This window comes from Lissotriton helveticus, chromosome 11 (assembly GCF_964261635.1).
Source record: "Lissotriton helveticus chromosome 11, aLisHel1.1, whole genome shotgun sequence".
Classification (NCBI taxonomy): domain Eukaryota; kingdom Metazoa; phylum Chordata; class Amphibia; order Caudata; family Salamandridae; genus Lissotriton; species Lissotriton helveticus.
In genome coordinates, this window is record NC_136072.1 from 61,907,967 (window position 1) to 62,052,145 (window position 144,179).

The 144,179-nt window shown below is 44.8% G+C and overlaps 1 protein-coding gene across 1 annotated transcript; it reads left to right on the plus strand.

Annotated features, from left to right (window-relative positions):
* The first annotated feature begins 4,819 nt into the window (after window positions 1-4,819).
* Window positions 4,820-119,191, plus strand: LOC144792882 (cytochrome P450 2J2-like). Its single transcript, XM_078668088.1, has 9 exons — window positions 4,820-5,441; window positions 18,259-18,421; window positions 19,659-19,808; window positions 26,096-26,256; window positions 69,704-69,877; window positions 73,338-73,479; window positions 80,444-80,631; window positions 85,933-86,074; window positions 117,861-119,191. The coding sequence occupies exons 1-9, from the start codon at window positions 5,271-5,273 to the stop codon at window positions 118,037-118,039; spliced, it is 1,470 nt and encodes a 489-aa protein (XP_078524214.1). The 5' UTR covers window positions 4,820-5,270; the 3' UTR covers window positions 118,040-119,191.
* Window positions 119,192-144,179: the final 24,988 nt, after the last annotated feature.

A 144,179-nucleotide genomic window follows, 5' to 3' on the forward strand; every position in this document is an offset into this window, starting at 1 on the left:
CTACAGAACTTAAGCGCAAAAACTAATTAAAATTAATTTATAATTCCTAAAAATTAATAATTAATTTAGTATAATTAAATTACTTCCCACCCTTTTCCTCTATAAACCCACAATCCGCTCCCGTACTAAAACACAAAATTGGCCTAAAAATAACATTATTAACATATAAAAATAGTATACATATAATTTAAAACCAGTAGAATACTTAACAAAAAACATATAACACATACATATTAAATACATAATAAAATACATAACAATAATACAAATATCGATATTAGTAACATCAAGATTAGTAACATCAATATATTTGATATCACTATTACTAATTTCGATATTACTTACATCGACATACATTTTTTTTATATTACTTACCTTAGGGTCGATATTCTGTCCAACGATATTCTTGACCTCGATATTCTTTACCTTTGATATTTCCAATTCGATAGTTCTGTGGGTTGATATTTCGGAATCGATATTTAGACTGTGCACCTCAGGGTACAGCAGCAGTGTTGCAAGTTAGCAGCCTGAGAGCACCGCTTGATGAGAATGCAGTATAAACTGTTTTGCCTCTAGAGACCCACCCTCCCAGGATCAACCCGCAGAAGCATCAGTGGAGCTATTAACTGATGAACGCAAGCTCACTCAGTGCAGGTATCCTCCCAGGAAGGTACCTTGCAAGCAGTGGAGCTCCAGACCTCAGCCCTTGAGGTTCAAATGTGGTGAAATGCTTGGCCTTTCCAGCAGCACCTGTGGGTAGACCCACGGGTCTCCACCCCAAAGCCCTGACCTGGGCAGGGAAGTGTGGACATCACTTATGTAAAGCAGAGGTACCACTCCTTCAGGAGGGCCATGGGGATTGGGGAACAGGAATGGCCATCTTATGCAGTGCTATTACATTGTTGCCCAGATGCTGACAAACTTTAGCAGGATCTAAAAGGTTTTTTTAAATCACCCACCTACAATGTAATAGCTCTCTATCTTTCGGTAGCTTCCCATGATCAGTGGACCATGGGAGACAAACGCAGTTTTCTCCATCAGTGGTTTTTGCCATTTTAAGCAAGAGACTAATTCTGTTGGGTCTCAATATAATAATTTTATTCGGTAAGGTATTTGTCATTTCAGTTATTCTATTTGTAGGTTTTCAATGGGTAAACAAGTGGATTGATAACTAAAAGGATCATGCGATATATGCACCAAAAAAAAAATTCTAATGAACTTTGCCTAAATATTCTTTGTAAAAATTAACTTTTATGAACATGGGTTAGGAGGGATTCTGTAGATCTGCAATTGTAGGTGGATTGTTTGAATAGCCAAAATAAATGTAAAGTTAAAATACAGTTAGGGGTTGATTCCAATTCCGGAAAAACCTCTCCGAATAGCCGTTCGGAGCGTTTTTCCCATACGAATCGTACCCTGCAACGTCCCCCGTACGTACGATGAAGTACGATTCGTACCAGGAGCTGGACTCCAAACTAATCATACAGAGACCGTACAAATCAAATCCCCGTACGAATCTCCCTCGGAACCAGCTGTACGTGACATCTGTATGGTCCGCAGCTGGTTTTTCCGACCCAGCAAGTACGATTTGTGTCAGGTGCGCACGTACGACCCTTTTTCTACGGGAGCTGAAAACAGCCGTAAAAGCAGAGTTCGTCCCGAAACAAGTACGGAACGGTGCGCACACCCCGTGATCGCAGGGGTACGCACCGTACCCCTGCGATCATGCGGTGTATGCACCGTACCCCTGCGATCATGGGGTGTACGCACCGTACCCCTGTTCGCTGGGTGTACGATGCATACACCCTGCGATCGCAGGGGTACGGTGCGTACACCCCATGATCGCTGGGGTACGCACCGTACCCCGCGATCATGGGGTGTACGCATTGTACCCCTGTTCGCTGGGTGTACGGTGCCTACACCCTGCAATCGCAGGGGTACGGTGCGTACATCCCATGATCGCAGGGGTATGCACCGTACCCCGCGATCATGGGGTGTACGGACCGTACAGTGTGTATGTGATAGTGTGCTTTTCTGTACGAATCGCCCTTACCTGACGTGGACCGTACGAATCTCGTCCTCATACCCCGGTCCGGATCGTACTCATCGGGTCGTACGGCATGTTTACGATTCGTACGGAGAGGGCTCCGGATACAAATCGTATGGACTTTTTTTTCCAGGTTCGGAATCAACCCCTCAATGTTGCTGTTTCAAGGATTGTGCTGCAAATACAAAATGTCTGTATGTACTCATGGTTTTGCAATTAAATGTTTCTTATTGTCATTTAGATAAAATGAAATAATTTCTGTCCTGAAGAAGGCGAAGAAACTTTTTGCCAAAACGCCTCGTCGACAATTTCAGTTTTTTAATTTGACATTTTTTAAATATGTATTTTTTATTGTTTGAAATAATGAAGTGAATATAAAAAATGATACCAATTTGTTAAGAAAGTCACTGTTTTTAAATATATTGGTGAGTGTACGACTTTGCACTTTATAAAACTGCACTTGTAGGATTTCCAGATAATCTGTTTTTTGTTTGTGTTTTTATAAGGGTTTTAAATAAATAATTGAATCTTGAGTACATTATTGATCATTGAATAATTATTGTTACTCATTGCAGCAACTTGTAATTTCATCTAAAAGGTTTTGTCATTTCTCTCTTTAGTTACAATATTACTAGTTTTTGGCCTGTGATACCACAAGTACTTATACCACATGATCCAAACCTTGGGTGGGTTTTAACATCTACTTGCATATCCCTTTTGTTTATATTTGATCTCTTTGAAAAGGGAATTCTTTTTCTTTGTGTTTCACGGACCTGTCCCTTTTTTACTATCCTCAGGGTACCTCACTTATATTGTTATGCAGAACAATCCATAAGCGGCCATCCTTACACAAGACAAGCCACAAGGGCATATCCAAAACCAACCCATTCAGTGCTTTCCTTGTTTCAGTGAGTTTGAGTTAAAGCCACTGCTCTCCAGTTTATTCTCATATCCTAAAGGGCGGGAACAAAAAGGCAGATTACAGACGCTAATCAACAATACTCTGATTTACTTTCCTCTTACCTGTATTTTTGGCCAATTCTCCTTCTGTAAATGGTCCTTCTTGGGTCCGTGGTGTCTTACAGTAGGTTTACAGAAGATATTAGGATTGGAGGGACTTTTCCTAAAGCCTCATCTTGAGAGAGGAGGTGGTCTAAACAGGAAGGAGGTTAGCTTAGTTAGAAAGTTTTGTTGATTTAGCAAGGGGTGGATAGTCCTAAAATGAGAACTACAGTGGCAGATGGGAGAACCAGGATAAGACAAATCACTGGTAAGCAGTCTGAGGATTGATAGCTCAACCCAGCTACTTGCAGAGAAAGGTCATCAGAGGTCAGGGCACAGAGGGGTCATCACGTTTAATGCAGGGCAGATTAGCTGAGAATAGGGCAAAGGCAGGGCACGAGTCGGGGGTACACGCGGGTGGCCGGCGTCCACCCACTATTTTCACAGGGTGGACGCCATCCACCCTTACAAGAAGTTGGGCCCCACTGGAAAATATGCCGAATTTGTCCCAGGTAATTTGCAAACACCGGGACACATTCTGCAGCGCCTACACATTGTTGTCTGCTTTAGATCCGCAACAACGTGCAGGTGGGGAGGGGGCATTCTTAGTTCAGACTCCTGCTGGGCCCATAACAAAGGCCGAATCTCTGGGGTCATCAGGCCACCTTTTGTTGGAGTCTCCTGGCAGGCAGTAGTCAGGAGCCTCACACCTAGAAGAGAATGCAGCAGAGGTGAAACAAAGACTTACACCTTGTTAGCACTTCACACATACTTGAGAGGCAGCTTTTCACTTTGTTCAGTCCCTGCTTACAAGATACGCATTCACTGTAAGAATGTCAGATATGTTGGTCATTCCTTGTATTCACACAAAATAAATGTAATTTATATAGCGCTTACTACCCCTGAGGAGGCGTTGATATAATTTAAGTACCACTATTTTTTCTTTTAAAGTACTATGGGTAGAGGAAGTTTACACTGACTAAAGGCAACACTGTTTTATGTGAGGCTTACAAAAGTGTGAATCTTCTGCCTAAATCAGGAGGCTTTCCCTATATACTCAAAATATGCTCCAATATACTCATGATAGATATGTTAAACATATATGTGAGGGCTTAAGATCTGATGTCACTTCTTATGATGCCACTTCCTGTGATGTCATGCGCTGTGGTGTCACGCGCCGTAATGCGACGAGCATTCTGATTAGCTAGGTTAGTCCCCCCACTTACGTTTTCTAGGACTTGTGCCCTGGACAAAGGCAAGACATAAGGGTTGAGGAACTCTGTCGAGAGTAGGTTACAGACGCAGGGCTGCAGATGGCTCTCAGAGGGCACAGGCAGATAACTGGAGTAGGGCAGAGGCCTGGCATAAAAGTCCAGGACAGGTTGTCTGAGTTTAGGACGGAGACAGGTCGTCGCAGTTCATGCAACAGCCATAGACAGAGTCCAGCCAGAGACAGCTGCCAAGGTCAACAGACAGGGCAATGGAGTTCAGGTAGAAGCAGCTCCTCGACCTCCAAGCCAGAGGCAGTGAACTAGATAGAGATCAGGTGTGCCGCGTGCGCATCCCAGTTGGCAAACACCACAAAGCGGTGAAAGTTCCCCAGAGACCTGCTACATTTCGTAACCACGAGGAGACTTCGCCCTGGCTCCCTTTCACCCTCTTCAGAGTTACAATCGAATATTCTGGCCAAACCTCGCCAGGGGTCAGTGCACTGCAGCATAACGCAACCCACATGTAAAGGTAGGAGGGGGAACAGTAAATCTAGATGCATCATGTCTTAGTTGAGCGGCATGGCTGCCTGTGACGGCAATGCCCCTCCCAGCATGCAACTGGTCTGCCTGAGCCTGGTCACTTATAAGGAACGAGGCAGCGTGCCACACCCGTCTCTAGCGTTAGGAAGGGGGAAAGCACCACTGTGAGGCAGGGGTCGGCACCTTCACACACACAGCGACGACAGGAAGTGGGGGCCGGGGTGTGACGGCAAAAGCAGGACACCTGAGGGCAGGGTACTAAAGAAGACAAGCGACGACAGAGAGACAGATAGTGGTAGCGGAGTAAAGGGCGCACAGAGGAGAGAGAGCCTGAGAAGGAACGATAAGAGACAAAAGAAGAGAAGAGAGAGAGAAGCCCAGAGAGACTGAGCAAACAGAGAAGAGGAGGATAGATATCATCACGTGTAAACTAAAGGACAGACAGACGGTGCCATTTACGGGGACACACAATGTTGGTGGTCAGCGAGCTCCTTCTTGCCCTGGTGCTCTGCGTCATCGCTGCAGAATTTGTCCGGCAGCGATGGAAGATCCGGCGACTTCCCCCGGGCCCGACGCCCCTCCCCTTCATCGGAAACCTGCTGGCGATGAAATTTAAACTAAACCACGAGAGCCTCATTCAGGTATTTATTTATGTATTCACTGTTTCCCTGTCTACTTCTCACTGTACGCCATTGGCTTCAGAGCGCCAAGAAGCAGAAGGGGTAGAAAATGCGAAACATACCTCACATGGCAAAGAATGAGTGAGAGCAGTAGAAAGTATGGGTGCATTACTGTGCTCTTACACTGCTTGCTTTTTCGGGCGCTACTTTCTTTGTTTTTACTATGCACTCTACGAAAGTGCATGTATTTTCCAGTTTTCTCCCGACTTTGGTTCTCTACATCCAGTGCTTAATTTGTAATAAAATAAAAAAAAAACATAAGTGGCAGTGCTGTCGTCAGGAGACCTTTGCAGTTTACACCACCCATTGCGCTGGCCAGCACTGCCGATGACAGTACAAACACACATGGGAACATCACCCTACTACAAGTGTGGCACTCCTGACTATTCCAGGCCCCCAAAGCTATAAGAATGGCTTGGGTGGCAGGTATCAGTCATTTGTTATGTATATTGAAGTAATAAACAACTGTTATTGTGCTCATTGTAAGAAGTTGGCCTGGGATATGCTGTCCACTATTCTAGTGGGCACCTTGCACCAGTCCAAATGACCCTTACTGATGATAGGTTAAAGACAACCTTTATTGAAAGCTATTCTAGTGGTAGCTATTATAGTGGGGATATCCCCGCCATTCCTCTTTACCAGGCTCACCCCTCTCCCAGTAAGACACTTACAAATGATTGATGTCCTCTGCGTAGCTTTATTATAATACCACATTCCATTTCCGTTGTGGATGAAACTTCCCACATTTACCATTTATTAAATCCACACATAAATGCTGCGCCCATACATATGCGCCACAGTTTACCATATATATACAAATTGGCATCTCTAGAGGAGTGTTGTACCAGCAGGACACAACACTACCCCTTTCCAAGCCACCAGCTACTAGGGTAGAGCCAGAGAGTCCAGGACCACCAGCAGGACGGCCCCCTCTCCCGCCAGCCTAGAGCCGCCAGAACTGCCTCCCCTGCTCCAGGGTTAACCGTTTTCCGTCCAAAAGGAGTCCCTCAACCTTTTCTCTTATCAGGGACCCCGCCCCGCCCCACACAATTGAATTTAGGGATGGGTGGGTGGGCAACTCCTTCTTGGCTGGCCTTCCTGTTCCCAGGCGAAAGACAAAGAGGGCTACTCCCGGGGTGCTGCTCTCCTTTATCCCTTAGGGAGGAGGGTCCTCAGACGCCCACCAAGCATCTCATATTCCCTAGGCACCCTCCCCATGACGTCCCAACCCAGAAACGAAACCTCTCCACCGAGGCAGGCACGGAATACCCACTAAAGGCCCCCCTCCTCTAGTCGCGGGGGTGGCCTCTCATAGTGGGGATATCCCCGCCATTCCTCTTTACCAGGCTCACCCCTCTCCCAGTAAGACACTTACAAATGATTGATGTCCTCTGCGTAGCTTTATTATAATACCACATTCCATTTCCGTTGTGGATGAAACTTCCCACATTTACCATTTATTAAATCCACACATAAATGCTGCGCCCATACATATGCGCCACAGTTTACCATATATATACAAATTGGCATCTCTAGAGGAGTGTTGTACCAGCAGGACACAACACTACCCCTTTCCAAGCCACCAGCTACTAGGGTAGAGCCAGAGAGTCCAGGACCACCAGCAGGACGGCCCCCTCTCCCGCCAGCCTAGAGCCGCCAGAACTGCCTCCCCTGCTCCAGGGTTAACCGTTTTCCGTCCAAAAGGAGTCCCTCAACCTTTTCTCTTATCAGGGACCCCGCCACAGGGCAAGGAGCCCCACTGGCGCTCTTGCCCTCCCCCCATACTAACTCCCAGCCACTCTACCAGGGTGTAACTCAATGGCCCCCAGGATAGTTTGCACAAACACCTCCAAACCCACCCTGGTCAGGTGCACTCCCCCTGACCGATACTCATCAGGAGTCAATGTCTGCAGCAGGGTATGTCTAATAACCAGTATCTGTGAACCCTTCAACAACTTTTCCACCTCTCTGTTCATTTTTCTCACTGACGTATTCATTGCTGCTGACGGCACATCACCCCCCCACTCCCTCCGAGTGAGAACCTCTGACCACATAATTGCTGTGTCCGGCAATGCCCTTCTGCTCCAAGTAAGAAGAGAGAATAATGCCTCCTTGGCTCCTCGTCTGCCCCCCGGGACCATATTCTCAGCCCCGACATGAATAACCAGCATGTCTGGCATAGGCAAACCTGAATTTAGCGCACTCCTCAAAAGAATTGAAACGCCTTCAGCCCGCAGACCCTCCAACCCTAACCAGTTGTGGACCCTTCCCAAGGCCCTCTGCGTCCTGTCCACCCCCGATTCTCCAAACCACTTCCCCGCTCTGCATATGACCGAATCTCCACACCAGCATACTTGCATCCTCTGGCTTACCACCCCTGCAAGCGAGACCAAAGAAAAAATAGAAAGAGAGAAGTGGGTAAATACCAATCTGTTGAGAATACCCCCTACCTATACCAGCTGTGGTCGCACATAGCGCTCGAAACTCGCTGACTTCCACCTGCCCACTCTCTTGATTGCACCCTGTGATAATCCCAATTCCGCAGCTGTAGTAGCTGCCCCAATACGGAACGAATGTGACGTAAAATGAACTACGTCTTCTCCTAACAATTCCAGAGCCCGCTTGCATATACGCGTAAACTGGAATTTTGTCAGCGGTGTACCATCCTCATGCACCAACAGCCTATTGTCCTCACATCCAGGCCTCATCTGCATGAACCTCTCCATCAACATCACCGGGCAATAGCCTGCCCCCTGACTTGCCCTCAGTTGCACCCATACTCCTTTACCCAGTGGGTCAGTCTTCGACCGCCGTACCCTGACCTGCAGCAAACCTGCTGCAATCACCACATCCTCAACAGCAATTCCCCCCTGTCTGTCCCTCTTGGAGTTTGACACCAGCTCTGATACCCGGAATGCCCCAAAGAATGCTAAAGAATATGCTAGTTGCAGCAATTGTACCTCATAATGCGACCAACATACCTGTGGCAACACCCCCAAGATATTCACCAACCTTTTGGAATCGATCGGCCTCCTGGTATCCTTTTCCCCTGGAACCAAACGTTCCCATCCCCTCATAGCCCTTCTAACTCTAAGGTCTTTAGTGGGATCCCTCACCCCTTTTATCCCTGCAAAGAAGGCTATCGCTGATAATTGTCTGCGCACCAGAGCCAGAGACCTTCCCTCATCCTTCTGACTAACTATGAAACTGAGCACGCCTTGTGGTGTAAATTCCCCCACACCCCTTTCGCTCTGCAAGACTGCCATGTAAACCTGCCAGTCCCTCTCATACCTACTCTTAGTCTTGGGAGCAACCGACGCTGCTATGAGATCGGGAGCAATGGGGCACCAAGCTTCCACAGGCTTTCCGGGAAGGCTGTCATCTGAGCGTCTGCTTGTGGCCATCGCGCTCTGAATTCTGTCAACTTAAAACGAGACAGAGAATCAGCTACTGTGTTAACCACACCTGGCACATGCTTTGCAATAAAATGCACATTACGCCGCAGACACTCCCGCACCAGCACTTTCAGCAAACGGAGCACCCAAGGACATTTGGCCCTTTGATTGTTCACCGCCAAAACCACTGACATACTGTCAGACCAAAACACGATTTTCTTGTTCTCCAGCAAATCGCCCCATATCTGAAGAGCCACAATAATGGGGAATAACTCCAGAAATGTGATGTTGCGAACCAACCCCCTCTCAAACCATTCTGCTGGCCAATGCTGCATACACCACCTTGCTCCTAACACAGCACCAAACCCAACACTACCTGCTGCATCCGTGTAAAGTTCCAAATCCCTGTTGTCCTGCGCTGGTTGTTGCCATATCACTGACCCATTGAAATCCTCCAAAAAATCCTTCCATGTGACCAAGTCCTCCTTCATCTCGGTTGACAACCTAGTGTGGTGGTGCTTTTCCTTCAAACCTGACATCGCCCTGGCAATATTCCTGGAAAAGACCCTGCCCATAGGTATCACACGCAGTGCAAAGTTCAATTGACCCACCAACACCTGTAGCTGATGCAAAGTAACCTTGCGTGCCCTCAAGCATTGATCCAAGGACCCCTGAAACGCTTTAACTTTTTCTTGAGGTAGCCTGCACACTCCTGCAACCGTGTCTATCTCAATACCCAAGAACGTCAACTGGGTTGTTGGTCCCTCTGTTTTCTCCACCGCCAGAGGCACCCCCAAGGCCCCCGCCAGTCGCTGAAAACCCACCAGAGCCTCCTGACACTCTGACCCGCCTGCCGTTCCCATAAACAGGAAATCATCCAAGTAATGCACAACCTCTCGCGCGCCCATCACCTCCCGCACTGCCCATTCCAAGAAGCAACTGAATGTCTCGAATACCGCACATGCAATGGAACAACCCATCGGCATACATTGATCCACAAAGAATTTGCCCTCAAAAGTGAAGCCTAGCAACCTAGTGTCCTCCGGGTGGACCGGCAATAGGCGAAAGGCCGACTCAATGTCAGCCTTTGCCATCAGTGCCCCTCCCCCCAGCAGCTGCAATTTCTGAATGGCAGAGTCAAAGGTGGTGTAACGAACTGCACACAATTCTGGATCCAAACCCTCATTGACTGACCCACCTGCCGGACTTGACAAGTTGTGAATGAGACGGTATTTTCCAACCTCTTTTTTGGGAACTAGCCCTAGGGGGGAGCATACCAGGTCCGGCCTAGGCATTGCCTCAAAAGGACCTGCCACCCTCCCCAGAACCAACTCCTTCCTAATCTTCTCCCACGTTACTTCTGGATTCCATAGCACTGACCGTTGGTTGCGGGGAGGAACTGCAGATGGCACTGCAGTCGAGGGAATGTGAAAACCGTACTTAAAACCTTCATACAAAAATTGTGCTTCCGACCCCCTCTCATACCTTGCGAGCAGATGAGTTAATACTGGGATGCTTATGGGCGTGGGCAGTTTCGGAGCTTCACTGAGAGGGGCGAGGTTTTGGTTGAGCGGGAGCTGCAGGGGGAGGACGGGGCCCCTTAGGCTTTCCGCCCTTCTTGAAACACTTGATCTCTGGGTGGCCAAACATCCCACAGAAGGAACACATGTGCCTGAACTTACAAGCCGTCCCTCTATTACATTCATTCTTGTTGTATTGCCAGCATGCCAGTTTCTTTTCCCCGGCACCCCGGTCTCCTCGAAACGAATGTGTAGGTTTGCTAGTTGGCACCGCTGAATAAAACTCCCCATGCCAAATATTAATCTCGCGCTGATCCCATGCTATCTCGGGTTTCACCGCCTTCATCTGCCTGAATTTTGTGTCATATTGCAACCATGCCGTTCCCTGAAATTCTGAAGCCGCCCCATGAATCAATGCCATGTAACTTATCAACTGTGCCGCCAATGCAGGGAAACGTTCCACCATAATTGCTGCATATATAGCAAACCCAGTCACCCAGTTCTTCAATGACCATTCCACCCAAACCTTCTTCTGTTTCATTTCCCCGTCTTTACCTGATCTGGTTTTCCCCGGAACCACCCCTGCGTTAATCAGATCAAACACATCCACATACTCCCCCTTAAAAATCTTTTCCCTTGTATCTGCCGGAACGTGCCAAGTTATACTCGCCGACGGTGTCATTGCCAATGATGCTGATCCGTATAAAACTGGGCTATGCGTAAGGGGAGCATGCGATGATGGCACTGTAGCATTAGATGGAGTCGGGGACATCGTAACTGGCCCCGCCCCCAAAGCCATTGCGTTGTTCACTGGGCCTTGAGCTGTGGTAGCCATCACCATAGGTGCTTGTACTACTCCCCCTGGCTGAACCCATACCTGAGCCACCCCACCATTTTGCGTTGCCACCACCGGGGCCTGAACTGTTTCCACCAGGGTGCGTGCTGCCGCAACCGACACGCCCGACACGCCCCCCTCTGTCGCTGTCCCCCTGGCCACCACTGCATTCTGTGCTGACCCCTCCCTAGGGGACAACCCCCTTTCAGTTGCTTCAGTCGTCGCGCCTACGCTCGCCACCCGCCTTGTGTCCTCGACCACCAGGGGCAGGCCCTCTGCCATCGCCTCACCTGGATCGGTCGTTCGCTGTCCTGAGACCCGCTTGGTCTTCTGCTGCTGCCCATCCATAAAGCGAATGGGCGTCCGCCGAACCCGTTTTGCCAAAGTGGACTCCTGCTGCCCACTCGCACCCCCATCTTGCGACAGGGTCCTCAGAGCCCAATCGATACCTCCTTTCTTTGCGACCTCCCACAATGCCGCCAACGAACGAAATTCCTCTGTTGATGCAGGGGCCTCCTTGCCCCCCCGTGCCCTCTTGGGCGGCATTGTACCTACTAAGACAGAAAATATAATCATTAATGAGTCACACCTGCCTGCCCCTTCCAGCCGGTATTGCACTGGCGCGCCACCTAGCCTGCGCCACCCCTGCCCTTCTGGGCCCAAGCACCATACTCGCCCCCAATTGCCTGCGCGCCACCAATCCTCTAAAGGTCCTTTACATAATTTTTGCTGCTGCAATTCTCTGCATTTAACCCAAGGCAATGTATTCAAAAGCTGGAAAAATGCCACCCCGCAATCCCTTTACACAACCCTGCTTGTACATAGCATTCTGGCGCACTGACTGAATATGTTGCTGAATAGGCGCAGGGATCCCCGTGAAATATCCAAACCACCTGTGCGTGCCTGACTGAAATGCACTGCATCAACCTGAATACCATTTATAAACACATCCCCATGTCGAATTATCTGTTGTGCAAACCATAGAGAGCTAGCTAGCGCCCTGTCTATGCAGCGCCATGAAGCTGCGCCCCCCCGTTTCTTCAGGACGTATCCCCTAACCCTGAATACTAACCCGGAGCCTTGGCCCATCAATCATCCTGACACCGCGCTCTGGCTCCCCTTCCCATTTCCTCCACATCCCTGCCGCAATACCCTGCAGCCCCAAATCTGCGCTCTGCTCCATTACAACCCTCGGTCCTCTCTCCTTACCTTAAACCCTTATTCTTTTATTTTTATTTTATTTTTTTTTTTTTCGTTTTGCCACTAAGACCATATCGCCGCGTCTCTATAGAGACTTGAACCGTGCTGTCATAGGGAGTCCCAGGCCAACGCGCACCGCTGCACGCCACGCGGGTGAAAGGGATCCCCCTCCCTCCGCCTAACTGATATCCCGCCTGCGATATCGCCGCCCAGTACCCCCATGCGCTTACATCATTAACGGACTTATAAAACCAAGCAGGCTTCCTCGTCCGGCCCGCATGCGTTTCTTTCTCCCTTTATTTATTTATTCATTTGTATTTATTATAGTATTCGTTTTTTTTTTTTTTTTTAATGGAAACAAAATTAAACCAAAACCATCCGCATCACCGGGGCCCGAACCCGCGGCTCCCGGCCCCATCCATCACTGCCCCAACTCGCTACGCTATGGCCTCTCACCTGTGCTTTCTCGAACAACAAGGCCACCAGGCCCGACACGCCACTCCGCAACTCCTTCTTGGCTGGCCTTCCTGTTCCCAGGCGAAAGACAAAGAGGGCTACTCCCGGGGTGCTGCTCTCCTTTATCCCTTAGGGAGGAGGGTCCTCAGACGCCCACCAAGCATCTCATATTCCCTAGGCACCCTCCCCATGACGTCCCAACCCAGAAACGAAACCTCTCCACCGAGGCAGGCACGGAATACCCACTAAAGGCCCCCCTCCTCTAGTCGCGGGGGTGGCCTCTCAAGAACGGCCTTCAGTCTAACTCTTGAAGGAATGTAAAGCAGCTTGTTTTACCAGTCTATCATCTCGTGAATGACCAAATGAAAGGAGAACCACACCAAGTATATATATAAAACATATGTATTTATTCTAAACCCATCCCACTAGTCTCTTTATGAGGCTAGAGGCAAAAGTATATACAGTAAACTTAATAGCACACAGTAAATTAGCACAATATACGTTGAGCCCTAGGGGCGTACCAAACCATATATCAATAAAGTGGTATGAGAACCACGACTTGACTAGGCACAAGACCTAGAGCCTGTAGACGTGCCGGGGCCACAAGGAACCACGCAAGGCAGTGACACAGGGGACCCACAGGGGACGCGTGCAGTGTCTAAACACAGCCGCGGATCACTGTTAACTTCAATGGGGAAAATCGTGGCTGGAAATTTAAAGAAAAGGGACACTTAGAGGCGGACTTTGAGAAAACCCCTTTTGACTTAAGGGGTTCTAGAGCCAACACCCGTGGGAGCACTGGAGTACCTGAGTTACCTCACCCAGGGTAGCCCGGTGCATAGGTGTCTTTTGGTGTCGTAAATGAGTCGTCGTTTCCAATGGCGATCTGCTTCAAAGTGCTGCTACCCTCGAAGAGGAATGTGTCAGGGGTGATCCAAGCCTGGATCGAAGATGAGAAGAACCTGAAAACAGAGGGGACAGAGTCTGGGTCACTAGTCAGTGACCAGGGGCACGGTAGACAAATGCCCACCGATGTCGGTGATTTCAGGTGAAGCTTGACTCTTCAGCCACGAGAACCAGTAGGCATCGACGACAACCAGAATCTGTTGGTGCCGGGATTGGACCCAACAAGCCTTGGTAACAGCAACCCAAGCAGAAAGTAAAGAAATGCTTCAGTGTGGACCAGCAAGGTCTGAGGGACTCACCACTTGTTAGGGAGTCAGGGCACATCTGGAGCAACCAGGGAAGCACAAGGAAAATCAGTGTTACCTTCACAGGGATCCACCAGTCCACCGAAAAGGGATCACGAAGGAGCCTAAAGCTGAAATGCAAGAAGCGGGCTCACGGAACACTCGTGGTATGTAGGCCCACAATCTTCAGTGCAGATGGCGCTCGGGGCTTGGGCTACAAATAGCCCAAAGCACAACTTCAAGAAACGTAGAGAAGTCAATGTACTAGCAAATGTGCACGGTGTCCAGGAGTTCTGTTTCCACGTCACTCATGAGGGCTGCAGGTCTCAGCTTTGCTGGGGACTCGGGTCGGCCTCTGAGAAGTCTGGAAATCCTCTTCCTGAGCTGCAGGTACTTCAGAGTCCGTCGGGAGCTTCGCAGATGCAGACCGACAAATGCTTCATTGGTGCCTGCCAAGCAGGGGAGTCACTCCTTGTCCCCAAGGGAGATTTCTTCCATCCTCTAGTCTTTAGTAGAGTATCGAAGTTTCAGGATTCAGTTGCGGAGTTTCGTCCAGGGATATCTAAAATCCGGTTGCCAGGGGTTCCTTACTTATACCTAAGAAAGGGGTTGGACTAACTCTGGGGACCCACCTATATGAGGGTTTGGAAAGAGGGGTGGCTACACCCATTTCCTTTGCCCAGTTTCATGCCAGAGCAAGACCTGCAACCGGTTTGAACTGGACTATGCACAGGAACACCAAATGTGCCCCCAGTGCAGACTTCAAAGCACTCTCAGAGTGCACCCACCCAGCCCCAATACACTAGAGCCTGTCTGGGAGGTGGGTACACCTCCCTGTGACAGGAAACTTATTGTCCAGGCCTCCCCTGCCGGAGTTTTGGTCAGCAGCAGGAGGCCAGACTCATGTCTGTGGCTGCAGCGTCCATTTTGTGATGCCAGGGCTCTTTTAAACTGTTACCGGGTAGACCGGTGTGTACATGTCTCTCCCTCTAGAAGGGTGGAATTCTATCCCCGCCGCCAGGACTGGCGGGGGGAGGGGGTTGGATTCCAAAGTGTTTGACACCAAACACAACATGTTTCCATGCAGCCATTCCAAAGTTAGGGGTCCATTATGATGATGGGCGGATTGCCTCCGCCAGGGTGGCGGTGGCCACCGCCACCCTGGCGGAGGCAATCCGCCCGACAAGCACTCTCGTTTTCCCCTCCACCAGATTAGGATGGCGGAGGGGACAGCGGCGGACGGAAAGACCGTCCGCCGCTTTAGACCGCGGCGGTAATGGATTAATATGGTGGCGGTGTCCAATGGACACCGCCAGCCATATTACAATGGCACCAAGTAGAGGCCTTTCCGCGGCGGCAATGCCGCCACGGAAAGGCAGGCGGGAATTGCTGCGGGGGCCCCCTGCAGGGCCCCCAGGTTGCCAACACTGTCGGGGGGCACATGGGGGGTACCTATGGTACCCCCCACATTTGCATATGCAAAGCGGCAGGCACCGCGCGGTGCCTGCCGCTTTGCATATGCAAATGCAACAAAGCATTTTTAGCATTGTGGCGGGCGGTGCAGAGTGTACAGGCTGCCACAATGCTAAAACTACAGGATGTGCCAGCCACTGTGGCGGGCACATCCTAATTCCCCCCACGGGACCCCCACCCTTATGGCGGGCGGTCCCGTTCCCCACTATGGTGACGGGCGGACAAAGTCCGCCCGTCATCATAATGAACCCCTTAGCATTTACCAAGAGGTTATAATGCACTTAAGAGTATATGGTCTGGCTGCATCACAGAACAGCCCCAGAGAATAGATTCTGAAGGCTGCAGAGGGGTCCTGCTCATGCATGGGCACCCTCTCACACGAAATCAAGCACCCTGCCTTCAGGATTGATAAGGACTGCCATAGGGGTGACTGATAGGTTTCTATGTGCAGTGATTTAAGGTAGATATAGGTAATCTATATCTCAGTAAGGGGTGCATGCACCACCTTACCCAGGCTGCAGTAGCAGACCTGTGGTTTCATTTTGGAAGGCTTCCCTGGGAGGCATAATACATGCTGCAGCCCCTGGTAGGCCTCTGGGGTACCTATGCCCTTAGTAACTAGTGTACCATATACTAGGGACTCACAAGGGTACCTCAGTAACCAAACTGGAGTGTACCTATAGTACATGGAATCATTTTAAAAGAGAAAGCAGATAGGCGGGGGACCTGAATATTATTACCACTTCCTAAAATAACTTTATCATAGAAAATACCGAACCAGACACTGAACCCCAAATAATACGGAATGTTATGAAAACCATTAAAGACAGTTGGCAGATAAATGTTGTGTTTAGGTTTTTAACAAGCCATTGTGAGTGGATTTATGATTATTATGTTCTTTATAAACAAAAAGAACAATCATAGACTAAACACGCTTAAAACATAACCACGTTAGATCTCATGCTGTCCTACACAAAAGTCTTGGTGGCTCTACAGAAACTGAGGCTCCTGAAATATGAATATGATAAAATTCTGACACCCAGGTCATCGACAATAAATAAAAGAGAGACTGAATTCAATAAGACTGGAAAGGTGCTAGGTAATCACCAGAAATTCAATAGAGAGAAACCAAGAAAACAGCTATTAAAGACCCAGATGGGATAATACAAACAAGTACAAAGAAAATCCTATATAGCTTTTATTAAATTCTACTCATCTCTTTATACATTAAATTAATAATGTGGGGCCTATTCACAAAGGTGAAATTGCATGTGAGTAAATCTACACTTGTAAGCTTACTCTTATATTTTTTAGTAACTTTTCTACTTTTGGCTGTTCACCATTTACAAGTGTAAAGTGAATCAAAAGTGTAGATTTTCATGTATCTGCCGCCTGAAACCAGATGGAGCCAAATGTATGTATGCAAAGTTACTACGGTCAAAAGGGAGCACTAACAAGTCCTGTACCACACAGGGCCAACCACCCTCACATGGAATGGTGGCAAAACCCTAAAATAAAACCCTATAAGAAATAACTTTAAATTAAAATAATTTATTTTGACTTAAAAATGTTTATACATCAAATGGTGATATTGTTATTTAAAAATACAGTTATTATTGAATAAAAAAAATAATGAAAACAATGTACTTAAAAAAGAATATAATATTATTCTTTATTAAAATATAATTAAATTACCTTTAATTAATTCTACACATCAATTTAAATAATTAATAGTATCAAATGAGTAAATAAAATTTGCTTTCCGTTAAATGGGATTGTGATTGAAAATAAACGTAGGAAAAATTATTTTTATTTAATTAATTGAATTTTATTTAATTGAAAATTAATTTCTATACAAAATAACAGCAATTCTACATTCAATGGAGTCAACACTTAAGAAAGCAGAAAATGTTAGCAATACATTTCCATCATTTACGTTGGTTTGAGTTTAAACCCCTCATATTACTAGTGAAACACAATGTTTACCTACAACCTGAGTTTGGTGAGCTGTGAATCATCCATTTCTGCACGTCCCTCCCCTCAAGACTGTTTTTATGGCCTTTACGTAATCATAACTACAAATTTCTCACCATGGACTTCAAATCTTTTATATTTCTCCAGGCATCCTATTGCCCCATGCACCACTTTTTTAACCTGCATACATCAATCCATATTCTGGACCCATTGTAATACCTTTGTTATTATTATCTGTCAGCACAATTGCAGTGGCCTACCTGCTGGTTGGTGGGTAGGTGTGTTGAAGATCTGAGGTTGGCCTCCAGTTCCCATGGACAGCGTCTGGTAAGGGAAGCTTTCCTCCCACAGGGAGTGATCCACGGCAGGCTGGTACCCTTTGGGGTTAGCCTATAGTAGTTTTCGGCAAAGTCTGCGTCTCATGCCGAGGTTGCCTCAATATGCACCTGGGATCCGCTTAGGTTGCATTTGACCATTTAGAGAGCTGCTTGTGGGGGAGAGAGTGGCAACATGGGACGAGGCTGAGGTAGGAACCCTTGGAGACCAGTTGCAGGATGGCGCATTGATCCCTTTTGAGCAGCTGCGAGATGACAGGGACCTCCCAGATAGCATTTCCTAGCTTTAAGCTTTTTGATTCCCTTTACTGTAGGGAATGTATGCATGTGTGAACATAATTAATAAGTAAGCAAAATCACTTTATTTTTACTGAAAGTGTTTTAACTCTCATCTCCACAGATGGCAAAGACATATGGCAATGTCTTCACTATATGGCTGGGGGGAAAACCTTTGATTGTACTCAATGGGTACCAGACAGTAAGAAATGCCCTCATCTCCCAGTCTGAGGAATTTTCTGGAAGACCTGCAAATCCACTCACATTGGCATTTATTGGAACTAATGGTAAGATACTGATCTCTACTTCTTCATAAATGAGGAAAGAAAAATGTAACCATCTTCAACTTTAATATCTTCATGATCCTTTAAAAGGACCTTCATTGTAAAGAGTTGTAAAAAGAGGCTCTGAGGGGAGCACACAGGATGGCTGCAAATTGTTTCATGTAGTTTAAATGAAAACGCAAGGTAATGCATGTGGTGAGTGTACTGAGAGGGAGGGATGGAAAAGTGCAGCCCGGCACATCAGACAACGTCAGATGAACAGATGGGCAATCCAGGTCCCACAAGCAAACAAGGGTGCTTGGCGATGTAGGACGAAGCCTCAAAAGCTTGGTGGTATCCTATCATGGGACTGAATCAATCCCTCTATCTTCCCCTAATGGCAAGCTGTGAGCTGATGGCAGTGGATGTTTATTGGATGAAAGTGTTGGAAGCCGAAGTGCACTGGAACCCAGTACTGGAGAACTAATTAAGTCTGACGTCTTCTCATATATCCATATCCCAAGAGACTCTCTGCCGCGTTATCAGGCGTGGGGGTCTTTGCGATTTCAAGATCACGACGGACGAGACTCCTTAATAATCCTTCATATACTCCCGTACATTGGGGACGCTCTCTCTTCACCTTACCTGTGATTTTGACCGCAACAGTACAGATTTCCTTTATGTTGTTGAGATTTACTCCTTTCTTGGGATATGCATATATGAGAAGACGTCAGACTTAATTCGTTCTACATTTAGTATTGGACTTATATATCCTCGCTGCACCTGACACTTTGGATTATATTATTTTAGACCCATTCATGTGATACAATTTCTGGGGCTGTCTATTGCACATCGAGATAGTCAGCTGAAATATTTAAGTCAACTCGACCGCTTGCCTTAGCCTTGAGAAAGTCTGAAATACCAACTTTGTACAGACGAAACACATGTTGGCTGCTTCACACGCTTGAATTTGAATACGAAAATATAGAAAACTACACGTACCAATACTTCAACCGGGTCATCTTGTCTTGCTATAATTGGATATTTGCTAACTTATCATATTGATATTACAGCTCTATTTTGTATACAGTCTTGAAATGCACAAGATATTGTAATAGTTCGAATTTGGTTGTGCTGTACTGACTATTCAACAACTAATTTGCACATGTGGCAGGAAAACTTTATGGTGACATTAAACCTGGATAATAAAATTATTCTGTAACCAAAAATGCCTCAGCTCTATTTGTTGTCTTTGATGCAGGGATTTTGTTTTCGAATGGCCACACCTGGAAGCAGCAGAGACGCTTTGGGATGACAACCATGAGAAATTTGGGACTAGGCAAAAAGAGCCTTGAAGTCCAGATCAGGGAGGTGTCCCAGCAACTTTTGGAATATTTCAGTTCAGAGAAAGGTAAGTAAAGACTGTTTTGCATATTCATAAAGGAATTAATTCAAAGATATACTTATTTTTACCATCATTGGCAAATTGATTAATTAATGAAAATCATACATATTGATGCAAATAAGTTGAGATATTGCTAATGATTTTTACCCTGTGGACTAGACTAAACATTAATGTTACTTTACTATGAATGAAATTGTGTGCACTTATTACCCTGTTTTTGGAAAAAAAAAAAATCAATAGTAAAACAATTTTGCAAAGGAAATTAATAACTTTAGTTAGTGGTTCTAACCTCATGATTCTTTGAATGCACAGTCTGTAAATTTCAATGTAATATCCCTGGTTTGCTGGATTGTCTGCGTAGCTTAGAATTTAATGCAGGAGAAAGATATGCTAAACATGTGCATTGAAAGAAGCTCAGATGCTCAATTGGACGGTGAGCTTAAAACAAAAATGTAAAAATGTTTTGGGGAAGATTCACTGTGATTTGTCTGAAGATTGTCAGAGCCAACATTTTCTTTGAGGATGAGTCAGCTGTTGTATAGCTCGTATATAGAGTTCTGCAGAGGAGGTAGCCTCCAAGAAGACTGGTGCTTGGAACTTCTAGGAGTTTGCATGAGATGCCATGCTTGAAAAATATTCACAAAGAGCTAGAACAGGAACCAGTGGGCAATCCTAAGTGTTCAACAGGTGGGTACTAGTTATACAAATCAGCAGGCAGAACAACTTGCACCTCCCTCCTATCCCTGAAGTTATGTGTGGTGCACAGCCTATCTGTATCTGCCTCTTCCTGATACCTCTGCTTTACAGCGAACACGAATTCATAACTATAACGGTGCACCGAAAAAAGTAAGAAAGTCCAATCAATTTGTCCTAGTTTTTTGTTTCTTCAAACTACAAATTTTGATAAACAATCTATGTCATTGACATACAATCTGAGTGAAAGGAACTACCTTCAACATATCATCAACATGGCTCAGAAAAGACCTAGTAATAACCATTGTGAAGCCCTTCTTGAGACAAAAACAAAAGAACCTGATGGCAGACCTACCCCAGAAAGGCAAGGAGATTCCAGGTTGAAGAATCCTTCTAAGTTCATTCCTAATGCAAGCTGAGTTCCCAATGAGATCCTCACCTTTGAACAAGCTGTCAGTAAAGCTATTAAGGACCCTAGGGGTAAAAAGCCATTTTTCAACATGTCCACAGATGAGCTCTCAGCTGTCAAGTCTCTCTCAGATGACCCATCCATCACTAGTAAACCTACTGACAAAGGGGGAGCCATTGTCATCCTCCCCACACTGGATTACAGAAATTAGTGTCTTCGACAACTCGCTGATCCGTAGGTACTATGAACATATCAATATAAATGTAACCACCCCAACCACCACATAGGAAAAAAAACAACAATGACTAACAATAAGCTGAACAAAACAGAATATGACAAAATACAGTGCATAACAAAAGCAGACAAAGAAAAAAAGCGTTTTTTTTCTTTGTCTGCTTTTGTGGCTGGGGTGGTAACATGTATATTTACTTATAGGTACCCTACAATATCTCTGTGCTGGTCTTATGTCTTGTTGTATTGAATGTTTGCGATGTCTTATACATTATATATGAAAATGAAGAAAAATGCACAGACAAATATGAATATTTATGTACTTTGATAAATAAATGAACTAAAAGGTTTTTTACAAAAACATTTTTGGTCTGTGGGAGTCTTTAATTAATAGACTTATTGCCAATTTTAGACTCATATATGTGATGGGAGTTTTTGTTTGTTTTGGTCTTGTTATTTCTCTGATGACTTCCCCACTCGTTTAATTTTTTCAGGGTCCCTCTTAGGTTTATTATTGACTTCTCCTACACCGGTGCACATTATTATTGAATGTGCCACCATTGCCCTCAAAGGGCCCGATTCACAGAATGAACTTAAGACTCAATCCTAAACTTACTACTATTTTGGTATTCACAGAATGCGCCATTACTACTTTTGGCATTCACAGAATGCACTTACTACTTTTGGTATTCACAGAATGAACTTACTACTTTTGGTATTCACAGAAGTTAGGATTTTGTCTTAAGTTTGTCTTAAGACAAACTTAAGACAGACTTAAGACAAACTTAAGACAGACTTAAGACAGACTTTAGTTAAGATTTTGTCTTAAGTCTGTCCTAAGTCTGTCTTAAGTCTGTCTTAAGTCTGTCTTAAGTCAGTCTTAAGTCAGTCTTACGTCTGTCTTAAGTCTGTCTTAAGTTTGTCTTAAGACAAACTTAAGACAAAATCCTAACTTCTGTGAATAGCAAAAGTAGTAAGTTCATTCTGTGAATGCCAAAAGTAGTAAGTGCATTCTGTGAATACCAAAATAGTAATAAGTTAAGGATTGAGTCTGAAGTTCATCCTGTGAATCCGGCCCAAAGAGAACTTCTTCCAGCTTGAGGGCACTTTGCACCTCCAAACTCAAGATACTTCCATGGGAAGAACCTCTGCGCCCAGTCAGCCCTTCCTCTGCATGTCCCATTTTGAGATTAAATGTATTCTCTGTAGTGATAACCCATATGAAAACAATACCCTGCTGTGGCATTGCTGTATAGATGACATCCTTATACTAAGGTAGAGCGAATCGACCGCTTACGAGAGCTTCACTGAATGGATTCATTCTCTTAATCCTTAGCTTTACTTTACTGAAACTATCTCAAACAAGGCACTTCCTTTTTTTCTGATTGATTGATTTAAGCTTTATTCGACAGAAATGTCATAAAAGCTATAAATAAAATACATTGTTTCCCTTTAAAAGAGAATACAAATATGCAGCATTTTAGATTTACATAAGCAATGCTACAGCGAAGTGATCAGTTGAGCCCTTAGTGCAATAATGTACATATCATATACAAGTTATTAAAAAACGGAATAACAACGACAAGCACGCACTTTAGTTTGTCAGATACATAGTTACAATAAAAACAGAGTAAAAACAATCAATACTTCGTCGTGACGGCGAAGAATTTATATACTAAAACAATTGCTACATTTTCCCTGACATAGCAGCAGAAGTTTGACAAGTAAAGTGCTTATGCATAAAAATTCCAACAAGTTTAATATTGTGGTCTGAGATTCCCACTATCCTAATATCCTAACTTCCTTTTTTTTATTTGATTATCACCATCGACGAGGGGAGCATCATTACCAAAACATACAAAAAAGCCACTGATTGCATTAACCCCTACTGTATAATATCTGCCACCCGAGGGCCCTCAGGGATAACCTCCAGTTTGGCCAATTCTTGAGGATCCGCCATAATTGTAGCACCATTACAGACTTTGACAAACAAGCTTTGTGTTTGACAGACAATCTGAGAGAAAGGAACTACCCTCACATATCATCAACATGGCCCCGGAAAAGGCGAGAAAAAAAACATTGAGAAGCTTTTTGTGACCTTAAAACAAAAGAACCTGATGACACACAGTCACATGAGTGACCACCTACACCCCCAATTCTAATAGAATCAAAAAGTTCATTCAAAATCGCTGGGATATTTTGCAAACAGGCTCCCTTGATATTCCTATCCCTCGGTTCACTTTCAAGTGCACCACCAATCTAGAAGATATGTTGGTACATGCCAGACCAAGAAGTACACCAAGGAAAGAACAGTGCAACCTATGGGACTTGCCATTGGTTATCGCCCATTACCCAGGTGGCCCCTGTTGGGTCTGATATTTGCCAATACCCACTAAAGAGATTATGTTATACCACACACACACCTGGACGATGAGGATTCATATGAACTGCAACACTAAGAACTACATCTACATGGTCATGTGTCAGTGTGGACTTAGATGTATGGGCATGACCACTAGATCTGTAAAAATAAGAATTAATGAACACCAAAGTGGCATATGGTGCAGAAGGAAAACCACTCAAATGAGTGCACATTTTCAAGACATGAACCACAGTCCAGATAACATTAACTGGGTAGTTCTGGAAACACAGCTTTGTGCAAATAAAAATACTTTGCTCTACAGGGAACAACACTGAGGGTTCCATCTGCAGACCCACAAGACTGGTCTTAATATTGACAGCCCCTGGAGTAAACTGGATTAACGCTCATCACTCTAGTATGTGTTGATCAACATCCATCACCCCTGGATGTTCTGCTTCTAACGTACTGTTTAACATCTTTTGACTGTAGTATATCCTACCAGTTTGGCCCTATGCCTTCACATTCTTTTTTTTTCTTTTCTTTTTTTTTTACTTTTTATTCATTTTCAAGTGTTATGACAAAATAAGGCAATCTTGTACACACAGAATCATCATAGCACCACATTTCATTGTTACATAAGTCACTCATTACTACAAATGTACAGGCCCGTCATCTGCGAATGCCTTCACATTCTTACTATTGAGTGTCACACATGACTTCACATTAAACCCTTCCCCTCTTTTTGACACTGAGCCACCCCAGCAAGCATTATTGTCATTTTCTTGCTTTTCTTTACTCTACTCCATTAGGAATGATAGAGTGTTTTTGTAGCTCATCCCCTTTTTTTCTGTTTTTCGACACAAGTATTGATTTATATATGATGTTTGTAGTGCAAATGTTTTTTTTGTGATAACAGGTTTTTATGCTCAATTTTCGACTGTTTTATACACAGTATCACTTTTTTTCGAACTTGCTGCTATTGTAAAAAGGCCCTTTCGACATGGCGGCTTCGCTGTGCCTCACTCCGCAATCTGTACAGCACGTCAATATGACAAATGAAGGTTCTTTTGTGCCCAGCCCACAAGTGCGGATGCACAGCAGGTACAGACAGCGACATCTTAAGCTGTGACCACCCTTTTCTGGGCACTGCCATGATTGCAGAGAGGGCTAGGTCACCCTCAATTACCATGCTCAATGCCGCGAGTATTCTCTTCGGCCCCTCGGTCCTCGGCTCCTAGTGAATGAGGCATTGAGGATAACCATTTTTAATTCATGGATTTACAGAGACCACACAATGTGTGGTATCCCTGCAATACTTAAGAGGCATGTGTACTGTCCAACTGGGTAAAATATGATGTATGACTTATTTACAGCCCTTCACTATGTTTGGGGTGACCTATTTTATGTGTTAAGTGTATGTTTCGTCCACTTTGTCATTTCTGGTGGCCCATATACAGGGAATGTTTGCCACTATCACAATGTTTTGCATCCAAACTGAATGTTTGCACTCTTTATGAAGATAATACCCAATAAGAAATACTTACAAAGACATGCCTCTCTTTCTATTATTCTGTCTTTCAGATCAGACGCTTCCTCATCTATTCACTATTTACATTAGGTATTGGTTTAGCCACACTTTATGTGGTCGTTTGGATCGGGCACTTCACCTATTTGAACACCTGTCCCAATTCCCCATAGATTAGGATATTTGACGGTCCTGATGAATTCCCACAGAACATTCGTGACTCCTTTTTTGGCAAGAAACATGTTGACTTTTACTTAATTTGATCCCTTTAGATAAATAAGAAGGAACATTAGTTCCTTCCTAGTTACACTTTGTTTTTAGATATGACAAGAACCACCATCATAATAAAGTAGTCATTAGGTGTCCCTTAGTCATTTTTAACATTTCACCCTTCTTTCTCCAATTTACATATTCAGCACCCTCATCTCAGGCTTGCTACTGAGAATCGTTTTAAAGAACCCCCTCAAGGGGCCCGTTGGGCATCACGGCGCCAGCCCAATGAGGAGCTGCCCGATGATGAAGCATGTCACCCATCTGGATGGGTGAGGGCTCTTGCGCCTGAATATTCACATTCCACCCACCTTCTCTGGCATGGGTTAGACACTAATGGTGTTCCCCCGTGATATAAACAGAGGAACTACATACTATCTGTACATTGATTCATTTATACAGGGGATAGTACATGCTGAAGTTTTAAATTTGAGCACAGGTTTTGGGAACTGACAATTTTACAAATTAAGCAGGTCACCAGTTTGATGGAAAAAAAACAGAGAGTACAACTATTGGAGCCTCTGTTGGTCTTAATGTGTTTCTTCTATTTATTTTTCTGTTGTATGCATTCTTTTGTATACATTGTAACAAACTTATTTAGTCTGCAAAAAATTGCATTGACTCGCAGAAGAATTAGATTTCTAGAAAATGAAAGGGACATTTTTAAAACTGAAAAAAGACAGGCCTGCAGCAGCAATTTCTCTAAAGGGCAAATATACAAACACACCCAATGTACCATGCAATAGGTTTGCTCTCTCATATAACCAAAATAACTAATATATTATATTTTTCTCTATCCCCAGGAAAAGCCATGGACCCTACACAACCAATTGTCAATTGTGTTGCCAATGTGATAAGTTCTGTGGTGTTTGGTCATACCTTCAATATAGATGACAGCGCTTTTCAACAACTGGTGAAAGCCACTAGCAGTATGGTGAACATCCGCACACAATGGTGGAGTAGAGTAAGCAATCAAAATGGGGATTTCTCCCTTTTTTAATAACTGGAAAATAAATTAGGGAAACTGTTGGTAAAGAGGGTAATGTGGTTTTAAAAAACTAAAATAGATTATGATAAAGACATAAATAAGGTTAGTTTACTCAATGGCGTAATGCAGTAACATGCATTGGCAAAGATAGTCTCTTGCTTTACCTATGCTTGCTGCTACTAGCTTTGCCAATGCTTGTAAATTTGTGCTAGCATTGGTAAATTGAATAGCGGCATCTAGTAAGTTTGAAATTGTATTTATTATACTTCCAGGGCGGCCATCACATTATCTGTAGATGGGAAAACAGCCTTTACAACAAGGTTTTTACCTCGTTGTGCCTTTACCACGCATATTTTAGCACGCATATTTTTACAGGGAATGTTAATTTACAACGCATGCAAATACCACGCATTTAAGGTACGTTGGGGGGTCTTCCCCCACAAATACATTGTTTTTAAATATAAAAACAATGCATGGTATTCGCATGCGTTGTAAATGCATATTCGCGGTAAAAACATGCGCTATAAAATGCGTTGCAAAGGCATGCCAAGTAATTAACTGCATTGTTCCATCGTACAACCCTGTAGATGTAATATGGCAGCCATCTTGAAAATATTGAAAGCGTATTCGGAGCATAATATATACTTCCAAGCAAGTTGGTGCATTTTGGAAGTATAAAAATAACATAAGAAAAATTGCTATTATCTATCCTTCCAATATGGTTTCCAGTTTGCTTCTACAAGAAATGTAACACACATGTACAGAAAGAAGTATAGAAAATAGTGCTCCAGAATGGCCAGACACCACCACTAGAACACGTTCACAAGCAAAGCAAATAGCTGCAAGGGTGGTGCAGCAGGCAGCGCTAGAGTGTCTGGCTAGGGGAGAGAGAAAGACCCTCTGTGGTAGTAGTGCTGGGTTGTGGAGGGAAGAAGAGAGAGGAATATAAGACAGTGGGGGTTGGAGCGATGGTTGGAGAGGTGGGGAAGGAACAGATAATGACTGGTGACCCTGTTCCTCCCGGTCCGGTGAACCTGCATTCTTTCCCTGTTTCGTTCCTCTTTGTGTGGCAAGGTGCTCCCGCTCCCGCTCACCCCCGCCGCAGCGCTTTCACATCAATAGCGCGGCCGCTGAGTGGGGGAGAGCTACTGGGCACACTGGACTACAAGCCCCATAGATCCTGGAGGCCGGAAGCTGAGCACCGCATCAACGCGCCAGGAGGCGCACAAATAGCCGCGTTACTCCCCGCGTCGCGGGAGTGCCTGGGGCTAAGCCCGGGCAAAGGGCGGGCCCTCTGAGGCCCTCAGAGACCGTAGGAGACTGGGCTGGGCCCCCCCTTATCGACGAACATTCCATGATAAAGTCTCTTTGCGTAACATTGTAGTAAGCTGGTTCATTCAAAACATTCAACTTGGTTGTTAAAAATGTATATTTATTGACCTGCTTGAGATGACTCTGTTAGAGTGGTTTAAATAGGCCCCTACAGTGATTAGTGACCATCATGATGTCGTCTCCCCCTAAGGACAGGCCCTTATTGGCAGGAGGAGCTAATCAAGGTACACTTGACAACTATGTTATCAGGGTTGCCACAGGAACTGATAGGGAAATCGCTCTTGCAGAGCGACGGGCTAAGAGACGTCGCTCTATTGAACTTATCAAGAATAAGCGGTCATCCCTGGGCCCGCTACAGCTAGCGACTTCATCACTTCCCATTACTTATTGCGGAAGCGAGGGCAGTGAGGCATCCTTTAATGATAGTATCCCGCTACTCCTGCAAGAAAGAACCCCTCCACTAGTTGTAACCAATGACTCGCTCATAAATGACTCGGCTTCTCACTGTAACTTGACACCAGAGGTAGAAGTCCTGCCGGATACCCCACCACCACAAGTAGACCCAGTCCATAAATCAAAGGAAACTCTCAACCCCCCCCCGAGCCCAAGGCCCACCTCCGAAAAAAAGGAGAAAGAGGGGGAGTGCTTTACAGAAAAATAAAATTACTCATATTAACTCTGGGAACTCCAAAAGCTCTTCACCTAATGCACCTACAACTCCTCCAATAGTTATTCCGTCACACCTCCCAACAAAAGACTTATCCAGCACTAATCCATTGGGTAGTATAGAACAATTAATGAGATCACTCATATTGCCATTAGTAGAGAGGCTAAAAGGAATAGCCCACCAACTGGGGAATTTAGAACAGGCTATCGGGGAAATTAAAGGGGCTTTTAAGGACTTATCAAAGTCAATACCAGCGCCCCTAACCTCTGTGTTACCCCCATCTACCATCGCCCAAAAAGGAACAAAAACTACTAATTTGGCTAAACCAAAACCTCCAAAACCATTGCCCCCCAAAACAGCAGGGTTAAATACCAAAAATAAAGAAAAGGAGGCACAGGAAGGTGGAAAATCGAATTTCCCAGGAAATGCCCCTAAACCTAATGGGAACTCCAAAAGCTCTTCACCTAATGCACCTACAACTCCTCCAATAGTTATTCCGTCACACCTCCCAACAAAAGGCTTATCCAGCACTAATCCATTGGGTAGTATAGAACAATTAATGAGATCACTCATATTGCCATTAGAAGAGAGGCTAAAAGGAATAGCCCACCAACTGGGGAATTTGGAACAGGCTATCGGGGAAATTAAAGGGGCTTTTAAGGACTTATCAAAGTCAATACCAGCGCCCCTAACCCCTGTGTTACCCCCAACTACCATTGCCCAAAAAGGAACAAAAACTACTAATTTGCCTAAACCAAAACCTCCGAAACCATTGCCCCCCAAAACAGCAGGGTTAAATACCAAAAATAAAGAAAAGGAGGCACAGGAAGGTGGAAAATCGAATTTCCCAGGAAATGCCCCTAAACCTAATGGCCACGAAAACACTGCTAGGATATTTCCACCTAAGAGGCACAGAGTAGAACTGCCTCCGGAAGCAGCACCGTTTGTGGTGGTGCTTACAGGACTGCCAGTTTTAGAGGAGGGTAGTAGAGAAGATCAGCATCAGCTGAAAAATAAAGTTATATTGTGGCTGAGACAGAATTGTCCACTACCACCAAACATAAATGGTGAAATTCTTCATGTCAGGCGTCTCCCCTGGATGGGACAAAGAACCAAAGATATAATGGGTGACATCATTATAATAAACTTCAGAGATGATAGAGCAGTCAGACACATCGTAAATTGGTTCCCTCAAAATGGCAGTAATTCAATCACTGTACGCGATTTGACTTACTTTTACCCCAGAGGTATAGTGGCTCCGGTACCTAATTTTAGGCTCCCGCTTCATTATCAGAGCAATAATATTGGGCCCCTACTTCGACATCAGAATGCTGGTTTTGGGCCCCCATTTCAATTTGAGGAAGGTCGCCCCAGGCCACTCTTTCACCATCAGGTTGATCGCTCCATGCCCGTTTATAACCGCTACGCTGCTTTAGTGGGCATGGAGGGAGTTGACTGACTTCTTTTTGGGGGCACAGCAGATGCCGATGCTGTCGGTTCACAAAAGGTGTCCCCAATGATTATAGAACCAACCTATAATGGTAATGCATATGCCCCCCACCCAAAGCACACATGTTCTCAGGACACAGTGACTGACGACGTGGCTGCGGATGACGGGCAAACTGAATCCGCACAAGGCATAGGAATGGGAGGTAAAATAGGGGAGGCAGATGATGATGTAGTCAGAATAGTGTCCTGGAATATAGCCGGTTTGGCTTCTAAATTTAAAAATAAAGAATGGCGCCAATATATAAGCAGGTTCCATATAATTTGCTTTCAAGAAAAATGGGTGGTTGACAATAGCTCCCTACATATCCAAGGGTATAAATGTTTTTTTGTCCCCGCAAAGAAATCCAGATTTGGTAGGGCTATGGGAGGATTGTCTTTATATGTAGATCTGAACCTCCATGGCACATGGTCGACCTTAAACTGTAACTCACATGACATTCAAGAGGTACAGTTCAATGGTAAAGGGTTAAAACTGACCATGTTTAACGTTTATAATAATGTAGCAGGTGGAGGCTGTAATGCACTGATAAGCGAATTGGAGTGCAGATTGTGGCAGGATATTGCTGGGGAAAGGGGACCCATGCTCAAAACATTCTGGTTATGGGGGACCTTAATTGTCACCTCTGTCCGGCTCTCTTCCCAATAGACGTGGCCTGGTCGCGCTGTTCAGTGGATAAAGGGGCTTATTTTGAGCACTCAGTGGAAGGTCATGCTTTAACCAAACTCTTGTATACCCATGACCTGGTTCATACCATTGATATGGTGGATATACTGCAGGATGGTACCCTCCCACCAACTTTTAAGGGTAGAGGATGTTCCTCATATATTGATTACATTTTAGTTTCTAGGGCTTTTAAAAATAGAATCGCTGGAGTTGGGATCGATTGGAACCCGTTTAGTGATCATAATCCCCTAGTACTAGATGTATTTTATCGGGCCTGCCCCAGAGGGAGAAAGCCCAATGCGATAATTGAGAGGGTCACTGATCAGGGCAGACGCCTTAGGTGGTCCAAAATAGATGGAGAAAGGTTTTATAGATATTTGATGGAGAGTGGGAAATCAGCTATCGAGGCATGTTTAGATATGACAGTAGAAGGGCCGCAGTTACTTCTAGCATTTGAGCAGATTGCCGGTTTGGTAGATGGCCTGTTAAAAACTAGTGTCCCGAAAAAAAAAACTCACTGTCATCCACGCTGGTTTGATCGGGACTGTTCCAAGGCCCTGAGGGAGCTCAAAAATAGCATAAAAAAAGAGGCCAAGGGACGCCCTACAAGTTGCCTTATGCAGGAAAAAATACAAGAGCGAGCTGAGTAGGAGGAAATTAGCTCTACAATCAAAAGGATGGGCAGAACTAAGAGAGGCGGGGAAAAAGAGGGATATGTCAGAATTCTGGAGGATTTTTAATAGACCTACATTCCAGGATGACAAAGCCCCTGAAATAGGAACAAACATCACGCCTGACATGTGGATGACTCATTATAGGAGTCTATATAATCACGAAGTGGGAACATCTGACGAACAGGTAGGGAATGTTGACCAGGGCCAGCCCGTAGTTTTTTCAATTAAGGAAATCAAGGTCGGGATTGAGGGTCTGACTAAAAATAAAGCCCCTGGCCAAGACGGTATCCCGCCAGATCTGTTCTTAAGCTCTGTGGAATTGTGGGCCCCTATAATGACCAGGGTTATAAACACAGCAATTTGCTGTGGTGTACCGCCCTCCTGGTCAACGGCTATTATTGTCCCTATTTTCAAAAAGGGCAACAGGGACGACCCCCAGTGTTATCGACCGATCTTTCTGATCGATGTATCTGCCAAAATCTTGGGCAGGGGGATACTAAACCGGTTGACTGAGTGGACAGAGGCAAACAATATTATCTCAGATACTCAGTACGGTTTTAGGATGGGCCGGTCCATGAGCGACCAATGCTTGAACCTCTATATGCTGGCAGCCAAATACACCAAGGCTAGTAATGAATCTATTTATATTGGGTTCATGGATTTGGCAGCCGCCTTTGATCATGTAAATAGGGACAAGCTTTGGGACATGATGACCAGAATGGGGAAAGAGGTTGGCCTTATCAACATTTTAAGAGAGCTGCATAGTAGTACCTCAGCACAAGTTAAGTACAACATGGAGGGCGGACGCAAAGACTCCTTCCCTTGTAGAAGCGGGGTATGCCAAGGATGTATCTTGGCGCCTTTTTTATTCTCACTTTACATTAATAACTTGGAGCAGTACCTCCTACAGTTGGGATCTGATTGCCCACGAGTAGGGTCGCGTCATGTTCCTGTGTTACTTTACGCAGATGATGTGGTCCTCCTCGCACGTACACCAAAGAGTCTACAGATCTTAATTGATGGTTTTGTATCTTTTATGGGCTCATTAGACCTGTCTGTTAATTTGGGTAAATCCTACGTGTTGCCAGCTGGCAACAAACCCTGCACTAAATGTACCTTCATGATAGGGAGCCATAAAATAGAGAAAGTTAAATCATTCTCGTATCTAGGCTTACTATTTGATGGGTCATTAAAATTTAATTGTTTGGTGGAGGAACGTTGCCGCAAGATGAATGTTACTAACGGTTATGGGCGAAGGTTGGGGAGATGGTGCCCTGAACAGGTGTTGAACCTGTATAACTCTATGTGTTGTTCTAAAGTCATTTATGGGGCAGAGGTATGGGGCTTTGTGAATATTTGCCAACTGCAACGGGAGGAGAACAAACATTTACGATCCGTCCTGAAAGCTCCACAAAGTTTAGCTGCAGTAATTGCACACAGGGAGTTAGGGATACCCTATCTTGAAGATTTGGTGAAGGTCAGGCCAATTTTAGCTTGGCTAAAAATCTGGGTTAATCCAGAGGCGACCTTAAGCAGGGAAATCCTGAATGACTGCCTGGGCAGAGACAAATGGATGCGAATCCCGTGGCTCAGTTATGTTAAGACTGCACTAGAAACCCTGGGCTTCGGGAATCTCTTTGTTGACCCGGCAGTGATTATCCCCCAGCATAAAATGATTGTAAAAAAAGCGTTCTTGGCACACAAAGTTACACGGAGAACAGAGTTAGAAAGGGCTAAAACCACGGTGTGTGCTTATAACCTTGTTAAGATCACAGAAGGAATGGAGCCATATCTATACCAGATACACAATGCCCAGGACAGGTTTTTAATGTGCCGTTTTAGGCTCAATTTATTACTGTATTTATTGGCGTCACCACTAGGGTTTTCAACTACAATTGAGCAGAAGGGAACCTGAGGCTGCGACAATAGGTCTCCGCAGGATTCCCTTCATTTTGTATTGTTATGTTCATTTTATTCAAAGCCTAGGCGTAGATTCTTGGTTGATATTTTAAAACAAGCTAATATGAAATGTGCCCAAGAGGCCTTGGTTTATCTACAACAAGCGACTAACCCTCTCACACTGTGTTGTATTATTAATTTCATCAAAGTGGCAGTTCGATTAAGGGCAACCAGGGGGGTGGGGGGGGGAGGACTGTAAGATTTTAGCGATAGGTTTTAATGTCTACAAATGTCATTTTTATATTCAGTGACTTTGATTGTATTAATACTGGGATTCATATGCTAATTTAATTGTTTTAAAAAAATATATATATATATATTGTATATTTGTGCTTTTATGGTGATTTTTAATCATCGAATAAAGAATCCTGAATTGAATTGAATTGACTGGTTGGTGGAGAAAGAGAGACAGGAAGTGAGGGACAGAGGACAAGCTTGTGAGGAGTACTCATAAGCAAAAGAGGGGGGCAGGAGAAAGCCTGTCACTCAAATGGAATGTTAAATCACAAATGCTACGTAAAAAACAGAGCAAAAACATAATTGCCTGATGTCATCTGTGGAAGGATACATTGAGTCAATCCAAAAACCCAAAAGGTTCCAAGAGTGGGGCATACAGATAAGTAGGGAGAAAAGTGTCTAAACCAGGAGCAGTGAATTCAGATAGACAAGAAGTGCCGCTCGAAGTAGCGAGGAAGCTGTTCTGTGCTGGAGTTGTCCCTGGAGTTGTCCCTCATCTGCTAAGGAGGCTGCGGGGTCCTGAAAGGGCGTAAATCTTACCATCGGCGCAGCAGCGGGACTGCGAGTCCCAGGATTCTAAGCGGCTGCTGACACGCCGCACCTGGTGACTCTTCCCGGCTGGCCGCGCCCCCTGCCCTGGGAGGCTAAAACCGCGACTCGCGGCCCCCGCTCCCGGGAGCCGCTCGAAGTAGCGAGGAAGCTGTTCTGTGCTGGAGTTGTCCCTGGAGTTGTCCCTCATCTGCTAAGGAGGCTGCGGGGTCCTGAAAGGGCGGAAATCTTACCATCGGCGCAGCAGCGGGACTGCGAGTCCCAGGATTCTAAGCGGCTGCTGACACGCCGCACCTGGTGACTCTTCCCGGCTGGCCACGCCCTCACAGGCCATTGGCTATAGAACTACGCCCCTGGATGCGCATCGCGGGATGCGGGCGGGCTGGCGCCGGGCTAAGCCCGGGCAAAGGGCGAGCCGTTTGAGGCCGTTCGAGAACGGCAGAGACCGGGCCGGGCCACCCCCCTAACGCCCCGTCTCCCCGTCCAGGCGCACTGTTGTGCCGGTTGTACCATCGCAGGACGCTACATAATGGCCGGTAGGGAAACCAAAAGCAAGGTTGCATCCGCTGTGTCAGGTACTTTGGACAAATTTCTCCTTAAAGCAAATTCTGTAACCAACAAGGGTATGTTAGTGCTTGACGGCCTTAATGAAGAGGGCGTAGAAGATTCCTGCCTATCATCGCCAGGTCCATCAACAAACATTAGTACACCGCTCTCGCTTGATGCCACCCATTTATCCTTAATGGACAGTATAGATCAAACAATTGAGTCAGTTCTACAACAGCTACGGACACCGTCAGCACTGTCAAGGGATAGAGACACATCGCTCATTATTAGTGATATAGAGCTCTCCACCGTTGTGGAGCCTACACTGTTAGGAAAGCAGGGCGGGGCTGAAAATGTCTTGGCGCATACGGGTCGCAGAGAGGATCCCACAGTCAAAAGGAAAAGATCCAGAATGGGTAAAGGTGCCAAAAGGGCCAAAACTGATTCCGTGACACCCATTCCGGAGGAAAACTTGGGTGTACCAGAGACTCATAGTATGGAAAAGGGCAGGGCATTGTCAAGTATTCCACCCACTGCATCTGTACCTGTGCTCTCTCAGCCATTTATTTTTGGTGGGGCTATCCCCAACTCTACAGATCTTCTCACTGCCTCACTCACCGCTGCCTTCAAAATTCTTTTGGATCCTCTTTCCCTCAAGCTGGATTCAATAGAATTGAGACTGTTAGCGATTGAGAAATCAAGTGTGGGCAATGGTGGTCAGTTGGGGACAGAAGTAAGCTCAGAGGGATCATATGGGGGTGTTGCTGGACCTCCTCACCGCCCCCAGATCACTTCGGTTCTTGCTCCACTACTTCCTACAACCCTTATTGGGGATCATAGCAACATGAGTACAGTTCCTGTCCCCCAAACCGTTCCCATACCACTTCCCAGGTCAGTGCCCCCCATTCCTCCCCCCAGGAGATCGATGCAACCAGTCCCGGCCAGCTCATCTACTCAGGGTAGACCATCAAATGTGCCAGTCCTCACTTCTAATCAGCAGGATAACCCTAAATTTAGGCATAAGGCAGTTAACCTCCCCCCTGAGGCGGCAAGTTACACTGTGATATTAATGGGGGTCCCAGAGCTGGCCAGCGGCGTAATGGAGTCTTACGATTCCTTACGTAATAAGGTAATTAGCTGGCTAAACATCCAAAGGCCCCTACCATCTAACCTAAAAGGCGATGTTCTAATGGTTAGAAGGGTCTCGTGGGTGGGCTACACTGCCAAGAAAAGCGATGGGGACTGCATAATTGTTAGCTTCAAGAGCCCCCAGGTTGTCACTTATGTATGTAACTGGCTGGGTAATGCGGGTAACTCATCCATTGAGCTGGTCCCTCTCTCATATTTCTATCCTAATTTATGTAAGCCACCTATGAGGAGGGACGATGGCTGGACTCGGGTGGGTTTTGCTGTGGACGGGACCAGATATAGGCCCAGGTATAACACTCATTCTGCCACTGTAAATTATGCACATCCCAACAGATTCAATTGCCTCGATGAAGTAGATTGACTTCGAAGGGGTTCTCCCTCACAATCCTTCCGAGACATCGAATCTGTTGATCAGGGGACTGGAATCGGGGTAGCCGACACTGCTATCAGAGACTTGGGTCTACTCCAAGTTGGTATTCTGAAATCCCCTAGCCTCAGGGGCCTCGAAGGTACACCCTCTTTGAGCCAAATGGGCACCATCCTAATTCCCCAGCTCCCAGGTGTCCCAAACACAACATCTACTGCTGACTGCAGTATGGAATCACAAGAACGGTTGCCCGCATACCTTTCCATGGGCACTGCATCTGGAATAACTGAGGGGCCCCCTTCCAAACCTGTGATTGAAACCCTAAAGATCCTCTCCTGGAATGTGGCAGGCATCGCAAACAAAACACATATGGCAGAATGGGATCTTCTTGTAGGCTCCAGCAATGTCTGCCTCTTCCAGGAGACGTGGTCAAGGGACCCTGTGAGTAGAGTGGGTTTCGCAGTTTTTGAAATCAAGGCTAGTTGGAGTGGAAGGGGGAGACCTTCGGGCGGTCTGGCGATTTGGGTGGCTAGTCACGTTGGATGTGTTGTGGAAAACGTTCCTACGTTCTCGCAGGACATCCAATGTGCACTTCTTAGTTGGCCCAATGCAGTTAAATTGGCGATTATAAATGTATACTCTCGCCCAGTCAGGGCAGCGAAGGAATCGCCCACCCTGAAAGACCTTTCGTCTTTTCTGGGCTCACTGCCAAGTGAACACAAAATTGTGATGGGGGGAGATTTTAATTGTCATTTTGAGCCTCTAGCAGGCCTAAAGGAGGGTGCCCTCACCTCCGAAGATGACTTCTGGGGTGTCCCACCCTGCTCATCTCCCCATCCCAAATCCTGGTCACCCCTCGCGTTGCAAATCATGTCCCTCACACTGAATTACGCATTGAGGGCCTGTAATGGTCGTACTGCGTCAGACAGCCCCTCTCTGTGTACCTTCAATAGGAAGGATCATGAATCTAGGCTGGATTATATCTTTGTTGATATTAGCCTATGGTCCAAGGTCCAGGACTTTAGAGTTTCCCCTAGAACAGATAGCGACCACAATGCACTCTTGTTAGATATGAAACATCCTGCTCCCGCTCCTGAGTCACCATCTACCAATCCCAGTGACGACTCAGGAAACCTGGTCCTTAGTTCTAATAGGAGAAGGGTAAAATGGGCGAAAATAATTAGCTCAGAGGAAAATATAAGAAAAATCTTTGATATAGCGCTCCCAAGGTTTGTAGAAATAGACTAACTAATTAATCAACTTAGATCACCAGATTTTGGCGACAAACTGGGACATATACATGCAAACCTTGTGGGATCTCTAGCTGAGGTTTTTCATCCAGTGGCAGTACCACGGCGAAAACAGACCCGAACCTCAACATGGTACAAGTCTTCCTGTAAAAAGGTGAAGACAGAGCTAATTGCCACAATTAAAGCAGGAACAGACAAGGGCAAGGTCGCCAATCTTAGACGTGAGTACAAGGAAGCCATGGCTATGGCAAAGTCGGAGTGGGACTGGAACCATTGGCGGGATCTCTCCTCTGCATTAGAAACCAGGGACTCGAAAAAATTCTGGTCCCTGGTAAATAATGGCACGGGAGAAGCTAAACCCGCAGTGCAGCCTAATATTGCACCATCTGCCTGGGAAGCCCACTATGGCAAATTGTATCAGGATATTGATCAGCCCGCCCATGTAGTGGTCTATGATGATATATCCATCCCTGCAGCTGGTTTGGAATTCTCACTCGGAGAGGTGGTCAGTGCAGTAGAGAGACTGGCAATGGGGAAGGCCCCGGGACTGGACAGATTGCCTGGTGACCTCTTTAGATACCAACCTGAAATCTGGGGCCCGTACCTCCTCATTATTTTCAATGCCATCTTGGGAGGTATGGAGATCCCCTGTACTTGGCTGGGAGCAGAGATAGTGCCAATTTACAAAAAGGGTTCTCCTCTTCTCCCAGCCAACTACAGGCCGATCAGTCTCATAGATGTCCCCCAAAAACTCTTCTCTCGGCTCCTTCTGGACCATCTCCTCGAATGGATGGAGGCAAATGAAATCCTGAGTCCCCTCCAGGCTGGCTTCAGAAAAAACACGTCCACCATGGACCAGATCTTCCGCCTCATCCTCCTGTATTGGAAAACGGTGAGGATTGAGGGCGGGAGACTATACATGGTGTTCGTGGATCTGAGGTCAGCCTTCGACTTGGTCCCACGGACAAAACTATGGGAGGTCCTAAAGGAGTTGGGTGTTCCATCCCAGCTGCTGCACGCCATAATTAGACTCCATGATGGCAACTATGCGCAGGTGTGGGAGGGACGGTGCACTGTCTTCAAGGTTTCCTGTTCTCAGAGGGGTAAGGGAGGGCTGCGTCCTGGTGCCGACCCTGTTTTGCCTCTTTGTCAACAGCGTTATATCTCACCTTGATAATGTTGGGGACAATGACGCCCCGCTCTTGGCAGGCAGGAGGGTACAAGCTATTATGTTTGCTGACGACACGCTCCTGATTTCCAAATCCCCAATGGGGATTCAACGGATTTTAGATGGATTTGGTCTTTTCTGTAGACAACATGGTCTAGAGATCAATACAGAGAAGACCAAGTTCATGATCTTCAATCCATCCCCAAAAACCAGACCTAATCCCACTCTGGGCTCAGCCATCTTGGAAAGGGTTACAACTTTCCAATATCTGGGGGTAACACTGCATGAGAATCTATCCTGGGACCCCCAAATAGCCAGATCTAGGCTAAAGTTGTCGCAACTATCTGGTGCAATCTTGAAGGTCGTAAATACTTCCACCTTCAAACCCATAAGTCCGGCACTGGAAATGTACAAGACACAAGCAAAAGCGGCAGCATCTTATGGCAGCGAGCTGTGGGGGCATAGAGCGGGGCAAGATCTCGCATTAGTGGAAAACACCTTTCTCAGACGGTTGCTGGCTCTCCCACGTTGCACTCCTTTGCTTCCCTTAAGATTGGACGTGGGTTTACCGTCCATCGCTGCCGAGCTAGAGTCCAAGCCATTAAGATTCTGGCATAGGCTCTGGTCCACCAGTGAGCTCGCACAATATAGGAGTGATCTTGCCCATGTAATGGTCCTGAACAAGCGAGATAGAATTCCCTGGCTGGCATTTGTCAAGAAGGAATTGTATCGCCTAGATTTGCCTGAGCTTTGGGAGGCTCCAGAACAAGGATGCCAGAGGCTTTCTCGTAAACGCTTAGTCCAAATTCACAAGGAAAAAAGCCTAGAGCTTCTCCTGACCGCAACTAACAACGGCACCTTAACTGAATGTTTTTTGCAATCCAAAAACTCATATGATTTTGAAAGTTTTACGGACATAATTTTCCCCATTTTAGCTAGGAAACTGTTTTTACAGTGGAGGCATGGCACTCTGCCTATTAAAACCTTCACCTGCAAATGGCTCCAGCGGGACGATAAAACTTGCCCAGGCTGTAACTCCCATGACGAAGACGAAACCCATTTTCTCTTCTTCTGTCCTGCATATCATAGACCAAGGAAGCATTGGCTGGTCCCCCTATGTAGGAACCTGGGTTTCAGGAGCCATATGCATGCGTACAGAGTATTGAGAACTAGTACCCTGCCCCACATAGTTTTTGCAGTGGCGAAATGTATCATGGCTATGTGGTTGATTAGGAAAAAATGGTTAAAGGCGCAAATGTTGAAAATATGAATCTGTTCCCTAAAAGTATGGATTGTGCTTTTAACCATGAACTGAAATGTTTTTCCTAACTATGAACTGTTTTTTTTTTATCTTCATCATGTCCGCATCAATTTGGCAATTATTTTTAATTATTGTGTCATATAAATGTAATCGCTTTTTAACGTGGTGTTTTAATGTATTTTGCAATGTATCTTTTATGGTCTAAAAAGACCGAAATAAAGAATTTTTGGATTGGATTGGATAGACAAGAAATTCATCCAGTCACGAGCAAGGGGCAGTCCCAAAGTCCATTTTAGTATATGTTAGAGTATTGAATATAACTACCTCTGTAACAGACAGCTAATGCCACTATGTTAAAAGTATAGGAAACTGCTGGATATATACACTTTATGCCCCATGTTTAACTGTGCAGACAGAGCAAAGGACCCCAATTGCTTATCAGAACTGATTGGGGGCACATACGCCCATGCCACTCCAATAGGGATGAATTAGGAACAGTATTTCTTGTCACATGTCTGTGGAATGTATCCTAAAATGTCTCTGACATCACGCTGGGGTCTGTGCAGTAATAAGAGGTCACTGCATCCCTCTCTCTCAGCAATGGTAACAGTGGACCCCAACCCACTGGTTTACCTATGGCAGCACAAGTTTGTGTAATACTGTGTCAGCTAAGCAGATAGACTACATGTATAGTACTAACTCATTCATCAATACTAAAAGGTTGTAGAGTATCCCATTATTCATCACATTTGGTAACAGGGTATGATGGGTCCACTGAGTTACCAGCAGAGGCAGCACAGAATAGGGGATGTATGACACTACAACGCATGCTTCACCACACATGCCTTTACATCGCAGTTTTTACAACACATGCTGTTACAACGCATAGCGTTAAGGGGTGCTGGATAGTGAATAGTTTAATTTACTATTCCAACTCCAGTCCCCGTGGATAGTAGGGAAGGTGTTGGATAGTTAATTAAATCCATTCCCTATCCTAGAGCGCCCCCCAGCGCAATGCGTTTTAATGACATGCGTTGTAATAGTTGCGTCGTAAAGGCACTGCGTGGTAAAAGTTGCGTTGTAAAGGATGTTCCCCCAGAATAGGAGGTATGCCTGATTCACTACTAGTTCTGTGACTTCTTTCCTGCTTCCCTTCTATCCTCTCGTTGTACATCAAATGTTCTTTAATAACTGCATTAGTGCATTTTCTCTTTTCCTTTTCGTCTCTATCAATCTTTTTTTGCAGAGTTTTATATAGCGCGAACTTGACCCGAATCGGGTATCAGAGCACTTTACATAGCACCAGTTACGTTACTTGAGGACACACATTCATTTTTGTTAGGCACGGAGAGATTAAGTGATTTGCCAAGAATCACAGGATGTTTAGCGTCATTACTGAGACTCAAACCCAGTTCATCAGGTCTGAGATTGAGCACCCTAGCCATTAGGCCAACTCCTCTCTCTCTTTCGATCTGTCTTCCACACTCTTGCTTCAGTTATGTATGACTTTCCTTCTATTCTAAATCTGTGGTCTAGAACTTACGCTTAAGGTAGCATTGTTCAATGTCCCGTGGGACCTGGGGCTCAAATATATATATATTTTTTTTTTTCCTTCACTTGTGCTGGAACCTTAAGCCTTAATATATTTTTCATTATAATGTGTGGTATAAAAGCATTTAAATACTGAGAAGTGGGATGATATTTTCTTCTGTGTCTTTAATAAAATTATGACTTTCCATTATTAACACTTGGGAAATCCACATCAAGCATGAACAATAGGTTTGTGATAAAAACATTTGAATATAGAAGATGAAGACCAATCAGCTGCTCTCAAAATATCCTCCAATCTGGCACCTGTTGTCAGATTGATACATAGCCTATTCAACCCATCCTGCTAGGAAAACAAAGGGACCAAAGCATGAGGTTTTATGAAGGAAATTAATCACTTAGAGGAAGATGGAGGTCTCCTCTGAGAGCAACAATTCGATTTTCATATTCTTTGAGTCAATAAACAACACTGAGTTTTGGATGAAGTGAGAAGGAAGGACACTCTAATGAAGTTGTAAGAGTTTTGGATCTTCTTGACACCAAGAAAAAGGCTCCTTTAGGAATATACTGCCCAGCGAACGGGTGCAAAGGCTTGACAACTGATATTCTTTTACTTGGTATTAAACATAATAAGATGTGAGTTTGGCTGAAATATAATAGAGGGAAACATTTTTATCTGGAAATGTACTGGAAAATTTCAAAACGATTTTGACATCCCAGAGAGAAGTATATTTATGAGTAGGAGGGATAATCATGCAATTCCACAAAGTAATCTGCACATCTCCAACAGGTTTATCATTAATGTACTTGTTATTTCAAGATATTGTGGATCTGTGAGTACTGATTGCTCCATAGCCTCAACCTTAACTGTCTATGGAGCTATGAAAATTTGCTGCTACTGTGACATTGGCAGTAAATAGCACAGTATTTGATTCCAAAAACCAGCAAGACCAAGCTGCCAAGCCCACCTATAGACCTTGGATCTTTTGGGAACCTATATGAATTACTGAATCTGATAATCTCTTGTGAAAGGCCTTCTGTAAAGAAAGTATGCCTTACACCTTTCATGTCATTAAATGGAGATGACCTGCTATAACAAGATTATGAAGATGGTCTGGGTGACTCAAAAGAAGTTAGCTGCCATTTTGCAACGGAGGCGGAAAGTCTACTGCCATCTGAAGAAGGTCCAAAAAACATATCTGGGGTGGCCCGAAGGGTGTAATTATTATAAAGATAATAATTCCAACTTTGGCCAGGCACCATGATATCATTAGAAAACGAGGAAAGGTGCAGGGAACACTGATGCCAAAAATTATGGATCCATCCACTGCAAAAGATATTGGATTCGGTCTCAAACTGAAAAAATTAAGAAATTGATTGTTGAGTCTGGTGGTGAGCAGATCAGGGGAAAACATACCCCACAGGGATTGGATGAAAAGTGCTGAGATCGCTTAAATGATAAGAGTTTCAATCTGCTATCTTGTTTAAATGAACAAGAAGATATTCTGCAGTTAGCGAAGTCGGATGAGCCAGGTTGAATTCCCAAACTTGTTTGGCTAGTATGTCAAGAATTTCTGAATTTGTGCCGCTCTAGACTGATGTAAAATTGTCCAGCTAAAGAACCACAAAACAGAGAGCTTGATGCTTTGTGAAAAGTTGTATTGCTGAGGAACCTGCAAGAAGTTCTAAACAATTCATGTGTAGACAGGAGTCTCTGACAGGCTATACTCCTTCGGTTAAAAACTCACCGCAACAAGCTCCACAACTAGTTACACTGGGATATGATTTCGATAGTAGATCTGGGGTTAAGTTGAAATGTGTTGGTCTATTCCATGCATGTAGGTGTTTTACTCACCAAAAAGCTTCTTCTTTTGACTCTAGATCTCAGGGACTAAATCTAAGTAACTGAGACCCTTTCTTAGAATATGTTTTTTAATATCAGTAGTGCTCAATAATGAAAATGGCCTGAAAACGTAGCTTGGATTGAGGATACTGGAAGATCTATAATACTTGCTAAATGGTGATGGGAAATCTGAGATAGAGTAACAAAATGTAAAAATTACTTTCCTATAAGAATCACCTTTGATTCTAAAAGCTGGAAAGTGAAAAGTATGGAGTTTACCTGCCTAAGAATTCTAAAGACTCAACTGGATTTAAAATAGCTTTTTCCTTGTTTATAACAAATCTTGAAGTTTATAAAAAGGAGGTTGTGATTTGAAGATGCAGTAATGATTAAAATCTTTCTTGGGACATGATTAATATATATTCCAAAAAAATCAGAGATTTGATTCCCATGATCTGACATTGGGTATTACCGTTTTCCAAAGCTTGGTGAAATACTATTGAACTAATGCAAGACCAAAAGATAGGGCTTTGAACTCATACCTTAAGTCTTTCCACTTGAGCAGAATATACTACCTTCGGAAAGTGTGGATTGGTAAAGAAAATTAAGCATCATTATAATCTAGACAAATCAACCAATCTCCCGGCTGAAAATGCTAAATAGTTTCCATTTTGAAGTGGTGCACAGAACAAAAGCATTGGGATGTCTGACACTTATTACAAGATGGAGTTTTTTGCTTTTCTTTTTCACTAACAATATGTTGCTTAAAAAGATTTGTGGGTGCAAGGTAGATTTTTCTAGCACACCTTTAGACAGAAGATCCTTATGTTTTTGACTAATTTGATGTCTGTTTGAGATAGATGTAACAATTTAAGGAAAAAGATGTTGGGCAGGATGGTAAAATGAATTTGGTAACTGAGGCTGTATGAAGAATCCAAGGGTCTGATGAAAGCTGAGACCAATTACCTCATAAAATAGCTCTTTGTCTTCTGTGTAGAGGAGGGCTTTGAACGCTGTTGGTAACTATGACGTTATTGGTTGTCCTTCTTTGCAGTGGCTGTGATATCTTCTCCCTCGCTAGGGAATGAAGGACAATCTGTTTTGAAAGCTTACAACTTTTCTTGAAGGATAACATTGGGACCTAATGTCGTACTGGAAGTGGCTGGCTCAAAGTTCCCCTCCTAAGACAGCTCTTATAAAAACCTATGTCCAAATACATTTCAGAGAGGAAGTTGTGCCTTATCTATCGTGGTATATGCGTTGATGTATTTCAATAGTTCTTTAATGAAATGGTTACCAAACAGAATTCCTTGTACCAAAGGGCCAGAGTCGGACATTGATGATTCCATCAATTTTGATAAATAAACCCTTCGCGTCTTTTCAGGGAGATTGCTGCTTCCCAATAGGGAGATAGTTCTCTGAACCCAATTTGATAAATAACCAGGATCAATGTTGATTTTCCCTATTTGGCAAGTTTTCCATGTCCAAAATCTTTGTTAATGGGCCATTTGGATCCAGTTGCTTGTTCTGGCATGATGTTGATCAACCCCTTTTTGTAGGATATTATTTCCAAATGAGGTCGCACACTGCTCGTCCCATCAGCGTGTGACCCCGGAGCATGATGGTCGATGTAGTAGGTATCAGCGGGTGCGCTTCTACCCGAGTCTTGAGCCTTGAGGGTGTTCACTGGTGTGCTTGCCATCCCTGGACACGTGTTTCGCGGTTATTACCGCTCGTCAGCAGGGATTAGGCGTGTGCACGGGGTTGCTGCGTGGGCTGCCGAAATTATTTGTAGGTCCAGATACCTCTTATGGCGCGCAGGTGCGGAATCTCGAGGTCGTCACCTCCACCGGCTCAAGGGAGCCTGAATAAATAGTATTTCCAAATGAGGTCGCACACTGCTCGTCCCATCAGCATGTGACCCCGGAGCATGATGGTCGATGTAGTAGGTATCAGCGGGTGCGCTTCTACCCGAGTCTTGAGTCTTGAGGGTGTTCACTGGTGTGCTTGCCATCCCTGGACACGTGTTTTGCGGTTATTACCGCTCGTCAGCAGGGATTAGGCGTGTGCACGGGGTTGCTGCGTGGGCTGCCGAAAATATTTGTAGGTCCAGATACCTTTTATGGCGCGCAGGTGTGGAATCTCGAGGTCGTCACCTCCACCGGCTCAAGGGAGCCTGAATAAATAGTATTTCCAAATGAGGTCGCACACTGCTCGTCCCATCAGCGTGTGACCCCGGAGCATGATGGTCGATGTAGTAGGTATCAGCGGGTGCGCTTCTACCCGAGTCTTGAGTCTTGAGGGTGTTCACTGGTGTGCTTGCCATCCCTGGACACGTGTTTCGCGGTTATTACCGCTCGTCAGCAGGGATTAGGCGTGTGCACGGGGTTGCTGCGTGGGCTGCCGAAAATATTTGTAGGTCCAGATACCTCTTATGGTGCGCAGGTGCGGAATCTCAAGGTCGTCACCTCCACCGGCTCAAGGGAGCCTGAATAAATAGTATTTCCAAATGAGGTCCACACTGCTCGTCCCATCAGCGTGTGACCCCGGAGCATGATGGTCGATGTAGTAGGTATCAGTGGGTGCGCTTCTACCCGAGTCTTGAGTCTTAAGGGTGTTCACTGGTGTGCTTGCCATGGTGTGGTTGCTGCGTGGGCTGCCGAAAATATTTGTAGGTCCAGATACCTCTTATGGCGTGCAGGTGCGGAATCTCGAGGTCGTCACCTCCACCCGCTCAAGAGAGCCTGAATAAATAGTATTTCCAAATGAGGTCGCACACTGCTCGTCCCATCAGCGGTGGACCCCGGAGCATGATGGTCGATGTAGTAGGTATCAGCGGGTGCGCTTCTACCAGAGTCTTGAGTCTTGAGGGTGTTCACTGGTGTCCTTGCCATCCCTGGACACGTGTTTCGCGGTTATTACCGCTCGTCAGCAGGGATTAGGCGTGTGCACGGGGTTGCTGCGTGGGCTGCCGAAAATATTTGGAGGTCCAGATACCTCTTATGGCGCGCAGGTGCGGAATCTCGAGGTCGTCACCTCCACCGGCTCAAGGGAGCCTGAATAAATAGTATTTCCAAATGAGGTCGCTCACTGCTCGTCCCATCAGCGTGTGACCCCGGAGCATGATGGTCGATGTAGTAGGTATCAGCGGGTGCGCTTCTACCATAGTCTTGAGTCTTGAGTGTGTTCACTGGTGTCCTTGCCATCCCTGGACACGTGTTTCACGGTTATTACCGCTTGTCATGAGGGATTAGGCGTGTGCACGGGGTTGCTGCGTGGGCTGCCGAAAATATTTGTAGGTCCAGATACCTCTTATGGCGCGCAGGTGCGGAATCTCAAGGTCGTCACCTCCACCGGCTCAAGGGAGCCTGAATAAATATTATTTCCAAATGAGGTCGCACACTGCTCGTCCCATCAGCGTGTGACCCCGGAGCATGATGGTCGATGTAGTAGGTATCAGCGGGTGCGCTTCTACCTGAGTCTTGAGTCTTGAGGGTGTTCACTGGTGTGCTTGCCATCCCTGGACATGTGTTTCGCGGTTATTACCGCTCGTCAGCAGGGATTAGGCATGTGCACGGGGTTGCTGCGCGGGCTGCCGAAAATATTTGTAGGTCCAGATACCTCTTATGGCGCGCAGGTGCGGAATCTCGAGGTCGTCACCTCCACCGGCTCAAGAGAGCCTGAATAAATAGTATTTCCAAATGAGGTCGCACACTGCTCGTCCCATCAGCGTGTGACCCCGGAGCATGATGGTCGATGTAGTAGGTATCAGCGGGTGTGCTTCTACCCGAGTCTTGAGTCTTGAGGGTGTTCACTGGTGTGCTTGCCATCCCTGTACACGTGTTTCGCGGTTATTACCGCTCGTCAGCAGGGATTAGGCGTGTGCACGTGGTTGCTGCGTGGGCTGCCGAAAATATTTGTAGGTCCAGATACCTCTTATGGCGCGCAGGTGCGGAATCTCGTGGTCGTCACCTCCACCGGCTCAAGGGAGCCTGAATAAATAGTATTTCCAAATGAGGTCCACACTGCTCGTCCCATCAGCGTGTGACCCCGGAGCATGATGGTCGATGTAGTAGGTATCAGCGGGTGCGCTTCTACCCGAGTCTTGAGTCTTAAGGGTGTTCACTGGTGTGCTTGCCATGGTGTGGTTGCTGCGTGGGCTGCCGAAAATATTTGTAGGTCCAGATACCTCTTATGGCGTGCAGGTGCGGAATCTCGAGGTCGTCACCTCCACCCGCTCAAGAGAGCCTGAATAAATAGTATTTCCAAATGAGGTCGCACACTGCTCGTCCCATCAGCGGTGGACCCCGGAGCATGATGGTCGATGTAGTAGGTATCAGCGGGTGCGCTTCTACCAGAGTCTTGAGTCTTGAGGGTGTTCACTGGTGTGCTTGCCATCCCTGGACACGTGTTTCGCGGTTATTACCGCTCGTCAGCAGGGATTAGGCGTGTGCACGGGGTTGCTGCGTGGGCTGCCGAAAATATTTGGAGGTCCAGATACCTCTTATGGCGCGCAGGTGCGGAATCTCGAGGTCGTCACCTCCACCGGCTCAAGGGAGCCTGAATAAATAGTATTTCCAAATGAGGTCGCTCACTGCTCGTCCCATCAGCGTGTGACCCCGGAGCATGATGGTCGATGTAGTAGGTATCAGCGGGTGCGCTTCTACCATAGTCTTGAGTCTTGAGTGTGTTCACTGGTGTCCTTGCCATCCCTGGACACGTGTTTCACGGTTATTACCGCTTGTCATGAGGGATTAGGCGTGTGCACGGGGTTGCTGCGTGGGCTGCCGAAAATATTTGTAGGTCCAGATACCTCTTATGGCGCGCAGGTGCGGAATCTCAAGGTCGTCACCTCCACCGGCTCAAGGGAGCCTGAATAAATAGTATTTCCAAATGAGGTCGCACACTGCTCGTCCCATCAGCGTGTGACCCCGGAGCATGATGGTCGATGTAGTAGGTATCAGCGGGTGCGCTTCTACCTGAGTCTTGAGTCTTGAGGGTGTTCACTGGTGTGCTTGCCATCCCTGGACATGTGTTTCGCGGTTATTACCGCTCGTCAGCAGGGATTAGGCATGTGCACGGGGTTGCTGCGCGGGCTGCCGAAAATATTTGTAGGTCCAGATACCTCTTATGGCGCGCAGGTGCGGAATCTCGAGGTCGTCACCTCCAGCGGCTCAAGAGAGCCTGAATAAATAGTATTTCCAAATGAGGTCGCACACTGCTCGTCCCATCAGCGTGTGACCCCGGAGCATGATGGTCGATGTAGTAGGTATCAGCGGGTGCGCTTCTACCCGAGTCTTGAGTCTTGAGGGTGTTCACTGGTGTGCTTGCCATCCCTGTACACGTGTTTCGCGGTTATTACCGCTCGTCAGCAGGGATTAGGCGTGTGCACGTGGTTGCTGCGTGGGCTGCCGAAAATATTTGTAGGTCCAGATACCTCTTATGGCGCGCAGGTGCGGAATCTCGTGGTCGTCACCTCCACCGGCTCAAGGGAGCCTGAATAAATAGTATTTCCAAATGAGGTCGCACACTGCTCGTCCCATCAGCGTGTGACCCCGGAGCATGATGGTTGATGTAGTAGGTATCAGCGGGTGCGCTTCTACCTGAGTCTTGAGTCTTGAGGGTGTTCACTGGTGTGCTTGCCATCCCTGGACACGTGTTTCGCGGTTATTACCGCTCTTCAGCAGGGATTAGGCATGTGCACGGGGTTGCTGCGTGGGCTGCCGAAAATATTTGTAGGTCCAGATACCTCTTATGGCGCGCAGGTGCGGAATCTCGAGGTCGTCACCTCCACCGGCTCAAGGGAGCCTGAATAAATAGTAATTCCAAATGAGGTCGACCACTGCTTGTCCCATCAGCGTGTGACCCCGGAGCATGATGGTCGATGTAGTAGGTATCAGCGGGTGCGCTTCTACCCGAGTCTTGAGTCTTGAGGGTGTTCACTGGTGTGCTTGCCATCCCTGGACACGTGTTTCGCGGTTATTACCGCTCGTCAGCAGGGATTAGGCGTGTGCACGGGGTTGCTGCGTGGGCTGCCGAAAATATTTGTAGGTCCAGATACCTCTTATGGCGCGCAGGTGCGGAATCTCGAGGTCGTCACCTCCACCGGCTCAAGGGAGCCTGAATAAATAGTATTTCCAAATAAGGTCGCACACTGCTCGTCCCATCAGCGTGTGACCCCGGAGCATGATGGTCCATGTAGTAGGTATCAGCGGGTGCGCTTCTACCCGAGTCTTGAGTCTTGAGGGTGTTCACTGGTGTGCTTGCCATCCCTGGACACGTGTTTCGCGGTTATTACCGCTCGTCAGTAGGGATTAGGTGTGTGCACGGGGTTGCTGCGTGGGCTGCCGAAAATATTTGTAGGTCCAGATACCTCTTATGGCGCGCAGGTGCGGAAACCCCTACATACATGCCTATTCCCTGCTGACGAGAGGCAACAACCTCGAAACACGTGTCCAGGGATGGCCAACGCGACAGTGATTTTTTGCTCAAGACTCCGGCAGAGGCGCACCCGCTGATGCTTACTTCATGGACCACAATGCTTTGGGGTAACACGCTGGTAGGACAAGCAGTGAGCGACCAATTGGACTTTCTTTTATATTCAGGCTCCCTTGAGCTGGTGGGGCTGACGAGCCCAGGTTACGCTCCTGCGTGCCATGAGCGGTATCGGACCTGAGAATATTTTTTTGCCAGCCTACGCAGCACCCCTACATACATGCCTATTCCCTGCTGACGAGAGGCAACAACCTTGAAACACGTGTCCAGGGATGGCCAGCGCGACAGTGATTTTTTGCTCAAGACTCCGGCAGAGGCACACCCGCTGATGCTTACTTCATGGACCACAATGCTTTGGGGTAACACGCTGGTAGGACAAGCAGTGAGCGACCAATTGGACTTTCTTTTATATTCAGGCTCCCTTGAGCTGCTGGGGCTGACGAGCCCAGGTTACGCTCCTGCGTGCCATGAGCGGTATCGGACCTGAGAATATTTTTTTGCCAGCCTACGCAGCACCCCTACATACATGCCTATTCCCTGCTGACGAGAGGCAACAACCTCGAAACATGTGTCCAGGGATGGCCAACGCGACAGTGATTTTTGCTCAAGACTCCGGCAGAGGCGCACCGGCTGATGCTTACTTCATGGACCACAATGCTTTGGGGTAACACGCTGGTAGGACAAGCAGTGAGCGACCAATTGGACTTTCTTTTATATTCAGGCTCCCTTGAGCTGGTGGGGCTGACGAGCCCAGGTTACGCTCCTGTGTGCCATGAGCGGTATCGGACCTGAGAAAATTTTTTTGGCAGCCTACGCAGCACCCCTACATACATGCCTATTCCCTGCTGACGAGAGGCAACAACCTCGAAACACGTGTCCAGGGATGGCCAACGCGACAGTGATTTTTTGCTCAAGACTCCGGCAGCGGCGCACCCGCTGATGCTTACTTCATGGACCACAATGCTTTGGGGTAACACGCTGGTAGGACAAGCAGTGAGCGACCAATTGGACTTTCTTTTATATTCAGGCTCCCTTGAGCTGGTGGGGCTGACGAGCCCAGGTTACGCTCCTGCGTGCCATGAGCGGTATCGGACCTGAGAATATTTTTTGGGCAGCCTACGCATCACCCCTACATACTTGCCTATTTCCTGCTGACGAGAGGCAACAACCTCGAAACACGTGTCCAGGGATGGCCAACGCGACAGTGATTTTTTGCTCAAGACTCCGGCAGAGGCGCACCCGCTGATGCTTACTTCATGAACCACAATGTTTTGGGGTAACACGCTGGTAGGACAAGCAGTGAGCGACCAATTGGACTCCCTTTGTGTAGGATCTTTGCCATATTCAGACAAAAACACCAAATATTTTGGGTCTACTGCTAACCCCGGGTGTAGTGTGCGTAGCGGGGCTACGCGGAGGTCTTCGGAGTGGCAAACAAACTCCGTGGAGCTCCGCTAGAATACGCCACCCGCCTCCACCCCCTATTAAGAAATAAGTTAGCCTTAATTAAAAAGAAAGTAAAAACCACTTACCTGTGTACCGCGGCAAGCCCTTCTCCTCTTCCTCGCCGTACCAGTAATACTTGAGAAAACTGCGCAGTTTTCTCAAACATTACTGGTATATAAATAAGTGTGAATCATCAGAAACCTCTTGGACAACCTTGTCAAGACACTTTTTTCAAGAATGAGAATATTTTTTCATCAAGGAAGGTTGTGAATCAGGTAGTAAACAAGAGTCTAGAGTAGGTAATGTACCCTCAGGTCTTGAGCTGACAACACCAAAATACATGAGTCCAGTGGATGCAGAATCCAAAGGCGCACCGGCCTCTGCAATGCAAATTCTCATTGTGAAACACATGAAGCGTCACACAGGAAAAAATCGTGTGTTGTCAGTTGGAAGAATGAAAGTAAGCATTTCCTTCTTAAAGACACCTGAAAGGCTAAATATTTTACACAAAGTCTGTAACCAAGAGAAAAGTAAGCCCGGTAACATTGAAATCTACAATGAGGAAATCAAACAAGCAAATACATTACAACAGGTTTCAGAAAATCAGAAAGGTACTTAACTGACTGCTAGTGAGCCACAAGAAAGAGGAAGGACTAGGAAACACCTCCATTATAAAATCACAGAAAGGAACCCTTTTTGAATCAGTGTCGTACTTTATTCCTAGCGAATCATGGGATTGCAGTTCTAAATTTATTTATTAATTTTTTATTTGTTCTAAATTATATTCTTTGGTTGGCTGATGTGAGAAGTACAGTAAGAAAGTGATGCATAATATCACTCTCCAGTCTTCACATAAAATAAAAATATTCTTCTCCCCCAAATACACACCTTTATAAAACCTCTCTTTGCATAACTTGTGATTTAAACTATTCACTATTTTGGTAGACGAACTGTGAACGATCTCCAGGATGTTTGATTGTTCTGGACAAGGGGCTGTCTGAGTAAACTTCTACTTTCTGTCTCCTGCACTAGTTTGTTAAACATATCATCTTCACTGGTGAGGAGATGATCATGAAAGCCTGATAAAGGCAGTAAGGTAATTGAAGTTTACCAAGTTTATAAGTTGACTCTGACTTTATGGGTAGTGATGCAGCGCTTCTCCAAAATGTCTTCAAAACCCTTCACCTTTCCCTAAAGAACTCACTCATTTACTCGTCAGTGGGGCCCATAACACTGCAAGTAATTCGTACACACTTTCACCCTACTTCAAGGATTGGTGAGAATCAAGAGGAGAGCTACTGAATCATAGCAGAGTGTCTAAATTAAACACTAAATATTTATAATATGTACATCTGCAGTTTAAACTTTTCTTACCATGGTTTACCTACCAAACAATTATTCAGGCACACCACCATTGTTTTGTCGATGGATCTGCTAGTAAAAATTAAACTAAGGATAAACAAGACCAGCTTAATTCTCCATTTATTTAATTTTTATTAAAAGAAAATCTTCTAGCATGACCTGTATTTATTCATCTTATTTTATTCATTTTATTTAGAAATAGACTCAGGAAAGAAAGAATTTAGCTCAAACATTTATATTCATTTGAATTCAAAGCTTAGAAGTAAGCACATTATTATTGTAATTCTAGAACACAAAAGTTAGCATAGGACAGAATAGTTCCCAAAGTTCATCTCCCTATTCTCTCTAGCTGTTCACCTCATCTAAAGACTCCGTACTCAATTTTGAGAAAAGTTAAAGTTCAGAAAATGTCAAAGTTCTTACGCCTCAGGAAAATTCAGCATTCCAGCAGCATGTGAGGATACCAAGATGGAAATCGAAGAAGAGAGTTTTTTCTTAACTCCGGACACACTCTTTTACACCCTTTACCCTAATTTAATCTATCTACAAAAGTAACTATCAGTGTCTTTAACAGTTCTGATTGGACAATCCAAGGGGTGGATGAGCATAACCTCATCATCTCATTGTGCCAAATTTGCACGATCAGTGCAAAGAAAGTGGTCTTTTGTTCTTTCTTATGTCCATTTCACTCATATCCTTAATTTGTTATTTTCGCATTCATTCCCACGTTCGTAACACGGATGTCCATTTTGTTGGCAGTCCGCTGGACTTTCAGGGCACACTGTCCTTGACCCATTCTGCACAGGCACAGGCAGCTCATGCTCATCTACAGTTCACCCCGCGCATGCGTACATCGCTTCAATCTTGGAGTCACAGAAACGTCCAATTTGTTCTAGGCCTCACGGGCCAGAACGGGAACTATTATAGAAACAAACACAATCAAACGTTAATTGTTGAATTATAGCCCTTCTGTTTACCTCCCCCCATACTAAGGTATCCCTGTTAGTTATTACCTAGCAGATAAAGCAACATATATGCGTGGTTTACTCACCATTCGTCTTCTTTTTATGCCACAATAAACAGACAAAAGCATATTCATGCCGCTTTTGGTTAGATTATAGCATTTGATATTGAACGTAACAACATCACCTAATTAGTTGATTATGGTTTGCAACATATGCAAATTATTTTCCCACATGTACTTGTGTATGTGCATTCTATTTTATATTGATTAATTGTCAAAACCACACGATTAGTTCATGTTACTTGTTATGAGAAAGTAACTTCACGAGGGGTACACAAAATTTTGTTTTCCCACCTCGCTCCATCAACTCCCTCCTTTGGTGATTTATCACCAAATAACTCCCAAAATTTAGCATATTTTATCTTAACATTTTGAAAGTACTTTTGATTAGTTTGAACTATACTCTAGTGTCTTCTATCTTTCTATCTTGATAAAGTTTCTCTTTGATCTCTTACATTTCTATATCACCCTTTTCACGTTTCTCTTTCTTGTTTTTCCTCAATCATTTTCTTTATGGACCTTTTAACATTCCTCCTCTTTCTAAGTTTACAACCTAATCTTAATATCAAAATCACTACTATTATCATTGTTACTGGAATTAGTATCTTACCTATAATAGATCTACCAATTTCATAAAACCAGTTTTTAACTGCTGAAAAACTTCTTCCATGTTTCTCAAGAACACCATCAACCTCCAGTGGCTCAACTTCTTTATGCAATTCTGTGAGATTTGTAATATATCTCTCAATTTTCTGACTTTTGTCTGGAATGTATGTACAACAGTGTTGTACTTTTAAAATTCCACAAACTCCGCTATCTTTGGCCAAAATTATATCAAGAGCAAGACGATTTTGCATCACCATAGCTCTCATAGCAATAATTTCAGTGTTTACCATTAAAAACCCACCTGCTGTGTCCGTTGAAAAACGATCTACTATCGTTGACAATTTCCGAATTCTGTTTGCATTAAATGATATTCCCACTGCTGGTATCAGTGCTCCAAAAACATCACCTATTATTTCTATCACACTCTCTCATTTTCTACGACTTAAAGGTTTACCTATCTCATGTATCCCATTAGTACCTCTATCTACATGGAAAATTTTAGGAAAGACCAGGCCTACATAACAGGACCCATACCAATGATCTGGTAATCTATAATAAGCTTTGTTCCCACATAGAAAATAAATCCCAGGAAAGACTGGGTCATTACCACCTTTAAATCGCCAACCACCCTTTATGATATATGTATCTTCACATTTACTCGCTCCCACAAAATAATTATCATACACAGTGTTATCTCTTCGAATACATAGTTTCCCCAATACCGGTGTATCTATACTTATAGCTACATTCACATTATGTCCTTCAATATTTTCGTCATTGAACGTCCACATCTTAGATTTAGTATGCTTTGCTTTTTCTCTTCTTTGATAATTGCTTCTTCTCTCCTCAACCATATCTAAAAATGCTTTTTCTTCATTTCTCATTTTACAAGTCAAATTATGTTTAAATGCGTAATCATGAGACAACTCGTGAGTTTCTAAAAAATATTCTCCAAACACTTTTTCCGGCTTAATTTTGTTTAGTTCAGCTACAATCTTTATTTTTGCAAAAACATCATCAGAGTTTGAATAATAATACTCCAATTTTCCTGTTCTATAAAATAAACTTGTTAACACACTACAACTAACTCCATATGTGAGTGGAAGATGGGGATAGGTCACCCCTCCGAAACTGATGCTGGCAATTTTACACACACATAGCAGTCACTAGCATCCATGGTTTTAACATATTCAGATAATAACCTTGAAAAAGTGTTCTTTGAAAAGTCACTAATCAAATTATCTTGATGAATTTCTGGCCTATATACATGTAACTTATCAGTTTTTAAATCATTACTTCGTTCATTCTTACTCTCATTTGTTTTCATTTTTTCAAAATTTGGTCTGAAAGGAACAATAATAGCTAAAATCAACCATATTAACATTAATAATCTTAATTGTAAGCCGACAGACGCTCCATCCCTGGCGGGGGAGAAAACACCTACCCTCCTATTTGCCGATGATACTCTCTTGATCTTCAAGTCACCTGGTGGCCTTCAGAAGCTACTAAACAGATTTAGCACATTCTGTAGTGAGCAAGGGCTGATAGTGAATACCAGCAAAACCAAACTAATGATTATCAACCCTTCGAAACGCTTCAGAAATAACATCAGTCTGAACGGTGTCCCCCTGGATGTGGTCGATTCATTTGACTACCTGGGAATCAGGGTCTCGAAAACAATGAAAGGGTCTTTCCATCTGGCCAAGATGCTTTTAAACCATAAGCGGGTTTCCGGGGCGATTGTGAGAGAACATCGTCGGTCTGTTAGCAGACCAATCGCCCCGGGACTAGCTATTTATGATGGTAAAGCACTACCTTCTGCCCTATATGGGGCAGAAATCTGGGGGATGGAAAACATCAGCGATTTGGCTAAGTCTGAGAATAAATTTCTAAGAGAACTTACCTCGCTTCCCATCTCTACTCCCCTGAAGCCCTTCTTCTACGATCTGGGGAGACTTTCCATCCAAGATATTGCACGCCTACGCCCCTTGCTTTTCTGTACACACTTAAGAAGATCCACTGAGCTGTCTAATTATGCTGCTGCACTTGATGAGTTGATATCCATTGATGTAGGGAATAGAGTAAATGGATAGTGGGTATTAGACAGCTCTTGGTCGAAATTGGTCTTGGAGAGGCATGGGCACGTCAGACGCCACCCCCCAAGCAGGCACTAAAGTGTGCCTATTGGGATTGGGTACAGATGCATGATCTTTCCTTTACCTTGTTCGTCAGTGTCTTTTCCCCGTCCTTTTCCTTTCCCCCTCCTCCTCCCTTGCCCCACGGAACTTAGGAGATAGGATCTTTTAGCGCTGGGATACCCCCGGGTGACTATGCGCTCTACAAAAATAAATAATAATAATAATAATAATAATCTTTCCAACCCAAAAATTGGGATACTCACTGAAGGGTTCTTTGAACATAAAAGTAACCCTAGATTGGAACCCTACCTTGATTTCATACAGGTCCCCAGGGACAGGGCCCTATACATGAAGATGAGATTAGGGACCCTCCCACTCAATGACGTGATAGCATCATGGAAGGGGTCTAATTTAGTGCCTGTACCCTGCCCATGCTGTGCACACCATACCGTGTTAATTGCCCACTTTTTTCTGGCATGCCCGGCTTACGAGAGGGCCAGAGCCAAGTGGCTTAAACCAGTATGTAAAATGTTGGGCGCCACAGATTATCGTGTTGTATTACGCATCCTGAAAACTGACACCTCATCCTTGACGTTAATATGTGGAGTGTCAAAATTACTGGGCTGGGCCTGGCTGGTGCGAATAAATTACCAGGCAAAAATCCAGCAGGTCCCAACACTTGATGGATTAGTGGGTGAAAGACCTGTAAATTGAAAATTGAATGTCGCCCATGATTAGTGATTTATAGCTGCTATCCCATTCTGATTGCTTGTTTGCACAGTGCCTTTTTATTATTGAGTGTATATAATTTTTATTTTTAATCTGTATATACTGTAGTTTTTAATGGTTGAGAAACAATTGTACATATGCTGGTTTTAAATGACAATGTTACTATGGATATATAATGGATGCTTTTTCGTCATGCTTTTATGATTAAAAAAAAGTATCGAATAAAGCTTATCTACTACTACTACATAATTAATCCAGTACATAATAACCACATTCTACACCATTTTCTAAGAATAGCACATTTTGATTGTCACATCATTAGTAGACATTTTTTTTTACACAGCGATTTTCAAAGTTCTCTCCACTGTCTGTAATAGTCTTTTACTTTACACTTATACCCCCAGATTCATCATTGTCCCGTTTTGAGAGTCCTTAATAGCGATTATTAAGGAATCGCTATTAAGGACTCATGGGATTCATGTAGAAATCGCAATTTTATTTGCAATTTCTACAGCTTCCTTATTTGCGATTAGCAAATTGCAAATCACAAATATGTAGAAATCGCAATTTTATTTGCGATTTCTACAGCTTCCTTATTTGAGATTAGCAAATTGCAAATCACAAATAAGGAATGACTCCTCATTCATTCCTATGGGCCCAAAGGCCCATAGGAATGAATGGGGAGTCATTCCTTATTTGTGATTAGCAATTTGCTAATCGCAAATAAGGATGCGATTTCAAGGGTGCCAGGGGTGTCCAAAGGACACCCTGTAGCACCCCTGAAATGTAAATGTAGACTGATGTTGCGCACACACATGTCCAAAGGACATGTGTGTGTGTAACATCCAACTTAATAAAATGCAATAAAGTGCATTTTTCTATGTTTTCGCTATTTACCATGAAGTCAGACTTCGCGGTAAATAGCGGCCAAAATTAGTGAATTCGCAATTCAGAAATGGATCATGAATTGCATTTAAGGAATCTCAAATAGAGATTCCTTAAAATCAATTCCTCGCAATTTAGCGAGTTCGCAATTCGCGATTTTTGCATTTGGGATGATGAATCCCAAATGCAAAAATTGCGCTCGCAAAGGGCCAGATTCTGAGAATCTGGCCCTTTGCGAGCCGATTTTTCGTTGATGAATCTACCTGTTAGTGTTTTCTTATACCAATGTTTCAAATCTACCTTTGCTTTGCACTTTTCTTTTCCACTTACAGACCAAATATCTCCTTTTCTTTCTTTCAGTCACAATTTTTACTCACTTTCTTTCACTCCACCTGTGCAATTCAGATTCTCTTGGCTGCTGTTTACTTCATCAATAGGAGGCAAGATCATGTAAGTCCATTCAGGTGACTTATATTTTTGATTTGGTCTCCTCACTCTTTTTGGCCTTTGAACAACTTCTATTTTCTTTCCCAACAATTCTTTTTGAATGGTTATTTCATTAACTTGATCCTCTTGTTCTCTCACTTTGTTAACCAGTTTGAATTTCAGTCCTTCATTTCCTCTAGGCAAATTATCTCCTTTACGAGCTCTTGTTTTTTTTTTGTTCCAAGCTCTTTTCCTTGAACGCCTTTTCAATTGAGTTTCATCTTCACTGTCATCAGTTTCCGTTTCAGAATTTTCAACAGTTTAATTTATAATGAACTTTATAATGTCTTGTCCATTTTCAGAATCTGCTCATCCTTGTCCTGAGTTATTTCCTCTCTTCCAGCTTCAGGATTTTGGTTCCTGCTTCCAGAGCTTTCTGACTGTTCTTCAATAATTTCTTGTTTACCAGTTTTATCTCTGTTTTGTTCAGTGTCCTTACTGTTATCAATTTCTATCAAATCTTGACTTTCAGGTCGATCTTCAAAATTCGGTATTTCAATAGTTTAACCTTCTCCTTCAGACGCAGAGTTGGCATCTGATATTTCCAGATGTCGATGAACTGGTCGAGCTTCAGTATCTGGATCTCTTTCTGGCTCTCCTTCAGAATCAGTTGTGCTTTCACCTTCCTCTTGTGGATTCTCAGGTTCAGGCACACGGATGGTGTGACTGGCATGCACCCATCTCTTTACTCCGGCACATTTAACTGCAGTTGTGCTGACCAAAATGACCTGTCTCGGTCTTTGCCAGCGAGGCACTAAGCAATTTCTAATTCGGTGTACCTTTATCTGAACCCAATCTCCAGGTACTAAATCATGAGCTGGATGTTTTTCTTTATAGTTTGACTCAGTTCCCACCTGATGGAACACAGAAGTTACCATGTCAGACAGATTTTTGCAGTAGTCCAGTATGATGTCATCATTAATAGTTAACAGTTTATCAACTGGTACAAATGCTTGTCTCATCACTCTGCCCATCAAAATCTCATGTGGACTTAGTCCAGTCTTTTTATCAGGTATACTCCTTAAGGTGATCAAAACAAGTGGCAATGCATCCGGCCATTTTAGTCCTGTTGCCAAACACATTTTTGCAATTCTGTTTTTTATTGTTCCATTCACTTGTTCAACTACCCCAGAAGCCTCTGGTCTGTAAGCACAATGCAATTTCTGACGAATGTCCAGTGCTTCACAAATCATTTGTAATAAATAGTTCATTTGAAAGTGGCTTCCACGATCTGTTTCAATAGTTACTGGAAAACCATAGCGTGGTATAATTTCACGCCAAAGCAATTTTGCAACAGTTACTCCATCATTTCTCCGGGTGGGGAATGCTTCTACCCACCGAGAGATTTGGCAAATAATTACGAGCGCATATCTGAGTCTGTTACAAGGTGGCAATTTAATGAAGTCCAACTGCATTTGTGTGAACGGACCTCCCTCCCATCCTATGGTTCCCAAGCTCACAACTGTTTTTCTTCATGGATTAAATTGCTGACATATCAGACATCTTTGGCACAGGCTTTCAGCGATCATCCTGAACTTAGGATTATACCATGTCTGTCTGAACATTCGAATCATAGCATCCCTCCCAACACCAGGCGTTACTGGTCTGTCATCTTTGTAAACCCAGATTTCATCTTCTTCCCTTTGTCTACGTCCTGCTTTTAGCCAGATGTTTTTCTCTTCCTCACTAGCTTCTTCCTCCATCTGTCTCACTTCTTCCCAAGTCTCAACTACTGTGGTTAGCATTAAAGGACTTGAAACATGTTCTTCTTTTCTGTCCCGATTTATAGGTGCAAGATTTTTAGCACAGTATTTAGCAATGGAATCAACATACCTATTGCCTCGGGTAATGTAGTCATCTCCTTTCTTATGAGCAGCACACTTCACTACAGCAATCTTATCAGGCAACTGAATTGCATCAATTAGCATTTTTAGAAATTCAGCATTTCTAATGGGGGTCCTACAGAAGTTAAATAACCTCTTTGGGACACAATTGCCCATAATCATGGACAACCCCAAATCCATACTGACTGTCAGTCACTATGGTAACTTTTATCTCTTTTCCCAGTTAACATGCTCGAATCAAAGCAATCAACTCTGGGATCTGAGCAGAACAAATTCCTTTTAAACAAGATGCTTCCAGGACACCTGCTATTGTACATGCAGCACATGCAGCACTCAAAGCACCTTCATCTGTTCTCAGGCATTAGCCATCAACAAACATCACATAATCAGATTCAGGCAATGGTTCATCTTTGATGTCAGGCCTTGGTTTGGTACAGTACTCAAGAACATCTAAACATTTATGATCAACCTTATTTCTTACTTCAGCTTCCATAACATCAGGCAACAATGTAGAATTATTTATATTCACACATCGTGAAATTGTCACATTATCTGTCCCTAGTACTGTTTTCTCATATTTTGTCATTCTGTTATTAGTAAGGAACTGCGTTTTTGTAATAGTGAGGAGAATCTCCACAGAATGAGGTACATATACCCTCACAGGAAATCCCATCACTATTCCTTCACTCTACTCCAAACTTACACATGTAGCTGCTACTGCTTTCAAACAACCTAGTAAAGCCTTTGCAACTGGATCCTAAACAGCGGAGAAATATGCAATTGGTTTCCTCAGTTTTCCATGCCTTTGAATTAGTACTGACAATGCACATCCTTCTTGATCACTGCAATACAGCTCAAACTTTTTTTCGTCGTCAGGCATTCCTAACGCTGGAGCTTCACATAAACTAATTTGTAGCTGTTCGAATGCTTCCATTTCTTCCTTATTCAATACTATAGGGTCTTTTAATCTGTTCTTGTTAGTCTTTGCAAAGGGTTGGCTATTAGAGAAAATCCACTAATCCATTGTCTACAGTAACCCACCATCCCTAAGAACATTCTCACTTGTCTTTGTGTTTTTGGTGGCTGCATTCCTTGTATCATTTTGATTCTTTCTGTAGTGACTTGTCTGATTCCTTTAGCAATTTTATGACCTAAATACTGTACTTCTTTCTGACAAAATTGTAATTTTGATGGAGACACTTTATGTCCCTCCTCTGCCAAATGGTTCAGCAATGCAACAGTATCTGTTATACATGCACCCTTTGTCTTTGATGCCACCAATAGGTCATCAATACATTGAACCAATACAGATTCTCCAGGCATGCTCAAACTTTCGCATGACTTCTTTAACAATTGATTAAAGATAGATGGACTCTCAGTATACCCCTGAGGAATTCGGCACCATGCCAAAATGCGGTCTCCAGACCGGAATGCAAATATTGGCTGGCTTTTGGTATGTAATGGAACAGTAAAGAACGCATTACATAGATCAATGACAGTATACCATTCTGCATCATGTGGAATATGATATAGAATCACTGCTGGACAACAATCTTATTAATTTTTCTAAGGTCTTGTACTATCCTAAATGTCCCATTAGGCTTTTTCAATCCCATTATCAGTGAATTTGCCGGACTGCTTTCTATCTCTCTTAAAATATCTTGTTCAATCATCTTGTTTATTATTGGGGTTATTCCTTCAATTATTTCTGCTGTCATTTTATATTGGGGAATGTTTGGGTAACTCACTCCTTCTTTTACAGAAACTTTTACAGGATCTACATTTTTCATTAGTCCAATATCTTCTCCTGTAAAATCCCACACTTGTTCTTTCACTACCTGGTTCAATTCAACAGGTATCTTCTCTCGATCAAACACTGGAAACATTTAATTCTTTTCTGATTCCATCAGTGACATGGTCATTTTATACAAGCTATCTTCATCTGGGGTTTGGAGTTCAATGCCATCTGGTGAGCAATATATGGCACAGTTCATTTTACATAGAATGTCTCTGCCTAACAGGTTAACGGCACTGCTATCACACACCACAAATCGGTGCATGTCTTTGTAATTTCCAATTTCTATTTCAACTGGTTTTGTTAAGGAGGTTTTAACCGCATGCGCGCTAGTGGTTTTCCCGCTGCGCGCTGCGATTCGCAAAAACCCGCGTTACATGACGAGTTCAGCTCGTCATCAGCGTAGGGCAGGTTACGCTCATGACAAGCTGAGCTCGTCATGAGCGCTGAAGGGGTTAATCTGCCTATTAGCGACACCTACAACTTGGATCTGTTCTCCAGAGAGAGGAAGGTTCTGAACTTCTACTGATCTAACAGTAGAATGGGCAGCACCTGTGTCCACTAGGAAAGTCACTTTTACATCATTCACCTTTCCATTCACAAACGGACCAGATTGATCTACCTCAAGAGTAGTGCCAAGTACGCAGTCTTCTCCCTCTTTCAGGCACCGTCAGAAACTGTCATCCGATTCACTCCCATCTTTCTTTAGCCAATACTGTGAACTCACGCTCACTCTGGGTGATTTTATTACCTGCTCGCTTCCGGGGAATCCTGTCTCTGCACTGAATCTCTGTAGATTTACACTGTGTGGAAGTGGAGGTTTTGGCACCTGACATTGCTGAGTAACTACCTGTTGCTCTGGCGGTTGCTGCTGAATTACCTCACTCTGCACCTGTGAATTCAATGACGTATTATCGGGATTAACTCTTGGTGGATATTTACACTCTTTCTTCCAATGCCCTATCCTGCCGCAATTATGACAAGGATTTTTTTTCTTAAGCTCATCTATGTTCCCTATTAATTTAGGTTTATTGAAATTTCCTTTAAATTTTCCTTGATTCCCGTCTGTGATTTTATTTTTCAATTGTGCCACTTGATGTTCAGCTATCTTCACTTGTGCTCACATGGCTTTCTTTTTAAGCTTTCTTTGCTTAACCTCAATTTCATCACTACAATATTTTGAATGTCTCAGTACCTCATCTACAGAACATTATTGCCAATCCATCAAATTATATTTAATCATGTCTCCTATTTCTGGTCTTAATCCAAACACAAAGCGATACACAAAATGACTCATATCCTTTTCATTCAACTCTTCATATCTACTGTACTGTTTAAACACTAACAACAGTCTCTCATAAAGTGCATGTACAGATTCTTTTGATTCTTGTAAAGTCCTGTCAATTTTTACCCAGTCTGTTTCTTTTGGTGGAATTTTATTTTTCAAAAATACTATTACTTGTTCATACTTTCGCATTACTTCTGGTGAAGGAGCACCTGTCACTTTGTCTCGTGGATATTCAGTTTTCGGCCAATTTGCTGTTATTTTGCATTCAGACCACAAATCTGCTGGTACTACTATGTCAAACAATCCATCTAAATCTTCCCATAATACTTTTGAGACCTTTACAAATCGACCCACCTGTCAATACCACTCTACTGGTTTTTCTCTTAGTCTGGGGAAATCATTAGTAAATGATAATATGTCCTGTCTAGTCCACGGAACATGTACATATCCTCCTCCCGGTATTTCTCTCATAGGGAATTCATTTACTACCACTTCTTTTTTTCTCACTGGGAATGCTAATGTGGATTTATCACTGACTTCTTCTTTTTCTTTGCCCATTTTCTTTTCCACGTATCCACATCTCCCCAACTCCTCAGTAATACAATTAGCTCTTTCAGTTGGTTTAATCTTCCTACCGTATTCATATTCTCAATGGGCCCGATTCACAGAACTAACTTAAGACAAAATCCTAAACTTACTACTTTTGGTATTCACAGAAGTTAGGCATTTGTCTTAAGTTTGTCTTAAGACAGACTTAAGACAGTCTTAAATTAGGATTTTGTCTTAAGTTTGTCTTAAGTCTGTCTTAAGTCTGTCTAAAAACAAACTTAAGACAAAATCCTAACTTCTGTGAAAACGTAAAGTAGTAAGTTTAGGATTTTGTCGTAAGTTAGTTCTGTGAATCGGCCCCAATGTCTTTCTCTGTAAAATCTACTCTATAAGGTTTCTGTAATGTTTTATTCTTTACAAAATCTACATTTAATTCACTAGCTAATCCTTCTAAACGGACATGTATGGATTTCGCTTTCCAAGTAATGCTTTTACACATGAACATTAGCTCATCGTCCTGATAGGTTTTTAGCCTATCTGTTCCAATTGTTCAAATAATTAATTCTTCCATGTCAACTTTTAATCTAGCCACATCTAATACTTTAGGTTCATGTTCTTTTACTTGCAGGGTTTTAATCCAATCACTTAATTCTTTTTCTGTTGGTCCTACTGGGGTCTGTGTTAAATGTATTTTCTCTATGCTCTTTTCAGATGTCGCAGAATCAGATTCTGCTCCTGTTGGAAACTTATATGGTAGACTCTGATTAAAAGTCAAATCAGGCAGTGTTATATGACTTGTACGCCTAACTTCAGACAAAGCTGGATAAATCTTTTCTCTTACTTTTTGTAAACTCTGATTCAAAGGAATTGTCAAAGTCGGTTCTTTTATTTTCTGATTTTCGAACACTGGAATTACAGGACCTATTGTTACTGGGACTGTTACAGCTTCTATATTTTTAGTAAGTTCCTGTATCCTTTCAGTTAATTCATTTGTAGAACGTATATATTCAGAAGTACTTGGATGCTCTTCAATTTGTTTCTCCACTCTAGCCATACTTTTTCTGATTTCGTCATTTGGTTTAGGGGTACCGGTAAGTCTGGTTTCTATCACTGGGGTATTTGAATCATATCTCATTTCTACTCTTTCTGAAAGTTCTTTAAAATTTGAAAATCGTTTTGTAGTTTCAGCAAATCTATCCTCCATTGGTGGAGCATTTGGAGTGGTCCATATAGAACCTGGTTGATATGGTGGTGGTCTCCTATTTAATATCTCATCCAGTACCGTATCCTCTGTTTCACCATCCCCATAACTTTTCCTTCCTGTCTCTATATTATTTATTTTCTCTGTGCATTTACGCCCTTCTATTTCATCTGCCAATCTAACCGGATACATTCCATCGCACATATCAGCATTTCTCCATCTTTGCATTCTACTCTCATGCGTTTCTTTCCAAAATCCACGAAATCTGCCTCTTGGTCCTCTGTAATCTTCCAATCTTTCTCGCTCTAATTCATGCATCTCATTTTCCCACTCAACCAGTGCTTCAAATTGGGTCGGTCTAGGTCTCGGTTCCAACTTCATCAATTTCTCTCTCAAATTCCGTAGTACTGCAAGGCTAAAGGATCCTACTTCAGTAAATGCTAACGCACCATCATTCTTGGTATATCTAGCCCAGTTTTCTAACCATATGCAGTTATGATAGCCATATTTTGTCATCATATGCAAAGCAGGCGTTTTAGGCGGAGGTAGTAATTTTCCCTCTCTTTTCACTATCGCCTTGTCCTTTTTAATATATTTTTCAATTTCTTAAACCATGAAGGTTTCTCCTTCTCCTCTCTACAATAAAACTAAATTTTTCTGATGATTTCCAGACTTTCAAACAATCGCGCACCCTTCTGTAAACTGCTTCGTAACACCAACCTATCACAGCGCGGTTCACACTATCGTACCAATTAGAACAAGATGCGTTTTCTTAGTGCTTAACCAATAGTTTTGCTGTTTCGCCTGATGCACCAATCAGCTCTAACCCTGTCTTGGTCAAGTGGACCAATCCCAGCGTGATACCTTTGACGTCAACCCTACTCCGGTTTCTGCAGCTTCTGCTGACCCCTTCTTTACAAAATTTATCGGCACACTGTATTTACACTTTTATACAGCAGAATCTGTTAGTAACTACATAAAACAACTCCATTCATCTGTTTCACTAAAACCAAAGTGATAGTTTCCTCAATTACACAAGTATTCTGTATTTTCAGTAGACATCGGTTACCTCTTCTCTACCACAGAATTTTAGACTCCTCGATAAAGTAGCACATCCCTCTACCTTACCCTTCTCTCAAGCTCGGGTTAAGCTCTATTACTCTCCCAGCAGTAAGTTTTAAATCAGGATACACAATGATCCCTGTACTTTAAGGCCAAGATTTTATAGACTGCCCTCGCTATACATTTATCCTTTCACACGTAAAAATCCATAAACTTTGTGATATACGACGATACCACTACTTTAAAACAGGCTATGTGATGTGCGACTTCACTTACCACACTTCCTCTGCCTGCAGACAGAATAACTAGCTTCCCACACTTTCCAGAAGCCTTTTCCAGACTAGTGAAAGTCCATAGGTCTTACTCTACTCCACCCACCAGCGGGTGTATCCCATGAGCATCATGGTAGATGCAGTTCTTTGAAGCGTGTGTGCTTATCGTAGATTCTGGAGTCTAAAGGCAAAGTTGCAGGCCAACTCTGGACACCGGTGTTTCAGGACCACTGTCCCTCATCAGCAGAGTATTTGCAACCCCCCGGGGTTTGCTGTGCAGGCTGCCAAGTACCATCGGGTCTGGTACCTCTCACGGCGCGCAGGTGCGTAACCTGAGCTCGTCGGCTCGTGTGGCTCGAGGGAGCCATATTAAGGGAAAGTCCATAGTTCGCACTCTACTCCACCCACCAGCGGGTGTACCCCATGAGCATCATGGTAGATGCAGTTCTTTGAAGCGTGTGTGCTTATCGTAGATTCTGGAGTGTAAAGGCAAAGTTGCAGGCCAACTCTGGACACCGGTGTTTCAGGACCACTGTCCCTCATCAGCAGAGTATTTGCAACCCCCCGGGGTTTGCTGTGCAGGCTGCCAAGTACCATCGGGTCTGGTACCTCTCACGGCGCGCAGGTGCGTAACTTTAGCTCTTCAGCTCGTGTGGCTCGAGGGAGCCGTATTAAGTGAAAGTCCATAGGTCGCACTCTACTCCACCCACCAGTGGGTGTAACCCTTGAGCATCATGGTAGATGCACTTCTTTGAAGCGTGTGTGCTTATCGTAGATTCTGGAGTGTAAAGGCAAAGTTGCAGGCCAACTCTGGACACCGGTGTTTCAGGACCACTGTCCCTCATCAGCGGAGTATTTTAAACCCCCCGGGGTTTGCTGTGCAGGCTGCCAAGTACCATCGGGTCTGGTACCTCTCACGGCACGCAGGTGCGTAACCTGAGATCGTCGGCTCGAGGGAGCCATATTAAGTGAAAGTCCATAGGTCGCACTCTACTCCACCCACCAGCGGGTGTACACCCATGAGCATCATGGTAGATGCAGTTCTTTGAAGCGTGTGTGCTTACCGTAGATTCTGGAGTGTAAAGGCAAAGTTGCAGGCCAACTCTGGACACCGGTGTTTCAGGACCACTGTCCCTCATCAGCAGAGTATTTGCAACCCCCCGGGGTTTGCTGTGCAGGCTGCCAAGTACCATCGGGTCTGGTACCTCTCAAGGCGCGCAGATGCGTAACCTGAGCTCGTCAGCTCGTGTGGCTCGAGGGAGCCATATTAAGTGAAAGTCCATAGGTCGCACTCTACTCCACCCACCAGCGGGTGTACACCCATGAGCATCATGGTAGATGCAGTTATTTGAAGCGTGTGTGCTTACCGTAGATTCTGGAGTGTAAAGGCAAAGTTGCAGGCCAACTCTGGACACCGGTGTTTCAGGACCACTGTCCCTCATCAGCAGAGTATTTGCAACCCCCGGGGTTTGCTGTGCAGGCTGCCAAGTACCATCGGGTCTGGTACCTCTCAAGGCGCGCAGATGCGTAACCTGAGCTCGTCAGCTCGTGTGGCTCGAGGGAGCCATATTAAGTGAAAGTCCATAGGTTGCACTCTGCTCCACCCATCCAGACTACATATAACGAATTACAAACTCAACAGATGTTAGTCCTGCATTCTGTACGTCAAAACTCTATACACATCACTTTATACATCTTTTCCTAGTTAATCTATAGCAACCAATGCTCTGCTACCAAGTTAATTACTGATGCAGCGCTTCTCTAAAAATGTCTTCAAAACCCTTCTCCTTTCCCTAAAGAACTCACTCATGTACTCGTCAGTGGGGCCCATAACACTGCGAGTCATTTGTTCACACTTTCACCCTACTTCAAGGATTGGTGAAAATCAAGAGGAGAGCTACTGAATCATAGCGGAGTGTCTAAATTAAACACTAAATATTTATAATATGTACATCTGCAGTTTAAACTTTTCTTACCATGGTACCTACCAAACAGTTATTCAGGCACACCACCATTGTTTTGTCGATGGATCTGCTAGTAAAAATTAAACTAAGGATAAACAAGACCAGCTTCATTCTCCATTTATTTAATTTTTATTAAAAGAAAATCTTCTAGCATGACCTGTATTTATTCATCTTATTTTATTCATTTTATTTAGAAATAGACTCAGGAAAGAAAGAATTTAGCTTAAACATTTATATTCATTTTAATTGAAAGCTCAGAAGTAAGCACATTATTATTGTAATTCTAGGACACAAACGTTAGCATAGGACAGAATACTTCCCAAAGTTCATCTCCCTTTTCTCTCTAGCTGTTCACCTCATCTAAAGACTCCGCACGCAATTTTAAGAAAAGTTAAAGTTCAGAAAATTTCAAAGTTCTTACACCTCAGGAAAATTCAGCATTCCAGCAGCTTGTCAGGATACAAAGATGGAAATCGAGGAAGAGAGTTTTTTCTTAACTCCGGACACACTCTTTTATACCCTTTTTGCCTAATTTAATCTATCTCCAAAAGTAACTATCAGTGTCTTTAACAGTTCTGATTGGACAATCCAAGGGGTGGATGAGCATAATCTCATTGTGCCAAATGTGCACGATCAGTGCAAAGAAAGTGGTCTTTTGTCCTTTCTTATGCCCATTACACTTGTATCCTTAATTAGTTATTTTCGCATTCATTCCCTCGATCGTAACACGGATGTCCATTTTGTTGGTAGTCAGCTGGACTTTCAGGGCACACTGTCCTTGACCCATTCTGCACAGGCACAGGCAGCTCATGCTCGTCTACAGTTCACCCCGCGCATGCGTACAGCGCTTCAATCTTGGAGTCACAGAAGTGTCCATTTTGTTCTAGGCCTCACGGGCTAGAACAGGAACTATTATAGAAACAAACACAATCAAACATTAATTGTTGAATTATAGCTCTTCTGTTTATCTCCCCCATACTAAGGTATCCCTGTTAGTTATTACCTACAGATAAAGCAACATATATGCGTGGTTTACTCACCATTCTTCTTCTTTTCATGCCCCAATAAACAGACAAAAGCATATTCATGCCGCTTTTGGTTAGATGATAGGATTTGCATTAGTATTGAATGTAACAACATCACTTAATTAGTTGACTATGGTTTGCAACATATGCAAATTAGTTTCCCACTTGTACTTGTGTATGTGCATTCTATTTTATGTTGATTAATTTTCAAAACCACACGATTAGTTCATGTTACTTGTTATGAGAAAGTAACTTCATGAGGGGTACACAAAATGTTGTTTTCCCACCTCACTCCATCAGTAGAAGTAGGTCTAATAGCCCTAATAATATCTACAGTGGTGCACACTGAAATCTAGTGGCTTGCGTGCCTTAATGCGTTGGTTCAGTTTACACACAGTTTTGTGGGTCACTGCTTGGACTGGAGTACATGCTGTTTTAATTGGATCTTCTGACCCTGACTGAAGGTGTTAAATTCAACAACGTTTCATCTGTTTCCCCCTTAATCTCTCCCTCTTAACTCTCTCTGCAGCTCTACGATGCTTTCCCATCCCTGATGAGCAGACTACCCCTGCCTGAATATCGAGTGTTTGTAGAGTGGGAAAAGCTTCGATCATATATGAGGACGGAGATCAAGACCCACCAGGAGAACCTGTCCGAAGAACCACAAGACTTTATTGACTACTACCTGAGGCAGATAGCACAGGTAGGTGTCTTCAAACCAGGGAATCACATGCCCCACAAATTGATTGTAAAACTGTATTAGAACATGCTACTTATGTAGAACAATAGATAGTATACGTAGGCTGCATAAACTGATAGGAATGGGAATTCAAGGCACAGCCCTGAAGTGCCTGAGATCTTTCTTGTATAATCGCACCTTTCAAGTGCATTCACATCAATACAGGTCTAAACAACACTTTTTAGTCTTAGGGGTGCCGCAGGGATCTACCCTTAGCCTCTTGCCTTTCAGCCTTTTATGTAGGGCCTCTTGCTGAGATTGTGTAATCCTTTGGGTTTACACTTTTCTCTGAAGTCACGCAAATTGTGGGTTATCTACGAAGGAAAACCGCACTGCAGAGGCCCCTAACACTTGGCTTGCCCATGTTTTGGAATGGATAAACATCAACTCGCTGAAACTTAATGGGGACAAGACGGAAATTTTGCTAGTGGGCAACCACCCCTATCTCTGGGGCTCTCATCTTTGGCCATCTGATCTGGGCACGAGCCTACCCCTTCCCAGGTGGTAAAAAGCTGGATGTCTGGATAGATGAATAACTAACTATGCTCTACCAGATAAATAAAGTGGCTGCCATCTGTTTTGGTGTCCTTAAAGTGCTAAAAAAAATCTTAGCCTGACTACCTGATCCTCTCAACGAACTGTAATCCAGGCTCTGGTGATTTCCAGGCTGGACTAGGATAATGTGTTGTACCTGGGTGTTGTTAAGTGTCTGATACGTTGACTCCACACCATTCAGAATATGGCTACTCGCCTTCTCCTTTGTTCCTCTAGGCTCAGTTTGTCAGCCAGTCTGCTACACATTCTGCACTGGCTTCCGAATGAGCAGCGAGTCCGTTTAAAACTCTGTGCTATAGGCAAAAAATGTCTTACGAATACAGGGCCAATGTATTTAAGACCTTTTGCGTCTGGCTATCTTCCAAATCGTGCACGTTGATCCATTCATCAAGATCAAGCAGTGGTTCCTAGGATTAGGAAATTGTGGCAAGGTAGCTAATCATTTGCATTTTGTGGAAAGCAGTTAAAAACTTGGCTGGTTACTTCACTATAATTCATCAGTAAACAGCTGATCGTCCTAGGTTGGGTGAATAGGCTAGCGCTGTGAAAACTCACTGGTAGCCATGTGCTCTACAAAACAGCTAAATAAGTAAATGAATAAGAGATTTATTAATATTGATTGGGAAAACATTGCAGACCTAATTTAGAGAGTATTTTAGATTATAGCAAAGTGAAGAGAAAAGTGATGGAGCCATTGATTAAATCTTAATTTCCATACTCTAGACCTAGTCTAATTTCACATGTACATACACATTCTTAAGGGAGACTCACAATACTTAAAATGCATAATTAAATTACCTGTCAATCATTCTCAATACTCTGCACTGATTATCCCTGTGCCTACCGTCAACAGAGCATTGGACAACAGAATACGTGGCAACATGCTTTGATGTAAGCATCCCACATGCATGGAAGGGTCAATGGCCTGAGCACATTGCACATAGGGCATGGCTGCATTACAATACTACTGAAAAACCCTCATTTATTTAAAATGGAAGTTTTCTACTAAGTAAAACAACAGTCCTAATTTAATAACCAAACTCAAAAATGTAATTATACAAATGTAAGTAGAAGTTATGGTAGGTAACCTTAGGTTCTGAGAAGTTCAGCACATAAGGCTACCAATTCAACCTTCCTTCCCATGGCAACGTAATGATCATGACTTTACTGATGACATCACAATTAGTGTGAGCAATGGCATCACCAGTGTCAACATCAATAACCAATCAGATTTTGGTGCCAATGAAGAACTCTCCAATCAGACCCAGAGTCCCGCTCCCAAATATGGGCCTCATTACAATGTCAGTCAGATTAGCGTCCGACTGCTATCGTGTCGGGAAGTGGTCCTGCTTCCCTAATTAGGATGTGATCGCCTTCATGGTGGTCAGAAAGTGTACATTTCCTATTGCTGCTTGTGCTGCGGGCTCCAGCACAGGCTTCAATAGGAAAATTACACTTTTTAAACATCCATGCACAGTGTGGCAGGCACCATGACCTGGCACACGGAAGCCGCAGGGGGACGGGGCCATACTAGGGACCCCCAAAGTCTGCTTCCGACAGCCTTTCTATGGTGGTCGGACCGCCATAGAAAGGCTGTTGTCAACGTACATCGTAAATTCCCACGGCAGAGCCTGAGGAAGCACCGCCTCCATTTTGGGGATTATGATCCGCCCTCAGCACCAACAGGCTCCTTGAACCTGTCGGAGGCAGAGGGGATTCCTCCCCACTCACCCCCTCCCGCAGATATCCGTTAGACCGCCTGTATCCTAATTCGGCAGTCGGACAGATGCCTCATATATAGGGCGGAACGCCACTGACGAGCTGTCAAATGGCCTATCGCACGACATCGTAATGTGGCCCTATGCAACAATTCAATCACTCACTCACTACTCACTCACTTGCAGGTAAACATTCAGTCACTGGTCCATTCCCTGGCCTACCGTTTTCCTCACACAACCAATTACTCATCTACCTGCTTACTCACCCTCCACCATCAGTCTACAACCCATTGACATTTGGTTTCATGCCTATCAATTCACTTGTTTATCCACACGCTCATGTATTAACTGTCACAGTCACTTTCATCTCTTCAATGAACATTCCACTCATCTACCTAATTTTGTCACAGGCATCCATCAAGTCACTCACCTGTATATTCACTCTTTCTCACATTAATTTATCTAATCACCCATTAGCTCACCAAATCAACCAGTAGCAGCCACCTGCCAAGTTCGAGTTTCTCTCAGACACTCTGGCTTGCCCAATATGTGCACTCAACCACTTTCTAACCTCCACATCCAGTAAGGCATTAATTTACCTACTCGTTCACCCACTCACCCAGATCTTTACTAATTCCCTTTCTAACCTCAAAACTATACCAATTATATTACTCTTGACATGTGACGGTCCGCATATGCTTGGGCTGTGGGCGGGTTGAACACTGAAATCATGTGAGGGTTTATGAGCTGTCAAGTACTTAAGGTATACTATTGACCAGAAATTATATTTGCAGGCACACAAAACTGCCTGAATGAGATATGCAAAGTGCAACTTGAAGTCCCTTATGTTTGTGACTAAACTGAAAATTCCACTATGACAGTCAGGGATGCTCTGTCTCTTGGGAACAAAACCCAGATGAGGGCTTTAGTGAACTCCCATCTAGTCCCACTGCTGGCACAGCATCCACCTCAAATATCAAAATTCAGTAAATGGATGTAATTGCTTTTTTTGTTCCAGGACTTGAGGGTGCAACTGAGTCAACAATAATATATTCTTGAATAGAGATCAGTGTAGGAATATGATAAAGATAGATCAACGAAGTGTCATAATTTCAACATTCTAACTTTCTTCTCTCAAATCTCATTCTCAGACAAAAGAAGACCCCTCCTCTACTTATGGGGAAGACAGCCTGGTGCAAGTTGTGGTTGACCTCTATTTCGCAGGATCCGAGACTACCACCACTACCTTGCGCTGGGCACTGCTCCACATGGCAAACAATCTGGAAATACAAGGTACAAAGCATAATTTTGTTGCCGGTATACATACTCTGCAGATGCACATAGACACACAATCCATCTTTAGGGGTTGATACAACATATTCACATGTAGAGCACTTGAAACTCAACGTACACTACAATTTAAAAAAAATACAAAGTTAGGAGTTACATCTACATAAAAGTTCTTATGGCCCTCTAAAAACTGAATGGAGGCTCTGGCATGCCTTCCTCACTACCACTCTCCATCCATTTTACTTGTTTATTCTTCTGTTATTTTCTATGTGTTTGTTCTCTTTACTTCCACAGTTTTCCTTTATAATCTGTATATGTCCACCTCTTAATCCATCTATTTACATAAAGCACTGTACATCTCTTTATATCCTTTGCTATGGTTGTGAATCCCTCTAAATTTTTAAGTATCCTTATTCTCTAGTAATTATCCTTCTTTCTCTAACCCTATTGTATCTCCTTTCTCTTTGAACTGTCACTTATTAATGGTAGATCACTGCACATCTATGGTTAAGTGACCATGAATAACAATATTTGGAAGCGTTTGAGAGAGATTCAAATACATTTTGGGGATATATGTTTCCACCAGCTCACAGGGAGTGGTGGTATTTTTTGGAGGGAGAAAGCTAAAATAGCATCAAGTTTGCTTTTACAAATTGGGAGTCACTCACCTTTACAGGCAGCATTGCTATGTATGTGTGACCGATACATCCATGAGGGTGAATTCCACAGCTATAAATTGGAACATATGTGTAATGAGGATGTCCCATCTAAGATTTTTTTTGCAAACTGGGGTGTTCATTTGGCTCCACGATATATTTACCCAGCTGAGGTTTAATGCTTATCTGATTTGGAAACTTTTTTGTGTGATTTCAATGGTTTTGCTGGTATAGAACCCTACTACAACCTCAAAAACACATAGCTGAAAAGAAATTGTCAAAGATGGGTTGAGCCTATCAGGATGACGTTTCTAGTGCTTGCAAAGAATAAATGACCAAAGTATGTGTAATAGTGGAACGCTAGTTGGCAGAAGCAATGAGCCACACATTTTATAGATAGCCCTTAGAATTCTTCATACAGACAACCTCTGGTGTAACAAATCTTCACTTGCGTTCCTGAAAGCCCAACTTTTTTCCTCAGTGAGATTTCTGAAGCTGAAAGGGAGATCCTTCAATAAATAGAATTGCAGGTGAATTGTCAAGATTCCATTCATCCAAACAGCATCGGAGGGGATGAAACATTGTTTACTATGCGAGGATTACATCGCGAAGCCATTACTTCGCGTTTTTTACACCGCAAGTCATTACAAAGACTTGTGCTGGATGGCACTCTAGGACAAGGAATGGTATAATTTACTATCCAACATCTTCCCTACTGTACGTAGACTGGAGTTGGAATAGTAAATTATACTACTCCTAAGTCCAGCGCCCTCCAATGTAAAAACCGCAATGTAATGTACCGCAGTATAAATGTTTGCGTTGTAACGTCATACATCCGCACTGGGGTGAGGGAGTTGTTCACGTATTTGCCTGTAGAACGTCCTGAGGACTGCTCACGTGTAACTGAAATGAAAGTAATAGGTGAGTGTGCAACTAAAAAAGACAGAAAAATAAGTTGAAACCACCCGATCAGACAAATACCCGTGCACCTAATACAGTCATCGGGCAAAAAATATATTTCATGGGCAATAATCCAATTCTCAAACTCTGGTAAGTGGAATCCTAGGCATTTACTTCTACAGTGATGTGGGATGAATGCTGCCAGAACCCAGGTAGCTCCTATGGGTGAGTATGGAGTTTTGTAAATAATTAGTGACCTGGTACTGGCTGCAGCTGTTATATCCTAAGGACCTGTTAAAAGTTTAGCACACAAACAAAGGTTTTACACCAAAGAAATGGTGTGGGACATTTCTTTAGTTTAGCACATGTTATACTGCTGCAATCATTCTCTCGCCCATATTGCTTATGGGAACCATTTCACATTCAAGTGCAGGTAGAGCGGGGCACAGTGGAGGCACATAACACTTATGCATTTAGAAAGTAGCACCATTTCTGCTAAAAATGATGACCCAACAATCTTCTTGTGTTACAACAATATCAGTTGTGTACTAATTTAATAATGTCCCAAAATGACTATCATAAGGATTAGGTGAATTAAGAGAATCCCTGCCACATGCACGTCAATGACTCGCGGATCCATTTGAATGTCTGGGATTGCGTGGATGGTGACCTGCGAGGGATAGAAGATCTCCTTTTCCGCTTGCAAAATGCAGTCACTGAAGTCACAGTCCCTGGAAGGGACAAAGGGCTGCAGTTTAAAAACAAGCATTGCCAAAGAGAAATTGGTTTTGCCCATGCGAACCAGTAGCGGCCCATCCCCTGCCAAAGGGGTCGGGGGATTGGAGGAGGGAGCTGGGGAGGGAGGGGGGATCAGGGATAAAATAAGAATAAAACAAAAATACCTGATTGCCGCCACCTCCGCCGTCCACTCCATTGTGCTTTTCCTGCTTCTGAGAGAGGCTCCTAGACTGCACTGCGGCCAATCCTGATGCTGCATGAAAGCAGCATCAGGACTGGTCTGAGCTCTGGGACTTTGTGGTCCTAGGCAGACTAGGAGCCTGTACCTGCTTTCTCCAGCCCCAGCAGCACAGCTGGGGCTGGTGAAAGCTTCGCTGCACATCATTGTTTGGCTGGTCTGAAACAACTGGCCAAACCCTCATGCACAGAGAAGAGACAAGGGAGTGCACTACCACTACCCACCACAGTGTCATCCCCCAGGATCTGCCCCCAAGACTCGTCAGACTCCTGGGGGCGTGTCCAGGGGGAATAAAATAAAATGATTATCAAAGGGGTTTAAAACCTATTTTATTTTCGTTTTATTTGCGGATGGTGGCCGTGCTCCTCCGCCCTGATGAAGGGGACGCCACTGATGAGAACGTCCTTTCCCACTCGTACACCATAAATCTGGATGCTTCAGATCTGTGGCACATTGTAGGAAGATGGCTCTGTATATACTGTAGCAAAATGAGGTATAGTGTGCACAGAGTCCAGTGGAACCCCAAAGGTAGGCAGAGTTAAAAGTTGATAGCACCTTACTCTCTATTTGTGGTAGTGTTATCGAGCATTAAGGCTTTACCAGAGGGTAGTGTTAAGCATTTGTTGTACACAATCATCAAATGATATCACACACTCAAAGAGTGAACTTCACACCAACTTGTTTTGTATAAAAATATTCTTTTAGTTATTTTATTTTCTAGAACCAAACAAGCCTGGCACAAGTAAGCAATAAATACTTTACAGTAGTAATGCAGTTTGTAAACAGTTTGAATAGCAATTGTATAAGCAACTACTTTTCAGATTACTTTTGTTTCACAGTGTAGTATGCCTATGCTGCACTGGGACATTTCCTGTAAACAGGTAAGTAAAAGCGTTTTTGTTATACAGTTACAGTTTTAAAGGATTTCTTCGATTTTCCAACTCAACACTTAGAAACTATTCACAGAAAAACAGTCAATGTTATCCTATGGAGGAAAATAGGGTTATTGGTTCAAAGGTAAGTATTCGGTTGTGGGAGCTGGTATTCTGGGGTTAGACTCAGGGGTCCCGAGGGTCACGGATGCACTCTCATTACACCCTCAGTGGCTCTTGGGCAGCCAGGTGCAAGGTGCTGAGGCCCAATGTTATCCAATCGGGGGATAGGTAGCCTCCGGTTGGTGGCGAACAGGCCACAGGGTTGTGGGAGAAAAAGCTCCTGGAGTTAATCTCAGGGAAATGGGGATTCAAGCTTGCACAAAAGGTGTACTCTCAGCGGCACTGGGGCGGCTGGGTGCAGAGTGCTGTTTTGGCGTCAGGCTCCCTGTAGCTTTCAATGGGGAGACTCTGGTTTGCGAACGCCCTGCAGGCTCGGGGACAAATGTCTTCTGGGTGAGACCTCCACTTGGAGAGGTAAGTTGGGATGATGGGGGTTGGTTAGGCACAGTCGGTTGACCCAACAAAAGCCATGGGGCTTTGGGTGCAGGAGTGCCTTTTAGGGTCTGTTCTTCTTACCAGCTCCTGGTCGCGGTTGGGGGGAGCTTCCAGATTGAGGCTGCAGGTTTCGGCTGGAGGTTTGAGGCAGGTCAAGTATCATTGTATCTTGGGTCAGGATCCCTTGGGAGACCTCCTTGTGGTGCTTGACCACTTAAGCTCGGGCCGTGGACAGCGGGTGCAGAGTGGTGCAGATTTGCAGTTCCGGCCGGAGCCAAAGGTTGAAGATGAACAAATCCAGTGTTCACGGGAGACAAAGTCTTTGGGCTGGGAGGCAGGCAGGTCTTCCGGGTTTGTTGAGGTTGCTGGCTGCAGGACACACCAGGATTTTGCTGGAGCAGGTTCGAGGTGGAGACAGGCCGGTAGGGCTGGGGCCAAGTCAGTAGGCGTCTTCCCCTTGTTAGCTTTGGTACGGCTGTTCAGTCCTTCTTCTTTTCTTCTTGTGATTTCTTGTCTGAGGTAACAAGGTTCAGGGGTGCCCCTAAATACTAGATTTAGGGGTGCTACAGGTAGGTAAAAGGTTGGGAACAATAGGTCCCTTTTCAGAAACTCACTCCCAGTCACAGCCCTGAAACCAGTCCCGGGATACTTGTTTCCGGTCCAGTGAAGACATGGCTTGGCAGTTTGGGCTGGACTGTTCCCACGAGGCACAAGGTCAAGACTGGTTTGCAAATAGATGTGTCTGAACTGGGGTGGCAAAGTGAGCTAAAGAATGATGATGGATTCAACGCACATCTGTGATTAGGGTGAGTGTCTGAAATGTTTCAGCACTCTGTCCATCATCTCCTTGTGTTTGCTTTGTTTGACCTAAGTTGGCATGGAATGCCCAGACGTGGGTCCCTTGCTCACTTTTTTCACTGGATTCACGCTAGCCTGGCTGATGAAGGGTGTTACCCAGAAACCGGCCCCAGGATACTTGTTTCCGGTCCAGTGAAGACCTGGCTTGACAATTTGGGCTGGACTTTTACCGTAAGGCACAGGGTCAAGACTGATTTGCATATAACGGTGTCTGAACTGGGGTGGCAAAGTGAGCTTAAGAATGATTATGGATTCAACCCAGATCTGTGACTGAGGGTGAATGTCTGAAAAGTTTCAGCGCTCCGTCTATCATCTCCTTGTGTTTTCTTTGTTTGCCCTAAGTTGGCAGGGTATGCCCTAGATGTTGGTCCCTTGCTCACTTTGCCACTGGATTCAAGCTAGCCTGGCTGATGAAGGGTGTTATCTAGTAACCGGTCCCAGGATGCTTGTTTCCGGGCCAGTGAAGATATAGCTTGGCAGTTCGGGCTGGACTGTTCGCATGAGGAATAGGGTCAAGACTGATTTGCATATAGCTGTGTCTGAACTGGGGTGGCAAAGTGAGCGAAAGAATGATGATGGATTCAAGCCTGATCTGTGACTGGGGTTGAGTGACTGAAAAGTTTCAGAATTCCATCCATCAACTCCTTGTGCTTGCTATGATGTAAATCGATATCGGAGGGATGCACACCCCTGAACAACGGTCTGCTTCCCCTGATACCCGTAGCCTGTATTAAGAAACAGAAAGCTCTTCCTCATGTACGTGAGCATGGATATCAGTCCCTTTGGAATGACAGCATCCAATCAATGGTTTGCAAACAGCAGATATATATCATTTTGATACACAGGGAGGAAGCCACCCCTCTCATGCTCCTTCTTAAATTGTAAGGATTTGTAATGTGCACTTTTTCCATATAGATTTGCTATTAATCATGTAACTTTCGTTTTTCTGGTCACAAATCCTATAACTTTGCTCATCACACACTGTGTTCCACAAAAACCTTTTGTAAATGGGGTCCTCTTGTTTAGCTTTAGTTTTATGTTGTCATCTCTATATCTTGCCAATATGCCTTTTGGAAGTTCCAAAGAATTTAGGGGCATTATTATGGTGATTGTCACTTTTCTGGGTCGGATTGCGTGACAGGGAAAGGGCAGGAATGTGCCATATTTAAAAGAATATGGCGCAATCCTGCATTTCCCCTCTGCGGCGCCGTTTTGGCTGCCTAGCCCCAACGCAGGTATCCTTGTACCACGGTTCAAGGGTGCCTGTGTTGCATGCAGGATTGTTTTTGTGCAGGAAGGGGCACATTCCTGTACAAAAACAATCCTGAGAGGTATAATAATCCTCTAAGTATGATGCAGAATGCAGCACACATAGAAAGATGAAGTAACAAGGAGAAATGTAAATATTTCTCCTCATTAAACCTCTCCTAGGGAGGAGTATCTTTTTGGGGCATTCCCATGTTTACCAGTTCTGGTAAATCTGGGAATGCGTCAAAAACCATGAGAGATGCGTGGGAACACCCTCCGCAACACCGATAGAGCACCTTATAAGGGCAGAGTAATGCAATGTAGCGATTTAGGCTGCCTTGCCTCACTCCAGATTTATGAAGCCACCCAGGGCCACGCAAAGTGGCCTTGCATGGCCTCATAAATCTGACTTAAAGTTAGTACCACGCTGCGTAGTGCAAATATGAAGCAAACCGGGTCATAAATATGGCCTTTGGCCCTTGGTTTGATTACCATAACCATGTTGGAAACCAAGACATCTTCGACTGTTAACCTATTTCAAGGAAGCGGGCCGGTTCGCAACCCCTATGAATAAAGCATTACTATAGTGCATTGTTAGCTGCCTATTGATAGGAGGAAGGAGCAACCCACGGGCAAAAGATTCAGTCAAAATTCTTAAGTTGGGCAGAAGCACGTAGCAGTCTGGAGTGAATGATGCATCTAAGTACCTTCACACTTGTCATCTATGTCAGCAGACCTTCAATTAAAATATGTCAGCAATTACATTATAGACTAATGTGCATTGTTGCTTAGGACGATTTTTAAATTACTTTGAGCAATCCAGCTAAGTTTGTACTAAATGTTGGGTGTCACATCGCTCAGGAACTACATTTCCTTAAAGTGCAAATATCTTTCCTTAGATAAAGTCCAGAAGGAGCTGGATGCTGTATTTGGTAATTCCCAGATTATCAATTATGAAGATCGGCATAAAGTACCCTATACGAATGCTGTTATCCATGAGATCCAACGCTACTGTAACATTGTGGGAGTTGGAGTTCCAAGAAGGTGTGTCAAGGAGACAACGCTGGAAGGGTTCCAAATTGAGAAGGTATGGACATACACTTCCATGACTTTAGAAGACCTTACATGGAGAATGTGGTGTAGGCTGTCAACCTACACTGAAATTCACAGGTCTTGATCATTCGTTCTGTACCCACTGGGCTCTGATCTCACATCTACTGAAGGACATTCTGGGAATTCTACTGAGTCTATTGCTCAGAAGTACAGCTTGAATCAAGACTAGAAGAGAATGAGGGCCTACAGTACAGGGAGACAGGCTGCTTCTGAACTTACATAAGGTAGGATGCACTACAACAAATGTGAGCAACTTCTTCAATGCTCTGTTTGAATCACAGATTTCGAAGCACTTGGAGGGATACATCCACAAACTATAGCTTGAACAGATTCTAGGCAGCTTGATCCATTCACTGACTGTGCACATACAGACAGAAATTACTGGATAGATTAAAAGCCTTTTGCGCAGAATGAGTGGCATTACCAAAACATAGATTTGAGACCATCTACAGCTCTAGTGGCGTGTGGGCTGAGATCTAATGACCTGCAGCAGACTATACATGGGTGTTGCATGTATCACGCACTTGCCAATCTATTGTTTTGTTCCTAGTTAAAATAAAACCTCTGTTTTATTTGTCTTGTCCAGTCACCATTGCAGTAAGGTTTAAGCAGATGGTGGAAAAAGTGAGTAGCAGGAGCTCTAGTTCACCAACCTTAATTGGTGAACTTTGTGTTACGTCCATGTAACCATCCCATGGAGAGTGATCATGGTAAACTGTGTTTATGGCTGCATATCTGGCCTAGTAGTTGAGTAGGTCTACCAAGACAACATCCCTAGTGGTGGAAGGTATGTAACAAAGGAGTATGCAGGGTAAAAGTCACACTTTCTGACCTCAAAGGTGTAGGGTCATCTTTCAAGGTGCAGAGTTCTAGTAACTCAGGAGGTGGTATGGTATTTGGGGGATCAGATACCACATGTTTCATTGTCAATGGTCTGTTGATTGATTGCTGGGGCAATAACAGTTTCTTCAGTGCCCTCATTTGGCTTTGAAACATGATCTGATTGAAAGAATTTCCAGTGGACCTGGCACCTTATCAAGGATCATAACCAATGATTTAACACCTGAGTTCAAGTCTGGCGTATGCCTTCAGAGATGGAGTCTATAGGGGGTTCTGTGACCTCTTGAGGTGATTACAGCATTGGCACTTGGGCCCTGATTCACAAAGATAGCTTACCACTTTGACTAACTTTCACTTTTCAGTAAGTTTACTACTTTTTGGCTGTTCACAAACTCAGAGTCTAAATTTACTCATAAAGTGTAATTTACATATCCCCACCAAATGTAAGAGCCCTGGGAGCCATACACTTTTGAGTAATTTACACTTTTGAGTAAGCTTACCGCTATTTACAGAATGTGAGGCTAAAACGACTTCGAAAGTGTAGATTATGCTTAGGCAGGAAGCGATCTCCTGAACCACTGCCTGCTTCCCCGGCTGGCCATAGCCTACATCCACACAGCGGAAGCTGTTGCTTCTGAACGTGATAATGGATATCAGTCCCTTTGAAATATCAGTATCCAATTAATGTTTTGCAAACCACAAGGAGGAGGCCAACCCTTTCATTCCTCCTTTTAACCGTGAATTACAAGAAGTATCAATCTGCAGTTTGTGAGTCGCTTGTAGATGTGTAATTGATCATGTATCTTTAATATGCTGTAACTTTAGTTTTTATGGTCGCAAAGCCTATGATTTCATTCATCACACGCTTTGTTACTGCAAAATACTTTTGTATATTGGACATTATTTTTCTTATATGTTTTCATGCTGTGATCGTGACAGTTTGCCAATTAAGTCCCAAAGAATTCAGTTTGAGTTACCCCGAGCCATGTTGCAGATAGTGAGTGTTAACCTCCTTCTTGGGAACTGGGCAATTCACAACCGCTACGACTAATGCACTAAATATAGGGTAATATTACCTGTGTACATAGAGCAGGAAGTGCAGCCTGTTACAGAAGAGTTCAGTCAAAATGCCTAAGGTGAGCAGGAGCACATTGCAGTCTGGAATGCATGGTGCAGAGTGGCCTCTAAGTACCTTCACACTTGTCTTCTACGTCAGTGGCCTTTCACTGAAAATACTTTAGTGATTACAACCCACAGAGACATATGTGCCCTGTTACATGTTTGAAAATGGCCCTCTCTGCAGGGTTCCTCCCAAACGTTTTTCCTTACCCTCCAATTTTTGCTGAATTTGTGTTTGTTGGCCTTGGGACTTTGAGCACTTTACCACTGCTAACCAGTGCTAAAGCGCGTGTGCTCTCTTCTCTGAGCATAGTAAAATTGGCTCACACCCACTTAAGTAGACCTTTAATGATGTCTCCGGCTTGTCATTGCAGATAAGTCACCCCTAGGTTAGGTGCTGGTCAACCCAGAGGGCAAGGTGCAATGTACTTAAAAATTAGGACATGTACTTTCAAGTTTTACAAGTCCTGGTAGTGAAAAACTCAAACATTTGTTTTTCACTATTGCAAGGTTTATATCTCCCATAGGATAACATTGGGATTACCTTATCACATTTTATAAGTGTAATTTCCGAATTAGAGGATATGAGGGATCAAAGTTTGGTGTCTCTGGAATCACAATTTAAAATGAAAACTTATGGTGTAATCAGCTTTTTAAATTGCAATTCTGGAAATGCCACTTTTAGAAAGTTGGTATTTTCTTGCTTTGGCCATTTGGTCCTGGTAGCCTGTCTCACATGGCTGGGTGTAGTTGACAGTTGGGCTTAATGTATTCATGCTAGTCAGCTACACCCAGTGGGAGCTTAGGTGCATCTCAATGGGCCATCCCTGGTAGGATGGGAGGGTGGAGATGGCACAGCCTCACTTACACTTAAATAGGCTGTGTCCTGTCCACACACAAAGAACTGCATACCCCCTGTAGTGAGTTTGGAGCCAGGTCAGGAAGTGAGGACGTCTGTGCACTTCAAAGGCACATCTTCGAAGTCTCCCCCACTTCAAAGGCACCACTCGGTATAAGTACTGGACCACAGACACCACCACTGTTTTACACTTCTGGATCTGTGGATAACCTGCCAGGAAGAAGGGCTGCCACTCTGCTGGACTGCATTCTTCTGGACTCCTGCTTTGCTGTTCTGATCTGCTGCCTGTGTCCCTCTTGCCTGGGTGAGAAGGACTGGACCTGCATCCCTTGAACCCAGAACCCAACGTGACTCCAAGGGCAAGTTGGCTAACCTCCTGGAAAAAACCCACTTGCATCTGCACCTGGACTCTGGCATTAGTAAGTCTGCCCTGCCAAGTGGTGCCACCCTAGTTCTGGACCCACTTGGAAATGGGCATAAGGTGCTTACCAGTGGAACGGACACATCTTCTCTGCTATGCGTGAATTGGCCGAGTGACGAAAGACTTGCATTGCAGCTGCCTACTGCATCTTGGCACCAATGTTACCTTGAGGAAACATGGATTTATGAAGCTGTATGAAACCTTGAGTTGCTTCACTGCAGGACAAAGCCTTCCCTCTTTTGTCCTCAGCTTGGAAGTAGTGGGATGCATGAAGGTTGTAAGGCTCTTCACTCCTCCAGTACACTGTTTAGTGACAGGCCAGATAAACTGCTGAAAGACACCTGTGCAATAATGACACACACTCTCAGGCTTGTGATATTGTCAATAGACGGAAGATTAAGGTCAGTGAATGGGGTCAAAGCCAGGTTTGAGGTTACAAGTTAAGACTAACCAATGTTTGGTATCTTTGTTTCAAATAAGGTGAGAAATGGTTCATCAATTTGTTCTGAGATGTAGAGTTCCATCCTGACAAGGTCCTGCTGACCCTAATCACAAAGACTTGATTCAGCTCACTGTGATGCCACCTCAGGTGAATCTCACAGATCACCACATCCAGTGTCACACATTTCCAGGCGTTCTCTGGAAGCATGAATGAGTTGGGTACTGAATGCAAGGATTAAGTTCACGTTTGTTTTATCTCACTACTCTGGTGTGTATCTCTCTGAGTGCAGAGGCTTAGTCACAGGTCAACGTCCACACCAGCCAGGTAACACAGAAAGGTTGCAAAGCGTATTACAGAAGCATATGTTCCTCTTGAAAGATGTACCCTTGATGCGATCAACATAACAAGATCATGTTGTTCCTTTTAGCGCACTGTACCTCTAAAGAAATTTACTCAAAGAGGAAAAGAGATCTAAGCCTCCTTCCTGCTTCCCAGACTTTTCCAATGTTTTCTGGGTTAGGATTGTAATTATCAAATGATTTGCCAATGTCTAGCACTGGCTACAACTAGAGGCCACGTCTTAGTTGGCTTATGTTGACAAAGGTGCCCTCATTGGTTCGCAGTACCATTTTTTTCATTTTGATTGGCTGTTAAAGGCATGCGTATGTTGACCGAAACTGCTCCACATTCGAAGATGTGTCCTATCACTAGCAGGATCCTTGACTGTTTGACACTTTTTGAAATGTTGTTTGTTAATGTTAATGTTAAAAGAATTATAACGTGCAAACAAATGACCAGAGGTGTCTAGCCGCTGCTAGGTTACAGAGATGGCCAGCAAAATTAAAACATGAAAAGCCATATCTTCAATTCCTTGGGAAAGGACTGAAGGTCATGCATTGACCTGATATGCAGGGGAGGGTGCTCCACATTTTTGAGGCCCCTGTCACACAGATCCTAGCGCCCCATGAGGTGCGATTTATTTTAGGAGAACAATGTACTTGAAGGGAGGAGCTTCTCTGTATGATACCACTTGAATCTGTCTTTAAGAACATTTGGTCCAAGATTGTGCAAAGCCCTAAAGGTGATACAAAGCGTTTTGAAGCTAACTCTCTGATTGGGAGACAATGAAGCTCCTGTAAAGCAGGTTTGGCAGACTGGAGTTTAGGAATTTCCAACCAAAGCCATGCACAGCATTTTGAAGGAACTGAAGCCTGTTGATGAACTGCACTTGCATGTTAATCCAGTTTTGACAGCACCAAGGCTTGCACTACTATTTTCTGTAGAGATGGGGGATGTAAGGGAGGATCTTTTTCACTAACTTGAGTGTATAGGCATTCACTTGATCCCAAAGACAAGCTTGTTATCCACAAGAACACCCACATTCTTTACCTTCTTGGCTGGTGAAAGCAACAGACCTATTTCCAGTGGCCAGCAGGATGGCGCCTGAAATTAGGTATCCCTTCTAAAAAAAGAGGACCTCCATCTTGATGGCATTTAATCTTAGCCAAAAACAATTGTCTAATTCACTATATTGCTGTAAAGTTTAACAAACCACTAACAGATCAAAGTATTTCACAGAGTTTTTTCTTTGCAGGGTGTATCTGTTCAACCAAATATATCCTCTGTCCTGAATGATCCTGAGCAATGGGAGACACCGGCTCAATTCAACCCTCGCCACTTCCTAGACAAAGAAGGCAACTTTATAAACAGAGCGGCATTCCTACCTTTTGGTGCAGGTAATTCTTCCACAGCTCTCCAGTCTGAAGGGATGCATGGCTTCATGAATGATTGGGAGCAGGATGAATAAATCTGTTTGTTCATTACCTATTTATTTACATTTTCCTATAGCAGTGCTTTACCGCAAACACATGGGTGAGCTCAACAAATAACTTGCAAACACAGTACAGAATAACCAGCAAGAACAAATGCAGGAGAGAAGAGATTGGAGGGTGCAAAATAGGTGTTTTTTTAGAAGCTCAATGAAGGTGAGTAAGGCAGATTGTAGAAGGGTTGTTGAAGGTACTTGCAGCTCCAGAGAAAGTTGCTTTAGTGCTAGAGATGGATCAGTGACAGAATATCAGAAAAACAAATATCGTATGGACAGAATATTGTGTCAAAAATATGAAGGACAAGAATATTGAGAGGGTAAGTTCAAATAGGTAAGTATAAATGTATTTTTGTTATATCCAAATCTACATACCTTGAAGATATATATGTATATATATATATCTATACTACTATTATAAAGCGAGAACTGGGAACCTTTGAGGCGGGTAAACTCCAGAAGTACACCACCAATCACAACACCCAATACAGCGTTGGAAAGGGGAGGTCCAGGAGATGGACATAGGCTATACATTTGTACAACATATACATTACAAAGGGCAAAGAACATTCGGGCTAAAGTAGTTCCTTGTGGGTGTTGTTCTGCTGTTAGGAAGTAGCATGGGCGTGTCAAACTAATGTGGGCGGTAACATTGCCAGAGGGGCATGTCCCAAAATGCATCACACTTCAGGCGCTTACACCTTCAACCACACAGAAAACACAGCCCCTTCACAAAACACAGCGACTTCATTAAGAATCACTGGAGACATAAACACAGTTTTGTACACAGTGAATTAAAACACAAACCGGCTGACAATGATGACAAAAACAGCGTCTTGGGCATGTTACTGAGGACCGTGCCAATACATTGTGATAGGGGCATGCCTAAAAACATTACAAGTTCGCTTACAAGTTCGCTGTGTGGCATGGGCTGGGTACTCACTTCACTCACAACATCGCTCATATATGCCGCAAATTCACCAGGGTTCCGATCCGACATAAACAAAGGGGCGCGGCTTCCTAAGCAAAAGGGGCGCGGTACCACAAGTCACAGCCCACTTCACAACGCGATCAGTATCAGTCAAGTTTGCTACACTTTCACACATTGGTCCAACACGCACGTGACTACAAAAAAAAAACAAGGATTGGTTGACGCACTCGGCACATTATTGCTAAACTGCGGACAAACGCGTAAGATGAAGGAAGCACTGTATTAGCTGCACAAAAGCGGACGCACTTTAACCGCGGAGCACATTATTAACGTCGTAAGGACCGTTCACGGAGGGCTCAATTACATTCAGGCAACAACGCGGACAAAATTGCACAATTTGCATGACATTAAACGTTCACACAGGGGGCGGGCAGGAAACCAAAAAGAAGCCGAATGAAATAAGCCTCATTTACATTGCCGAAGAGGCATGACGTATGGTCATTGACGCCGCTTTCCGTTGGAGAGGCCGAAATCAATAACCCTCATTTACATTGCCCAAAGAGGCTAAAACGTTCGCGCACTCATAGGTCTCACTGCAGCATCAACAAAAAACTAACGTCTCACGCTTCAACATAATTCAAAGGTTCTCGCAGGGGCCTGGAAAAAGGCGTACTCGGAGGCTTTGCTGTAATTGCTCCGCAAAGGCAGACAGACTTGCACAATTTGCACTACATCAAAGGTTCAACAAGGGCGCTTGCAGTCAAAGCAAAACATGCCGATTTAAATAAGGGTCCTTACACTTGAAGAAACAGACGTCATGTATGATCTTTCACGGACCTTTCCCTAATACCACTGTTCTGTAAAAACAACAATAACAATTGCTTCTCAAAACAGACAACACAAAAATAAAATAACAACATTAATTACACTCACTACTTTTAAAGGCATACATAGGGGCACACAGTACAAACAATACGACCACAAATTTAACTTACCTTTCAACATCTATTCTATACTTACTATTATAAAGAGAGAACTGGGAACCTTTGAGGCGGGTAAACTCGAAAAGTAGACCACTAATCCAAACACCCAATACATCTTTGAAAACGTCAGGGCAAGCAGATGGACATAGGCTATATAAGAAAAATATATATATGTTAGAAGGGCAAAGTAATTTTTAAGGAAAAGTAGTCCCTTCGAAGTAGCGCCAGCTAACGACGTGTGTGCTGACATCACGGGTCGGCGGCCAGGAGCGCGGAAGCCGGAAGTAACACCCTGCAAGGGCCAGAGCGCGGAAGTGACACAGTGTGAGGAGCAGACAGGAGCGCCGAAGCAACACCCTGCAAGGTTCGGAGCGCGGAAGACACACCCTGCGAGGAGCGCCCAGGAGAAAGAAAGCGACACCCTGTGAGGTCCGGAGCGCGTAGGAGCGGCCAGGAGCGCAGGGAGGACCGTCGACATCGACATGCCCAGGGGAGCGCGGAGTAAGAGCGGACAGGAGCGTGGGCAGAAGTGGCCAGGAGCAAGAAAACGGGAGCAAGGAAACAACATCCTGCGCACTTGATGCTGGTGAGTACGCTGTGCTGTGAATTTGCTCTGCTGTGACTACGCTATGCTGCTCCCGCTGCTGGCCGCTCTGCTGCGCATCTCCTGCTGCGGTGCTGCCCCCAGCCCCCTTCTGCCCCGGACAACGTCGGGACGGGCTGCTAGTATATATATATATATATATATATATATATATATATATATATATATATATATATATATATATATATATATATATATATATATAACAGTTCACATCCTTTGAAAAACCGGGACCCTCGGACTGCGGTGCACACCAGGGTCAAAGGCACCCTGTATGTATTACGTTTCACCACACGCTAACAAGCGTGAAAATGCACTCGAAATCCAGTAAATGTTCACCATCCAATTATACCATCCAACAAAGTTCGTAGGTATATATTATTTTATTCCAGCATGGAACACAGTTCATGGAACTAAACCCCCAATGCGTTTCAGCGACAACTCGCCTTGGTCACGGGTGAGTAGTGTTAGCAAATTAAACATTTAAATAAAGTTTTCAAACCATCGTGTATAAACATAAACAAAGGACAATGTGCATGAAGTAAAACACAGCGGCCATCTTGGCATGGTCAAGTACTAATGATAATGTGCCAAAGTAAAAGACATATCCATTCGACTGTCTAACTCTTGCAATGATATATATTGTCACCTCTAGCAAAATATCAACAATATAGAATAGTGTGTCAAATACCCACACCATAACAGATCGGAATATTACTTGTCCCAAGTGGGGAAAGAAACCTTTCTAATTGTGCAAAAATCATGAAAAAATCCTGAAAGAGTCCATGCTGCCATGTTCACACAATCACATTCAAGGCAGCACGAAGCACATATACTAGACTAGTGCATATTGGTGACAATGAGAAATCGGGCTGTGAGGGCCCCCATACCCCAGTGGGGGAGGGTCTACCTACTAGGTCCCAAGGGAATCATGAAAACAGATTAGGTCACACAGTTTCTAAGGTCACTCATAGTCAAGAAAAAGTCAAAATTATATATAAAACCAAAATCATGATGATGTGTCCTTAAGTCCCAAGTGGGAAATTATGAACATGACCCCATGGGTTGATCACATCTTCTGCCCAGTCTATTCTCCACAGATATGTGTCACCTATAGAGAAACAAGAGCGGCACATCAGGACTGCTAATGCCATGTACAAGCGGCCTTCAAAAAAATGTGTAAATAGAAACAAATACAATATGAAGTGATTTAAAAACAGTAGAATCATTGCTAGGAGTTTGAGAAAACAACTGACGTGATATATACATATGTACATCATTATAGGCAGACCATTGTATAGTTTACTCTCCCAAATACCATTTAAGTTCTTCTTCAGAATTTAGCCCTCCTGGGATGCGTGTATCGAGGTCAAGAATATATTTACTCTCCAATTGACGCAACCTGCGTATTCTGTCGCCACCCCTCCTCATGTTTGGAATTCTATCAATCACAAAGAATTTCAATAGGTTGCGGTTGCCCTTGTGTTTTTCTTCAAAGTGACGGGCGACCGGCGAGCTTTGATCCCTATTGTCGATCGCCCTCATGTGCTCAAGAATACGCTTTTTCGCAGGGAACATAGTGCTCCCTACATACTTTTTGGCACATGGACATACCAGCACATATATCACATGATCAGAGAGGCAGTTAAGGTGTTGTGTAATCGGTTTTTCCCTGTCTTCTATGGGATAATAGACTGATTTGACGTTGCTGCTGAACTTACAAGCTTTACACTTCATACAAGTGAAAAAGCCCTTTATCTCATTAGTCTTCCTAGGTGTAATATTAACCTCATTTCTGCTCAGCTTGTCCTTGAGAGAGTCAGCCTTCCGATAAGTAATGCTTGGGTTACTCCCTAAAACCTCGGTAAGTGTCTGTTCAGTAAGTAACACATTCCAGTTTTTTTTAAAGCTTTTCTGTATCTGCCACGAACTGGCATGGTAAGTAGAGATAAATCTGATAACCTCCTGTTCTTCAGGTTTATCGGTCTTAGGTACCAGTAGCGACTCATGGCTGATGGTGCTAGCCTTCACAAAAGCCGCTTCAATCACCTGTGGATTATAACCACGTTCCCTGAAACGTTCTTTCATTATGTCTCCTTCTCTTAAGAAATCCTCATCTCTGCTGCAGTTCCTCCGAGCCCGGAGGAACTCCCCAAAGGGGATACTGCGTATGAGTGACTTCGGGTGGCTACTGTCAGCGTGAAGCAAGGTGTTACCTGCCGTGGCTTTGCGGAATAATTTGGTGACAAGTTTATTCCTCTCAACCTCAACTTTCAAATCCAGAAACTCCATCATACAGTTACTGATCTTACCATCAAAAGTGAGGTTAAGATCATTGCAATTCAGTTCACGGATGAAATTCTTCGCCAGTATTTCAGGACCATCCCAAATGATGAATAAATCATCAATGTAACGCAGCCACGTCTTAACATGGCTGCGATACAAAGTACTGGTCTCAGCCACCCGTTGCTCCCAGTTTGCCAAGAATAGATTCGCAAAACTGGGAGCAAAACAAGTTCCCATCGCCGTCCCTTGTCGCTGTCTAAAGTAAGTCTCATTAAAGATGAAGAAGTTATTTTCGAGACAGAACAACATCATTTTCAAAATCATATCCGTATGGTCTCGAAACGAGATAGAACGTTTCTTGAGAAACCTCCGACAGGCGTCGATACCATCCAAATGCCTGATGGAGGTGTACAGGCTGCCTACATCGAGAGAAATGAGGAGATAGCTATCCGCGATGGGAACTTGTTTTGCGAATAACAATAACAATAACAATAAAAAAAAAAATTAAATGACAGATTCACAGAGGTGGGATAAGCTGTTGGGAGGTCCAAAAGCACTGCATTTGCTTAGTCGAGGCAGGAGATGATTAGTTTATAGACCACAATTCTTAGTAGATTAGGGGTCAGTTGAAGATTTCATGTTTTCAGGGTGTGAAGATGTCATATAGCTACTGTATATCTTTAGAATGCGTTAAGTTAGCATGGGCTCATTACTTGTTTAAACACCATTTTTCCTTTTGCTGCTTCTGCACACGACACATAATTGTTGATTTAGCTTTCAACTTAGTAGTTCGTTGTGGTTTACATGAGAATAATATGTTATTACTCTGATATCAGCTTTGCTTAATAAACTATGTCTGCACAGAGAGTGCTGAAGCTTCAGGAACAACACGATACTGAATTGTTATGAGGTCTGATCTTCGCGCCTTCATAGACATAACATAAGTGCAGCTTCTGCCAATTTTGGGCTTTAGGCGGGTTTTATATTGCTTTGCTTGAAGCACACAAACACACTTGATGCTGTTCGCATGCAGAGAGAGCTGGTGTATGCTGATGTGATCTCTTCATTCTAGGATCCTGAGGTATGGGCCCGCCCTAATTAAAACCCAAAGAGACCTTCTTAGCTATTAATATAATATGTGTGTTAGGGAGGGTGAGAAATAAGTGTTGTTAACTCTTATTCATTACAGCATGTTAACATGCTGTCACCATTTGCTTTCTATGGACTAGTAACTATGCTGATAACTTTGCTTCTGATAATATGTTTCCTTGTATTATCTAAGATACTGCGCCTGAGAAGACGGCATTAGTAAATAAATATTTCAAATGTTCACGTGTCCTCATTTACTCCACGTTCTGGTTTGAAATGATTGTATAACGAAAGAGTGCTCATGTGTTCCACGTAACCTGAGGTATTGTTAAGCTCATGTTCTGGTTTGTCTAAACATTGGGAGTTTGTTATGACCAATGAGACACTGTAGCTAGCTCGGTAAGGGGTTTGTTGGGTACTAAGGTGAGTTTTGGGTCACCCTAATTCGCTGAGGTTCCAATCCTCTGTGCACAGTTCTGTGGGAGAACAGAAACCCTGCTACATGGCGCCCATACGTTGGTGGACTTATATCATGACACTCGAGTAGTATATCGTTCAAACCTTAACCCCTTCACTTTCGTTTCCGGAAAACGGTGGTGTCGGTGAAACCTACCTATTTTTTGAAATAGGTCTTTTCAAGCTTGATTCTATCTAAAACGGTTTCTTTTGAATTACTACCCAGTTGTGCTACAAAGTTTCCTTTGTCTTTTTCAGTTATTCCGGTGCAATCATGGCGCAGGCTGTGGCCATCCCGCAGCATAGTCGCATTGCGGTGCGCAACCATTTACAGGCTTACCAAGTCCCGTTAGATGGCTTGGCTGTGATTTTGGTGGTGTGTGCAGATCCGGCTTACCCTTTCGAACTGTTTTATTCGTGGGTAACGTTTCCGGAAGTGGATGCTAATTCTAATGTGTTCCACACCTACACACCCTCACCTGTACCGGCTGAATATACACCGTACAGGGCACTGGAAATACCTATTGATCATTGGCAGCATCGCGTTTGGTTTGATGGCGCCCTACCCCACTCTTTATCCGCTGCGAGGTTGGGTCCTTTGTCCATTCCAGGCACAAATTGGCCTGCATTGGGTAGATTCACCCCGCACCCGAATCACGGCGCTTGTCCCCTTGCGGATATTCGTAGACTACATGTTGTCTCGATTGCCGTGATTCGTGCATTAGTGCAATACATAGGTCGTCATCTTCCGGGAGGTACCCCGGGGGGTCCGGCCGTTCATACGGAACATGGTGGTTTAAGACTCAATCCGGTTATGGTCAATTCGGTTTTTGGTAAGCGACCCGATGATAAAGATGATTTCCCTTTCTGGCTTGCCGAGAAATTTGACCAACTGGAGGCTGTGTTTCTGAATTCTACTCCTGCTGATAAACATAGAATGTTGACAATTACTTTGCCTAAGGATTTAACTCCTGAACTCGTTGACTGTGAAAGTTGGGGGAAAACTTTTGCGGCCGTTTATACGAGGTGTTTCGGCACCCCATCTATGTCCGTACTGCCTACGATCGTTAAGCGTGTTCAGGATGATCACGGACCGGAAGCAGCGGTTGAGTTGGGTATGCGCCTGTGTGGTTCTTTTGAGATTGTTAGCGATCTCATCCTCTCCAATATAAAGGGAGATGCGGTGAACTTTCAGGTGTCGAATGCTTTGGCAGCTCTACCCGATGCCGATAAACCCCGACAGTTAGCGAAGATTGTTGTGGCCGCATATAAAACTATAGGTCGCACAAGTAAAGGTCTGAAATATTTTCCTATCAAGGAGAAGAAACAACCACAGGGGGGTCTGCTACAGCAGATGTCCAGCCCAAGTCCAATAAACAGAATTGGCCTAAAAAACAGAAACAGGGGAAGCAACAACAGCAGACTCAGGATTCATATCCTGCGCCACAAGTTCCTGCGCCGACAGAGAGAATATGATTTGCGCGATCGCGCGATTATTAAATCACCTGATAGATTTCAGGTTTCTGAACAACGCTCTCCTCGTTCCTTTCAGGACTCATCGGCCCCGAAGACCGGTGGAGGAGGAGGCGGTAGGGGACGTGGTGGCCAACAAGGACGTGGCCAGTCCCGCCAGACCGACGGCGCAGCGAAGCAGGAGGATTCTATGCCAAAAAGACCGCAGTTTGCGAAAAAGAAAGTCGCGGCCTTAACAGCGCATCAATATGCCACAGATAGTGAGAACGCGGCTTCGGAATCTGACGTGGGCTCTGACCTTGCTGGACAGCGCGGCAGAGATTACCATAGTGAGAGAGGCGCTGCGTCCACTACTGAGGGTGACAGCGACTGATGTCTACGTTGTAATAGAAACAGCAGATACGAGACTTGCTCCCCCTGAAAGACTTTATGAACTTGTCCTGTTAATTGAAGGTGACATACAGCGTACCGTCAAAGGGGTATTTTGGGAAAATCTGTCTTCTACGTATGATATTTTGCTTTCGGAGGCTGACTGGCCCCCACCTTTTGTGCTCGCGGCGCCGCGAGGGGAGGAGGTAATCCTCCCCAATTTCGCGAACACTGTCTCGAAAGAGCATGCGCAGCATTTTGCAGAAGAGTGGGCTCGGGCTCTCGCACCGGCTCTGTACCGTAACCAATGTGGTTGGGATAAATTATCCCCATGCCACGAAATTCTGTTGCGGTCTCAGCCGCAGCCTCAACCTCAATATCCCATTCGGCGTGAAGCCAAAGCTTCAGTCGCGGAAATCCTTGAACAATTGGAATATCAGGGAGTTATTGAAACGTGTGTGTCACCGATGAATAATCCTCTTTTTACTGTGACCAAGCCAGACGGATCGTATCGTTTGGTATTGGATTACCGGCATTTGAACTCGCATTGCCGTAACTGTGCAGTACAGAATACTCGCGGCTCTGCCCTAGTGGATGGTCTCGTGCGTAAGTGTTTTAAAACAACGCTTGACATATCCAACGGTTTCTATGCCCACAGATTGGACAGCTTTAGCTCCCAATGGACCAGTTTTACATGCGCTGGAGTCCAAAAACAATTCCGGCGTCTTCCAATGAGCTATAAGAATAGTCCTGGTATATTTACCGCACGCATAGTCTCTATTTTGGAGGCACTCGACCCGGAGGCTTGTTCGTATGTGGATGACATATATCTCACAGACGACGAAATTTGGGAGCATCTGTGTCGTGTAAATTCTATTATTTGTAACTTTGCAGACATGGGTTACAAATTTAACTTTGCAAAATCGCACATTGCTGAGCACACAGTGTTGTTTCTGGGCTATGAGCTCACCTCACTTCTTGGAGAAATGCGCACAGTTGCGCGCTCCTACTACACTGAAAAAATTACAGTCTTTACTGGGCTTTTTAAATTTTGGGAGGACATACATTCCGGAATATGCCCAGCGTATCAAGCCTTTGTATGCTTTGATACAACCAACTTTTTCTAAATCATGCTGGCTGCCTGAGCACTCAGCCATCTTGCAGTCCTTGCAGGCTGATCTGCTCGCTTCTAAGTTCTTACTGACTCGTGATAACCATACCAACCTGGTGATAAGAATAATACCGGGGACAGTGGGTTTCACGTACCTCACTTTTAATGAACGAGACATAGTACCTATTGCTTACAAGTCACACTTGTACACTTCGGCTGAGATGCGGTTTCCCACTGTGGGAAAAGGTTTTAACAGCTGTGCAGATGGCTATTCTTAAAGAACGGGCTCTGTCACAGGGGAAACGCATGTTGGTTAGTACACCCTGTCCTCATTTGGAGGCAGTCACGAAAGCCAGTGTACCAAATTCAAAAGCTTTGCACCCTCGGTGGATTCAGTGGGCTGCGTCCTTGACGTCCACGGATGTCACGTTTATTTTTGACGCCTCGTTGCGGTCGCAAGAGTACTTGCAGTATGAGTTTGTTCATCCTGCTCCTCTAGCTATGCGGCCTTTGGAGGACTTCCATTGTATCATTTACACTGATGGTTCGGCGCAGGTTGCGCATGGCTCTAAACATGCCTACGTTTCCGCTTGCGCCATTGTGGTCGGTGCTATGTTGAACGATGAGTTTGTTTCCAGGGAAGTGCACACACTGCCACTGGGCGATTGCACCGCACAATTGGCAGAGCTTCGTGCTCTCTTACTAGCGTTGGAGTACGCAGATCCTAGTGTTACTACTCTTATTGTAAGTGATTATTTCTACTATGTCCAGTCTTACAATGAAAACTTGTTCTTTTGGATTCAGAATGACTTTCGTGATTCCAAGGGTAGCACAATAAAACATAAGATGATCTGGGTTCGAGTGGCGGAGCTTAAGGCTACGTTGCCGCTCGTTTTTGTAATTCATACTCTTGGACACCAGCGTGTTGGAGTCCACGCTGTCGGTAACTCGCTTGCTGATGAAGCAGCGAAATCAGCGGTGTCTACTCACTTAGTTGCAGCAGTTACACGGTCCAAAAGTAAGATTGATAGTGACATCTTGGCGGCTGTTGCTGCCACTGAGAAGGGAGGTAAACATTCTACGGGGTTCCCTTCGAAGTACACATACCACTTAAGTCCCGAAAAGGTTCTTTTTGTGAAAATTCCTGATGTTGGTGAACGTTTGATTCCCAACTCGGATCGCAGGGCAGACTTGATTACAGCAGCTCATCAAGGTGTGGCGTCTGCGCATACGGGCGTCTCAGCCACTGTAACTCAATTACAACAACGTTTCTGGTGGCGGGGACTGTACAAACAGACGCGTGATTATGTCCTTCTTTGTGACATTTGTCAGCAGATTAAACCTTCGACTGCTGCGCGTCCGCCACAGACACAGTTGTACATTTCTAATAAACCGCTAGGTTGTGTTTACTTAGATCACTGCGGTCCTTTTTCATCTGATACTGCGTATAAGTACATCTTAGTTGCAGTTGATTCATGCACACGCTTTGTGTGGGTCTGGCCCCATCGCAGCGCTGATTCACGGACTGTCATTAGAGATTTGCGCATCTTTGTAGGGATTTTTGCCTGTGGTACCTTCCATTCGGATCAGGGTCCGGCTTTCGCCTCTAAGGCGTATAAGGATGCCATGAATTCGATGGGGGTCCAAGTCAAGTTTTCGTCTCCCTACAGACCTGAGGGTAATAGTGTAGTGGAGCGAATGAACCGTGATTTAAAGCAATCTTTGACAGCTCGAGTTATAGGCACTGGCAGAAACTGGCTAGCCCACCTCTATGGCGTGCAGCGTGCTCTTAATAATCTCCCTAGAAGGTCTCTGGGTGGGCGGACCCCATACGAAATGCTCTTTGGCATCAAGATGTTCGTCCCTGACCTTGACAGTCTAGACTGCGTGGCTCGCGCCACTACCTTTGACGTAGATGAACATTGTAATGTATTACAGGATCTACAAAAGACCAGAGACAGTCTTGCAAAGGAACATTTGCCCTCCACGTCGGATGTTGCGTTGCAGATCCCGGTAGTCGGCTGGCTACCCCAAGTTGGAGAACTGGTTCGAGAGAAGATCGACAACAAGAAAGAATTTGGTCCTTCCTATCGAGCTCCGGTTCCGGTACTTGGAGTGAAGGGCTCAAGAACAGTCATTTTACCACCACTTCCTGGTCGTAAGGAAAACAGGTTTATCTCAATTGACAATGTCAAGATACACAGAGTGGCCGATTCTTCTTAGCATGACACCGGCTGTTTCCTGTCCTTCCATTGTGAGAAATTCAGTTTTGCCCGCTACTTTTAATCATGAAACTGAAGTGGCAATCGAGTTGCCTGCTATTTCCAGTCCTTTATTAAGTACTTTGCCCGGTACAGACCTTGCTGAAATAGACTATACTTACCCCACTGACTTGTCCATGCCTGACCTGCAAGCCCGTTTGGCCACAGAATCCAGATTTTCTTTTGACACTGTTTCCAATGCCTCGAAGAAACCCTCACGTATTGCAGTTTATGCCAGCTTGTTTAAAAAACATTTTTTAATTCCGCCTTGGACATATATTTGGCTGGTGCTTTTTTCAATTTACCTTTTTATGTCAATTGGGTTTGTGTTTTATTTTTTCCGTCTTATGAATGGACACTATGTCGAAGAAAGAACATGCATTCGACATCTAAATGGAACTTTGGCCCCCCTTTCCTCATCGCATTCTGCACACAGATTGAAAAGAGACTTGACATTTGTTAACATCACTGCTTGGCCTGTCCTTGATGGGATAGTGTGGGATGCCGTTAGGTTTCAAATTCATGGCCCTACCGAGGTTGTTAATGTCCCCAATATGCTTAGGGTTAACATGGGGGATGTTGTGAAACAAAACATTCGTTCTGATGATTGGGATGTTCAGGCAGTAGAGTCTTTGTTTTCTGATTTGAATTACTATGCTGCCTTTGATGCTGAGGATTTGTACTTAGAATCTGCTAATTATGGTGATTTGTTTTGCTTTCAACATTTTGGCAATCACTTCTTACATAAAACAGCATCCAAAAGGAATACTGTAAATTATACACAATGGGAGCATTGCCCAGCTCCTAAACAAGGCAGTTCGAGTACTTTTTAAAAAAAGTACACTTATTTTACTGACTTCAATCAGTCTAATCCCGAGTCCTTTTATTTCAAAATGACACAGAAGCCTATGTTCAAGGTTAGACTTACCGATACCAAATTGTTGTATTCAAAGTTCTTTCTTGATCAGCTGGCTATTGGCGGCTATGAATTATGGAAAGAAACTATTGACTTAAAATCTGTTTGGGGTTCTAAGAGTTGGCAGGTACGAGGCACTGAGGTTTTTCACCGTGCTTGCCTCATCCCGAATCAAATGTTGTTTTTGAATTCCTCTGTTTCCCAAACGACGTGCTTTGGATTGGCTACTTCTAAAAAATTGAATTCTCCAACCATCCCAGAATTAGAAGAATATTCTGGCTGGAGTAATTATACTCAGTTTTCGATTAGGGGCTTGCAATCCCTATTGCTGAATTCTTCCTTTAACATATCCAGTATGGATCCAAAAGGTTGGCTAGTGTGGCACAGAAGTGCGGATAAAGGCCAGCACCATTTTCTGGGTTTATCTGATGGCTTTACACAGGTTAGACCTGATCCACGTTTTGATACTGAGCATTCTGTCACGACTTACTCTGTGGGCAAATTGTGTCAGAATTGGCTGAAACATTCAAAATTGTCTGCAGTTAAATTACATCTTGCAAAGCTGAATGATGATGTACATTTGAATGACTTCATAAAGGGCCCGGCTAGTGGTAGATCAAAAAGATGGATATATGCTGTTTACAATGAAATCTGGAAGACATCACAGATTCAGGCTGCGACACGCCTTAGAGCTATGGATCAAGCCAATCTAGAAAAGATGCTTGCTGTGGTAGATAATAGTATTAACATGCTTTCTTCCCGCATTTACACTTTAGATAATATTGTGTCTTCTGTAGTGGATATTGTGCATGATGAAGTGTCTGTGTTGTACCATGGTCAAAATCAATTACGTTCTATCATGCAATTTGCATGGACCCTTCAAACGTTGAAAGCTGGCAAGGTGCCATGGGCCTACATGAATGTTTCTTCTCTCTTTGCCCCCTTTAATTTGACTAACAAGCAGCGCTTGCTTTCCATGCGAGATGCTTCATTTTCTATGTTACATATTGAGAGATTGGAGTCCTTTCCTTTTTCGGTGGCAGAGGCCAACGCTGCAACGTGGCTTATCCACGGTTTAATAACTTTACCTTTTGCATTGTATACATTTACAAATTGTATGCGATATGTTGCCATAGGTCGCTATGAGCCCTTAGGTAGTGCATTTCTCCATGAAGTCTGGTCCCTTCTTTTCACTTATAGATGTTTGAAAGACGGACAGGAGGTTTATCTGAATGGGGAGGAGTGTACAGAAACACCAGACCATTCGTTAATGTGTAGACACATACAATTACACGGTTCTTGCAACCAGGACAGGCCGAACTTAGCCTGTGTTTTGAAAGGGACTCCTGTACCAGCAATCACCCCGACTTTTACCTTACTGGGGAACGGAAGCTATTTACTTTTGAATAATGAAGATTGTTGCGGGTTGATTAAAGGTGTAGCTTATGTGGTAACCGTAACTGAGCGTGTTGTTTGCTGCAGAAATGTCCTATACCCACCCACACATGAAAATAGGGAGGTTTCCATTTGGCCACGCATCCCAACCTTGAAAGCAGAATTCAGCGGCATGAGCAGAATAAGGGCTTTATTGTCCCAGAAAGAAGTGGCCTTGAGTTCGGCTAGGGAGACTTTCGTTCTTCACATAGCTAACACCCGGACTGAGGTTCAGGCCCTTTTTAATACTGATTTACCGTTGCATTTCAGCGAGATGGTACATTCTATTTTTAACGCGTCCTCCACAACTGGCCTGGCGCATTTTTTTAAATCTGTTAGCAGTGGTCTTGTAACTTCATTTGAAAAAATCTTTGGAGTCATCCTGCTTTCTTCCATTCCATTTTTTCGAGTTTGTTTGGTGGATTCCCGGTTATCCTGGCACTAGCGGCAGCCGTTCTAGTGATTATTTACTTCCTTAAATATGGATGCCCCACATGTGGAAGGAGCAGACCAGCCCCTCCTGGCGCTGTTTCGCAACCGGATGCTTGAATATTATGGCACGCTGCCGCTTGCGATTTTAAGCACGGCATATGGATTATCGTTTCGATTTTCCTACTTCACCTGTGTCCAGCCTGTATTTCACTGCCTAAGCTGTGACTTCGATTGGGCCATTGATTTGTGTCTCTGCGGACCGGTTTCTCCTGAAGTCGACTTTAATCAGCTGATGAGTCCCATCGTTACTCACGAGTTGGTTTGTACTGGCGACAGGATTATGGCCTTAGCAGCGATGCATGGACTAATGGGTCCTTGGAACATTCTTACGGCAGCACAAGATTTCTTGGCACTGAGCTTTCTTGAAAACCCACCGAGTTGTCCTCTGATGGTAATAGAGGCTCCAGTATTGGGAGAACACGTTTGTTCTTTTCCTCTTTTGAATTGGATGGCTGAACTGTTTTCGGATGAAGACGGTGATTTCCTGTTGGAGGCTGTTGCTGCATATTTTGCATATTCGGTCTTGCCTTGATGACCCTTATTGGTTTATGATGATGCCCCAATTTTTTTGCATTTTTTTTCACCTCCCAGTCCTATTGGCTTGAGTGCTGTTAAATTCTGAAATTGACATTCTTTGAATTTTGATTTGATTACTATAGTTTTTTTTATAATTATAAGGTTGTTCATAGTTGTTGAACTCTGCTTTCCTGAAGTTGCCCTTATCTTATCTTATCCGGTCCTCGGATCATGGGGGGGTGTCATATAGCTACTGTATATCTTTAGAAGGCGTTAAGTTAGCATGGGCTCATTACATGTTTAAACGCCATTTTTCCTTTTGCTGCTTCTGCACACGACACATAATTGTTGATTTAGCTTTCAACCTAGTAGTTCGTTGTGGTTTACATGAGAATAATATGTTATTACTCTGATATCAGCTTTGCTTTATAAACTATGTCTGCACAGAGAGTGCTGAAGCTTCAGGAACAACACGATACTGAATTGTTATGAGGTCTGATCTTCGCGCCTTCATAGACATAACATAAGTGCAGCTTCTGCCAATTTTGGGATTTAGGCGGGTTTTATATTGCTTTGCTTGAAGCACACAAACACACTTGATGCTGTTCGCATGGAGAGAGAGCTGGTGTATGCTGATGTGATCTCTTCATTCTAGGATCCTGAGGTATGGGCCCGCCCTAATTAAAGCCCAAAGAGACCTTCTTAGCTATTAATATAATATATGTGTTAGGGAGGGTGAGAAATAAGTGTTGTTAACTCCTATTCATTACAGCATGTTAACATGCTGTCACCATTTGCTTTCTATGGACTAGTAACTATGCTGATAACTTTGCTTCTGATAATATGTTTCCTTGTATTATCTAAGATACTGCGCCTGAGAAGACGGCATTAGTAAATAAATATTTCAAATGTTCACGTGTCCTCATTTACTCCACGTTCTGGTTTGAAATGATTGTATAACGAAAGAGTGCTCATGTGTTCCACGTAACCTGAGGTATTGTAAGCTCATGTTCTGGTTTGTCTAAACATTGGTAGTTTGTTATGACCAATGAGACACTGTAGCTAGCTCGGTAAGGGGTTTGTTGGGTACTAAGGTGAGTTTTGGGTCACCCTAATTCGCTGAGGTTCCAATCCTCTGTGCACAGTTCTGTGGGAGAACAGAAACCCTGCTACAAAGAAAGTAATTACGTGACTGCGCTAGTTTATTGATGCACAAAATAAGGGCTAGGGAGCTGAGGATGATGAAACAGCGGGATTTTATAGTAGGCGAGATAAGATATTGAGAGAGCATTTGTTTTAGCCAGTGGTGTATCTAGATCTTTGCCACCTGTGGCAGGCCCTGTGTTGCTGGTGATTCCTGCATTTGCCGCCCCACGACGGCCACATGTAAGAGCGGGGGGAGCCAGCCGCCACCCCCTTGCTTTGCCACTGGGATTAGCGCATGTATATAGATCATGGATATCAACAAGGGGTGGCCTCAGTTCACTTCAGCTGACCTGCATTTCGTGTGTGTACAGTGGTGTACACAGCGCCGGCTTTAGGGTGGTAGGTGCGGAACACTGCACCAGGCCCCTAGCCAAGGGGTGCCATCTGTGCTCCGAAATCAGCACTGGTCACAATACTCATAAGCCTATACTGTTGTCATCCTTTCAATTTCATGACTTTGTTCGTCTTAAAAACCAGGCACGTTTGTTGCAGTGAATTGAGGCCCTAATTTATGAAAAGTGACGCATCGCTACGAGAAAACAACGATGCGTCACTTTTCATTGCACCGTTCTTGTGACACCAATAATGCGTCATATTTACAGTATGATTCATGATGGCGCAAGGAGTTACAGATACGTCAGTATTTCTGCCGTATCTGTAGGCGCAAAAATTATGTATTGATGGAGTTTGTGACAAAAGTGACGCAACTCCAGCAATGGCTCATTACAAATCGGCAAGACCCATGTTAAATGTGCTTGCGTCAGTCTTACGCCTGCCATGAGGCAGGCGTAGGATAGTGGCGCATTTTCGTCCTAGAAGTGGCGCAGTGAAATCTTATAAATTTGACTGTGTAACTTCTACAATACTTTCTTGCGTCGGAACGCCCCCCCTGCCTACATTATACATGGTGCAGGTATAATGTGGTGCAGGGGTTTACAAAGTGACGCATCTACCTAGATGCGTCTCTTTGTAAATATGGTGCAACATGGTGCATTGTTTACACCGAAGGTGCGTCACAGTAAGTGATGCTCCAGCGGCGCAAAAGTCATGCAAGGGCCCATAAATAAGACCCTGAGTGTTTGCTCATTGGGGAGTGCCAAGGAGGCTAATAAAAACTCTTCCTCGCATCCTTCCTGCTGGTGAGTTTAATTGATTTCGACATCGGCAATGGCACTGAGGCCTCAGCAGCATATAAAGGTCAGATTGGCTGATCAACAGTATTGATCTTTAAAGTAGACAGACACTGAAAGGCCCTCAAAAAAATGAATACAGACCATAATAGATAAAGGTCTATTTAAGTACTGTGTTCTGGCTTTTGCGCAACTATAAGTGCATCTATTTCTGCACTTCAACTACTGCTTTAGTTAAGTAAATTGATGAAGTTAAGTAAATTGATGAAGGAACATAGGGCACTGGGTACGAGTCTTGCTGAAGAACCACAAGCTATTCTCGGTCCTTTATTTATACCATTCAGCGGAGCCCAGTCTCCTGGGTGAGTGTGCCATACAATGTATAGTAGAGGCCGGGGGGCACTATACATCTCTTCCAACCTTTATTGATGTAAAACAACAAATTAAAATAAACAAAAGTATGATGGCATTTAGTAGTCAATCCTTTCTTTCAGCCACTTTGAATGCCACATGCAAAGTCTTGTAGACGTTGACTGGGGGCTGGGTTGGGACGCAGTCCATATCTCCCACTACCTCAATATCTTTTTGGCTTATTGAGCTATTGTCCAAGTTGTTTTCAGAGCCCAATTGTATGCCGATTCAGGACTTATGGCCATCTCTGGATTATTTATTGCAGTCTCACTATACAAGTTGGTCTCTGACCACTCAATCTCTTCAGTTTCTTCTCGCTCACAATGTCCTTCTTGTCTAGGACCTGTCGCTTGACCGGACCTCTGAGATCTGACTTTCTTGAACCATGAAATGTTCCTGGACACAGCCACTTCTCTCTTCGCTGTTATCATGGTTCCCTGTAAATTTACAATTTCCCATTTCTCCTTCTCATAGGGTGTGCAATACTTCCAGCCCGGATGTATGACGTTACAATGCAGGCTATTACAACGCCTGCCTTTACAACGCGGTTTTTACATCGCATACCATTACAACGCATAGTGCTTTTAGGCGCTGGATAGTGATTTATTTAATTTACTATTCCAACTCCAGTCCCCGTGGATAGTAGGGAAGGTGTTGGATAGTAAATTAAATATATTCCCTATCCTAGAGCTCCCCCCAGCGCAATGCGTTGTAATGGTTTGAGTTGTAATGACCGCGTTGTAATGGTAGTGCGTTGTAAAAGTTTTGTTGTAAAGGTTGTTCACCTTCCAGCCCGGGTGATGATCTCTTTGTCACCCACTCTCAAGTGTTGGACCACTGCATCTTGATCTTTGCTAGCCCTTTCTTTTGTGGCTTTCAATTTGTCTTGAGCCACCTGTACATTGATGACATCGGGTTCCCGGCACAAGCTGACTGGCAGCACATCTTGCATTCTGTCTCATGATCAGATCATTAGGGGCACACTAGATGTACTGTGATTAGTCTGCCAATATGCTCTGAGGAGCTGGTATAAACAGAACTCCATGTCTTCACCCAGGCCCCCCCCCCCCAATTTGGAGTGCTCTGTTTAGTGTCCTCATAAAACCCTCGGCTTCACCATTTGCCTGTGCCATTGGGGAGTTATCTTTCTGAGCCTTATGTTCAATTCTTGCAAGTAATCCTAAAATTCCAGTCCATGAAACGGGGGTCAGTTATATGTTTTTAATCTCATCTTGGAGGCTTAACGGTGCAAAGATCTTCTCTAGGGCTGGCCTGACATTAGCAAATGACGTGGACATCACCAACTCCACTGCTGGATACTCTGAATGACTGTCAATGAGTACCATGTTCATTCTTCCACCCGGGAAGCTTCCAAAATCCATGTTGACTAACAACTAGGGTCCCATCACTACTTCATCTGTCGGCACTGGCGCCACTGAGGGATCCTCACTTTTGATGGCACCAGAGTTGCAACCTCTTACTTTTTCATCGACCATCTTGTGCATTCCTAAAAACCATACTTTGTGTCGTAGGCAAGCCTTGGTTTTACCAATCCCTTGACGCCCTGGTGTGCCAATTCCACTGTTCGGGCCCAAAAATTTCTGGGAACTACAATTTTCTGGCCTCTCACCAGTGGACCATCAGCACTCGCACTCAATTCATCGCGTACATTCCACATCTGGGTCATGACGGATTGATCTTCCACTGTCAGCACCTTGATGCCATCCAGAAAGATTCTCCATCCCCGATTCTTGAGGGCCTCCTTCACTTTCTGTATTCTGCTATCTTTCACCGTTGCTCCAAGCATCTCCGTTATTGAGAGAGCTACTAGTCGTGCCACCTCTACAACATCTTTATGAATGCCTCTGTGCCTTAATTCGCTTCTTGATCAAGGATGATGTTTGACCACTCCGGGTGATGGGACAACTAGTCAGCTGGATTGTTTGTGCCAGGCCTGTAAACCACTTCAAATTTATACTGTTGAAGTTGCACTGCCCACTACTCAATCCTCGGCAGTCGATTACGGGCAGTGCTAGCGAACAGAGAAACTATTGGCTTGTGATCCGTCCCCACTATGAATTTCTGTCCACACAAATAGAGATGAAAGTGCCGGTATGCCCATCGTATTGGTAGAGCCTCCCTTTTGATCTGGGTGCAGCACATGTCCTCTTCTGTGAACGCCTGGCTGGTGTATGCAAGGGGCACCCACCTGCCAGCACTTTTCTCCTGTAGCAGTACTGCCCCCAAGCCCACTGGGCTTGCTTCAACCACCAGTTCTGTCTTCTTTTGAGGACTGAAATATGCCATGGTACCATGATACAAGATTGCCTCCTTCACAGCCTTGAACAACTGTGCTGCTTTTCCAGTCCACTCCTTCTGTCTGTCATGCTTGGTTAGAGCCCTTAGTGTTTCTGATAGTCACTAATATCAGAATGAATCATCCACAATAATTAGCCAACACCTAGAAACCTTCAGACCTCAGTTAGATTTCGAGGTACATCAGCCAATTTGATAGCTTCCACTTTCTGGGTATCAACTTGGAGGCCCTTGTTTGAAAAGTGACATCCCAAAAATTCCACAGAGTTAGTGTAAGATAGACACTTTTGACGATGAAGTGTCAGGCCACCTTCCACCAGGCATTGAAGTGCGGCTCTCAACATCACACAATGCTCTTCCAAAGTTTTAGAGAAGATCAAAATGTCGTCACTTACATTGATCACCCCTGCTAAACTTGATAGGGTTTCTCGTATTGCTTCTTGGAACACCATAGAAGCTGAGGAGATCCCAAAGCTGAGCCTGCAATATTGTCACAACCTCAAGTGGATAAAAAATGTTGTGATATATCTACTTGCTTCGTCGAGTAACAGTTGATGATATCCTGCATTCAAGTCAATTTTTTGAGAACCATTGAGCGCCGTTTAAATCTGTTTCGATTTCATCCACTGTGGGTATGATATGTCTCTCACGACTTATTGCTCTATTAGGTAAGCTCATGTCAACACATAGTCTTATAGCCCCAGGTTGCTTCAGCTTTGGAGCAATCACAAGCGGAGATACCCAAGGGGTGCCCTGATACTTTTTCAATGACTCCCAACTGTTCCAGCTTTTTCAACTCTTCCTCCACTCATCACAGAAGGAAGGAGACTTTTCTATGTCGTAATGCCACTGGACGTATGGCTTTGTTAATGTGCAGCTTGACCATTTCTCATTTCAAACATCCTAAGCCATTATAATAAGTCTTGAAAGTCTGCCAAAATAGCCTCAGCATGCAACTGATGAATTTAACTTACAAAGAAAACTAACCCCAAATCCTCAGCAATATGGCACCTTAGAAGAGTCCCTGTATCTCTTTTGGTCTCATGAAACTACTGAGCACTATCTTTCTTCACTCTCAGCTAACCTTTCAATTGTTCCTTGCAGGGAAATTAAACCCTCTCCCCCATATGTGCAAATCTTTGCCTTGGTCGGTACCAGCTTAGGGCATGGTGTCAGCTTCTGAAACTGCATGTCGTCCATCACATTCACCAAAGCCTCTGTATCAATCAAAGCTGATATCCTGACACCTTCAATGGTGATATGGCACAGGGGAGGCGGTCTTTTCCCCTGCTTCCTACACACAACAAGGGAGATTGTGAATATGTCTTCGTCCTCATCATCTACCACACAGCCCCCTTGAGGGCCTTGTGGTCTGACTGAGTGTCGCCATATTCATCATCTTCTGCCATAGCCCGGAGTCTGAGAGTGGGCGGACCCCGTCTACAAAATCCTGAGCCAGTCGTGCTACTAGCGCTATGGCATACTTGTGCAAAATGGTTCAGCTGGCCACACTTGAGATGGGTTCCCCCTGCAACGGGCAACCACTTGACAACTTTGCAGGGCCCCTCAGGACCCACAGGACTTCTCACCTGACTTTGAACCACTTGTCTGGCCGACCGTGACCAGTCCGTGTTGAATGTTTCTACTTTCTCTTTCTTGACTTTGTCATTCTTGGAGATGACACCCCTGCAGCACCTCATGCCAGAGCCACTCCCATATCTTCTGCTCTACTATCCGCTAATTCATGTGACCTTACTAGGATCAGTATTTCATCATGAGATATTCCAGGATGGAGCATTATCAACTTTCTCAAATTCAAGGACCTGCATCCTTGTATAATTTGTGCTTATCCAGCCGGTCAATAGTAGTGCACGTGCTGGCGAGCCTTCTAAGGCGTACGTAGAAAGCATCAACTGATTAATTCTCCTGCTGCCGGACCTGCCTCAACTCAACCTCTCATACTCAGGAATTAATTGTGGGTCAAAGTACCTGTTGAGCACAGCCACCACTGCATCAAAGTCACTGTTGCTCCTAGTATTCGGAAGGTAGTCAAACATGTCATAGAGTTCATCACCACCCATGTGAAGGATCATGGAGCACTTTGCAGCATTATCAGTCACTCGTGTTGCTCAAAAGTAATTGTCCAACCTCCCCAACCACTGTCACTGTCTGCCAATTGACTGAAAGGTGGGATCGCCGCCACTGGTGCATGCACACCGTGTTGATGCATGGGTGGAGCATCCATCTGGCGCGAAGAGCCAGCACTCTCATTGGGTGTTGTCGACATTACTATACTGAGTCCACTGAGTACGCTGGGGGCACCTCCCTCTAGGCTATGCACTCGACTCCACCCCCAGCAATTTGGCCTCTTGCTTCTCTGGCGTCTTGTACTGCTGTTTCACCACTTACACAGGGACACAGGATTGGTGTATTGAAGACCTCTCACCTCTTTTATATGTTCAGCAACTTGCACGCTGATTCCCCACTGCCGGGTTCGAGTATCAGCAACATCGCTCAACATCCTGTGATTCTGGGCAAATCACTTAATCTCCCTGTGCCTAAAAATGAATGTTTCCTTGTGTAAGGGAACTGGTGCTCGTGTAAAGCGCTCTGATACCCGATACCTTCGGGTCAAGTTCGCACTATAGAAAACTCTGTAAAAAAAAAAAAAAGATCACCTGGGTTAAATGTTGAAGGAGGAGTGGAATAAGAATTGAGCAACACCACATGAGATATGGAATCCTGGTTTTAGTCCCTGTATGTGTATAATAAAGAAATGATATACACCCACAACTATCCTCTATAATTGTCAACACATGTCCTCAATATATTGAAGATCATCTTGTGGTCTACAGAGTTCACCGTTGAAAAACCACAAAGTAGTCTCTGATTATCAAGGAAATGCAGCACCTTATCCAAGGTTTTAAAGTTGCCTTTTTCAGTGTTATCACCAGGAATAAACCTTATTGGGGGTGACGTGGCAATTTGTTTTCTGACATAAAGATAAGTTTTCAAAAGAATGGTAACCTGACCACTCGTGAGGTGCTTCACATTTTAAAATAACAAAAGGCAATAGGTAGAATGCCTGCAAAAATGTCATTCATTAGCAATCCCTCAGGGCACATTCTACCCCATAGTCTTTTTTGGCCACTGCACCACTTCTGACATGAAGCAGCTATATGCAAATTAGCTTGCTTTGCTTCAGAATTAAAAGTGAGGCCTAGACTGCCAGCCAAGTCACTTGTGAATGGGAACACAAAGAACCTGAATCAATTTCAGGCTAGTTGAGTTTCTTCAATAACTTGAAGCTTGAGTCACATGACACAGCAAGTATATGACACATTTGGGTGAACTATTTAAGGCAACAAAAAGTGATTAAATGCTTGCAAAAGTGTCCGTCACTTGGAATCACTTTAGCTTCGTTTTGGTCCATTGTTGTTTTGCACAATATGCCACTCTAGATGGGCAGCAAGTGTAATCAGTGCAAATCAGTCTTTGTCAAGCTCCAAAAAAAGTCTGTCCAGAACTGCCAATCCAAGTCACCTCTGAACACAAACACAAGTAACTGCATACTGATTTCATCCTGGTTGGACCACATCAGTGAGGTTTTCTTGAGTCCTGTGCCACAGGAAGCACAGGACCCACCAGGTGCACAACTGTTGCACATAGGGCATCACACTAAACAAATAAAGGTGGTGGGCACAATGGGTATACAATATTCAGCCACTGGCAATCAACTCAGGCTGCATCCCAGTCAATCATTTTCTAACAAATATGCCATTCCAGACAGGCAGCAACCATACGCAAATCAGTCTTGGTCATGTTCTAATAGGAACAGTGAAGCCCGCACTGCCAGGCCACCTGACTGGCGAGGCCATACATACTGTGAAATTATCTGGGCACAGTGGAGTTTTTTTTAGCTATTGATTGGTATTAAATGTGAATGTGCTGGATGTTGCCTTGGGGTTGTATATGAATGGTTGACATTGCTGGGACTTTGATGGCTCACCAGTGATTGCATCACAAATTTCAAGTCTAGTGGTCACTTTGGAATGGGTGCCCAAGACTGGAAGGGATTATAATATAGTTTATTATCATACTGCTGTACTGATTGTTAACCCACTGTTGTTTTGTCAGATCTATGTTGTAAAAAAATGGAAAATGTATAAAACTATTTGGAAAAAAAAGTTACAAATTGATAATATGAACCTTCCTTCGGGAGATCCAAGGAAGCCTTGCAAGTAGCAGTGTTGAAAGGGGAACAGGTAAGTTCAGCTCCTTGTTCTAGGCCTACTGGTAAACGGTGTGTTAGCAGTAGCTTTGTCATTTGTGCCACCTGGATATATATTTGGAATTTGGAAATTATGGTGGGACCTTGCATGTATGTTAAAAAAAAATAAAACGCCTATGATGCAATCAACCTTGTCATTTTATAGGTGCATGCACTGAAATATACCAAAAGTGATGAATGGAACACTAGAATTAATCTCAGTCACTGGTAATTACTCAGGGACGCATCCAGTTCATAGTCATTTTGCACACCATGCCACCTCAGTTTGGACCCAGTTATATGCAAATCCGTCTTGCCTCTGCTCCAATGGGAACAGTTCAGCACAAACTGCTATGCCAGGTCCTCCCTGAACTGCAATACACAAGCAACCTCGGACCAGTATTAGGACATATAGTCAGGGGTAGCCAGGTTTCACTGGCAGAGTGTGCATGGGACTCACATCTGTGCATACCCGTCCCACTTAGGGAGTCACACTGAAGTATACAAAAACGTTATGGATCCCTTTGTCATTTTTTTGTATACTGTCACGCCAAGCATGTAGGCGCCTACACAACGACAAAGCAATTTTTTGGGCTGATTCGGGTTGGATTGGCAAACAGAAGGAAAAATTGTAGTGTGGGTGGGGGGAAACAACACAGAGAGGAGGGGAGTGGGTGGAATCAGGGAGGGCTGGGGAAGCAACAGGATGGCGGGGAGAAGCAGGTGGAGGAAGGAACTGTAATGTCCATCGTGATATAAGCAGACACGGACACAGAGTTGAGGATCACGACCGTCTTTATTGAGCTCCTTCTCCTTTGTGGGCTAACGGCTAACTGCCGTCCCTAGCCCCAGCTCCTCCCTTTCCGCCCGCCCTTGTCCCCACCTCGGGCATATCCTAGTGCCTTACTGCTATGGTCACTGTGGACATCATTACATCTCCCCCCTCTGTAAACAAACACAAGAAAAAACCAAAATCAAACAACACAAAACACAGCAAACGGTTTGCACTCCTTCTTTCTAGTCGTCAATTGTCTCTGCTTATAGTTCTTCAATCAGGCGAGACGGTTTTGTGATGACCCGTCTGGGGCGCGACTGGAGATCAGGACTGTCATGCTCGCGCTCGTCAGTGGTTTCTATCAGTACCTGACTGCGACTGGGTATTGTCTCTGGTTCTCTTTTCTCTACTCTTGGTTCAGTCAGTAGTTCCTTGACATTGGGGCTACACTTCTTAAAGTGCGTCACATTACGGGTAAGTCGTCTTCCGTCGGCCTCGGCAGTGATCATAGTTCCGTTTTGTTGTATCACTTTCAGAGGCACCTCATGATATTGGGAGTCAGTCTTTCGTGTTTGTTCTTGCCGCGCCAGCACCCAGTCTCCTTCATGGATTTGAGTGGGAGCGGCATGTCGCCGTTCATCCGCAAAGTCCTTAATCTTTTCTTTCTTTATCTTATCCATGGCCACCATCTCCTCATGGTCAGAGTCGGGATATTGTTCACTCGCTGCAGGACTCATCATTGGCAGCCTTGTCCGCACTGGCCGTCCTAACATGATGGTGGCAGGACACTTGCCTGTGATGGAGTGGGGTGTGTTTCGGTAAGCTCATAGCACCTCGTTCAGTGCCGTCTGAATGTTCTTCCGGGTGAGTTCCGCTTGCTGAATGGCTCTCTTGATCGTGGTCATGAAGCGTTCGACCATTCCGTTCACCTGAGGCCATAGAGGTGTGATCTTCCGGTGCTTGAAGTTGAGATGTTGAACAAAAATCAGCGAAGTCATGGCTGTTGAATGGAGGCCCGTTGTCTGACTTCACCACTTGAGGAATGCCCCACGCGGCAAAAACCTCTTCTAAGATCGGTATGGTGCTAGACGCTTTCTTGGATGTGCATAGTTGCACGAAGGGGAATCAGGAGTATTCGTCCATGATGACCAGGACATATTGGCCCGACTTGATTGGCCCAAAGAAGTCAATGGCAATGTGTTGCCAGACACCCTCCGGTAGTGGAGACATTTGTAGAGGTGCAGGGGGATCTGGACGGCTCACCAGTTGACATTGTGGGCAGTCTTTCAGTGTTGTTTCCACCATCAGGTCCAGTGTTGGAAACCAGACTCTCTCACGGAGTGCTCTTTTTGTGGCTACAATGCCCCTGTGTCCTTCGTGCGCTAGGTTTATGACCCCTTGTCTCAGCTGTCGTGGGACCACAATTCGGGTGTCTCTTAGGATGAGACCATTTGTCGCTATTGACAGTTCATCGTAGACATGTTTGAATGCTGCCATTTCTTGGCCATTGTGTTCACTGCTTTGGGAGTGTCGCCAGTTGTTGGTTTGGATCCGACGTTTCACTTCTTGTAGGGTGACATCAGCATGTGTCGCTTCACATATGGCTTCCAGCGGAACAGCCGGAGGTCTAGCTTGGTCGACTATGAAGTGAATGTACTCGTCTGCGATTGATTGTTCTGATTTGCTGGATCTGGTGGGGTGTCGGGACATGCAATCTGCGGGGTTTGCAGCTATTCCAGGCTTGTGTATGATGGTGTATGTGTATTCTTGTAGCCTGAGGCCCCACCGCTCGATCCGTGGTGGCATTTTTGCTCAAGGGTTTACAAAAATTGTGGTTAGGGTCTGATGGTCCGTAACTAGGGTGAAGTGTTTTCCAAAGATGAATATGTGGAAGTGTTCACATGCCCATACCACAGCCAGGGTCCTTTTCTGGCTGGGAGTATGCTTTCTTCATGTCTGTTAGACTCCTGCTGGCGTATGCTACAATGTGTCGCTGGTCTTCTTCTGTGTCGTATTGTGCTAGGATGGCTCCTAGTCCTACGGGGCTGGCATCTACTGTTATTTCAGTTTTCTTTTTTGGATTGAAGTAGGCCAAGTTTTTGGCCGACTCCACAGCTTTCTTGATCTCTCTGAACGCCTCTTCACATTGGGTGGACCACTGAAATGGCTGTCCTTGTTTAGTGAGCATTCTCACGGGGTGACTTATTGTGGCATAGTCTGGTATATATCTGGTCCAGTAGCTGGCCATGCCTAGGAACGATTGTACGTCGCCAACGTCATCTGGGCTCGGTGTGTCATTTAGCGCTGCTACCTTTTCCGGGTCTGGTTTCATACTATGTCCAGAGAATATGTGTCCAAAGAACTTCAGCGTTGGCTTGTGGAATTCGCACTTGTCCTTGTTGAGTGTGAGGGTTGCTTCCATTAGTGCATGACAGACACGATCTAGCGCCCTGTCATGCTCTTGGGTGGTCGCTCATATACTAAGATGTCATCACTGTAGTTTAGTACATGAGGGATATGATGAATTGTTCTCCTGATTGTTTCTTGGAATATTTCTGCTGCCGAGGACACCCCAAAACGTAATCTTTTATATCTGAACAGGCCTAGATGTGTCGAGAATGACGTGATATATCTTGACCGCTCATGCAGTACTAGTTGGTGATATCCTTTGTTGAGGTTGTTTCGAAAATGTCTTGGCTCCGTTGAGTGACGTGATCATGTCACCGATGTGGGGGCCTGGATGTCTCTCTCTCTCTATTGCCGTGTTGAGCGCTCTCATGTCCACACATAGACGTACTCGGCTGACTTCTCCCTTCTTTGGGACTACCACAACCGGGGAGACCCATGGTGTAGGTCCATCCGTTCTCTCTATGATATCGGCCTCTAGTAGTTCTTGCAGCTCCTTCTCCATGGCTTCTTGCAGGTGAAATGATATTTTCCGATGGTGTTGTGCCACTGGGGATATTTGTTCATTGATATGAAGTCGTATTTGACAGTTTTTCATTTTTCCAAGGCCTTGGAAAAGCTTGGGGAACTTTTGGATGATGTCTGGTTCGTCGTCCACCTTGTATAATAGGTTGATCAATTTTAGTCGTTCTGCCGTGGGCAAGCTTAGGAGGCAGTCTGCCTCAGGTCCCTCGATTACATGAATGTACGCTTGTATCGTGTGATCTTGGTATGACAGATCAGTTGCAAACTTCCCAAGACACAGTAGTGGTTTCTTAGACATCCATGTATGTACTTGCACGTGGGCGTTGACTGGTTTGGGAGGCGGCCTCATTCTTCGATAGTATGCCACAGGTAGGTAGTTTAGCAACGCCCAGCTGTCTAGCACGAACTTGGTAGGATGCAACCGAATTTGGATGTCTAGCCGGGGTATTCCTTCATCCGATCCGGATCCACCACAAAGTAGATATACTCATTTCGGTCTTGTGTGATAGGTGAGAGGGATCTGGATTCTCTGGATGATGACCGTCGAGATTGATATGTCTGGCAAGAGTGACAGCTGGATTGCGACAACCCCGTGGATGAGTCTCGTCTATCTTGGACTGCTCTGACATGGTGACGACTGCCCGAGGGATGATGTTGTCGGGGCTGCCCCCGTTGATCACTCTTGTGCAATGTCCCGCTCATGCTTTCAAAGTGATTCTCTCTACCACACTTCCGGCATTGTTGTCCTAGTGCTGGGCATGCGTCTGCATGCAGGAAGTCATAGCCGCATCGGTAGCATTTCATTTGTCTGTCTGATTGTCTCTTGGTGTGGTTTGTGCTTTTGTGTCCATTACTTGACTGGTGGTATTGTTTCTTTAATCTGAAGGAGCGCACTTCAGGCGGGGACCTTCCATGTGCTTGTCGAGATTGCACCCTGAATGCTTGTTCCCGTCTCTCACTTCTCCCGGCTTCCATTTTCTTCGCATGTTCATCGGCTTGCTCATCTACTCTCGTCATTTCTTCTATCTCATCCAGCGAGTAACTTTTCTTGAGCAGTTTGCGTCTCAGCGGTTCTGAGAGACAACCTTCTATAATCCGTAGTCTAAGGGCGTCGTCAGTGGAGAACTTGTCAAAGTCACAATATTTCGCTAAACGTCTCAGGCGTGTGACGAATACACTCATTTGTTCACCTTTCTCTTGGGCGGCCAGGTTGAAGATGTACCGCTCATAGTCAAGGTTCCTTTTGTGTAGGAACTTGCAATTTAGTGCTTCACAGACTTGTTCGTAGGACCCAGTAGATTCAGTAGGTAGTTCTTTTATGACTTGTCCAACTTCTTTGCCGATCAGGTTCTTGAGTGCAAGCAGTTTTTCTTCGGCATCTGATACTTTCGACCCTTTCATGAAGTCCTCGAAATCTTCTATCCATTCTTGCCATCGCATGCCCATACCCCCGCCCTATTCAAGAGCGAGGGGCGAGGGGCAGCACAGGAATGAAGCCCCCAGCATACTTATGGGAGCTGGGTCCCCCATTGTGCTCTTCTTCAGTTCTTGAATGCTCTTACCGACTCTTTCTTGTTATTCGTTGCACTGACCAGTGCTTGTTTACTGTGTTTGTTGCACTCGCCAGTGCTTGTTTGTTGTCTTTGTTGCACTCACCAGTGCTTGTTTACTATGTTTGTTGCACTCGCCAGTGCTTGTTTACTATCTTCGTTGCACTCGCCAGTGCTTGGTTGTTGTCTTTGTTGCACTCGCCAGTGCTTGTTTACTTTGTTCGTTGCACTTGCCAGTGCTTGTTTGTTGTCTTCGTTAAACTCGCCAGTCCTTGTTTTCTTTGTTCGATGCACTTGCCAGTGCTTGTTTGTTGTCTTCGTTGCACTCGCCAGTGCTTGTTTACTATGTTCGTTGCACTCGCCAGTGCTTGTTTACTATGTTTGTTGCACTCGCCGGTGCTTGTTTGCAGTTCCAGTTCTTTGCCTGACCTCAGAATGGACGCCAAGGATCCCTCGCAGGGGATTGGGCAATCTTGCCTGACCTCAAAATGGCCGCCGCGAGATTCTCGTGTGCAACAAGATTTGGCCTTTCTCTTTATGGGAGACACAGCATTCTTCACCGCTTGCCGTCACTCACGGATTTCACGCTGGCAGACACAGCTAGCGCTCCAGGTGAGGCGATTTCTTGCTTCTTTTCCTTTTCTGTCGTCTTTGCCGCCGGGGTGGGCTCCCGGTAGGCACTCGAATTTCACCTCCAGCCACACACGCAGCGCAAGCCTGGTTTCTTTTAGTTTCCGCCGGGGTGGGCTCCCGGTGGGCTGTTTAGTGGACACGCTCCAGCCCCACACGCGGGGCGAGCTCCGGTTCTTTCGCCGCCGGGGTGAGCTCCCGGTAGGCAGCAGGTCAACACGCTTCAGCCCTCCAAACACGCGGGCGAGGTCCGGGCGAGCCACGCGGTGGACGTGTTACCGAGTTAGCCATCCACTGCGCACAGGTGCCAGTTCGAATACCCTCGTCGCCAGATGTAATGTACGTCGTGATATAAGCAGACACGCTCACACAGAGTTGAGGATCACGACCGTCTTTATTGAGCTCCTTCTCCTTCGTGGGCTAACGGCTAACTGCCGTCCCTAGCCCCAGCTCCTCCCTTTCCGCCCGCCCTTGTCCCCACCTCGGGCATGTCCTAGTGCCTTACTGCTGTGGTCACTGTGGACATCATTACATCAACATAGGAAGCAAGAGGGGGGAAAGAAGGTTGAGGCTTTTGTGGAGGGAAACCAGAAAGAGAGAGGGGATCATGGATGGGGGACAAAGGAAGAAGAGAGAAAGCAACATGGAGCTGGAGTGGGAGAAGCATATGGGCAAAAAGCAACACCAAGGAGGATCAGCATTGAAGGGCATCATTGACGAAGGAGGTGGAATGCACACAAGTAGCGAAAGAGCGTCAAGAGTAAACATGGCAGAAAGGGGATGTACATGAGAGAGACTGCTAGAAAACACACATACTTTCGTAGAGTGCTTAAACAAAATGTAAAGTGCAGCGCCTAAAACTAGAGTAGTGGAAGGTTGCAAGTAATGCAACCTTGCTCCAGGGCAGTGACAAACATAAGAGGAATCAAAACCCACACACTCTACTGCATTAGAAGCAAGCAAATGAGAGTGAGAATGAAGGGAAACATCCTTTACAACGAAACTTTTACCACGCAGTGCTGTTACAACGCAAGTATTACAACGAACACCTTTACAACGCATTACACTGGGGGGCGCTCTAGGATAGGGAATAGTTTTAATTTACTATCCAACACCTTCCCTAGTGTCCACGGGGACTGGAGTTGGAATAGTAAATTAAACTATTCACTATCCAGCACCCCCAAGTGTAATGCGTTGTAAAGGTTTGCGTTGTAATACTTGCGTTGTAACAGCATGCGTGGTAAATGCATGCGTTGTAACGTCATACATCCGAGAATGAAACCAACCAATGGCACACAATAAGTGGGCGTTAAGCCCAATGTAAGCTAGCAATAGTCTTGCAATAGATGTGCATGCCCAGGCTAGTAGGAGAGACCTAAAATGACATCTCTTCAGTCCTCATTTCAAGCACAGATTTCATTAGTTCATGTTGCCTGAGGCTACACGGAGATACCAATGACTGATGTATATTTTACACTGGATGCATTTCACCCATAATCCAAATTAATGGTGACTTCTCTCTCTTTCTCTTTCTCTCTCTCCCTCTCTCTCTCCCAGGGCATCGGGTGTGTTTTGGCGAACAGATGGCCAGGGTCGAGCTTTTCATCTTCTTCTCCAGCCTGCTTCGGGCTTTCAACTTCAGGCCACCTGAGGGAGTAAAGAAAATCAGGGAGGACTATATTCTTGCAGGAACCCTACAGCCTCATCCGTACAAGGTCTGCGCTATTCCGCGTTAAGGCCCAGAGAGCCACCTGCCGTGTACTATGTAGGAGCCACCTGTAATTTCAACACCAGGATGGAATGGCAGCAGTGATGTTAAGGATGTGACATCATGTAGATGGATTAAGCCTGCTGTGTCATCATAACCGACTCTGTATATGCCAGTTTATAGCACTAAACATCTGTCTTCATCACCTCTAGTACTCCAATGACTTCTATGATCCAGAAACTGGCAAGAGCTCGCCAACCCAACTTCTACCACAGAGAGGAGGGCAGGAGCAGGTGACACTTGCAAAGAGAGACCCAAAGTGTTGGAAAAACTCAAGGAGGCTGACAGGGTACTAGGCATCGATTATTAAACAGCGAATGGCAGCTCAGCGTGTGGTGATGTCACCTCAAAGGTCGTTGTTACATAAGTAGACTTATATAGTGAAAAAAAGAGACCAAAACTTAAATAACTGATTCAGAAAAGATAATTCCAATCCCTGTAATGTAATATGGGAGTTATGAGCAGAAAGCGATGCTGTAATTCAAGCCCTGCAGAAGAACTTTATTATATACTTTTTCAATGCACCTTCTGTGAAAAAGACAGAAATAAACTTTTGAGTCCTTTAAATAAATCCTTCTAGTTTAAAACCTAAAAAGATACATCTTGCTCGTATTTCCAGATGTAATTTGTCAGTAGCTCTGTTTTTTTCTTGCAGGTTCACCAGATCCGGCCAGGATTCTGAAAATCTACTCTATGCATGATATATGGGATAAAGTACCCCGTGCTGTACAGTATAAGTATATTGCAAGTACCGAGGAGTTCCATGTTCATACAGAGTAACGAGGGCAAAGTATGAGTGCTTCATAAGTCCATGGAACTGCGAGGTGACTTGTAATATCCTTTAATGAATGGCAGAGTATTTTATTCTTTATAATACACAGTCACACCCGCACCTTTCCCACAACCTGCTTAAATCTTTTGTGTCTAGTTCATGTTCATTGTAGATATGAAGTATAAAAACAAAATCTATACTACTAAACAAAAAGCAGTTACTATTATTTTCCAAAAGATATAAGAATCTCTTTCAGACCAAAATAAAAAATCTGTGTTGAAACATGCAGACTTTCTACTTTTTCTGTGATGATGTAGTGTGGAAAAAATAAACATGTTGCCAGAAATATCTCCTATCTGCTGAATCTTTTCATTTTGGCAAAACATATCAGAAGAAGAAGGAAAATATAGTTCCATTTTCCTTGTTTGAACCATAGCAGTAATTATGCACCATGACCTGCCTTACGCCCTGTCTACTTGCAGCAGACCTTGTGATGTCAGAACTCAACAGTAATAGATTATTACAGTCGTGGGGCTAGGTAAATTATTTATTACAGGACACTAGATGCATCACAATTTACCTGGAATAAGGAAATTAGAGACTGGTTTTCATACAGGGATTGTAGGCTCCCATATAGTCACCTGTATCCAGGCGCTGGCAGGGTCCACTTGATTAGCTGAACAGCCAGATCTTCAGGGACCTTGGGAACTCTGGAAGAGATGGGGTGGTCGGTAGAGGAAAGGGTAGCTCATTCCATGTCTTTGCTGCTAGGTAGGAGAAGGAGCGTACTCTGCATCTGCTACGTCGGATGCGGTGAGTGAGGGTTATAGGAAGGGACACGGAGCTGAGGTGTCTGGCAGGCTGACAGAAGTTCAGGTGGTAGATCAAGTGGGCGGCTCTGCAGTTGTAATGTATGCATGGGTCAGGAGCTTGAACTGGAATCTTTTCTGTACAAGGAGCCAATGGAGTTCCCAGAGGTAGGGATTGATGTGGGTTTGTCTATGGAGATCCAGGACGAGTCTGGCTGAGGCTTTCTTAATGGTCTGTAGTATGAGACGTAGGTGAGCCTCGATCCCTGCATAGAGAGTGTTGCCATAGTCCGAGATGAGGGCCGCAGTGATGCTTCGGCTTGAGCTTTGGGATTGTAATTTGAAGATAACGCAAAGCATGCAGAGAATGAAGAAGCAGGAGGAGGAGACAGACGTGACCTGAGTCATCATGGTTAGCTTGTTGTCAAGAATGATGCCTAGATTCATAGCGTGGTCAATGGGTTTAGGAGTAGGTCCGAGTTCTGAGTGCCACCAAGTTGCTTCCCGTGGGGAGCTTTTGTTTTGGAAAATCAGTACCTCTGCCTTGTCCATGTTTAGCTTCATGCAGTTGTCCATCATCCAGTTGACAACGTCTGTCATGCAGTTGTGGAAGTTGGTGTTGGTGGTATCTTTGGAGACGGAGAGGATGAGTTATGTGTCATCAGCGTAGGATATGATATTGAATCTATGTGTTTTGTTGATGCAGGCCAGCGGTTCATTTAAGTGTTGAGAGGGTTGGGCTGAACGAGGATCCTTGGGGCACTCCACCGATTATTTCCTTGGGTTTGGAGGTGAAGGAGGGGGAGCAGACTTTTTATGTTTTTCCTTTGAGGCAAGAGGTGAATCATCTGATGATGCCTTGTGATGAGTGTGTGGTAGGAGACCGTATGGAAGGCTGCCAAGAGAATCAGAGCCACAGTCTCTACTCAGGTCGAGTAGGGCTTGGATGTATTTGGGTGTCATGTTGAGGGCTGTCTCCATGCTGTGGTTGCGGTGGAATCTATATTGAGAGGAGTCCAGTTAAAGGTTCAGTTACAGATGTGAGGAAAGTTGTTGGCTGGTGGATTTTTCTACTACTTCGGCCAGGAACGGGAGCAGGGAGATTGTTTGGTTGTTGTTGGTCTGGCAATGGTTTCTTTAGTAGGTCATTGACTTCTGTGTGTTTCCATTCCTCTGGAAAGGTGACCATGGCTATTGAGGTATTGAACAAGGTGTTGAGCATGTGGTAATTCTGGTTTCCCCTGGGTTGAAGATGTGGTGAGGGTATGGGTCGGATGGGGCCCCTGAGTGGACTGAATTCATAATGGAGGCAGTGTTTTGCGGGGCGAGATGAATCCTTTCAGTCAGTTGGATATCTGTGGTGGTAGAGGGGTCATTGTGTTGCTTGAAGAAGTCAGTTGCCTGGGCTAGGATTTGAGGTTTCTGTAGATTTTGGAGATCTTGTCAAGGAAATGGTTTTCGAGGCTGTCGTAGAGTTACTATGAGGAGTTAATGTTCTGTGCTGCAGCCCAGGGGTTGGAGAATTTTTTGATGATGTTGAAGAATCCTTTGCTATGATTAGAGCTTGGTTTGATGTGTAAGGCTAAGGCCTTTTTCTTTGATTCTCTAAACTGTCTGCGTTAGAGGTTGAGAGCTGTCTTGAAGGCGTCTTGTTGGTCGTGTCCTTGCTGGTGCACTATCTAATATCCAGTCGTTTACAGTGTCATTTAGAGGCTCTGAGGCCTTTAGTGTACCAGCTAACCGGCGCAGTGAACCTTCTGTGGGTGTTGTTGCCAATGGGAGTAACACCGTCAGTGCATTTGGTGATTCAATTCTTGAAGTTTGTGACATTCTGGTGTAGGTTGTTGGAGGAGATGGGGTGGGTGGTGTTTAGATCATTGACCCATTTTACTGTTGACTTTGCTTCAGCTGCAGTGGGGGGCATAAGGCAGACAGGGTGGAGGTCCATGTGCTGGTGATGTCGAAGTAAAAAATTGAGTTGTCATCCAGGTGAGTTCCGTGGTGTGGCTATACCTGATTTGGTCTCTGAGGATGAAGATGGGGTCCAGCATGAGGCATGCAGTGTGTCTGGGGTTGTGGAGGAGTTGGGTGAGTCCAGGGTTGTTCATGCTGTCAAGGGGATTGGCACTATTGATGTCATTGTGGTCGTCGAGATGGAAGTTGAGGTCACAGAGGAAAATATAGTCTTTGAGTCTTTTTTAGAGGGGTGATGAAGTTGGCAATTAAGTTGTAGCAGGCTCTTCGTGGTCCTGGAGGATGGTAGACGAGGGTTGTCCTGACAGTGGTGTTGCTGTCTGTTTGGAGTCAGAAGTTCAGGTGTTCAATGGCTGGGGTGATGTCGTCATTTTTGGTGGTACACTGGATGGACTCCTTGTGTATGATCGCCATCCCTCCGCCAGGCTTGTTGTTGTAGTCGTTGTGGGTGATCTTATCTCCTTCAGGTATTGCAGTGGCAATGTCAGGCACGGAAGAGTGGGGCTGAGGCAGGACTCAGTGAGGAAGAGGACATCGGGTCTGAGGGTGGCAAGGAGGTCCAAAGTCTCAGTGGTGTGTTTGTATAATCAGCGTGTGTTAAGAAGGATGTATGCCAGTTGGTGTATTTGTTCAGGTGGTGTCTGTGGAGTGTTGAGGGGAGGGCTGGCTGGTGGGTTGGTGAGGGTGCTGTGTCAGGTGAAATGGCAGTGGGTACAGGTGAAAGATCCTACCATGAAGCATGGGTTAACGCGGTGACAGTGTTTTTTGTAGTGTCCGGTTAATCTGTGGGGAGAGGAAGGGTCACAGGTCATGGTGCCGAGTGTGAATGGATACAGTTGTGCTTGCATTTGGCATGCCAGTGGTGCACCCTCTGCTCATATCCACTGTGCTGTCGCAGTGCTGCATGCATTAAGTAGGCCCAGGGGTGGGCAGGGATTCTGTTGGCGGGAAGAGTGCTGAGCGTGAAAAACTGGACGAGAAAAATCTGGCAACAGGGGTGTAACTTAGTCAAACGCAGAAACTGAAGCGGGCTGGAGAAAGCAAGAACTATGGGTCACTGACAAGTGGCAAGCTAGGTGCCCAGGTTCCCGAGGCACATAGATCTGCCAATGGGCAGGGCCCAGTAATTATGGATTTTAAAAAAGGTTGTTTGTCACGTTGCATACCTCTTTAATTGAAATCTGGGTCTCATCTCTGAATTAATGAATTGCATTTGTAATGTCTCTTAAATATCTGATGAATGTATTGGTTTATTGTTTGTATTTATGTGAAAGTAATTACCTGAGCAAATTAATTTGGGAAAAAATAGCATGATGATGTTTTATTTCTGGATTTCTATGCGGCCTCACTTGCTCAGGGTAAATCGCCAAGAAGACAAAGCCTATTTAGGGTCTATAAATATATAGCGAGCCAGAGAGCTCAAATATCCTTTAATTGTGTTGCTAATACACACAGACGTCACCTTACAGAAAACTAAGCATTACAGTTGTTTTATTATACATTCATGTGAATTGAGAACATAGTAACCCACAGGACTGAGATTCAAGGGCCAGATGCACAACTAGTTTTTGCATGCGCAAACAGGTTAGCAACCCTTTTGCGCATGCAAAAACCTACATGGCCAGGTACACACACTATTTTGCGAGTCACAAAAAAATGCGACTCTCAAAATAGTGTTTTGCGACTCGCTATTAGGAAGGGCCATTCCCTTCCTGATAGCAACTCTCTAGCCATGTATGAATGTTTTGCGACAGCAATTGCAGTCACAAAACACTCGCAATTTACCGCCCGCTTTAAGAGGGTGGTAATGGAGTCGCAACTGGGAAGGGGTCCCCAGGGGACCCCTTCCCCTTTGTGACTGGCTCTGAAAATATTTTTTAAGGGTAGGCAGTGGTCCAAGGGACAACTACCTGCCCTTAAAAAATTAAACGAAAATGTTTAATTTTTTTTTTAAAATGCATCCTGTTTTCCTTTAAGGAAAACGGGCTGCATTAAAAAAACACAGTTTTATTGACATGCAGTTCTAGACATTGAGGTCTGGTGAGCCCAGCAGGCCACCATCCCTGGGAGGGCCAGCCATTCCCAATGGGGTCGCAAATTGTGAGTGGCTCATTAATATTTATGAGCCTCGCATTTTGGAATGGTCGTACATCTGGCCCCAAATCCTTCACAAAGGTAAGAACACGCCATATATGATATTTTCATGAGTGTAAAGTATCTGATTTTTTGTTTATTCGTTACTCATTTATTTATTTATTTATTTATTTTTAGAGTTTTCTGTAGCGCGACCCAGACCCAGGGTAGGGTATCAGAGCGCTTTACATAAAGCGCAAAGTTAAAATAGTTAGTGAAAACACATTGTATACCAAAACAAAGCATAAAAGTAACAACATATAGTAAAAGGGTTCAGGTGGATAGCAGCATTGAGCATTGTTCTGAGCAATAAAAACAAGTTCGAGTTTGTGTAGGTCTTAGCTTCGCGATCTCATTGACTCGAAAGTAGAGGTAATTAGGAGGTTGTATAGCTGGAGTCGTGATTGTGCAGATTTAAGGTAGGAATTTGCTCATAAAGAATGATTTTGCTTCCTTTTTAAAGAGAGGAGTAGAGGAGATTTTTCTGATGTATGGCGGAAGCGAGTTCCATATTCTTGGCGCTGCTCCGGCGAAAGCTCTGTTGGAGGTTTTGGTCTTGTTGAAATGTGAGGGTTTCAGAAGTAGATTGTCTGTGCTCCTAGAGTGTCTGTTTCCTCCCGATAAGGTACGTTTTTGGGCTAGGTACTGGGGGTGTTATGGTCAGGGGCGGTGCGTCCATTGGGACGTTGGGGCATTGCCTCCCGCACGCAGCTCCCTCTGCGTCTCTGAACGGACTCAGTTTACTTAAGTTCAAAGACGCCGAGGGAGAACTGACAATCATGTCAGTCAGCATGAAATCGGACCGCCCACCCCTTTCAGAGTCTGAAGGAGGTGGGCGGTTTTTGGGCATACTGTCCATTAAACCATATAGCCTGAGCATTTACAGCACTATGAGCTATTTTTTCTGTATAGTCAGGCGATTGCTGCTAGCCGCTCCAAAACTATTTCAGAAAAATAAAGTTTATTATTATTGCCTTTATCAAGGAACGCAAGTGCTTCTGAAAACTGGCACTGTCCTGAAAACTGAGTGTGGCATGCTGTGTGCTCAACTAACTTTCCTATCCAATTTAGATGTATTTATTTAAGTGATTGTGCGGGGAAAGAGCGAGATCACCGGCGTTAACGTTAGATGTTCAAGTTTGGCTCACTTTCTTGGCTGTACTAGCCCACTGCATGATGTAACCGAGTAAGCCCTAACTTGTCTCAGCTGCTCGAGGTTCACATGTGCACGTTAACAACGTTTATTCCTCACTAAGTTAAAAGAAACCGAACAATGCTCGGTCTTTCAGGTTGCAAAGATCTACAAACCCAAGCCATTGCTAGAAATATTATCCAGTACATTGAGAGATCATACAGGTATGCCATCTGGTGGCAGAACAATCCCCTAAGATTAAACAGATTGTACAGGCTCACAGAGGTGTCCTCCATGTTTCTAATGTGGAGGCAGACCAAGACCTCTATCCTCCGCCCTGTGCACAATCTCCCCACACATCGACAATGCATCCCCACGGGCTGGCGGTAACAGCTTGCAACCTCAGACGGTGCCAGCTTGCCACAACAGTCAGTGCCTGTGAACCAAGGGTCGCAGCGCATCACAGAGCGGGAATCAGCATATTTCACAAATCATTGCACAAATAGCACTTATGTAAAAATCGCTGCTTTTTTTGCAAAAGTGCCGATTTTGCAGGCATTTTTACAAAAATCACGGCATTTTTACAAAAATGCAGATTTTGCAGGCACTTTTGTAAAAATTGCCGCATTTTTACAAAAGTGCCGATTTCACTGCAAACCGCGAAATTCTGGAGGGTCTGATTGATGCCACAACGAGATAGTAAGGTCAGAGAAGCCTGGGCTGCTGAAGTAGGTCAACCAATCACAGATGACATCTGGAGAGGGTGTTGCAAACAAGTTCAACTGGTATCATGCAACCACAGACATAAACTATTACAATTTAAGATACTCAGGAGGGTTTATGTTACACCACAGCAAATGGTCTGGATAAAGAACACCACTTTTACTCATTGCCCCAAATGTAATCAGCTAGCGGCATCATTCCTACATATGACTTAGTCCTGTAGTATAATAAGCGCTTATTGGCAAAAAATAGAAGATCTGATACAGCAAATGGTGGGGATACAATTGTCCGCATCCCCGCTGATTGCACTGATGAGCTATGTAGATAGGTTACCCCAAAACACAGGCAGATTTATAGCAATTGCCATGCTGCTGGATAAATGAGAAACACAAAGAGCTGGCTTAAGAGCATGTCATATTGCGATACCACAAGCGAATTATTCGCAGAACTACAACTGCCCACCTCACGATCCAAGGATATATGGCAACCCCTTAGGGAATTTCTCCGTTTACAAGAGACACCGGACACACTACCCGACCAAGAGGGGCAAGGAGCAAATCAGGGCACACAATTAGCGGAGCAACGCAGTGGAGTTTAATGAGGTTACAGTTCTGTTTATGGCAGCACACAGATATCCGATTGACTAATGGGACACAAGAAAAGGGGAGTAGGAATTCAAGTAACATACAGATGACCATCAGATTTGTTAAATAAGGGAATCCATCTGTTTATTCATGTTTGCTTGTATAGTATTCATTTTATATTTTTCTTATTTGTTCTTTTCTCTTCTCCGAGCCTGTGAGCAAGGCACCTGCAATCCAAGTATCATGAGGCATGTGAATTGTTTATAAAATGATAAATAAAGTCTAAAAGAAACATGGGAATCTAAATGTTTCAGTTTGGTGTCCCTTCCACCAGAAAAAATGCTGCATCCAGTCATGGAATATCCCAATCTCAAAACATTTACAAAAGTGTTTGCATCCCAGACCGATTTCTCAAAGGTCGCGGTAGGCGCATCATAACCGAATCGGACACAGCCATAGGCTGATAGTTGTTATGGTCACAGTCTCAGATTGTGTCCACGTCGCATGTAAACTGATGCAGTAAACTTCCATTAGTCATGTATTAAAGTAACTCACAGTCCGCTGATACTTTTTTGAACCGTGCAGTAGGCATGTTATGTTGTCAGTAAGCAATGTAATGCATTAGATTGTTCCGGTAAATGCGACTGATGTGGACTAATCGCTTTGGCCGCATGGACTGAAGACTGTCTATGTGGTCTAGATATAAGTCTACATTTATGTTAATGTGGCAGGATGCACACTCTTGTAATCCATTTAATCTTTATTCTTTTTCCAACTTCACAGTTTGCGTGCTGACATCTGCTGCGTCTAGCCTCAACGGCACCGTCATTGTAAACAAATCTATGAAGTGACATTTCACTCCATGCATCTGTCACACAGCGAATTCAAAAATGTATCCACAACTGAATTTTTAGATTCGATCATCCATTTTAATCATATTAATCCATAATATGATTAAATCCAATCATATTAATCCATGGTCATCCATCTTGTACATTACATTACATTATATTGTAATGTACAAGATGGATGACCATGGATTAATATGATTAAAATCTCAGCTTCAGGCCCTCCTCACGACGGGAACTCCCAGCAAGGAAGTTCGGGGGTGCTGGCGGTGAAGTCCCTTTGGGCCTGGGACTTCGTAACAGGAGACCAGATCTACTCTGGTCCTTGGAGACGCTTTTCCCTTCAGCCGAACACTGCACTTCAGCAAAGTCTGTCTTCAAGTAGGGGGACACAACTCACAACTGCGTCCCTTCGTCCGCTCCTCAATGGCAACAACAAACTGCAGGCCAACCCCAGACACACAGCAAGGGCAGTTTTCTCCTGAGTCTCTTCAGCTGTTCCTCTCAGGCAGGGATTCCTCTCAATCACGAAGGTAGTCAATTCAGACTTGTGTAAATCTCTGGGGTTTCGGTTGGTGTGCTTATACCCCATCAAGGCTTTGATCTCTTTGTGTGAGAGGTCTAGGACCCAGTTCAAACCAGTTCGGGGTGCCCTCGGCCAGGGCCTGTCATCGTCTCTCTGTGCAGGTGTGCCAGGGTCCTCAGATACCCCGCAGGAGGTGGAGCCAGCTCGAGGGGGGGCAGGCACAGCCCTATTCAGGTCCCGCGGCTACGCCTCCTACCACTCTAGGTTTCGATCGGCCTGTTCAGCCCTCCCAGGTGTCACGCACTTCACACCAGACCCTGTCACTCACAAACCCAGACGGTCAATACACCCAACAAGCCGAGGCACATGGAATGGTTGAACACGAGAACAGATACTTTCTAAAAGGGCTGTCCTCAAACACGGAATTCAAAAACCATCCAGCCTAAAAGTTGCGTTATCGAATTCCGAGTTCAGGGGTACCAAACCCCGACTCTGTATCTTGCTCCTATGGGAAGATAGGCGGGTAACCAATATACGCAGCCTTCCCCATTCTAACCTATCGGACAAGATAGCCCCTCCATAGTGAGAGATCATTTGGTGGCCTTTCACTACCAGGACATGTCACCCACACTAGGACATGTCCTGCCCTCTGTATGTACTGCACCGTGCCCAGGGGGGTATCTTGGGCCTACTATAGGGGTGACTAACGTGCACAAGAAGGGGTAGTTCAGGCCTTGCGGTGTGGACACCGGCCAGGTCGTCGGTGCAGTCAACGGACTGCACACGGGTACGGCGGTGGCCGGCCCGAGACATCGTTTCTGCGCTACTCGTGTGGGTGGCACAACCAGTGCTGCTTGCCTACTAGTAGCATTTGAGTTACCAGCCCTGGCACGCGGAGTGCACTTTACTAGGGCCCTACAGTTAACACAAATCTGCCAATCATGGATAATCAATTACATACAATTTCTCCGAGGAGCACGTGCATTTTGGCACTGGTCAGCAGTGGCAAAGTGCCTGAAGCGTCTGAACCAGCAAAACGTAATCCGGCACAGTGTCAAAAATACAGGAGATAGAGACAAAAAGTCAGGGGTAACCATGCCAAAAGATGCCAAGTCTAACACATGGTTATGCCCCTTTAATCTGGGACTTGAGAGGTGGAAATAGTCAGGGTATTGACAGTAGTGCAATGCTACTGGAATCTGAATGCATGAGAACAACATGTGCATGGAGATAACCTTCAGAACTATTGTAAGTGCTCAAATGTCTAGATTGCTCTCTCTCTGGCCACACCAACTCTGTAAACTATGTTGATATTGGATCGCTCGACAGTGAAATCCCATGCTATATATCCAGGTAGCAGGTAATTTCTATATTGAGGGCTTGGTGAGAGTTGATTGGTCAGTGTGCCAATGTTAGGTCCCAGCACTGGTACCAGTGTACTCCAAAATATTCCATGGTCAAATTACAGGTTTGGTAACTCATGTCACATGTCACACTGGGCTTTCACGTGAGTGAATGTAGGATACCATCCTCTCAATTCTAAAACTGAGTCCACCTATCCATCTTGCAGATTCTACTAGCCTTGTAGCCCAGCTGTGGAGGTGACCAGCCAAGACAGGTAAAGGGATCTGAGAGGGCTGCCAGTGCATGTCTACTCATTTAGCTACAGGCACAGCCACTCTGCATATCATCAAAGGCAGTTGTTATCAGCACAGTGTCAAAACCCTTAGTAGGAAGTGGTCAGGAATATCACACTTTCCATGTTTGAAAGGGTGATGACTTTTATAGGATCAAATGAGAGTCCAGGTCCCCAGATAGTTTGCAGTGGAAATGTTCCAAAGTGCTGATGGTACTCAATGGGAATGGTCAGTGAGAATGATCGATGATGCTGACTCACAGAGCACTTACTTCACTCACCCAAAAAAAAGCGCTCAGCTGTAAACAGGCGTTGTAGCACAGCTGGGTTGCATTCAGCAACCCATTTGGGACCTCAATGATAAAGTATGTCACCAACTAGTTTGGTGGATGAGGGTCTTCTTATACAGCTACTGGATGTTTGTCCTCTGTTAAAGGACATTGAGTCACCTGAAGGAGTACAATTCTTTGCCAATAAGAGGGCGGCAGGACTTATGATCGCGATGTTGGAAACCTCCTGGATACTTGGGCACTGATGAAGGCTGATAATTGCCGAAATGCATTAGCCAAACAAGAAATAAAAATTTGCTTCCAAGGTTTTCCCCGGTGTGGTCTCTGCTCTCTCGTAAGAAGGCGTTTTGCTGGATATGTTTCCGTGTTAGCCAGAGACACGGTACAGAGCCCCCCACTTCGCAAGTTGGCCCTGACTTCACTGGCTTTGCTGCTGCGGCGGTTTTCTTGTGTGTCCAAGGGATTGGAAGGTCTGGGGCCGCCATGGGATTTGGGGAGTAATAAGGTGGTTGTGAGGTTATTAACCTCATGCAGGGCGCGTGTATTGACATTGCTGCCCCCGCCTGATACAACCCTTGATTTCTGAGGCCCAAGCGGTTGGGGACCTGAGGAGGTGCTTTTGTTTCTACCACAAGCAGGACATTGGTTTTAATTTGTGAACTGTTCTGCCATCCCCGCATGACCATCTGGTGTTATACTCCTCATTCAGCACCTGCCTGGACTCAATACTGTGCATTGTGGGTGTTGCAGTCCACTTGCATTTCGTGAACTGACAACAAGTGAGCAAACATCTCTAGGGGGTGGTGCGGGCCCTTTGCCAATAAGAGGTCGGCAGGACTTATGATCGCGATGTTGGAAACCTCCTGGATACTTGGGTGCTGATGAAGGCTGATAATTGCCGAAATGCATTCGCCAAACAAGAAATAAAAATTTGCTTCCAAGGTTTTCCCCGGTGTGTTCTCTGCTCTCTCGTAAGAAGAAGTTTTGCTGTATATATATATATATATATATATATATATATATATATATATATATATATATAGATACGCTTTTGCTTGGTAACAACTGTCGCTGCTTGTGAGAAGTTGGCCTGGTATATGATGTTCACTATTCTGGTGAGCACCTTGCACCAGTCCAAACAACCCTTATGGGGATTGGTTGTAAGTCAACCTTATAGACAAGCTATCCTAGGGGTAGCATGGACAAAAGCAGTCTTAGGCTAAACTCAAGAGGGCATGTGAAGCCAGCTGTTTTACCATATGCAATCCTTTTAATACCAAGTGAAAGGACACCACACAAGTTATATATTATAAAAATATATGTATTTATTACTAGAATAATCCTCTGTACTCTTTATGAGGGCAGAAGCACAAGCGTTAAACAAAAGCACTTAATAACATACAATAAGCTGCACAATTATGGATAGGCCCTGGTGGCCCGTAAAACCATATATTAAAATAGTGGAATAAGAACCACGTCACGAACAATGGTAAGGCCTAGGGCCTTGGAAATCGCTGGGGCTACACTGGACTAACAACAATTAGGTCGGGGGAGGCCCACGGGATGCGGGTGCAGTGTCTAAATGCACACGCATGCACCAATAGAAGTCAATGGTGCGTAAAAGTTAGAAAGTTGCAGATTTGGAAGTCTTCCGACTGGACTAGAAGTTAACCACTTAAAACTAGGACACTAGGGATGTAAATATCTACAGGAGCACCGTGATACTCGTGTTACCTCACCCACAGGAAGCGGGTGCATAGGTGTCAAAGTGTGTCGGGTTTCGTCGTGGAGTTCTATGGAGCCTTGGAGAAAAGATGCTGCAGGCGACCAGGAGAGAAGAGTCCGGTTGGATCCAAGGGTGGATCGGAGATGTAGAGTACCTGAAAGCAGAGGGGACAGAGTCTGGCTCACTAGCCAGTGACCAGAGTGGAACCAGGAAAGTACCAGGCGATGTCGGGCGCAATTAGGTGGTTGTCTTGAAGCTTGTCTCTGCTGCCACGTAGACCAGGAGGCATCGACAATAACCAGGAGCTGGGCAGGGACTGCCCCACAAAGGCTCTCGCTGTCGGCAGTGTCGGCTTCTGGATTGGAGCCAACAGGCCTTGGCGAATGCAACCCTTACAGGAACTGAAGAGGGCTTCATACTCAGGCCAGCAAGGACTGAGAGGCTTCTCCTTCGCAGGGAAGCAAGGGTCAGTCTGGAGCAACCAGACCAGTGGTGTAGATTTCGGGTTTCATCGTCACAGAGGCCACTAGCCAACGGGCAAGTGACCAGACAGAAGCGTCAAGCAGGAAAATGCAAAAGGGCCCCACGCAGCACTCGGTGAGTGTGGAGGGGTGATCTTCGGTGCAGTTGGTGCTCGGGGCTGGGGCTTCTCAATCCCCAATGCACAGCTTCAAGGGTGCCTCGGCTACTGCACAGGAAGAGTCTTGCAGTCTTATCAAGATGGCCGGTCCCACATTACACGTCGCCTCCACGGGTCTCAGCTTTGCTGTGGCTGTGGATCGGGCTGAAGGAAGTCTGGAAGTCCGGGTCTTGTCAGGCTCTGTGGTCGGGCTCCGGCGGGAGCGTCGGACAAAGCAAGTCATTGAGCGCTTGATGGTGCCTGCTTGTGCAGGATGGCCACTCCTTGGCCACAAGGGAGATTCTTCAGTATCTTCTTGTAAAGTAGCTGGTAGAAGGTCCAGAGTTCTGTTTCAAAGTTTCAGTCAGGATAATCTGATGTCTTAGGACGCAGCCCCTACCTTTATTCCAAATCAAGGGGCTGGATTACCTGCTAGGTCCCTCCTATGGGTGGGACCAGAGAAGGGGGTGGTTACACCCCTTTCCCTTTGACCAGTTTCACGCCAGAGCTGGGGCTGGCGTGCCCCAGCACCGGTTTGAACTGGCCTATGCATGGGGCACCTTGTGCGCCCCAGGCATGTCTCGTTTCTTTCATCCCTCCCTGCCTCAATCCACTATCTCCTGTCTGGGGTGGTGCTAGCACCTCCCTGTGACAGGAAACCTTTTGTCAAAGCCTCCCGTGCTGGAAGGGCTCCCAGCAGCAGGAGGTCAGACTCGTCTGTGGCAGCAGCATCCATTTTGTGATGCTGGGCTCTGGTTGATTTTAACCGCATTTAAGGAAAGTAACCTGTCTTCTCCCTCTAGAAGGGTGGAATGCTACCCCCATCGCCAGAACTGGTGAGGGGGTAGTATTCCAAAGTGTATGACACCTTACACGACATGTTTTGATAAAGCCAAACCAAAGTTAGCAATAACCGCAAGGATTATAATGCACTTAAGAGTATATGGTATGGCAATATCATAGAACAGCTATAAGGACATGGTTCTGAAAGCTACAGAGAGGCTCAGCTCATGCTAGAGCACCATCTCACATAAAACCAAGCACTCTGCCTTCAGGATTGTTAAGGCCTGCCATAGGAGTGACTTATAGGTGCATATGTGTCTATATGTAAAGGTAGATACAGGAATACTATATCTAAGCGAGGGGTGATTACACCACCTTGCCCCAGCTGAGTGATCATCCAGTTGTGTCGAATTGGAAGGACAGCCAGGGGTGGCAAAAGATATGCTGCAGCCCCTGGTAGGCCTTGGATGCACTTATGCCCTGGGTGCCTATGGCACACTGTACAGGGACTCACAAGAGTGACCCAGATACCAATTGGTGATGTACCTAAGGTACATGGTGTTGAATTTAGAGAGAGAACAGCAGGGCTGTGGGTCTGATTAGCAGGCCCACAGCCACATTAAGTCGAAAACCAGTGAAGCAAAAAGCAAAAAGTGGGGTGACCTTAGGAAATGTAAATGTAAATGTAAATGTACAGGAATTTATATAGCGCAAATCACCAAGCGGTTTCTAAGCGCTTGCTTAGGGAACCCGTCCTGGTATTCCCCTGTGAGATAACCCCGGCAGGGTAGCCGCAAGGTGAAAGCCAGGCATCCCGCCGCGAGGGGCCGTTGTGGAGATTAAGCAAGCTATTGCCCAGAGTCGCAGAGTGTGAACCCGTGAATCGAGTAGGCACCGGAGCGACAATTGTCGAGTCCATGGACATTTTAGGACTCAAGACCCCGCCAAGCCAGGAATTGAACCCTGGTCCCAGGCTAACCTCTGCTTCCAGGTCTGCCTCCTCTAACCAGTGAGCCACACGTCTCTAAGCAGACCCTACTCTCCTACATAACCCCCCCCCCAATGCAGGGACATTAAACTTAACCTTGACCAGATAAGTCTTCATGTTCTAAGTGGAAATATCTGGAGAGACCATCTGCATTACCATGGTCAGTCCCAGGCCTATGTTCCACTGTAAAGTCCATCCCCTGTAGGGGGAAATGGACCACCTGAGGAGTTGATGGATTAAACCCAGATCTTTTGACTGGGTGTGAGTGTTTGATTGATTCAGATGCTCCGTCCATCACCACCCCCTTTTGTACCGCTTTTGGCCATCATAAGTGTGGCAGGGTATGCTCAGACGTGAGTCCCTTGCTCACTTTGCCACTGGATTCAAGCAAGCTGGGCTGAAGAAGGCTGGAATGCCAGAAACCGGTCCTCGGAAGCTTGTTTCCGGTCCAGGAAAGACATGGCTTGGCAGTTCGGGCTGCACTGTTCCCATGAGGCACAGGGTCAGACTGATTTGCATATAGCCATGTCTGAACTGGGGTGGCAGAGTGGGCTAAAGAACGGTGATGGATTAAACCCAGATCTTTTGACTGGGTGTGAGTGTTTGATTGATTCAGATGCTCCGTCCATCACCACCCCCTTTTGTACCACTTTTGGCCGCCATAAGTGTGGCAGGGTATGCTCAGACGCGAGTCCCTTGCTCACTTTGCCACTGGATTCAAGCAAGCCGGGCTGAAGACGGCTGGAATGCCAGAAACCGGTCCTCGGAAGCTTGTTTCCGGTCCAGGGAAGACATGGCTTGGCAGTTCGGGCTGCACTGTTCCCATGAGGCACAGGGTCAGACTGATTTGCATATAGCCATGTCTGAACTGGGGTGGCAGAGTGGGCTAAAGAACGGTGATGGATTAAACCCAGATCTTTTGACTGGGTGTGAGTGTTTGTTTGATTCAGATGCTCCGTCCATCACCACCCCCTTTTGTACTACAGCCACATTAAGTCGAAAACCAGTGAAGCAAAAAGCAAAAAGTGGGGTGACCATAGGAAAGCAGACCCTACTCTCCTACACTGCTTCTGAACAAAGGGCTTGTCGTCCAACCGGATCATCCAAGCTCGATCTGTAATGAATTTACATGATTACCATTACCGAAGTAAAGGATGACGACGCCATGTCTTGCTGTAACCTTGGTGAACAAGCCTGCAGGACAGGCAAAACGCGTCCAGCAGCTGACTATTAACAACGCATATTGCAGCAAGACATGGCGTTGTCATCCTTTACTTCAGTAATGGTAATCCTGTATATATATATATATATATATATATATATATATATATATATATATATATATATATATATATATATATATATATATACAGGATTACCATTACTAGGATCGTTTTTTCTTCATATATATATATATATATATATATATATATGAAGAAAAAACGATCCTCTCCAAAGGAAAGATCAGAGGACACAGCAGGGAAAATTCAGGCAGCCGTTTATTTCACCCAAGGTGAGGCCGTGACACCCAGGTAAAGTTACCGAGTATCTCCATACAGTGACAGACTGCTCATGACAGCAGCCAAAATCCTCGATCCTGTCGTGTGGCGGACCTGCATGTTTTCCAATCACTTGGATAATTCGCCACGTTGCCAATTCAGTTGTAGGCCACTTTGGGAGGCGGGTCCTCTTACACGTGCAATTGGCCAGCACGTGAATTTGCACGAAGAAAAAACGATCCACTCCAAAGGAAAGATCAGAGGACACAGCAGGGGAAATTCAGGCAGCCGTTTATTTCACGAAGGGCAGGGCATAATGCATTTCGGCAGTTTTTGCCTTCTTCAGATGCCTTTAGCACGGAGCAACGCTTAGTCCCTTCTTTAAATGCTACACGGCCCTCCCATGGGCGGGAGTTTAGCTGAAGTCACTATCGATAGGAAACAGCTGCAGCCCAAATGTCCCGGACTCCAGTTCCCATAATTCATCACTACAGTGAGTGTCAATAGCGGCTCCACATAGGCTGAAGTCAGCGCTAACATGCCTGTGTTGAAAGAAAGGAGAGGTTCAATGTTAACCTAGCGAGTCCCAAACTGAAAGTGGTTCCGGTTGCCTTAGATCCCCAAACGCCTCAGCCACAGTCCTGGACCCAAGGTGAGGCCGTGACACCCAGGTAAAGTTACCGAGTATCTCCATACAGTGACGGACTGCTCATGACAGCAGCCAAAATCCTCGATCCTGTCGTGTGGCGGACCTGCATGTTTTCCAATCACTTGGATAATTCGCCACGTTGCCAATTCAGTTGCAGGCCACTTTGGGAGGCGGGTCCTCTTACACGTGCAATTGGCCAGCACGTGAATTTGCACGAAGAAAAAACGATCCACTCCAAAGGAAAGATCAGAGGAACTGGAGTCCGGGATATATATAATTATATATATATATATATATATATATATATATGTATATATATTTATTTATTTATTTATTTATTTATTTTCCCCCAAAGAGTCTCCGAGCAAAGGAGCAATACACCCTACAGGGCGGCCTCAGAACATCAGGCCGACATCAGCCCGACCATTTCACATCCAACGAAGCACCACATGAGGCCTAATACCGGATTGAAAGGCATTTATTAACAAGCACAGCAGCGCAGAATGTCTCCTTTCCTTACGCGTTTCGGCGTCAGCCTTGCTCACAGGGGGCGAGTGTCATTTGCAAAGTGCTTCAAGCGTGCTTTTAAACTATTCAAAGTCACGTGACAGGCATTTACAATACAAGACCCATGATGCATTGCACTGGTGATCAAAATCAAGTCACATCTTAATAGATCGTTTTTTCGTTTTTTTCTTCAAGTGTCCATTTATATACAGTGCAAGTTTCAAATGTAGTGGGGTAATAACTCACATTGTCACGTTGGTATTGTATGTTTGCATGGTGCTAACAATCCTTGATTACTTGAAAATATGCCTCCGCTCCGGCACGATCAGAGTGAGAGAGTCCCCCTCTCTCTGAATCCCTTCCTGCAGCCATCGTGTTTGAGCAAAATAGCTTTCCTTGATAAGGGTCACGGTGGCGAGTGGGTCTTGCTCCAGATTCAACATTTTCCCAAAGAGTCTCCCCCTGTGAGCAAGGCTGATGCCGAAACGCGTAAGGAAAGGAGACATTCTGCGCTGCTGTGCTTGTTAATAAATGCCTTTCAATCCGGTATTGGGCCTCATGTGGTGCTTCGTTGGATGTGAAATGGTCGGGCTGCTCCGTGCCTGATGTTCTGAGGCCGCCCTGTAGGGTGTATTGCTCCTTTGCTCGGAGACTCTTTGGGAAAATGTTGAATATATATATATATATATATATATATATATATATATATATATATATATTACATACTGATTTTGTATGTTTATAACTTACTGCCCTGGTGAAGTTTTAACCCCTTCGCCACGTAGCAAATTCCTCCGCGGTGCGAGGGGGCGGGGCTGGGCATGGCGCTCGGGTACCCAGGATGGCTCCCGGCCGTGATAAATCACGGTGGGCATGTGCTCATGTCCGAACTCCCGGCCGTCATGAGCACACGACTACCGTGACTCATGATGGCCAGGAGCCGTCTTGAGTATGGATGTGGTTAAGGGACAAAATGCGTTGGCTGGGCTTATTACAATTTTGTTGATGTTCTGATTGAATGAAGCTGGATTTGACTACACATACAAGACTACCAGACAATTTGAATTTACTTGAATTGCCCACATGGGACATAAATGGACTTTGCAATACATGGAACTTTTCGATGGCTCAAATTGAGTGACATTTACGATTGATTGATTTACGATTGATTGGGCCACTCCTTTTCAACTGTTTCTTTACATTATATATCTTTAGACATTGTTGAGCAGTGCACATGGCAATCATGATGGAAATGGTACACAGTGAAACACATGTATTCACATACGATTTCTCTGTGTGGGTACATCATGAGACATACTTTGGATGGATGTTGTGGTCATTACATTCACTAAAATTGAAGGTTTTTGGACTCCCACACTGATGCCTACCATGTACACAGTCACAGTGTTTACTTGCCAGCCCAACATGGTTTGCTTGCTGGTATCCATGGAAAGTCCCAGCACTTGTGGTGTGATTCCATTCACCATTGACATTGGCTGCATGACACCTGTTGCACTTAATGCTTGCAACCTTGAGTAACGACTTGCTAGTCAACACGAACAGGTTTCACCAAATATGTTTCACTCTCACTGTCTAGCATTGTCCCTGATGCCAAACAACACATGTCCCTCTGAGAAGTAGTTGGTGTCTTTCCCCCATAAAATTCACAATTGTCAACTTAGTCCAGACTCCAACAGACAGAAAAAACACAGGTAGTACTGAGTGCATTTCTTTACATGTGCAAATCATGATGCAGCTCACAGGTACAGTTCATGGACAACATCGCCAAAAGATGTTTTGAGCCAGTGGATGTCCAGGGGGAACATGTCATGGGACATGTGGAGGAGATGAGTTCTTCAATGAGGAGGATGACAACAATGTCAGAAGGTAGGATAAGCTACATTGACAGTCCACAAATGGTTACGGTGAATAGGGCAAAAGCAAAATGAAGAAAGGGGCAGCTGATTTTCCTTGGCATGTTCATAAACACAGGGCAAAGGAGAAACTGGGGATGTGGCACCGATGAATGCTTCTGAACACCTTTTCATTGGAAAAAGGTGTAGTCCACATTTTCCTCCTCTGATGTATGTGGTGTCTTCCGTGAGGGGGGTGTTATAGGCGCGGCAGCCGAGGGAGGCACACACATGTCAGGGGGGAAAGATGTGGATACCATGTCTGCAGCATAATTAATCTGTGCCAACACATGAAGCAGCACAACAGTGAGGAGGATCTGTTGGTTTTTCAAATAAACAGCAACGTCACGGTGATAGGCAGCCATTGCAGCAAAGTGGGAGTCCTGCTTCCACGCCATGGTCTCCAAATTGGTTCTAACTGCTGCCCTCAGCGGGTTGGGACCACCTTGCTGGTGCCAGTTTGGCAGGGGATTTGTTCATGCTTCTGCCTCATGACACCAGCTATGTCAGCCGGGGACTGATGGTGGCCACAGAGCAGAGCGTAGGTTCCTCTAATGGCTGCAGTGTAGGTCCAATTGGCACTGAGGCACGCATGGACTGCCTCTAGGGTGGCCTCACTGGTCTCCATCCCCACCTGCACCTGGTCTACCATCTGCTGCCATACATTGGAAAGTAATCTGTGGGTCATCAGAGTTCAGGGCCCTAGCTGGGGTGGCAGGCCAAAGGAACAGCTGTGAGCCTACACAGACACCTTTTGCCATGAAGCAAGGGTGCCAACAATGCAGGGATGATGGTTTGCGTGCAGGAAGGTGTCCCTTCTTCACTTTACCAATCATACCTGCAATGCAGGTACCCTTGCACCATGTGGCAAGGGTGCCTGCGTTGGCCCACAGCAGTTCTTTTGGCACTGGCACTGGCACAGGGGTGAGCACAGGGGTGCCTCATATTTCTGTCAATAAGGCAGATCGCTGTATTTTTTAAATGACGCAGCTCAGCGCAGCTGATTTGTTAGCAGCAACGCACTGCACCATTTCCCTGCACATATGCCCCATGGTCCTATGGTGTATATCACCTGTATTCACCCGCACACCAATTCAGATTTAGTAGATGAGAGGAGTTCAAGTGGTCCTTACAATCGCGGCTGAAACGTGTGTGTTTAGACGCCCCATGCAAGGACTGCTGCGTACAATGTAGTTTAGGACTGTCAAAACATAGACATGAAAATTGACATTCAAGCGCATATTATCAAGCCCATTATGGCCGCTTTAGCAGCAGTTTACTGCCGCTAAAGTGGCGATAATTTTAACGCCGGTTCTTGATAATATGCCCCTGAGTAGGTTCAAATGACTTAGGGAGTCCAAAAGATTGAAGCGGCCTCTCAACATGGTTAGACTTTCCTTTGGTTTGCAGATAGTGCTGCAAACCCTTTAAAGTGTTTTGTGTGATACACCACTCCGTATATGGCATAGTTAGAACAGTGACTTATTACCTTTATAGGTTGCCTCAGCAAGGTAGCATGCATTGACAATGTATTAAGATAAATTGAAAATTGAAATAGCAAAAACACTTTACCAAATAGGCAGTAAATTAAATTTAATAATTTACACTGGAGTAATTGAGAAGCTGAATCCCTAAATGAGAGGACTGAGTCAATCAGTGGGTTTCGCAAGTCCCATCGTATTTTCGTTAGGTCAATCAAGTCAATATGGTCAACAATTAATAAACGTATTATATGGTATTTATTGTATTGCATTCAATTACATCCCTTTAGCTTGTTCGACTATTGGTCACTAGAGGGCACTCTGACTCTTCACACGTCTATATAAGTTAATTGAAGGAAGTTTTAAATCGAAAAGTAAGGAAAGCACACATTTAGGGGCATATTATCAAGAACAGGCGATAAAATTATCGCCGCATTATCGGCAGGAAACTGCCGGTAAAGCGGCGATAATGGGCTTGATAATATGTCCTTGTGAATTCCCACAGCAGCCCAGGTTCTGGTGTTAACCTGGGCTGCTATGAGAATTCACAAGGGCATATTATCAAGCCCATTATCGCCGCTTTACCGGCAGTTTCCTGCCGATAAAGCGGCGATAATTTTATCGCCTGTTCTTGATAATATGCCCCTTAATTTCTACCTGGGAGCATAATCCTTCACGTGTTTATAAGTGTGCTGCTTTGTGGGATATGTTAAGACCAAGTGGTGACGATTAAATAAAATAAACAAGTAAAATGAAAACCTTTTAGATCCCATTATTTAGCTTAAGCTAGTCATTCTTACTAAGAACATCTAGCTCATTAAGCAGCCCCTAGACAGGTTTTATACTCACCCAACTAAATGATGGAAATTTGACAGATTAAGGTACCTTCTCTATAGCAGTCACTTAACTGAACAAGCTGTCTCACCAACTGGAATGAAGAAGTAAGGGGCATATCAGCAACAGACGGCGATAAATATCGCAAAATGTTCTTAGCACTTTTATATTTATCGCAGTCTATCGCTGGAATGTATCGCCCGGTTAGCGCGTTATCAACAACGCGTTACTCCAGGGCGATAATATTCCAGCGAAATCCAGGGAAATGGGCCAACATCGCTGGCAAACCAGCGATGTTGCACTCAAAACGGCGATAGCCTTGGTGATACAACCCTGTGGTTGTATCACCATAATCCAGCTCCCATGTTAGGTGTGCCTTAGTCAGGAATGTTATCGCTAGGGCTCTTTGCTGATATCGCGAAGCAGCCTTAGCGATAATTTCCCATGTAGTTTTCCCAGCCACGCCTACTTTGCATCTCATTAACGATGTTTATCGCTGAAATGCCAGGCATTGGGAATTCGGCAGCTAACATGTTTGCGCCGCCTTGTTGATAGGGCGATAAAATTATCGCCGCTTTAGCGGCAAAAAGTGCTGCTAAAGCGGCGATAATGCCCTTGATGATAAGGCCCTAAGTGAGTTCCCACACATTTACAATGCCTCTTTCTGTTATAGAACATTGCAATGTTGGGATCCCCAGTGAAAACAATGGAGCGGTAGTGGGCTAATAACCCTATTATAGGCCTGCTGATGTCAACGTTTTAATTCTTTCATTCAAATCCTCTGGCTTTCCCCCTCCCCTGTCTCCTCTCTAGATATGTAAAGTTATGCAGTAAAGCGAGGGAGATAAAGTGTTATATTTCTTCTCTCCTTTCTTTTCCAGCTAACATTTACAATTGCTGCATCTCTGTTCATTGGAATGTTTTTACATCACTGTGCCGTAATGTTTATGTTCTGTAAAATGTTACGCCTTGACCGTAATTGCTTGTTAAGAAGTAGCTGCACAGCCTCTAGAAGAGAGTTTAAAGTTCTGTGCTCCTAAAACAGACGCTTTTGACTAGGAAAAACAGAGAGGCAAATTCACACAAAAATGGAGCAGCACAGCACTGCAAGCAATTTAGAAGCGCTGTGTCATTTAAAAACTGCAGGAAGGCAAGAAGATAGTGCATTCCTGTGTTTTCCCTTGCGCTAAAGCTAAAAAAAAGCTGCTTAGTACCAACACAGACATTCTTGCTCCATGGTGCAAGTGTGTTTGTAATGTAGGGATGATTGTTTATCTGCAGGAAGGCACACCTTCCTGCACATAAACAATTATTAAAGGTGATTTTTTCCTTCTATGTGTCCTGCAGAATTACATATTCTTGTAAATCTGGGGCAGTGTCGAAAAGCAATGGGTGTTGCAGTGGAACGCCCACAGCAACACCCATTGTGTGGCCCTTTTGTGCAGATACCTGCGTGAAAGAATACAGGGCCTCATTTATGAAAAGTGACGAGAAAACAGCGATGCGTCACTTTTCATTGCGCCCTCCTTGCGACCCCAATGATGCGTCATATTTACAATATGACGCATCATTGCGCAAGGAGTTACAGATACGTAAGTATTTCTGACATATCTGTAAGCGCAAAAGTGACGCATTGCTGGAGTGTGTCACAAAAGTGACGCAACTCCAGCAATGCGTCCTTTCACATGGGGAAAGCCCCATGTGAAAGGGCTTGCGTCAGTCTTACGCCTGCTGTGAGGCAGGCGCAAGATTTTGACGCAACATCGTCCTAAAAGTGACGCAGTGAAATCTCATAGATTTCACTGCGTCACTATTACGAGGCTTTTTGCGGGGGAACGCCCCCTCTGCATACATTATACCTGACGCAGGTATAATGTAGCGCAGGGGTTTACAAAGTGACGCATCTGCTTAGATGCGCCACTTTGTATATAGTGCGCAACAGGAGACATGTTTTACGCCGCCGATGCTTCACAAAAAGTGACGCATCGGAAGCACAAAACTGACGCAAGGCCTCATAAATGAGGCCCACAATATATAGAAAGCGGCGTAAAGCCATGCAAAGTGGCCATCATGCTGCTTTGTAAATATGGAGCAGGGCATTGCGAAACCAGAGCATCCGAAAAAGTGATGCCCTGGTGGCGCAATGCCCATGTAAGTTTTATGCTGCAGAAAGTCTTCCCGCCGGTTCGACTTCATGACTCACACTGTCACAGAGCCTCAGGAAGGGAATACGTCTCCCTGGCTCCTGTGTCTTGGCTTTATAGGTTGTCTCAGCAACAGAGCATGCATTGACAATGAAAAATGTACAATATAAATCGAACAATGAAATAGCAAAAACACTTCACAAAATAGGTGATAAATCAAATTCCATAATTTTCACTGGAGTAATTGAGAAGCTGAATCCTTAAATGAGAGTATTGCGTAAATCAGTGGGTTTCGAGGTCTCATCATATTTTAGTCAGGTCAAACACCTGTATGTGGTCAACAATTAATAATCTTTAAGCAGATATTGTATGGTATTGTATTGTATTTGGAATTATAGCCTTCTAGCTTTTTCAGCCATTGGTCACTAGAGGACACTCTGGCTCTACAAACGTGCATATAAATTATTTGAAAAAAGTTTTAAATCGAAAAGTTAGAGCAACCCACATTTTTTTTTCTACCTGGGAGCAAAATTCTTCACATGTTTTTTATGAGTGTGCTGCTTTGTGGGTTATATTACGTACAAGTCGTGACGATCAAAATAAATAAATAAACAAATAAAATGAAGCACGACTAAATCAGGCACTGTATAGAGTTCCAGCAAGTCTCCGTAGGTCTAGCTCAAATCGCATAAATGGTCGTGAACTGCTAAATTGTAAAAAAAAAAAATTGTAAATTGATACTTGTATAGCGCACTACTCACCCGCAAGGGTCTCAAGGCGCTTGTACGAATACCGCTGTGGAACCCATCCTGGCTTTCCCTGTGAGGTGTCCACTCCTAGGCACCCCCAAGGTGGAGGCCAGGCATCCTTAGCGTTGTGGGGGCCGTTGTGGAGATTAAGCAAGCTATTGCCCAGAGTCGCAGAGTGGGAGCCATGATTAGAATAGGCACCGAGGCGAGAATTATCAGGTCCGAGGAAATTGAGCCCAAGACCCGCCGAGACGGGGAATTGAACCCTGGTCCCGGGCTAAACCTCTGCATCAGGGTCTGCCGCTCTAACCATTGAGCCACTGCTACCATCTCTGACCCAGCACGAGGTAATGCTAAAAGGTTCTTATAGTGAGAATGGCACAGAAAAGACACAGACTGATCATAATATGCTGAAAGGATGCTCCTCTCTAAATGGCCTCAAATTCCATGGAGTCGTGGTCGACGTCTGCATGGAGAAGTGTAGTACGTTTAACTCACCCAGGAGTCCTGCAATGCATGCCATTGTTCGTGTATATACTCTAGTATCATACTATGGGCCTCATTTATGAGGTTTTGCTGTAGGGAAGCGCAGCAGGCCTTCCTGCTGCGCTTCCCTACGGCAAAAGAAAAGGGCAGGAATACGCAGTATCTATGAGATATGGCGCATTCCTGTCCTTTTCCCCTGCGCCGGTGCACAATGGCCTGCCTGCGCCAACGCAGGCACCTTTGCACCATGGTGCAGGGGTGCCTGCGTTGCGGGGATGATTATTTTTGTACAGGAAGGAAAAC

What these genes read in the sequence shown, in the direction of transcription:
- LOC144792882 (XM_078668088.1), top strand. Translation starts at nt 5,271, where the DNA reads ATGTTGGTGGTCAGCGAGCTCCTTCTTGCCCTGGTGCTCTGCGTCATC. An exon ending in GGCATTTATTGGAACTAATG is followed by an intron (nt 18,422 to 19,658) that starts GTAAGATACTGA and finishes TCTTTGATGCAG; the next exon opens with GGATTTTGTTTTCGAATGGC. An exon ending in AAGGGTTCCAAATTGAGAAG is followed by an intron (nt 80,632 to 85,932) that starts GTATGGACATAC and finishes TTTTCTTTGCAG; the next exon opens with GGTGTATCTGTTCAACCAAA.